We start from the raw sequence: 144,179 nt of genomic DNA, 5'->3' as shown, positions 1-144,179 counted from the left end.
ACATTTGGGGCTTGTTTCGTGAGACATAAGTTATCTGGAATGAGTATTTTAAAGGCTGGTCATGCAGGTTTAAGCTACGGTTTAAGTTCAGAAAGATTTGGTTAAGCTTCGGGTTGATTCGGGCTAAAACTGGAACCCCGGTCGAAGTTTTAAAACGAATCGTTTAAGTTTTGAAACATACTCGAGTTTACGTCTAAAAAAGGCTTATTAATATGTTTTGAGGTGTTTTAAGGAGTTGAGTAGGCTCTGGGTCGAAATTTTGAGGTCCAGGGGTAAAACGATCATTTTGGGTTCAAGGGGCAAAATGGTCGTTTTGCACCAGGGTCGAGTTAGAAGTCCTAGAAGCCCCCTAAACACGAGTTAACATGTTTTAAATGTTTATACAATCATGTTTTGATTTTGTTTGAAATTATGAAATACATGTTGCATGCTTGATTTTAAGAAAAATTACGTATATCCCTGATTTTGATAAATGATGAAAATGATGATGTTTATGAAGAATGAAAATTGATTATGACCGACGATATATGTATACGATGAGCTATATGTCTAGGGCTCAGTGGATGGGTAATACTGTCGCCGATGCCTCCACCGCCGGGTACCACAGTTATTTGTAGATGGATCCACCGAATAGAGTTGATACGATATAGCTGATACGAAAGTCACAACTAATGAACTGAATTCAGTTAAATTAAATGTATAAGTATATGATGATATGATGAGATATTTTGGCACGTAATGCTATATTATGACATGTTTGCGTTTACGCTTTTAAGATCATGAAATGTATGTTGAGTACAGTAATTTTCGCTATTGCATGTTATGTATATGTACTTATTATAACGTTACAGGTGTGCTGAGTCTTTAGGCTCACTAGGTGTGAATGATGCACGTGGACTTTTCGATGAGGAGACTGGAGGTGATGATGACTGAACGGGCGGAACTGGTGGCGCACGTTAACCCGAGGACCTTGTATTCTTCCGCAAAAATATGATTTTATGGGAACACGTTTAAACATCTTTTTAAGTGGTTGATAATTTAATTTTGCTGAGGGTATTGTCAGATTTTAATATGGTTGACGTTTTATATTTTTAAACGGTAAATTGTTTAGGTTTGTTGCTCTTTTCATAATTTCAATTGTAGTTAATTTATTCGGCCGTGAGATTATTTCACAAAATGCATATTCCGAATTTTATGGATTTATGTAGGCATGTTTCGACCAATACATTAAAAATAATTGTTTAATAGAATTTTAAAATGAGCATAAGTTTCAGTTGGTATCAGAGTAAGGGTCCTGTGTAGGGTTGTGCCACTGCCAGCGAAGCTGCACCGCCAGCTTCTGCAGCTCAGTCTTCAAAAGACTCAAGTCAGTAAGTTTGTATGATTTAAATGTTTTAAATGATTTAATGCTTCCACCTGCATGTTTACGCGATACATGTTTTCATCGATTTTCAGTAACATGTCTAGATGTTTTACGATTTGAAGAGTATATGTAGAGCCAAAATCAGTATACGTAAAACCCATGCAATTACTTAAATTGTTAAATTATTTATTTAAGTTTAAAATGATTTTTAACGGTGCATGACTTACGATTTGGATTATTTTAAATTATTTATATTTATTGATGCACGTTAAAATGTTTTCTTGAGTTTCATGTTTCAGGCGAATATTCGATACGGGATCGGGAAAAGAGACTGGCGACGATTTAGACAATTTACGAAAAATGTGGTATTTTATTTCAAGTCAATAAAATTAGTATTTTAAATGATTTATTAAGTTTTATATATTTTAAAGCTTAATTTAATTATTAGGAGATTTTTAATATTTTAAAGTTTCAAAGTTATCACTTGAGTATTTTATTCTTAATAATGGGATTTTTAGTAAAGTTAATAGTGGGTTAATATTCTTAATTAGCGAGTTAATTATTAATTAAACCCTTAATACCCAGTAACCCACTAACCCACCAACCCATTAACACACACACACACACACACGTTACACTCACACACACATGCACATATATACACACACAAACTTGGCCTTTGCACACACACATCTCTTGCACCATTTCATTTCTTTTTTGAGAGAATTTGGAGGGTTCTTAGGCTCTTTCTTCAGCATCCCCGTCTCCACCTTTCTACTTCAAAATTTCAGCAACCACACGTTGATTTTAGTAGAAAAATCGTGCATCAAGTCGCCCGGATCACTTCCCGCACCGCGTCGCTTCGTTGTTCGCCGTATCGTGAGTTTTAAAGATCAAATGCATGTATATTCTTTCGTTCTTGCATCGATATTGTCATAGTAATTATTTTGACATTATATTGTATGAAAAACATGTATATGTTATGCAAAAGTTTGAGCAAAAAATTTTGAAACAATTATGGATCAAAATTTAGGATCTCAAAAACTGAGTCAGCTGTCTTTTCGAATTCTATGAATTTTGTGTCGATTTTATGGAAAACCTTTCAACATATAAAACATAGAACGTTTTGATACCTTTGATTTGATAGTAATTTCGTAATTTTTGGACAAGAAACAAATGCGATATGGCCTTTTTCGTTTGACTGCTCAAGAAAGATTTTTTTAGAACGCAAAACAAGTTTTTTGCTGTCAATTCGAGTGCTGCAACTTTTTGGTCGAGTTTTTCGAAATTGTTTCAACATATGAATTGTAGTACGTTGTGTTATCTTCGATTTGACGGTAAATTTGTATTTTTATGATAAGAAATGAGGGAGATATGATTTTTATCGTGATATCGCTCAAGCTATGAAATTTTTGTGTCAGAAACTCCGTCACCCTATTTTATTTCGAATTCTGAGACTTATAGGTTGGTTTTTTTGAAATGTTTTCAACATATGATTTGTATTACTCTGTGTCATCTTCAATTTAACAGTAACTTCGTAATTTTCTGATAAGAAATTAGAGAGATATGATTTTTATCGTAAAACCGCTCAAGCTGTGAAAATTTGTGCATGTTCTTCACGTTTTCTCAAGTTTTGGTTGCAGGCTTCGTTGGGATCTCCTGAGTCTTTGCTGTTTTTGTTAGGGAAGCATGTCCAGAGCGTTCCAACGAAGTCCTGGACATTTTTAAGTATGTTCGACGTGCAAAGAAAATATTTTTATGTTTTTGAGGTATGCTAAATGTCTTGTGACCAATTATGAATGGGTTTGGAAGTCGGTGAACGTGGCCGAGGACCTCTCCACCCTGGTAAAGTAGGACAGGGTTTGATCAGGATTGGAAAGCGGTAAAGTATGACCAGGTACCAATCCACCCGGTAAAGTATTACTAGGGATTTTATGTATGTGGTAGTGGACATCCCTGCCAGCCTAGTACTGTGGTTTAGTCTGATCAGGCGCATTTATGTATGTGTCACTTGATTTGAAACATATCTCTACGCAAAATGATTATGTTTATGTATGTCCAAGTATGTACGATGCAAGTAGGTTTATGTAAAGTTTTACGATATGATGACACGTCTACGTTTATGTAAGTACGTTCATGTTCAAGTATGTATGTCCTACTTTAAAATGCATAATGTTTTATTATGTATTACTTATTATTCTCAGTTTATACATGTTGAATCTTTAGACTCACTAGACTTGATCGATGCATGTGAGGACGAGTACGAGGAGATGAGGGGTGGGGACCAATGAGCCGGCTCGGACTGCGCGGAGGCTAAACCCGAGGACCGCCTACATTTTTAAGAACTTTATGCATGTTTCAAGTACTCCGATTTTATGAGACTATTTTACGTTGTTTAAACGAATACTTTTTGCAAACTTGGTTGATAATTTTTTTTATTTCGATTATTTTTAGATGATCAGTTTATTTTTATCGCAATTTGAAATATTTTAATTTATTTAAGAAAATTTTTATTTTTCCGCAAATTTCAATTATTTTAAAAGTACGGTACGTTACAGTATATGTTTTGAAACTTAGATTGGATTGCATGTTGGTTACGTTTGGAATCGGACATGTCTAAGAATTTGAATATTGTGCATTAGGTGTGGGGACCCGGGCGCTAATTCATTCATTAATCGTCTTTAGGAATAATTCAAACAATTATAATAAACAGGGTCTAATTTTTTTTTTTAAAATACAAAGCGGAAACGTAATGTAATTCAATTCAAATTACATATTAAACATAAATATACCAATCTTGTATTATCTACAAAAATTCAACTAGGTTCAACTATATCTCAGTGCTGAATCCTAAGTTGTTTCGAAGCCCGGATCTCCACGCTATCTAGTCCAGCCTCTTTCTCTTCTTGACCCTGATCCTATTCCACCTGTTGCCATGGACACATACAAACAAGACAACAGCCGGATAACTCCGGTGAGAATTATATTCTCAGTATAAATTATGTATACATGCAATCGTAAAAACAACATAAAAGCATATAACAGATATGTCTAACATGTATTCAAATCAGAATATAAATCCATATCAAGAATAAATCCTATTCTAAACATGTACCATCATCAGGAACATAAATCGATATGTACCATATGCAGGGACATAATAAACATAATTCAATATAACTGTCAATTAGACTCATGACTCCACGTTTTAGACTAGACTCAATCCTAGCCTAGGGATCCCGGTTTCCAGAAGTTAGCATTCCCATATCGACCAACAGTAATAGAAAAGACTCCAGTTCTATCCACGTCGATAGGGTATCGATCACCAGTAATAGAAGAAATACCAATTCTATCCACATCGATATGGTATCGATCACCAGTAATAGAAGAAGCTCGTATTCTATCCACATCGGTATAGTATCGATCACCAGTAATAGAAAGAACTCCGATTCTATCCACATCGATATAATATCGATCACCAGTAATAGAAGAAGTTATGATTCTATCCACATCGATATGGTACCGATCACCAGTAATAGAAGAAGCTCCGATTCTATCCACATCGATATAATATCGATCATCAGTAATAGAAGAAGTTATGATTCTATCCACATCGATAGCCAAACATCCGGTGACAGAATTTGGCACAATCGCCAATACACTATCTTGTGACATCGTGCAATGTGCCCGTGGCGATCCCACCACTATCAGGCACTTCTGTCACAAGACTACTCGTCTAATACCTGCTCTCTATAAATCAAGAGAACAAGTACATCAATCAAATCAATACAATAAGGTAAAGTATGTGATTTAGGGAAACTCGAGCCAAACCTCTCTCGAGTTGTGCAATCCCAACTCAACATTAATTTATACCTTTATCTTCTCGGTCCGACGAAGACGAAGTATCGACGTCAACTCTGTCCATACCCAATCTGATAATGACAATCGAATAGATACAATATCAGTATGTAACTCAGTTCAAAACCTGTTCTGATCAATACTCAAATCAAAACATAATCGGATCAATGCCAATCGACATACGATACCACAATACCATCTCAACTAATACCGAGTCTGATCAATATCAATTTACGGATGTTTCGACGGCATAACAATACAGTCTCGATAACCCCGTCAATTCCAACACCACAGATATAATACCAGAACTCATAATCAATATTGGTGCAACTCATAATTTCAATAACAATACAAATCTGATATCGAATCTCAATTAATCAATTCCAAAATTCATAACAATTCCATAATCAGTCCGTTTCTTAATCTGACTTCGATTCTATGATGTCTAACATGTCAAGAACATCATATATGAATTCCATTCAATTCTGGCTATATCATAATTTCAAGACATATCAAAACGTAGTAAAACTTACGTCCAGTTGTAGCCTACGTCGTTAGGAACTCAGTACTGAAGTCGGATTACAATTCAGACGGGCGGATCTTTCACAAAAGGCGTAAGGATTTTCAACGCATTTACAGAAACTTTTTCGACTCCTATTTCTTTTTCCTTCTTCTGAAATGCAACTTATTTCTAATATATATATATATATACGTACACGTTGCCAGGTTATGGCAAGTGGCTTGTTCATGTTTTGCATGCCGCGCGCATATGCGCGCCCAAAATCCGCGCATATGCGCCGGAAGCACTGTCCGGCTCCTGGACTACTCGCGCATATGCGCGCACTGACATCGCGCATATGCGCGAGACCTACTGTCTCCGCATATATCCTGCACATCGCCTCGCGCATATGCGCGACTCATCTCCGCGCATATGCGCGAGACTCTCTGGAGTTACTCGCATAGGCTTTGCAACTACTGGCGCATATGCGCGCCTCAATCCGGCGCATATGCGCCAAAGCTTCTGTTCCAAAACGTTGGCTTCTGGACTTCTCGCGCATATGCGCGCACCCAAGTCGCGCATATGCGTGAGACCTACTGTCTCGGCGTTTCAATACTCGCGCATATGCGCGCCCATCTCGGCGCATATGCGCCCAAGGTTCTGGACATTCCGCGCATGTTCGCGCTTACACGCCGCGCATGTGCGCGAAGGCACACCCTCGCACATGTGTTTCGCGTCTGTTTTCGTCTTTCCCGGTCCACTCCGTTCCGTCTATAATCACTTCAATTAATCAAGAAATCATCCCAGATTAATATCAGATTATGGTAAATATACCCAAATCATTTCCGATTACGGTAATCAAATTCTCGGGCATTACATTAGGAGAGGTTGAACATGATTTGACTATATTTTTGGTTATTAGTACTGATATTCTACTTATGGTCATAAGTTAATCTCGAAGATTAGGAATGCTTTTGGGGCATGTATATTTTCTAAGAAAATACGGATGATTCGTGGTTACTAGTTGAGATAAATTTTGAGGATTTCATATAAGGAATAATGATTCAAAGACTACGACGATCTTTAGATGTATGAAAATGTATAATTTGGGATTTTAGATATTGATGGAAACATAAGATTGGTTATGAGAATTGATCGTGGACTAATAAGCTTAAGATGACTGAACTTAATGTTACGGAAAAACTATAAAATGGAGTTTGGAACGTCAATAAATTATGGGTAATTATGGAAATTTTGAAATTTAGGGCAATTGGATAATTTTCAAGGAAATTGGGAAATAATTTTGCAATGGTTAAGAAATTTGGGGGGTTTTTTTAGCAATAAGTGAGAATTGAATAGTTTAAGTGATAGAAACTCTCGATGATTTAGGCTTGAAGGGATATTTAGAACCTTGAGATATCTAGGTTATAATGTTGTAAGGATTGGTAATCAATGGTACTTTAATATGAATCAATATTGGGCTTGAAAATTTAAAACATTAGTGAAATAATGTTGTGACAAATTAAGAATTTAAAGTGATAACTAATAGAGGTAAAGATGATCAATTAGTTAAGTTATAAAATTAGACATTAAATTTGCTTATATTTGGAAACTTAAGGTTTGTTGTAGCATAAGTTTTAGTCATGATCTTAAGAGTTGAAATTATGCTTTTGCTAAGGTAAAATTTTTCTAGAAAGTTGGGCATGACTGAGGGTTAGGTTATTTGATAGAAGCAAGTAAAAATTGAGTTAGAAACCTTGTCTTGAGGAATTTCTGAAGGTCAATAAATGTAACGCCCCGAAAATTTAAGAGTCCACGCGAACCATGCAATTATTAAATTCTGTGTATTTTAATTAAATGTTTTAATTGCTCGAATTAATTATGTTGTGCATATTGGCATGTTTAAAATATATTTGTTTACATTGTTGCATTAAAATGTATTTTTAAAGGTTATTCAAGTTGCGATCGAGGAACGGAGACCGAGGGTTGAAAAAATAGAAAATGTTTTTATTAAATAATTGTTTTTAATTATTTAAAATATGGTTGTTGCTTTTTAGTATTTTTGAAAATAAGGGGTTTTGAGGTGATTTTATACGCCGGGCCGTAAATTTTATTGGTGTTGGTTTTTCAACTAAAATACGAACTTTTTGACAACCCGGCTAATAAATTCACATATTTAATTGAAGAAAAACTTTGTTATTATTTCATTTAAATCCTAATTAGACTAATGGGCTTAATTTAATGGCTTATTAGGCCTAAGGTCTAGTTAGTGATCAATTAGTTTTTAATGTATTAAATAATTCACAAACCCTATTCTAAAAAAGAAAACCATCGGACACCACCCTATTTTATTTTCTGAAAACACTCTCCCCAACCCCACCACCTCACGGCAGCACACACCTAAGCACATCCAAGGTTTTTTCGAAGGGTTCAAGAGAAGTTCAAGCCATAGTCGTCCCTCCGTTCCTCGTCGTCAACGATTATTCGAGCGTATATTACACAAAGGCACGCCATACATCTCCTTTTCTCATCCATCATATCATATTAACGTTTTAATTATTGGATGCATGAAGCACTTGAATTATTTTTCAGAATTTCGAATTATTGCATGTATAGCTTTCGATTCCATGATTTATGTTGCATGAAAACTGTTCCAGCATGTTAGGGGGCTGCCATGATGTCAAGTTAAGTTTAAAAATAGGTGTTATGTGTTTTAGAGACACACACGATGCACCAAAAGTCATAGAAGCATGACAGGAAACACTGAAACCTACTGCCATGGGGGGGGGGGGGGGGTTTTAAAGTTGATCGGCTGCTTGTTTTAGGGGGAGGTAGGGTCGTGGCTGGGGCCAGGGCTCGTCCAGGGCTATCTTGGGTCAGGGTTAGGGTCCTAGCCGTGCTGGGACTCAAGTTATGGGCTGGGGAAGGAGTCCTAGACATGCTAGGACTCCCACCCGCGAACTAGCGCAGCATGTGCGGGCGAGTGGGCTGGCGTGTAGAACCCGTAAATCAGACTACATATAAGCCATGCATAATTTCTAGTATTTAAATAAAAAAAATGATTTCCTTATTATTTAAAGCATTTTAAAGTTGTTAGTCATGATTGTTTATTTTAAATCGCATAAGTTTAATTGTTATCTTTTCAGTTAAATAAGTGAGGCCGGACTGGAGATGGAGTATTGAGATAAGTTAATAAAAACTTATTTAAGAAGTGGTAATTTACCATGTTAATAATTATAATTTAAAAAGTTGGCATGCATGCAAGTTATTAAACTTCTTTGGTATTTTATTAAATTGTTTTAAAGCACTAAATGCGTATTTATTTCATTAATTTGTGTTTAATTATTTTTATGCATTTCATGCATAATACATACATGATAGGATTTAATTCATGAAATTTTAAAAGTTCACGCATTAGGGTTTCTAGGTGCATTTCACGTTCGATCGAGGAACGGAGACCGGAGAATTTTCTGGAAAATTATTTTACTACACGATTTATTTTTATAAATTAAATTAAAGCATTTTAAGGGTATTTTTCAAAAATGAGAATTTTTTGGATATTTTTATCCGCAGGATTATGTTTTTTTTAAGGTACGCAAATTTTATCGAATGGGTGAACTTTTTAAAGGTTCGACTATTATTTTCAAAACTTTTTCAACACGAAATATTTTTCGGAAGTGCGTTTTGGGTGTAATGGGCCCACTTTTAAGCTTATTGAGCTTAAAACACTTTTAAAACTCTTAAATAGTAAATTTGGGCCCATTGTCTAATTGTTACCTATTTATTTATCTACCTAAACCACTCCTTAACCTAAACCTAAATACCCCACATAGCCGACACCTCCCCTCAACAGCAGACACTCTCGTTTTCAGCACTCTTTCCAGCTGGTGGCCTCGGTTTGGCTTGATCTTGCAAAGAAATTCATCCGGTGTTCCCCTTTTCTTGTTTCGTTCATTGTTCATCATCAAGGCACGCATTGTATCATCCTTTTTGCATCATACACGTTCTATATACGCTGTTGTATGCTTGTCTGTTCATAAAACTCTCGATCTAAGCATGTGTAGGAAGGATTATCGAATTTTCATGTGTTCTTGCATTCTTATGTTGCTGCTCACGTTCCATTCTGATTTTTGTGCAAGGGCTGCTGTATTATGATGGTAAAGGGCTGTGCAGATAGTGGTTGTTGAGGTTTAGGCGCTGGAGGGTGGAACTTGGTCGGGTTTGGATGAAAGGTTGATGGCCGATCGAATGTGAGATGGTGAGAGGGTTCGATCCAAGTGTCCTGCCACACCAGCTGTGCAAGGGCCTTCCCCATCCCTGGACCAGACCCTGGTGGGTCTTTATTGGGGTCTGGAATGGATCGAATAACGCTGGAGCGAAGGGACAATCGATCGGGCCATGTAGCGTCGAGTTGGTCTCGGTAGTAAGCTTGTTGGTGATTCTCAGTTCCTAGCTGTGATGTAGATTGCATGGGGCTGGTGGCTCGGTTCTAAGAGGTTCTTTAGAGTCTGGTCTAGGTCCATGTAGGTTGGTTAATGGCTGGTACGTCGGTTGAGGCTGGCAGCGTGAGTTTTGGGAGAGGAGGTGATCGAAGGTGTGAATTTTGGAAGGGGCCGAGAGCTTTTGTGCAGGGTCTGGATTATTAGCCGAGAGTGTTGGGCTGGGTGTTATAATTTTAGGAGCTATTACGTGTTTTTAAGATATGGTGAAAGGTTGGAGAAAATTTCGGTTAAGATTCGAGTCGGTTCCGATTAAAATCGGGACCCGGTCCAAGTTTTTTTTAAAACGAATCAATTAAGTTCTGATTTTTTTGGCTTGAGTTTATGTCTAGGGAGGTTTATAAAAATGTTTTGGGACATTTTAAGAAGTTTGGTAAGCTTTGGGTCAATTTTAGAGGTCCAGGGGTAAAATGGTAATTTTGGGTTTCCAGGGGCAAAATGGTCATTTTGCACCCGGGGTGAGATTTTGGTCGTGCCACCAGCGCCCTGAGCACAAATCATGATATTTTTAAATGTTCATGCATCACGTTTACGATTTTTAGGATAGTATAATAATTATGGTGTAAGCTTGGTTTAAAGGATTTAAGAGAGAAAAAGTGAGAAAGTGAAGAGCACTCCGTCTCCGCCGCGCCGCGTCGTTATTTCGTTTGTTTTCTGTCAAAACAAACCAAGGCATGTTTATATCTTCTTTCACTCTTCAATCAAGCCATATAGGTATTTTTAAATATCGCAAGTACATGATTTTAATGCAAGAAGATCGAAATTGTTCATATTTAATTATGTTGGTTAATTATATTACGTGCATATAAAATATTCATTTTTGAGATTTATGCGATATTGCTTGTGGCCATCTCGCTATCATGGGAGCATTATTTCACCCGGTCGCCAGTTACCGGTCAGTTCAGTTATGTACCACCCAGTATACTGTGGCATTAGTCTGATCTGACGTTCATTACGTCACCCGGTCGCCAGTTACCTATCATGGGAGCATTGTATTATCAGGTCGCCAGTTACCGGTCAGTTCAGTTCAGTGTAGGGGCCACTTGCGTAGACCATAATCTCAACAGAAAATTATTACATGCTATTTCAGTACAGGGCTCCAAGGAGCAAACATTTTCACTATGATTTTCAGTTCAGTTATGCACATATTATAATTGCTCATGACAAGTTATTTTCACATTATGCCTCATGACATGATATATTTTTATCCCATGCAAATTTTACTATATTATTTACTCGTTAGTTACAATATATGCATGCTGAGTATTTATGCTCACTAGACTTGATTGTTGTAGGTACTGATGATGTCGGGGCCAAGGGCGGGGACCAGTGAGCTAGCTTGGGTCGGCAGTAGTGGCACACGAGGACCACATTTACAGCATTTGTCATTTTTTTATGCTCAAACATTTTATCAGTTGTTGGATACTTTAACTTGTTATTTTGGCGAGTAATAATTTCTTCCGCTGCTATTTTGATTATTTAAACTTGATTTATCAGTTGATCTTGTGAATGAGGCAAATTTTGATTATTTTAAAGAGAGAATTTTTAATTTTTCCGCAAATTTTCAAACATGAATTTTCGGGCCTTCACAGCTGGTATCAGAGCAATGATTCTGTGTAGGGTTGTACTACTACTGACCACGAGAAGCTCACAAAGTCACGTTTTCGGTCTGTAAGTTTTACATTTACGCACTTTGTTTAAAGCATAAAATATTTTAACAGCATGTTTCATGAAATATTTTACGTTCAGATTTTGATTATGCAGTGTCTATTTGAATTTAAAAGAAATAATGAAATTATGCATGTTGGCTTTGTGGTGGAATTTGACTATGTTGATTTTTGGGTTTTGGTATTGACATTCTACTTTGTGGGCCGTAAGTTAATCATGAATATTATGAATGCCTTTGGGACACGTTGATTTTCTAAGAAAACATTTATGATTTATGGTTACTAATTGAATTAATTTTTGGTGATTACTCATAAGTAATAATTATTCGAGGATTGCAACGACTTTGGGAATATAAAAATGTATAAATTGGGATTTAAAGTTTTGATGAATGGTAAGATTGGTTATAGGAATTGATTCTTGGGTAAATAAGTTAAATTTTTTTTGAAATTATGCCATGGGAAACATGTAGAAAGAAATTAAAAATGATAAAAAATTTATGGGTTATTTAAGGAATTTTCGAATTTACCGAATTTTGGGATTTAATTCTGAGTTTCGAGAATTTTAAGATTTAATAAGGCTAAGTCAAAAATTTTATGGGGACAAAAATGCAAATTTCGAATGGTTGTAGAGCCAAAAATGTAATTTTGAGAACTTTAAGAGCCAAATTGCAAAGTCCGAAATTTTGAGGATTAAATACGAACATTTGAGTAGCACTTGGGATTTTAAGTATTTATAGAAATGTAAGGCAGGTTAGGGAAAATAATTTTGGGTTTAAGAAACTTAAGGCTATTGAATCTTATGATACGGGAAACATAAAAATGAAATTGGGAACGCCGAAGAATTATGAGTAATTGTGGAATTTTCGAGATTTAGGGAAAAATTGGACGATATTCGAGGGAAGTAAGAATTTATTTTGCAATTTTAAGAAATTTGAGAACTTTTTTAGTATTAAGTGAGAATTGAACGGTTTAAATGGTAGGAATTTTTGGTTATTTAGGCTCGAAGGAAATATAGAATATTTAGATATTTGGGTTATAATGTTATAATGAATGGTAACCAAGGACATTGTAGGATGAATCAATCTTAGGCGTGAGAATTTAAGCGTTAGTAAAATAATGTTGTGGCAAATTAAGAATTTAAAGTGATGACGATTTAAGGTAAATTTGATCAGTTAGTTAAGTTAAAATGATAAACATTGAGTTAGTAAATTTTTGGCAACATAAGTTTGATGTGTCACAAGTTTTAGTCATGATCTTAACAGTTAACATTATACCTTGTGAGAATTTAAAATTTTTAGGAAAGTTGGGTACGATGATGGTTAGTTTAATTGGTAAACGCACGTAAGATGTGAGGTAGACACCTTGTCTTGAGAAATTTTGGAAGTCATTAACAAACTTGGGACTAAACGGATATATGTATTGGAATTATTTTATTCAAAGCTAATTGGATTAGGTAAGTGAATTTCAAATTTATGGGGTATTTGTTTATACGGAAATTTTGGGTGAAATAAAAACAAAAGGGAATTAGTTGTGTTCAATATAAGTTATCAATTGATGAATATTAAGATTTTTTTTATCAAGTAAGAAATCTAAAAGCTTTATATGGGGATTTTAGAATTCTATGGGTTATAAGTGAAATTAATTTATTAAAGTTAGTCTAATGCTACCATGGGCTAACTTATTAAGCTTATATGCTAGAATTAAGTAAGCATTAATGATACATAAGAATGCGACACTTGTTCCAATGAGGAAGTTCAGAGTCCTAGGCCTCAACTAGATTGTAATTGGGAAGATGATAGTTTGAGTAGGTAATTGATGCTAGAAGTGTCATTATTGAGGTAGAAGGTCGATGTTGTATAATGGATTAACGTTATTCGAGGTTTACGATTTACAAAGATTTCACATCCGGGATGCACTTGTAAATAATAAGTTATGTAAGTTTAGTGCCGTAAGATAAAGATTCGATTCAAGGATTTTAGGCTAATACTACTATGAGATTTAAATAAGGTGTAACCTTTAAGCGTTCTACTGAGAATAGAAGTCGATCAGTAAATTTTGGTACAAAGGTTTCTTAAGTCGAACTGCATAAATGCTAATATAATAAGTCGATGAATATTACGAGTATAGTATAAGAAAAGTAAGGTGCGATAAGTTTGGACATCCATCTCCCGCAGTGAAAAGTCAAAATTCGGGGCTATAGTTGAATAGAACTAAGTCACCATAAGTTGTTTTAAGTTGCGATTCACAAACGAGGATTTCGATAGACAAATTTATTTAGGATTGAGGAGACGTAAGGACAGCTTAATATTTATCTTATCAGAGTAGCGCATCGGAAGCGTGGATTATTAGGATTCTAGAATCAAGAGTCTAAACTTTTTGTTTTTCAAGGATAAGCGAATTTCGAGGACGAAATTTCTTTTAAGGGGGGAAGGATTGTAGAACCCGTAAATCAGACTACGTATAAGCCATGCATAATTTCTAGTATTTAAATTAAAAAAAATGATTTCCTTATTATTTAAAACATTTTAAAGTTGTTAGTCATGATTGTTTATTTTAAATCGCATAAGTTTAATTGTTATCTTTTCAGTTAAATAAGTGAGGCCGGACTGGAGATGGAGTATTGAGATAAGTTAATAAAGACTTATTTAAGAAGTGGTAATTTACCATGTTAGTAATTATAATTTAAAAAGTTGGCATGCATGCAAGTTATTAAACTTCTTTGATATTTTATTAAATTGTTTTAAAGCACTAAATGCGTATTTATTTCATTAATTTGTGTTTAATTATTTTTATGCATTTCATGCATAATACATGCATGATAGGATTTAATTAATGAAATTTTAAAAGTTCATGCATTAGGGTTTCTAGGTGTATTTCACGTTCGATCGAGGAACGGAGACCGGAGAATTTTCAGGAAAATTATTTTACTACACGATTTATTTTTATAAATTAAATTAAAGCATTTTAAGGGTATTTTTCAAAAATGAGATTTTTCTGGATATTTTTATCCGCAGGATTATGTTTTTTTTTAAGGTACGCAAATTTTATCGAATCGGTGAACTTTTTAAAGGTTCGACTATTATTTTCAAAACTTTTTCAACACGAAATATTTTTCGGAAGTGCGTTTTGGGTGTAATGGGCCCACTTTTAAGCTTATTGAGCTTAAAACACTTTTAAAACTCTTAAATAGCAAATTTGGGCCCATTGTCTAATTGTTACCTATTTATTTATCTACCTAAACCACTCCTTAACCTAAACCTAAATACCCCACATAGCCGACACCTCCCCTCAACAGTAGACACTCTCGTTTTCAGCACTCTTTCCAGCTGGTGGCTTCGGTTTGGCTTGATCTTGCAAAGAAATTCATCCGGTGTTCCCTATTTCTTGTTTCGTTCATTGTTCATCATCAAGGCACGCATTGTATCATCCTTTTTGCATCATACACGTTCTATATACGCTGTTGTATGCTTGTCTGTTCATAAAACTCTCGATCTAAGTATGTGTAGGAAGGATTATCGAATTTTCATGTGTTCTTGCATTCTTATGTTGCTGCTCACGTTCCATTCTGATTTTTGTGCAAGGGCTGCTGTATTATGATGGTAAAGGGCTGTGCAGATAGTGGTTGTTGAGGTTTAGGCGCTGGAGGGTGGAACTTGGTCGTGTTTGGATGAAAGGTTGATGGCCGATCGAATGTGAGATGGTGAGAGGGTTCGATCCAAGTGTCCTGCCACACCAGCTGTGCAAGGGCCTTCCCCATCCCTGGACCAGACCCTGGTGGGTCTTTATTGGGGTCTGGAATGGCTCGAATCACGCTGGAGCGAAGGGACAATCGATCGGGCCATGTAGCGTCGAGTTGGTCACGGTAGTAAGCTTGTTGGTGATTCTCGGTTCCTAGCTGTGATGTATATTGCATGGGGCTGGTGGCTCGGTTCTAAGAGGTTCTTTAGAGTCTGTTCTAGGTCCATGTAGGTTGGTTAATGGCTGGTACGTCGGTTGAGGCTGGCAGCGTGAGTTTTGGGAGAGGAGGTGATCGAAGGTGTGAATTTTGGAAGGGGCCGAGAGCTTTTGTGCAGGGTCTGGATTATTAGCCGAGAGTGTTGGGCTGGGTGTTATAATTTTAGGAGCTATTACGTGTTTTTAAGATATGGTAAAAGGTTGGAGAAAATTTCGGTTAAGATTCGAGTCGGTTCGGATTAAAATCGGGACCCGGTCCAAGTTTTTTTAAAACAAATCAATTAAGTTCTGATTTTTTTGGCTTGAGTTAATGTCTAGGGAGGTTTATAAAAATGTTTTGGGACATTTTAAGGAGTTTGGTAAGCTTCGGGTCAATTTTAGAGGTCCAGGGGTAAAATGGTAATTTTTGGGTTTCCAGGGGCAAAATGGTCATTTTGCACCCGGGGTGAGATTTTGGTCGTGGCAGCGCCCTGAGCACAAATCATGATATTTTTAAATGTTCATGCATCACGTTTATGATTTTTACGCTATTATAATAATTATGGTGCATGCTTGGTTTAAAGGATTTAAGAGAGAAAAAGTGAGAAAGTGAAGAGCCCTCCGTCTCCGCCGCGCCGTGTCGTTATTTCGTTTGTTTTCTGTCAAAACAAACCAAGGCATGTTTATATCTTCTTTCACTCTTCAATCAATCCATATAGGTATTTTTAAATATCGCAAGTACATGATTTTAAATCAAGAAGATCGAAATTGTTCATATTTAATTATGTTGGTTAATTATATTACGTGCATAGAAAATATTCATTTTTTAGATTTATGCGATATTGCTTGTGGCCATCTCACTATCATTGGAGCATTATTTCACCCGGTCGCCAGTTACCGGTCAGTTCAGTTATGTACCACCCAGTATACTGTGGCATTAGTCTGATCAGACGTTCATTACTTCACCCGGTCGCCAGTTACCGGTCATGGGAGCATTGTATTATCTGGTCGCCAGTTATCGGTCAGTTCAGTTCAGTGTAGGGGCCATTTGCGTAGACCATAATCTCAACAGAAAATTATGACATGCTATTTCAGTGCAGGGCTCCAAGGAGCAAACATTTTCACTATGATTTTCAGTTCAGTTATGCACGTATTATAATTGCTAATGACAAGTTATTTTCACATTATGCCTCATGACATGATATATTTTTATCCCATGCAAATTTAACTATATTATTTACTCGTTATTTACGATATATGCATGCTGAGTCTTTAGGCTCACTAGACTTGATTGTTGTAGGTACTGATGATGTCGGAGCCGAGGGTGGGGACCACTGAGCTAGCTTGGGTCGGCAGTAGTGGCAATCGAGGACCTCATTTATAGCATTTGTCATTTTTTTTATGCTCAAACATTTTATCAGATGTTGGATACGTTAACTTGTTATTTTGGCGAGTAATAATTTCTTCCGCTGCTATTTTGAACATTTAAACTTGATTTATCAGTTGATTTTGTGAATGAGGCAAATTTTGATTATTTTAAAGAGAGAATTTTTAATTTTTCCGCAAATTTTCAAACATGAATTTTGGGGCCTTCACATGGCGTCCAGGGGCTTGGGTGCTCGGCTCGTGGGTCGCGGGCTGGGCTATTGTGTCTCCCTAGGGTCCTAAGAAGGTGCACTATAGGTTGGTTCGGGTGATGGGGCGTCGGCTAGGTCCCTAGGCGTGCAAACCATAGAATCCATACATGGTAGGGCTCTTGGCCAGCAAAAAGGTGTGTTGGGGACCTTCGTTTTCATGGTTTGGGGTGTTGTCTTGGCAAAGTTAGAGTCCAGTAGGCTAAATTAAGATGTTGGGCAAGTTTTGGACCAACAAGGTTCGACGGTAACTCGTGAAAATCAAAAGTTGGCTCGGGGTCGAAGTTTAGGTGTCAAATAGGGATTTTAAATAAGAAAAAATTGGAAAACGGCTCACGGGGGTCGAGTCGTGGTCCATAAGGGCTAAAATAATATAAAAAGACTAAATTTAGAATTTAGGAATTTTATATTAAAGTTTGGGATTTTTCAGGGTTAAAACACCGATAAAACAATTAATTGAAGATAAATGAAAAAGTCTAACATTTAAGCTAAATAAAATTACGGAGAAAATTCATGTAAGCTTAAATAATTATTTGGGACATGTTAGAGTCATGGAATCACGATAAAAGTTGAAATCGTAAAAGGTCGAGTCTAGGGGTAAAACGGTCTTTTTACACCGGGAAATTAGTAATGGTCATGGCAGTGCCCTAAATGCTGTTTTTATGGAATTATGATTATTTTTAAATGTTTATGAATTTTTCATGATTAAATTATGATTTTTAAATGTCTAAGGGATTTTTATGATTTAAGAAGACATTTAAAATACATGTTGAATGCTTGGTGTAATGCCCGAGAATTTGACTATTGTAATCTGAGATGATTTATTGATTATGAACTGAGGTGATTATAGCTGGGCCATTCCGAGAACAGACTGGGCAAAACATATGAAAAGTACAATGTTTGGACAGAACCGTTGGCGCCCGAGCGGTGGGAAATGACCGCCCGAGCGCCAGTGTTCAATAAGAATACCATTCGGGCAGAACCTGTGGCGCCCGAGCGGTAGAAAAGTACCGCCCGAGCGCCAATGGATAACAAGCCGAGTACCGAGCAGAGTGTTCGGCGCCCGAGCGGTAGTTTATAACCGCCCGAGCGCCGATTGAAAATCATGGAGAATGGGACACGTATCTTTACATGCATGAGATATATATATAAGTTTCCTTCTTCGAAATTCATATCAAACGAAGAAAATGAAGCACAAGAAAGAATTGAAGAATTCTTACGGCTTTAGATTTCGATCCGCCCGTCTGATTTTCAATTTGGACACAGTACTGTGTTCCTATCGACGCAGGCTTCTACAGGACGTAAGTTTTACTACGTTTAGATATGTCTTGAAATTATGGTATTGTCAGAATCGGATATGATTCATATATGATGTTCTTGACATGTTAGACATCATAGAATCAAAGTCCGATTGAGAAACAGATTGATTATGAAATTGTTATGATTTTTAAGAAGTATATTGATTGATATTGGACAGATTTGGATTATTGATTGATTTTAGATGGTATTGGATGTTGGTTATGGATTGTTATTGATATATGTTGATATTGTATTGACGGGGATATCGAGATTATTCCGTTATGTCGTTGATTTTGAGTTAGATTTAGAATTATAGAGATACTGATTATAAACCGTGATATTGTATCTGTGATGTTGAGATTGACGGGGTTACTGAGACTGTATTGTTATGCCGTCGAAACATCAGCAAATTGATATTGATCTGATTCAGTATTGATTGAGATTGTATCGTTGTATCGTTGACATTGAAGAGACTATGCCTTGATTTGCGTATTGATCAGAACAGGCCTTGAATTGAGCTGTATATTGATATTGTGTCTATTCGATATTGTCATTGACATATTGGGTATGGACATATTCGACTTCGAGACTTCGACTTCGTCAGACCGAGAAGAGAAAGGTATAAATTAATGTTGAGTTGGGATTGCACAACTCGAGCGAGGTTTGGCTCGAGTTTCCCTAAATCACATACTTTACCTTATTGTATTGATTTGATTGATGTACTTGTTCTCTTGATGTATAGACAACAGGTATTAGACTAGTAATCTTGTGACAGAAGTGCCTGATAGTGGTGGGATCGCCACGGGCACATTGCACGATGTCACAAGATCGTGTATTGGCGATAGTGCCAAAGTCTGTCACCGGATGATTGGCTATCGATGTGGATAGAAATGTGGCTTCTTCTATTACTGGTGATCGGTACTGTATCGATGTGGATAGAATCGTAACTCTTCTATTACTGGTGATCGATACTATATCGATGTGGATAGAATCAGAGCTTCTTCTATTACTGGTGATCGATACCTTATCGACGTGGATAGAACTGGAGTCTTTTCTATTACTGTTGGTCGATATGGGAATGCAAACTTTTGGAAATCGGGATCCCTAGAATAGGATTGAGTCTAGTCTAAAATGTGAAGTCATGAGTCTAATTGACAGTTTATATCCAGTTATGTTTATTATGTTCCTGAATATGGTACATGATGAATTATGTTTCTGATGATGGTACATGTTTAGAATAGGATTTATTCTTGATATGGATTTATATTCTGATTTGAATACATGTTAGATATATCTGTTATATGCTTTTATATTGTTTTTATGATTGCATGTATACATGATTTATACTGAGAATGTAATTCTCACCGGAGTTATCCGACTGTTGTCTTGTTTGTATGTGTGGATGGCAACAGGTGGGATAGGATCAGGGTCAAGAAGAGAACGAGGCTGGACTAGATAGCGTGGAGATCCGGGCTTCGAAGCAACTTAGGATTCAGCACTGATATATAGTTGAACCTAGTTGAATTCTTGTAGATAATACAAGATTTATATGTTTATGTTTAGTATGTAATCTGAATTGAATTACATTACGTTTCCGCTTTGTATTTTAAAAAAAAAAATTAGACCCTGTTTATTATATAATTGTTTGAATTATTCCTAAAGACGATTAAGGAATGAATTAGCGTACGGGTCCCCACAACAGGTGGTATCAGAGCATTAGGTTCTAGAACTGTAGGTTCTTGAGATTGAGATAGAAGAGAGTGAGCGGGGTAGATTGAGTTTTCTTTCCTTCTTTTGATTACTAGCATGTGATTTATTATAATGTTGAATTACATTGTGTATGCTAGCATGATATTATGTTTACTGCTTTTAAATACATGTTACCTGAATACCTTAGTTGATTCGGTAATATGTCTGATTTGAAAATAAATCAGAACCAATTCTTGATCAGAAGGTATGCTGATCAGGAAGGGACTGAGATTGATTTATCTCATGTGGTACTAACCCTTGTGGTAATTAGATATACCTCCAAGAAGAATTCGAGTATTGGGTAGTACTCCGACGGATCAGATGGATGAGACAGAAACTCTGATGGAAACACAGATAAAGAGGTTTCAATCGTTTCAACCGCCGATTCTGAAGGGTAATGAGACGTCAGTGGAGTGTGAGAATTGGTTAGATGACATAGAAATACTGTTTGATTTACTGGATTATCCAGATGAACAGAGAATCAAACTGGTGCCCAACCAGTTACGAGAGGTCGCCAGGAGTTGGTGGATTACAATCAAAGGAGTATTAGAACGGCGTGGTACTGTGATCACATGGGAAGTCTTTAAAGCTGAATTCTATCGAAGATTCTTCTCAGGATCGTACCGAGAGGACAAGAGAGCAGAGTTTGAGAGTTTGAGACATGGCCAACTGAAAATTGAAGAATATGTTGCTAAATTCTCTACTTTACTACGTTTTGTTCCTCAGATAGCTGGGAACGATGAAGCTGTAGCTGATCAGTTCATCAAAGGATTGAATTCAGAGATAATTGCATTGATAAATATGCAGCAACCCTACCATTTTGCTGATACTTTGAATGAAGCAAAAAGAGTTGAGGCGAGTCTGATTAGACAACAAGAAAGGTTGTGTGCAATGCAACCCCAGACACAACAATCCCCTCTCCGATTGGATAGTGGTAGTACGAGTAGGAAGCAAGATTTACTGAAAGCTCGAAAGAAACAGTTCAAGAAGTTAGGGAGCGGTTCAACTAGCTCCAGCGGTTCTAGCCCGAGTTATACCGGAGTTTATTGTAGAACCTGTGGAGGAAGGCATCCCACAGAACAATGCCGAGGTGTACTTGGTAGTTGTCATGTTTGTCGACAACCAGGACACTTTGGTAAAGTCTGTCCGCAGAGAGGTCCCCGAAGATTGCAGGGAGCAGAATCATCTGGTGGTAGTGATCGAGGAACAGACCCAGGACACACGCAATGACATAGTGGCAGGTACTGTTCTTTTATGATTATATTGCATATGTATTGATATATACTAATGCATTCCCTACGATTATCTTTGACTGAGTTGCATTAATATATGTTATACCTGTTGGGTCTGTATTACTGTAGTATTGATCTTTGTACCTTTTGGGGAGAGGAATTGATATCAGTGAATTCTGTGATATATTGTATACTACATTAAAAAGAGAATGGGATTGAATTAGATTGTGTTGTACTTGTGTTGTCTGATTCTGACTACATTACTGATATTGATATGCTAACAAGTACAGAACTATTATAGATTCTTGCCAGGAGATGGTAAGATTCGAACCTGAAATGGCCGATGAACGAATGATATACGGTAAGGATTCTCGATTTTGAATTCCTTGATATCCGTATTATGTATGATTCGATGATTATCGAAAAGAATGGAGTAATTCTTTATGTATTCAGTTGATTACTGAAGTTGAGCCTATCTGGAAATGATTTGTCAGTAGCAGGAGAGTTGCTATAGTCGTTCCAGGTGAAATTCCGGATTTGTCTTATATCAGGGAGAGCGACTTCAGCCTTGATTTGATATCAGAATTGTTCGGCTATGAATTCAGATTGCAACAGATTGCATTCAGAATCTGTGATATCTGAAGATAGTATACTAATTGATTGTAGCACAGTTGAGACAGTGATCAGTGGCTGAAAACGACATTAAAAATGGCAGAATTTCAGAACATTCAAGCCGGCTCGGAGCTGATGTTAAAAATTACAGCAGTTCTAAAGTTTGATCAGATTGTTCAGAACTTGATTTCGACAGTCAGAACAGTGTGTCAATCAGAATACCAGGTAGGTAATGCTTTATGTTATATAATTAGCTGTTTTGTTTGTGCCATATATTTCGAATTTGAAATGACAGGTATTGTCAGATGTACACAGTAGTAGATTCAGTATTATTCTGGTAACAGGAAATGTGTGATAAGTCGAACGGACAGTTTTCATGTAAATAAATGAAATCAGTTTTGTCAGAATTTGTATTGAAATGTCTAAATCGCTGACAGATGAAGACAGGAAAATAGAAACCAGGAAATTGGTTATACAGATTATCGATTCCTGAATAGAAATAGGAGTATAATTCTATGGATCTGGTGATAGACTTACTGAAATTGTGCCAAAAATATACCAGGATGTGGTTATGATTGAACGATTGTTCAAATCTATATATGTTATATTGTACAGGATGACGTACAGATATGACAAGACGACTGAGAGGTATGTCAGAAAAGGGGTCAGATGGTATTGAATGCCAGAGTTAATTATATCATACCGTGATTTTTGGTTGATTAAGTACTGTTGGCAGAATGTATAGCATAATTTTTTATCTATGGTTTATAGATTGACGGATAGTCGGAGCGAACTATCTAGATACTGGAGGATATCCAGGAACTGTAGTGCTGAATTTTAGCACTAGTGACTTGATGTCTTGTCACTTTATGAATTATGGTACCATAATAGCTATCAGATGAATATCGAAATAGCTTTAGTTGAGGTATTGTACAGTGAGAACTGCGAATTTTCTTCGTATGGGGATGATACTGCGGTGGTGCCTGAGATTGGATTTGATGGATCAGAGATCTGATAAAGAAAATGAAACTGATTCAGAAGCAAATGAAGATAGCTCGGAAATTGATATGAAATAAGCCAACGTCGGATGATGACTGTTGGTATTTGAGGCCAAAGACTGAATATATCCTTGAATAGGATTAACAGATGATGATATTGATTGGCTATCGAGTTGTTGAGTGGTATATACGGATGTTGTATAGCCAATAGTTGTGATTGATTATATCACAAGTTATTTTGACTAGAATTTTGATATTATACTTCTTAAACGACTCATCTAGTCGGGGATCAGAATCAGTAAAAGAAAGATAATTCAGAATGAAGATTATTCTGTTGTTGAAGTGTGATAGAGTAGTTAGAATATTGAAGAAACTATTGGGAAGACAGAATCCGAGATGAGACAGAGATTTCAGAATTGTTTCATTGAGGTGAGCTTTCTGTTGGTTTCTGTACCTAAGATTTCGAGGACGAAATCGTATCTTAGAGGGGGAGAAATGTAATGCCCGAGAATTTGACTATTGTAATCTGAGATGATTTATTGATTAAGAACTAAGGTGATTATAGCCGGGCCATTCCGAGACCAGACTGGGCAAAACATATGAAAAGTACAATGTTTGGGCAGAACCGTTGGCGCCCGAGCGGTGGGAAATGACCGCCCGAGCGCCAGTGTTCAATAAGAATACCATTCGGGCAGAACCTGTGGCGCCCGAGCGGTAGAAAAGTACCGCCCGAGCGCCAATGGATAACAAGCCGAGTACCGGGCAGAGTGTTCGGCGCCCGAGCGGTAGTTTATAACCGCCCGAGCGCCGACTGAAAATCATGGAGAATGGGACACGTATCTTTACATGCATGAGATATATATATAAGTTTCCTTCTTCAGAATTCATATCAAACGAAGAAAAGGAAGCACGAGAAAGAATTGAAGAATTCTTACGGCTTTAGATTTCGATCCGCCTGTCTGATTTTGAATCTGGACACAGTACTGTGTTCCTATCGACGCAGGCTTCTACAGGACGTAAGTTTTACTACGTTTAGATATGTCTTGAAATTATGGTATTGTCAGAATCGGATATGATTCATATATGATGTTCTTGACATGTTAGACATCATAGAATCAAAGTCCGATTGAGAAACAGATTGATTATGAAATTGTTATGATTTTTAAGAAGTATATTGATTGATATTGGACAGATTTGGATTATTGATTGATTTTAGATGGTATTGGATATTGGTTATGGATTGTAATTGATATCTGTTGATATTGCATTGACGGGGATATCGAGATTATTCCGTTATGTCGTTGATTTTGAGTTAGATTTAGAATTATACAGATATTGATTATAAACCGTGATATTGTATCTGTGATGTTGAGATTGACGGGGTTACTGAGACTATATTGTTATGCCGTCGAAACATCAGCAAATTGATATTGATCTGATTCAGTATTGATTGAGATTGTATCGTTGTATCGTTGACATTGAAAATACTATGCCTTGATTTGCGTATTGATCAGAACAGGCCTTGAATTGAGCTGTATATTGATATTGTGTCTATTCGATATTGTCATTGACATATTGGGTATGGACAGATTTGACTTCGAGACTTCGACTTCGTCAGACCGAGAAGAGAAAGGTATAAATTAATGTTGAGTTGGGATTGCACAACTCAAGTGAGGTTTGGCTCGAGTTTCCCTAAATCACATACTTTACCTTATTGTATTGATTTGATTGATGTACTTGTTTGCTTGATGTATATACAGCAGGTATTAGACGAGTAATCTTGTGACAGAAGTGCCTGATAGTGGTGGGATCGCCACGGGCACATTGCACGATGTCACAAGATCGTGTATTGGCGATAGTGCCAAAGTATGTCACCGGATGATTGGCTATCGATGTGGATAGAAATGTGGCTTCTTCTATTACTGGTGATCGGTACTGATCGATGTGGATAGAATCATAATTCTTCTATTACTGATGATCGATATCATATTGATGTGGATAGAATCGGAGTTTCTTCTATTACTGGTGATCGATACTATATCGATGTGGATAGAATCAGAGCTTCTTCTATTACTGGTGATCTATACCCTATCGACGTGGATAGAACTGGAGTCTTTTCTATTACTGTTGGTCGATATGGGAATGCTAACTTCTGAAAATCGGGATCCCTAGACTAGGATTGAGTCTAGTCTAAAATGTGAAGTCATGAGTCTAATTGACAGTTTATATCAAGTTATGTTTATTATGTTCCTGAATATGGTACATGATAAATTATGTTCCTGATGATGGTACATGTTTAGAATAGGATTTATTCTTGATATGGATTTATATTCTGATTTGAATACATGTTAGATATATCTGTTATATGCTTTTATATTGTTTTTACGATTGCATGTATACATGATTTATACTGAGAATGTAATTCTCACCGGAGTTATCCGGCTGTTGTCTTGTTTGTATGTGTGCATGGCAACAGGTGGGATAGGATCAGGGTCAAGAAGAGAACGAGGCTGGACTAGATAGCGTGGAGATCTGGGCTTCGAAGCAACTTAGGATTCAGCACTGATATATAGTTGAACCTAGTTGAATTCTTGTAGATAATACAAGATTTATATGTTTATGTTTAGTATGTAATCTGAATTGAATTACATTACGTTTCCGCTTTGTATTTTAAAAAAAAAAAAATTTAGACCCTGTTTATTATATAATTGTTTGAATTATTCCTAAAGACGATTAAGGAATGAATTAGCGTCCGGGTCCCCACAATTGGTTTCAAAAATGGAAAATGTAAATATTACTCATGATTTTTCTAAGTGATGTGAATGTAAAATGTTGAATGATGTGAAGTGATTGTGACTAATTCGTTAATGCTGGCGACGTCGTGAGGGTGATAGTCCCAGTGGGAGCCCAACGATCGTGTTTCCATCATTATGAATATGTGGTAACAGTTATGTGGTAACGGTAAGAATGGGAATATCGTGAGGGAAAAAGGCCCCAGAGGGAACCCATTTATGGGAAAAGGCCCCCGAGGGAACCTCGACGATCGTATTTCTATTCAATCATGATAGGCCAGGACCCAGTTGACCGATAAGAGTGTTGCTGGTGTCCCCCGCCGCCCAGTACTACGGTTTCATGTAGATGGATCCATCGATTTTCATGTCATGTCATGTGAGGAAAGTCACAATTAACGATCTGAATTCAACAAAGGGAAAAGAAAATGTTCATGATCATGTTTAAGGTTTTATGTCATGTCATGTTGAGGAAAAAGGAAATTCATGTTTGCATGTCATGAAAAGTTATTTTTACTTACAAGTATTTTCACTGTAGCATGTGGTTTTATATATATTATTTGATATGAAGATGATGGTGTGTTGAGTCTTTAGACTCACTAGGTGTGATGGATGCAGGTGGTATTGAGGGAGGACTTGATGAATGATTTGACTGGACTGAAGGTGTGGGGACCCGGACGCTAATCATCTTCTTAATCGTCATTGGGACTAATGTAATCAATTATAATAAACAGGGTCTAATTTTTTTTTTTACATGCGGAACGTAGTGAAATAAAACATATACATACATCTCAGTATTAAAAGTAGAAGTCTTGCATTATATACAATCAGTCTCAACTAAGGGTTAACAACTATAGAGCAAGTGTTTAAAACCTATCTCTAGTCCAAGTCCGTAGCCACCACTCTAATCTCGATCTTTCTTCACCTCTGTGACCCTGAACCTTTCCCACCTATTGTCATGCACACATACAAACACGACAACAGCCGGACAACTCCGGTGAGAATAAAATCCCAGTATAACAATGTATCCATGCAATCATATAACACATATATAAAAGCATAAACAAACATTAACACATACATCTAATCTGACTACATGAATCAATACCAATCTGTATTTAAATCAATGACTCGTTATCTCATCTCAACTTATTTCTAATCTAGGGATCCCGATCTAATTTAGACTTTGGCATGCTGTATCGAATGTCTACAATAGAAGTCGATCTACATCTAAGCTCATCGATATACCGTAAGTCTAGAGTCTTAGCTGTTCTGTCAAAGACTCGGCGGTTCTGCCCTAGCTAGGCTGATTTGCCCTAGACTCGGACTCTTGCTCTGCTATAAATTCAATAGACTAAAAATATCAATCTGATAATTTGAAAATATCAATGCAATAAAATAAAGTATGTGATTTTGGGAAACTCAAGTCAAACCTAACTCGAGTTGTGCAATCCCGAATCAACATTTATTTATACCTTTTGTTTTGTCGCTCTGATACAATCGAAGTCTCGACTCAAAGTCAGTCAATGTTCAATCTGGCAATGACAATATCAATATACTGCATTAATATTCTATTCAAATCAAGACATCTCTGTCTTATCAAATTCTGACAGTACAACAGTACAATCTTGCGATACCGGTGATGCCATACCAGTATATACTAATTCCAATAATTTATAATCAACCACCGTACGAATCTGACATCACATCTCAGTCAATTTAACTCTGAATTTCATAACAATTCCATAATCAATCTGTTTCTTAATCTGACTTCGATTCTATGATGTTTACTATGTCAAGAGCACCATATATGAATCCCATCCAATTCCATCAACATCATGATTTCAAGACATAACAAAACGTAACAAAACTTACGTCCAGTTGTAGCCTGTGTTGATAGGATCACAGTACTGAAGTCGGATTCAAAATCTAGCGGACGGATCGAAATATAAAGGCGTAAGGATTTTCAATACAATCACAGAACCCTTTCTCGATTCTTTCTTTTCATCTGAAGGAATTTAAAGGATATACATGTATATATATCTCCACTTGCATGATAAAGAAACGTGTCTTGTTTTTCTTAACTTTCAGTTGGCGCTCGGGCGGTCGATCTTTACCGCTCGAGCGCGGAACCCTCTGTCCGTGACTTACATTTGTTATCCACTGGCGCTCGGGCGGTAATATTCTACCGCTCGGGCGCCATACTTTCTGTCCGAGCCTTTTCTTGTTGAACACTGGCGCTCGGGCAGTCATCTCCTACCGCTCGGGCGCCAACAGTTCTGTCTACAAATTGTACCCTTCATAAGCTTTGGTCAATCTGGTCTCGTAATAGCCCGTCTATAATTATATCTATTTAAATTCAATAATCTCATATTAATATCAAAATCTCGGGCATTACATTTCTCCCCCCCTAAGATACGATTTCGTCCCCGAAATCACAGGTATTCAATTATATCAATAGGGAGTATATACAGAAACTGTATAAAAATTTACATTATCGAAACAACTCTGGGAATTCTTGTCTCATATCTGATTCAGTCTCCCAGGTTGCTTCTTCAGTGCCACGAGGAGTCCATTGAACTTTTACAAGTGGAATGGTCTTCGTTTTGAGCTGTTTTTCTTTACGATCAATAATCTGAATCGGTTTTTCAATATAGCTCAACATCTCATCCATTTCGGCCTCGTCTGGCTGAATAGCATGTGAAGCATCAGATAGGTATTTCCTTAATAACGATACATGAAAGACATCATGTATCCCGGATAATGAAGGCGGTAAAGCGAGTCGATAGGCACGATCTCCTATCTTCTCGAGAATCTCATAAGGTCCAATGTATCGTGGAGACAATTTTCCTTTCTTGCCAAATCTGACAACTCCTCTGAAAGGTGAAATTTTTAAAAATACTCGGTCTCCTGCCTCAAATACCAACGGTCTAAGTCAAACATTGGCATATTTGGCCTGTCTGTCTTGCGCTGCCTTCATTTTCTTTCGGATTAGCTTCACTTTTTCTGTCATATCTCTGATCATGTCAGGTCCAGTCTTAGGCACTTCAGAGATATCATCCCAATAGAGAGGGGATCGACACTTCTTTCCGTACAACGCTTCAAATGGTGCCATCTCAATACTCGTCTGATAGCTGTTGTTATACGAAAACTCACAAAGTGGCAATGCATCTTGCCAATTAGTGCTAAAGTCAAGCACTACAGCTCTCAGCATATCTTCCAATGTCTGGATCGTACGTTCTGACTGTCCGTCAGTCTGTGGATGATATGCGGTACTCAGATGTAACTTCGTACCTAGAGCCTGCTGCAAGCTCTGCCAGAAGTGCGAAGTAAATCGAGGATCATGGTCTGATACAATTGACTTCGGCACGCCGTGCAATCTGACCACTTCTTTGACATAAATCTCTGCCATCTGGTCAAATCTGTATATCATCTCGTACGGAATAAAACATGCGGATTTGGTTAATCTGTCAATCACGACCCAAATCGCATCACAACCTCGGGAGGAACATGGCAATTGTGTCACAAAATCCATGGAAATATGATCCCATTTCCATTCAGGAATGGACAAACTCTGTAATAAACCTCCTGGTTTCTTTCTTTCTGCCTTTACCTGCTGGCAATTCAGACATTTGGAAACAAATTCAGCAATATCAGTCTTCATTTGTTTCCACCAGAACTGTCTTTTCAAATCATTATACATCTTTCTGCCACAAGGATGAATACTGAATCGACTGTTGTGCGCTTCCGACAATATCTGTCGTCTCAAATCTGAAACATTCGGCACAACCAAATGATTATTTACATACAAGACGTTATCACGTACCTGATATTCCGATCGATGTCCTGTTCTGATCATCGATACTGATTTCTGTACATTCTGATCAACTTTCTGAGCTGCCTTAATTCTTAAGATCAGCTCGGGTTCCACTTGCACCGTATAAAGTTTCAACGGTCTATAATCTGTTTCAAATTCTAATCCAGAAAAACAGCAGTTTTCTATCAAATTTGAAACACCGATCGTCGACAAGGATAAAGAACATACCTTTCGACTTAGTGCATCAGCTGCTGCATTAGACTTTCCTGGATAGTATTTGATTTCACAATCAAAGTCTTTAAGCAAATCAAGCCATCTTCGTTGCCTCATATTCAATTCAGATTATGAAAACAGATATTTCAAACTCTTATGATCAGAATATATCTCACACTTCTCACCATAAAGATAGTGTCGCCATATCTTTAATGCAAAGACAATGGCTGCCAATTCAAGGTCATGAATTGGATAACGGGTCTCGTGTGATTTAAGCTGTCTTGAGGCATAAGCAATAACATGCCCTCGTTGCATCAAAACACATTCCAATCCTCTGTGAGAAGCATCGCAATAAACCACAAAATCACCAGTACCGGATGGGATAGTCAACACCTGGGCACTGGTCAATCTCTTTTTCAACTCTAGAAAACTGGTCTCGCATTCTTCAGACCAAACAAATGGAGCATTCTTCTGAGTCAGCTGAGTAATTGGTTTAGCTATACTCGAGAAATCTTTAATGAAACGACGGTAGTATCCCGCTAAACCCGTAAAACTGCGAATTTCGGGCACTGACGTCGGTCTTGGCCAAGAAATCACGGCCTCAACTTTGCTGGGATCCACTGATCTCCCATCTCCGGATATAATATGACCCAGAAATACTACCTGTCTTAACCAAAACTCACATTTCGATAGCTTAGCATATAATTTCTCAGTTCTTAAAATTCGCAACACAGTTCTTAAATGCTCAGCATGCTCATTCATATTCTTTGAATAAATCAAAATATCATCAATGAATATAATCACAAATTCATCGAGATATTTCTGGAATACACAGTTCATCAATCCCATAAACACAGCTGGAGCATTCGTCAAACCAAATGGCATGACAATAAACTCATAATGTCCATACCTGGTTCTGAATGCTGTTTTCGAGATATCAGAATCTCTGACTCTCAGCTGATGATATCCCGATCTTAATCAATTTTGGAATAGACAGAAGAACCCTGCAACTGGTCTAACAAATCATCAATACGAGGCAAAGGATATTTATTCTTTATCGTTGCCTTGTTCAGTTGCCGATAGTCGATGCAGAGTCTCATCGAACCGTCTTTCTTTCTTACAAATAGTACTGGAGCACCCCAAGGAGAAACACTCGGTCTGATGTACCCCTTGGCCAGTAAGTCTTCCAGCTGATCCTTTAATTCTTTTAATTCTATCGGTGCCATTCTGTACGGGGCTCTAGAAATTGGCATTGTACCTGGCATCAATTCAATGCTGAAGTCTATTTCTCTAACTGGAGGTAATCCCGGGATCTCATCTGGAAAGACGTCAGCAAACTCACGTACCACTGGCAAATCAGTCAATGATGGACTCGACTTTAGTAAATCTACTGAATATACAAGGAATCCCTCTGCTCCTTTCTGTAACAATCAAGTCATAGATAATACGGATATTAAAGGAATTCTCGATCTAGAACCCTTACCGTAAAATTTCCACTCTTTAGTCATATCTGGTCTGAATCTCACTATCTTGTGGAAACAATCAACTGTCGCTCTGTACTTGGTCAGCATATCAATACCGATAATACAATCAAAGTCTGACAACCCAAGTACGATGCAATCTAATTCAATCTCATGCCCGTCATACTGTAGTACACAATGTTTTACAGAATTTACGGATATCAAACCTGTCCCTAAAGGAGAAGAGACAGACACTACAATAGCTAAAGACTCTACAGGCAATGCATGACTTAATGCAAATCGTTCAAAAATAAAAGTATGTGAAGCACCGGTATCAATCAATACATAAGCAGGGTAACCACATAAAGAACAGTTACCTGCCACAACGTCATCTGGTGGTTCCTGGGCCTGTTCCTCTGTCAAAGCAAATACTCTGGCCTGCTGTCTAGGAGGCTGGCTAACAGTCTGGCTACCTTCTGGCTTCTGCTGTGACTGAGCTGGCGCTGGCTGGAATGTATGAACAGCAGCTGATCGTCTCTCAGTCTGTGCTGCTGATCCCGATGACTCGGCTCCCTGAGATCTTTGGCACCCTCTATGTGGACACACTTTAGCAAAGTGTCCCGGCTGTTTACAGATGTTGCAACTACCAGTTACTCCCTGGCATTGCTCAGTTGCATGTCTTCCTCCGCAAGTCCTACAATAAACTCCAGTGTAACTCTGGCTCTGTCGGGAACCACCGGAGCTAGAAGAACTACTGTCAGATTTCTTAAATTGCTTTCCTCTGGCTTTCAAAAATTCCTTCTTCCCTCCACTGCTGCTGCCACCCTCAAATCTGGGAGGTGGTTGCTGTGGTTTCGGTGCTGGAGGCACAAATGAAGCCCCTTTCTGTCTCATCAGACCGGCGTCTGATCCTTTGGCTCTGTTCAGGGCATCAGTAAATTTATTCGGTCGCCCTGTGTTTACCAATGTAAAAATCTCTGGGTTCAAGCCATTGATGAACTGATCAGCAGTAGCTTCCTCGCTGTCAGCAACATGTGGAGCAAATTTCAACAAGGTGGAGAACTTGGACACGTACTCTTCTATATTCATCGGTCCCTGCCTTAGATTGGAAAACTCCGCCCCCTTGTCTTTTCTGTACGACACTGGAAAGAATCGTTGATAAAATTCAGTTCTAAATACATTCCAGGTGATAGTCGTACCTCTATGCTCCAAACCCCTCTTTATCGTAATCCACCAGTTCTTTGCAACATCGTGTAACTGGTGTCCAATTAATCGAATTCGCCGCTCATCTGTATACTCCAATAAATCAAACAGCATTTCAATATTGTCAAGCCAACTCTCGCACTCCACAGCGTTCTCTGTTCCTTTCAAAGTTGGCGGGTGAATAACTGAAATCTTTTCAGTAACGTTTCCATTGGAGTCGGTGTTACATCCATGGGAGGATTTGATGTACTACCCTGTTCTGGGATTCGTCTGGGAGGCATATCTGGTTATCAACAGGAATAGTAACTCAAATACAACAACCAGTTCCAGCCTTCCTCTGATCATCTTACTGCTGATCTAGAATCGGTGCTGATCCATTCTCAATAAAACATATTACTATATCAAATCAGATAAGGAAGTAACATGTATTAAAGCAGTAAGACATGCTAGCATTCAAAAGCAGGAAAGAAAACCTCAATCTACCCCGCTCACTAGCCTCTTCTATCTCAGTCTAAAGGATCTATCGCTCTGATACCACCTGTTGTGGGGATCCGGACGCTAATCATCTTCTTAATCGTCATTGGGACTAATGTAATCAATTATAATAAACAGGGTCAATTTTTTTTTTACATGCGGAACGTAGTGAAATAAAACATATATATACATCTCAGTATTAAAAGTACAAGTCTTGCATTATATACAATCAGTCTCAACTTAGGGTTAACCTATAGAGCAAGTGTTTAAACCCTATCTCTAGTCCAAGTCCGTAGCCACCACTCTAATCTCGATCTTTCTTCACCTCTGTGACCCTGAACCTGTCCCACCTGTTGCCATGCACACATACAAACACGACAACAGCCGGACAACTCCGGTGAGAATAAAATCCCAGTATAAACAATGTATCCATGCAATCATATAACACATATATAAAAGCATAAACAAACATTAACACATATATCTAATCTGACTACATGAATCAATAACAATCTGTATTTAAATCAATGACTCGTTATCTCATCTCAACTTATTTCTAATCTAGGGATCCCGATCTAATTTATACTTTGGCATGCTGTATCGAATGTCTACAATAGAAGTCGATCTACATCTAAGCTCATCGATACACCGTAAGTCTAGAGTCTTAGCTGTTCTGTCAAAGACTCGGCGGTTCTGCCCTAGCTAGGCTGATCTGCCCTAGACTTGGACTCTTGCTTTGCTATAAATTCAATAGACTAAACATATCAATCTGATAATTTGCAAATATCAATGCAATAAAATAAAGTATGTGATTTTGGGAAACTCAAGTCAAACCTAACTCGAGTTGTGCAATCCCGAATCAACATTTATTTATACCTTTTGTTCTGTCGCTCTGATACAATCGAAGTCTCGACTCAAAGTCAATCAATGTTCAATCTGGCAATGACAATATCAATATACTGCATTAATATTCTATTCAAATCAAGACATCTCTGTCTTATCAAATTCTAACGGTACAACAGTACAATCTTGCGATACCGGTGATGCCATACCAGTATATACTAATTCCAATAATTTATAATCAACCACCATACGAATCTGACATCACATCTTAGTCAATTTAACTATGAAATTCATAACAATTCCATAATCAATCTATTTCTTAATCTGACTTCGATTCTATGATGTTTACTATGTCAAGAGCACCATATATGAATCCCATCCAATTCCATCAACATCATGATTTCAAGACATAACAAAACGTAACAAAACTTACGTCCAGTTGTAGCCTGTGTTGATAGGATCACAGTACTGAAGTCAGATTCAAAATCTAGCGGACAAATCGAAATATAAAGGCGTAAGGATTTTCAATACAATCACAGAACCCTTTCTCGATTCTTTCTATTCATCTGAAGGAATTTAAAGGATATACATGTATATATATCTCCACTTGCATGATAAAGAAACATGTCTCGTTTTTCTTAACTTTCAGTCGGCGCTCGGGCGGTCGATCTTTACCGCTCGAGCGCGGAACCCTCTGTCCGTGACTTACATTTGTTATCCACTGGCGCTTGGGCGGTAATATTCTACCGCTCGGGCGCCATACTTTCTGTCCTAGCCTTTTCTTGTTGAACACTGGCACTCGTGCGGTCATCTCCTACCGCTCGGGCGCCAACAGTTCTGTCTACAAATTGTACTCTTCATAAGCTTTGGTCAATCTGGTCTCGTAATAGCCCGTCTATAATTATATCTATTTAAATTCAATAATCTCATATTAATATCAAAATCTCGGGCATTACAAAAGGCGCACACAACCCGAGGACCAGCGCTACATTTTCCGCATTACGTTTTATGATTACTGATTTAAGTTAAAGATTTTTAAGACTATTTATCTATGCTTTTGAGAGATTTTTTAGAGGTTTGGTATGGGCTTTACTTTTCAAATTATTGCTTTTAGGTTTGTTATAACCGTAGACAATTTCAGTTTTATGACTATTTCATTGATTTCTAAAAATGCTAGTTGGTTGATGTCTTATTTTAAAGGGCAAAATATTTTATAAAAAAATGTTTATTAGTTGGCCGAAATTTTTTTTTAAAAAAAAAAAATTTTTCTAGTACTTTTAAAGCAATAAAAAGGGCAGACATTTCAGTTGGTATCAGAGCAATGGTTCATGTAAAGGGTTGTGGCACCATCAGCGCCGGAAAGATCAGTCGTCAAGCCTCAAAGTTGTAAGTTTTTACATGCTTTATATGATTTTATGATGTTACCTGCATAAGTACATGAATTATATGTTCACGTCACATGTTTAATAGCTTCATGTTAATGTATGACTTACATGCTTTAGAATTTTTATACGTGATACGATATGAAATAAGAAATTATTTGATTTCAATGCATGTTGGCTTTGTGGTGGAATTTGACTATGTTGATTTTTGGGTTTTAGTATTGACATTTTACTTTTTGGGCTATAAGTTAATCATGAATATTATGAATGCTTTGGGACACGTAGATTTGCTAAGAAAATATTTATGATTCATGGTTACTAGTCGAATTAATTTTTGGGAATTAGACATAAGTAATAATTATTTGAGGACTGCGATTATCTTGGGAAGTAAGAAAATGTATAAATTGGGATTTTAAGTTTGATGAAAGGTAAGATTGACTGTAAGAATTGATTTTGGATAAATAAGTTTTAATTATCGAAATTTATGTTATGGGAAATCCGTAGAAAAGAATTAAGAATGCCAAGAACTTATGGGTTAATCGTAGGGTTTCTGAAATTAAGGATCACTTAAGATAATTTTTGAGGAAATTAAGAATTTATTTTTGCAATTGCTAAGGAATTTGGGAACTAGTTTAGCAATAAGCGATAATTGAATGGCTTAAATGATAAGAATTTTGAGGATTTAGACTTTTAAGAATATTTGGAACCTTGGGATATCTTGGGTTATAAGGAATTTTAATTAAGGATTTTTAAGGATGAATCGATATTAGGCTTGAAAAATCTAAGCGTTAGCGGATGTTTTTGGGATTTTAAGATTGAAATTTGTTAAGTTGATGAATATTTTGGGTATAATATAAGAGAAATAATATAAGATGAGTATGGTCATCCATATTTTTATGTTGGGAATTTTAAGAAAAATTGAAATTCGAGGTTATAATAGTAATAGCACTAAGTGATTATGGGTCTTTTTAAGTTGCGATTTGAAAATAAGGATTTAGAAGGAAGATTAATTGAGATCAAAGAGACGTAAGGACATTCTAGAACTTAAGTTTGATCAGAGTAGCGCAGCGGAAGCGTGGATTTTTGGGATACTAGAACTAAGTCTAAACTTTGGGTTATTTAGGATAAGCGAATTTCGAGGACGAAATTCAATCTAAGGGGGGAAGATTGTAATGCTCCGAAAATTTAAGAGTCCACGCGAACCACATGCATGCAATTATTAAATTCTGTGTATTTTAATTAAATTTTTTAATTGCTCGAATTAATTATGTTGTGCATATTGGCATGTTTAAAATATATTTGTTTACATTGTTGCATTAAAATGTATTTTTAAAGGTTATTCAAGTTGCGATCGAGGAACGGAGACCGAAGGCTGAAAAAATAGAAAATGTTTTTATTAAATAATTGTTTTTAATTATTTAAAATATGGTTGTCGCTTTTTAGTATTTTTGAAAATAAGGGGTTTTGAGGTGATTTTATACGCCGGGCCGTAAATTTTATTGGTGTTGGTTTTTCAACTAAAATACGAACTTTTTGACAACCCGGCTAATAAATTGACATATTTAATTGAAGAAAAACTTTGTTATTATTTCATTTAAATCCTAATTAGACTAATGGACTTAATTTAATGGCTTATTAGACCTAAGGTCTAGTTAGTGATCAATTAGTATTTAATGTATTAAATAATTCACAAAACCTATTCTAAAAAAGAAAACCATCGGCCACCACCCTATTTTATTTTCTGAAAACACTCTCCCCAACCCCACCACCTCACGGCAGCACACACCTAAGCACATTCAAGGTTTTTTCGAAGGGTTCAAGAGAAGTTCAAGCCATAGTCATCCCTCCGTTCCTCGTCGTCAACGATTATTCGAGCGTATATTACGCAAAGGCACTGCCATACATCTCCTTTTCTCATCCATCATATTATATTAACGTTTTAATTATTGGATGCATGAAGCACTTGAATTATTTTTCAGAATTTCGAATTATTGCATGTATAGCTTTCGATTCCATGATTTATGTTGCATGAAAACTGTTCCAGCATGTTAGGGGGCTGCCATGATGTCAAGTTAAGTTTAAACATAGGTATTATGTGTTTAGAGACACACATGATGCACCAAAAGTCATAGAAGCATGACAGGAAACACTGAAACCTACTGCCATGGGGGGGGGGGGGGGGGTTAAGTTGATCGGCTGCTTGTTTTAGGGAGAGGCAGGGTCGTGGCTGGGGCTAGGGCTCGTCCAGGGCTGTCTTGGGTCAGGGTTAGGGTCTTAGCCGTGCTAGGACTCGAGTTATGGGCTGGGGAAGGAGTCCTAGCCATGCTAGGACTCCCACCCGTGAACTGCGCAGCATGTGCGCGCGAGTGGGCTGGCGTCCAGGGGCTTGGGGGCTCGGTTCGTGGGTCGCAGGCCGGGCTAGTGTGTCTCCCTAGGGTCCTAAGAAGGTGCACTATAGGTTGGTTCGGGTGATGGGGCGTCGGATAGGTCCCTAGGCGTGCAAACCATAGAATCCATACATGGTAGGGCTCTCGGCCTGCAAAGGGGTGTTTTGGGGACCTTCGTTTTCATGGTTTGGGGTGTTGTCTTGGCAAATTTAGAGTCCAGTAGGCTAAATTAAGTTGTTGGGCAAGTTTTGGACCAACATGGTTCGAGGGTAACTCGTGATAAACAAAAGTTGGCTCGGGGTCGAAGTTTAGGTGTCAAATAGGGATTTTAAATAAGAAAAAATTGGAAAAAAGCTCACGGGGGTCGATTCGTGGTCCATAAGGGCTAAAATAATATAAAAAGAATAAATTTAGAATTTAGGAATTTTATATTAAAGTTTGGGATTTTTCGGGGTTAAAACACCGATAAAACAATTAATTGAAGATAAATGAAAAAGTCTAACATTTAAGCTAAATAAAATTATTAAAAAAATTCATGTAAGCTTAAATAATTATTTGGGACATGTTAGAGTCATGGAATCACGAAAAAAGTTGAAATCGTAAAAGGTCGAGTCTAGGGGTAAAACGGTCTTTTTACACCGGAAAATTAGTAATGGTCATGGCTGTGCCCTAAATGCTGTTTTTATGGAATTATGATTATTTTTAAATTTTTATGAATTGTTCATGATTAAATTATGATTTTTAAATGTTTAAGGGATTTTTATGATTTAAGAAGACATTTAAAATACATGTTGCATGCTTGGTTTCAAAAATGGAAAAATGTAAATATTACTCATGATTTTTCTAAGTGATGTGAATGTAAAATGTTGAAGGATGTGAAGTGATTGTGACTAATTCGTTAATATTGGCGACGTCGTGAGGGTGGTGGTCCCAGTGGGAGCCCGACGATCGTGTTTCCATCATTACGAATATGTGGTAATGGTAAGAATGAGAATATCGTGAGGGAAAAAGGCCCCAGAGGGAACCCATTTATGGGAAAAGTCCCCCAAGGGAACCTCGACGATCGTATTTCTATTCAATCATGATAGGCCAGGGCCCAGTTGACCGGTGAGAGTGTTGCTGGTGTCCCCCGCCGCCTAGTACTGCGGTTTCATGTAGATGGATCCATCGATTTTCATGTCATGTAATGTCAGGAAAGTCACAAATAACGATCTGAATTCAACAAAGGGAAAAGAAAATGTTCATGATCAAGTTTAAGGTTTTATGTCATGTCATGTTGAGGAAAAAGGAAATTCATGTTTGCATATCATGAAAAATTATTTTTACTTACAAGTATTTTCACTGTTGCATGTGGTTTTATATATATTATTTGATATTAAGATGTGGTGTGTTGAGTCTTTAGACTCAGTAGGTGTGATGGATGCAGGTGGTATTGAGGGAGGACTTGATGAATGATTTGACTGGACTGAAGGCGCACACAACCCGAGGACCAGCGCTACATTTTCTGCATTACGTTTTATGATTACTGATTTAAGTTAAAGATTTTTAAGACTATTTATCTATGCTTTTGAGAGATTTTTGAGAGGTTTAGTATGAACTTTACTTTTCAAATTATTGCTTTTAGGTTTAATACAACCGTAGACAATTTCAGTTTTATGACTATTTCATTGATTTCTAAAAATGCTAGTTGGTTGATGTCTTATTTTAAAGGGCAAAATATTTTATAAAAAAATGTTTATGAGTTGGCCGAAATTTTTTTTAAAAAAATTTTTTTTTTCTAGTACTTTTAAAGCAATAAAAAGGGCAGACGTTTCAATAAGAAACTTAGGATTAAGTGGATATGAGTGTTGGAATTTGGTCATCTAAGACTACTTGGGTTGTGTAAGATTGAACTTCAAGTTTATGAAATAGTTGTTCATACGAAAATTTTGGGTGAAATGAAAACCAAAGGGAGTTAATTGTGTTCAACATATGTTACCAATGAACGAATATGAAGGTTTTTATCGAGTAATAAAACCTAAAACCTTGATATGGGATTCTAGAACTCTATGAGTCATCAATGAAGTTGATTTAATAGAGTCAGCCCATCATTATCAGAATAGAACTTATTAAATTTTATTTGCTAGTATTAATTAAACATTAAGGATAAATAAGAATGCGACATTTGTTGCAATGAGGAAGTTCCAAAGGTCTCAGGCCTCAACTATATTGTAATTGGGAAGGAAATAGTTTAAACATGTAATTGAGGGTAGAAGGGCTGTATTATATAGGTAGAAGATCGATGTTGTATATTTTGGTTTTATGGATTAACATTACTCTAGTTTTGAGATTTGCAACAATTTAATATTTGGGATGTACTTGTAAATATTTAAGTTACGTAAGTTTGTGCCGTAAGATAAAGATTTGATTTAAGGATCTTAGGCTAATATTATCATGGGGTTGAGATGAGGACTAACTTCTAAGTGTATTACCGGGGATAGAAGCCGATCAGTAAATTTTGGTGCTAAGGTTTTTTTTGTCGAACTGCATAAATGATAATGTAATAGGTTGATGAACATTATGGGTATTGTACAAGCAAAGTAAAGTGCGATAAGTTTGGACATCCGCTTCTAGTATAAGGAATTGCGAGAAAGGTCAAATTAAAGGTCATAGTAGAATAGAAATAAGTCGTCATAGGACGTTTTAAGTTTTGATTTCACAAATGATAATTTCGGTAGGAAATTTAATTAGGATTGAGTAGACATAAGGACATCTTAACACTTATTTTATCAGAGTACTGCAGCGGAAACATTGATTATTGGGATGCTAGAATTAAGAGTTTAAAATTTTCAGGTTACAGCTAGCCGTGGGTTCACAACTCTTTGTGATTCAGGACATGATCCTTTATTCGAGCTTACCTTAATTTGTCCCATTCCATGTATCAACAATTGATAATGAGAATGTCACAAACCATATTTTTGATTAAACCCATCGAATCATGGTAAGAGCGTCTAGTAGCATCGCCTATGATTCCTTAGGTATCACTGATAGTGCATGCAAGAATTAGTCGATTAAGATTAACGTACAGTACGGTCCCTTAATCTTATATATCCCGATCGAATCTGCAACCATTTGTTCATCGACGGTTGCATAAAAATTCAATAACTATGTGACATATATAAATAGTGGCATCGCATGTACCATTGGAAAACTCCAAAGATTCCATGCACTATTATTTTATCAGATCACATAGGATAGCCACACCCGTAGGTGAGCGATAAATTCACGACTGCAATGCACTGGCTCCTACATGTGTCGCAACTGTACCCAGTCCCGCCACCTGATGTCTCTCCTGGAGCTAGTAAACAAGTCAAAGCACAGCCCTAGCATATAAAGCCTCAGTGTTGTCCGGGTCGTAAGAACTAATGGTGTACAATCATAACCACAAACTTATCATCTAAATGAATGATAACAACTTGGAAAGTTCGAGGGAAGGTTGTTTAGTATAATCATCATATGACTACCCATCTGCATGTTTGGACATCTCTATGCTCTTACCCAGAAACACGGTACACAACATCACATATGCTAGTCTCGAGCTCAAGCGACCTTTATCCATGTTTTAGGCGGCTGAATCGGCTTTAGATCATACACTCTTTACAAATGAGTTTCAAAATCGAATTACGATTAATTTTTATTAAATTATAATCAAGATCTTTATCTATGTTGTTTACATGGATATACAGATAAAGAAATAACAAACCATGAAATAATGAACTATATTAAAATAAAGATTGTTTATTACAACTGAGTCAATAAATTCTCTAGCCAACAGTTGGCTTACATGGCATATACTCTAACAATAACGGCTTGAACTCCTAAACGTCTTAAAATGCCTGAATTTATGCAGCGGTCTAAAAAACTTGTTTTACATAGAAAAAAACGACTGGATCTTGAAATAGCTATATTGTTTATTTTATCAATTCAATATTTTGTATTCTTTTTTTACATAAATGCTAAGATGTGTTCCATTAACTAGAACTATTATAAAGACTCACAAAGTGATTCAAAATCAATGGAATATAATCCATATAATCAAAATCAGCTTTCAATTAATGACTCTATTGTTGGGACATCGTATTCTCGCACCCAAGACGCAGCGAAAGTTTAAAAATTTTGTTCTTGGGCATCGTGTATTTCAAACCATTCATAGGGTGTTTTAGAATTATACCTTTGCGTTTAGAACGCTGAACTTCAAACTGTTCCCCTTTTTACGCAGAGATAGTCCTTCTTGTAAATCCCTGCAAACAACTTGTTCCTTTGATCGCCTAATTAGGTCCACGATCGAAGACTGTCTTCCTATCTTGGATTGCACTAGTAATGGCAAGATATTTATGCGTTGAGACTGTATCCTACGAATTTCCAAAATCCGGATATGGTGCGGCGGCATGGGCGCAACGATGGAAGAAATTCCTATGGCCGAAACTTCCCAACATTTTTTGTACATTGACCGAGAGCTTCATGATTCCAAATCATGGTTTTTATGGTCATTGATTCTTAATCAAATATTAAGCAAATCAAATTTGATTTTTATTGCCAAAATCTCTTCCGATTTCCTTATGGGGTGGCCGTGGGTTTCATTGTGATTGGGAAGGAAATTTTTGTGAAAATTGTGGTATTCAATTATGAGTCATAGTGATATATGTATAGAGGTTGACTCCTAATCTCATTAGAAGTTTCTCTCCTACAAGAACTCTAATAATTTCAATATATTAAAACTCTCACATAATTAATATATAATGTAATTATTAACATTTAATAATACATGATATAATAATACCAAATACACATATTTTATATCATCATATAAATATATATATACATTAATTAAATTAAACAATTATTATTTAATTTATAAATTAACTTCTTGGTTAATTTAATTATAGACTCCTCTAGAAAATATATGAGAATTTGTGCATGTTAGTAGTTGATCGAGCAAAACTTGCACAGTGAATAATCCCAAAATTTATTTTATAAATGAAAGCTCGATTTAAATATCGCAAGTGCACGATAGTCAAGTTATAATAAACGTAAGTAAATACGAGTATCGTTCCACAAGGACTGCGTTACACTATTTTTATTTTCAATTAAAATTTCTTTAGCAACGATAAATTGAGTTGATGATTAAACTAATGTAAAGTAAACAATTAAAATAATTAAAATGCAAAGAAAACGTGTTCAAGAACGCAATGATTAATTTGGATTAAATCAAATGAGAAATGAATTTGTTGGGAATTATCAGTTCACCTACCGCTCGTGTTTAACTAATTACACTCGACTTTTACTCGTGCGTTCGACGGAATTCCCTAGACTAATTAATATACTCTGTCGAGCTATATTAATACTAATAAAAAACATGCAGTACTCAAGTGTCCTCAAATATTTAACAGTTCAAGATTGCATTACATTCTATGGAATCCACTAGCTTTCATTCGGGTGAACTATCACTATCGACACGTACCCAATTCCGTATATCTACTAAAATTGTAAATCCGTGGTTTATACTATTTGATCGTATTGTTAACTATTCTATCGAACTCATCAACAACATGAAATAATCAAAGGAAGTTAGCTAGGCTTCGATTGAAACACGAAAGAACAATAGCATAAACAAATCACTAATAAAAACGTCGAGAAATAATGTTCAACACCGAGTACGGGGTAGGATCCCCTCAAATCCCAACAAATCTAGAGTTTAGCTACTGAAATTCATGATAAAAACCAACAATCAATGTAAGAAATAAAATACTGAATAATGAAAATACTAAAGATGACGATGGATGACGGCCACGACGCGTGGAAATCTCCAGGTCTTCGAAATCTCCTTTGCTCCTAGCCTCCTCTCCAAGAAAAATGATGAAAAGTGTGATAAAGATCCAAAAAAAACGGCCGCTGCTCTCGTGTGTTAGGTTATAGTGTAGGATAGAGTCCCTAGAAATTTGGAAACAAATCTTTCTCAATCTCGCTTCTCGCTAGGGCGGTATATTTTGACCGCCCTAGCGAGAGGTCCTCGAATAAGCTTCCTCGAGCATGTCCCTGGTTTCGCTGGGGCGGTCACTTTTGACCGCCCTAGCGAGACACTTGCGAAAAATAATCCTCGGCCAGACCACAATGCTCGCTGGGGCGGTCACTTTTGCCCGCCCTAGCGAGACCTCTTCGATATTATGCCAAAGTTTCTCCCACTTTTTGGTTAAATTCCTACAAAATAACCACAGAATACACGAGATTAGTCAAATGCTCAATAATGCTAAAAAAATTGCAAAATTCAACTAAAACAAACTAATATGATGCATGAACGCGACTTAAAACCAACACTAAAAACACGTAAAAACGAGTCCTATCAACCCCCTCATACTAACCTTTTGCTCGCCCTCGAGCAAAATAGGTTAAAGCACGAGATTCTAAACAAACAAAACAAACACAAAATACTCAAACAAGAAATAACCAACTCAAGTAAATGTCAATGGTGAGTTAACAACTGTTATGCTCATGCCTCAGTGAACTTTCCTACACACAAATTCATAATCAAGTCGAATCACAAACGAATACTCATTCTCATCTACACATAAATCTCGACAATAATTTGAACGTGTGTGTGTGTCATGATGGGTCTAGTCATTCGTACTTCAAATAGATCAATCATCCGATCATGCGAGTCACTCAATTAGCACTTCAATACAAGTATCACTAGCATGCACCCCCGTGTCCATTTATCACTAACCATAATTTGAACTTTATTCGATTCTTAAGTGCAGAGAAGGGTGTCGAAAAGAAGGAAAATAAGCTCAAGTGGCTAACAGTCGGGAGTACACCGATCATTTTCATTGTGCAATCGTCAAGACTTTTCGTCTGACTTTCCTCGTCTCCTTACATCTCCAACTTTTAGCCTAGGAATAGAATTTCATTCCTTTTATTTCGGCTCCCCCTCACCTTACATCTCCACCATTTTTTTCTCTTTTTTTTTTTTGAATGCACAATGTTCACATATGTACTCCCTAGGCTAAGAATATATAACTTTGGATTACAGCTGGTTAGGGGTATGATATTTTTATTCAGTGCATTGAAAAAGGGGTATATGTAAAGTTCAAGGCAAATCACATGTTCTCATTCAAGGTCCCAATTAGTGACTTATTTTCACGTGTTTACATGCTAAATCAACTCATAAATGATGCCTTTCAAGTTAACCACACAAAACCTTCAGATTTCACCATTATTCCTACAAAATTCTAGTCCCCACACATATGTGCTCAAAAAGTTCAACTTTGTGCCAAAATTCATGCTTTAACAATCAAGAGTACCATTCATGAGGTGACCCAATCAATACTTTTATGCTATCAATTCAACATCATCATTGGCTCATACACTATGTCTTCTCACCATAAACGACACCAAACATGCAATACTATAACGGACTAAAAACAACCAACTCAACACCAGCAATACTAACAACACCAAATAAACTCCCATAACTGAAAATTGACACCACCAAAGTAATATAAACTCCACCAAACAAAAGAAATGCTACGAATTTAAAACCTATTAACTAAGAAAACATAACAATTCTGCCCCCTCATACTAGAGTTGTGCAATGCCCTCATTGCACAAAACGAAACAAACACTAAAAACATAAAAACTCATGAATGTGAAGGCAAAGACAGAATATGCAAAATAAAAAGAAAGGGGAAACAGTAAACTCCCATGATCAGAAATCATCCTCCTCCTCATTCTCCGGCGGTGGAACTCCCTCTTCAGCTGCTGGGTGCATATGATAATTGTACTAAAACTGGAAGGGTGGTGGGTATGCTGGTGTAGGTGGCCGTCCGGAGAAGAAAATCTTGTAGCCTAAGTGCTTCCTTGTGGAGGGTATGGACCAAGATGGAGTCTTTACCTTGAGATGTGGAGGTAATGGTTTGAGCTCCAAAGTAGGTGGCTCCTCTAGTCTTGACTTTTGAGGCATTAAATCTTTTCTGTCTCCCAATTCCTCTAGTCTAAGCCTCACTTGCTTTCTCCAAGGTGGAATGGCATTCAAATGAGCTACCATCTCCATCTTTTCCTCGTCTAGCTCGTCCTCCTGCTTTTCAGTAGTGAGAGTGGCCTCCAATGGTTCTTTCAATCCATCCTGCACAAAATCACAAACAAGCGAATCCAAGACATCAATACGAAAGCAACTATCATTGTGCATTGTGTGCTTGAGAGTATTGAAAACATCAAAAATAATTTCTTCTTCTCCAACTCTCAGTCTCAATTTCCCCTCCTCAACATCAATCAGTGCTTTCCCTGTAGCCAGAAACGGTCTCCCTAGGATTAAAGGCATCTCTTAATCTTCCTCCATGTCAAGTACCACAAAGTCTGCAGGAAAAATAAACTTATCCACTTTCACCAGAACATCTTCGATAATCCCACGTGGATACTTGACAGATCTGTTAGCCAGGACATCCTAGTTGGCTTGGGTTCACCTAATCCCAGTCTCCTAAACACAGAAAAAGGCATCAGATTAATACTCACACCAAGATCACATAGAGCTTTATGAAAATTAATGTCACCAATAATGCAAGGTATCGAGAAACTCCCTGGATCTTTTTGCTTCGGAGGCATCTTGTTTTGAACTAAAGCGGAGCAATTTTCGGTCAAATTCACCGTCATATGATCTTCTAGCTTCCGCTTATTTGCTAAGATATCTTTCAAGAATTTTGCATAACTTGGCATATTCAGTAAAGCATCAGCAAAAGGAATGTTAATATGCAATTTTTTAACTATCTCAAGAAATTTACCAAATTGTGCATCTACTTTAGCTTTCTTCATTGCTGCAGGAAAAGGTGGAGGGATAACAATTTTATTCTGTGCAATAGGTGTAGATGTAGAGTTAGAAGACTTACCTCCTCGATTTTTCACCTCATCCTCACCGTGCTTGGTCTTTTCCTCATTAGACCCGAGTGTTTTTCCACTACGCAATTCCACCGCCTTCACATGTTCTCTTGGGTTAGTTTCCGTGTTGCTTGGTAAAGTTCCTTGCTCCCTATTAGCAATCAACTTAGCCAATTGTCCAATTTGATTCTCTAACCCCTTTATGGATGCATCTTGGTTCTGAAATCTCGTCTCTATTGCAGAAATAAATTTAGTCATCATTTGCTCTAAATTGGACTTCTCCTCCCGAGACGGTTCTGGCTTGAATCCTTGGTGCATCACATATGGTGGACCTCTTTGTTGGCAATGTTGGTTGTTTTGACCTCCCCATGAAAAGTTTGGGTGACTCCTCCATCCCGGATTATATGTGTTCGAGTAAGGGTCATTTTTAGGACGGTTCTGGAATCCCACTTGTTTTACCGGTGCTCCCTCAGGCACATAGAATGGGTTGCCATCTTGGCAATCCTGCACATCATGCTCACCCCCACACTTATCACAGAAAATTTCTTGCAGACGCATAGCCGACCCACTCATGCTCATCCCATCAATCTTTCTATTCAAAGCCTCTAACTGTGCTGAAACCGCCGACAAATCATTAACTTGATTAACTCCAGTACCTCGTCTCTGCCTATCAGACTGAGGATGATAGCTACTAGCAGCCATCTCCTCCAATAACTCATATCCTTCCTCCGCCGTCTTTCTCAGTAAGTTACCACAGGCAGCAGCATCTATCATAGTACGGTTAGGAGTAAGCAGACCGTAGTAGAAAGTTTGAACAACTAACCCAAGAGGCAGCTCATGGTGTGGACATCTCCTCAACAAGTCTTTGTAGCGCTCCCATGCCTCGTAAAGTGACTCTTGCTCATATTGAGCAAAAGTAGTAATGTCGGCTCTGAGCTTCATAGTCTTCGACGGAGGAAAGTACTTGATCAGGAACGCCTTTGCCATATCTTCCCATGTAGTAATAGACCCTACCGGCAAACAGTTTAACCACGACTTAGCTTTATCTCTCAGTGAAAATGGAAATAAACGCAAACGAATAGCGTCATCAGACACGCCATTAAACTTAAAAGTATCACAAATTTCAAGAAAGTCAGCTATATGAGAATTAGGGTCGTCAAGTGCACTTCCCCCAAATTGGACAGTGTTCTGAATCATCTGAATGATAGCTGGCTTGATTTCAAACTGATTAGCTCGGATGACTGGTCTTACGATGCTTGGACGTGCTCCATCAAGAGACGGCTGTGCATAATCCAACATCGGTATACGCCTTGGCTCCTCTCTTTGTTGATCGCCTTCCATTCTTTCCTTCGCTCTTTGCTGCTGTAGTCGACGTCTAGCTGTGCGTTCGATCTCGGGGTCAAAAGGCTCAAGCTTAAACTCGAGTGATCTTCGCATGCACCACAAGAAAAATCTGCAACACAATGAGAGTATCAAATAACAATAAAATAAATAATACTAAAGAATTTAACTGAAAAATAAAAAATTGTGAATCAACAGTCCCCGGCAACGGCGCAAAAAACTTGATCGAGCGAAACTTGCACAGTGAATAATCCCAAAATTTATTTTATAAATGAAAGATCGATTTAAATATCGCAAGTACACGATAGTCAAGTTATAATAAACGTAAGTAAATACGAGTATCGTTCCACAAGGACTGCGTTACACTATTTTTATTTTCAATTAAAATTTCTTTAGCAACGATAAATTGAGTTGATGATTAAACTAATGTAAAGTAAACAATTAAAATAATTAAAATGCAAAGAAAACGTGTTCAAGAACGAAATGATTAATTTGGATTAAATCAAATGAGAAATGAATTTGTTGGGAATTATCAGTTCACTTACCGCTCGTGTTTAACTAATTACACTCGACTTTTACTCGTGCGTTCGACGGAATTCCCTAGACTAATTAATATACTCTGTCGAGCTATATTAATACTAATAAAAAACATGCAGTACTCAAGTGTCCTCAAATATTTAACAGTTCAAGATTGCATTACATTCTATGGAATCCACTAGCTTTCATTCGGGTGAACTATCACTATCGACACGTACCCAATTCCGTATATCTACTAAAATTGTAAATCCGTGGTTTATACTATTTGATCGTATTGTTAACTATTCTATCGAACTCATCAACAACATGAAATAATCAAAGGAAGTTAGCTAGGCTTCGATTGAAACACGAAAGAACAATAGCATAAACAAATCACTAATAAAAACGTCGAGAAATAATGTTCAACACCGAGTACGGGGTAGGATCCCCTCAAATCCCAACAAATCTAGAGTTTAGCTACTGAAATTCATGATAAAAACCAACAATCAATGTAAGAAATAAAATACTGAATAATGAAAATACTAAAGATGACGATGGATGACGGCCACGACGCGTGGAAATCTCCAGGTCTTCGAAATCTCCTTTGCTCCTAGCCTCCTCTCCAAGAAAAATGATGAAAAGTGTGATAAAGATCCAAAAAAAACGGCCGCTGCTCTCGTGTGTTAGGTTATAGTGTAGGATAGAGTCCCTAGAAATTTGGAAACAAATCTTTCTCAATCTCGCTTCTCGCTAGGGCGGTATATTTTGACCGCCCTAGCGAGAGGTCCTCGAATAAGCATCCTCGAGCATGTCCCTGGTTTCGCAGCGAGACACTTGCGCAAAATAATCCTCGGCCAGACCACAATGCTCGCTGGGGCGGTCACTTTTGCCCGCCCTAGCGAGACCTCTTCGATATTATGCCAAAGTTTCTCCCACTTTTTGGTTCAATTCCTACAAAATAACCACAGAATACACGAGATTAGTCAAATGCTCAATAATGCTAAAAAAATTGCAAAATTCAACTAAAACAAACTAAAATGATGCATGAACGCGACTCAAAACCAACACTAAAAACACGTAAAAACGAGTCCTATCAGTAGTCACCCTTACTAGCACAATTATTTAATTAGTAAATTCTCAATTCACTAAATAAATGATTCCGAACTTATTATAACCCGATCGACGATCCTAAAGCGTCGATGTACTAATGATACAAATCTTGTTCATATAATGAAAATCGAAAATTTCTAATATCAAAATTTTCAGTTACCAAATTTAGAACTTACCATATATGGCAGTCACCATATTTGGCAGCTGCCAGTTTTAGTGAATTCCTTCACAAAACAGGCAGTTTCACTCTCCTTCCTTATTTAGCAATCATGTCAACTTCCATTTCTTCCATCCTTTGGAATCAGCTCATAAACTCCTTTATAAGTTTCATGTTTGATCTCCATCAAACTATAGTCGCCAAGTTCAAACTCCTTGAAATTTGACTATCTCAACGGGAACACAAAATCCGATACTTGTGTGACCCTCAATGGTTCAGGGATACAGCTAGACATGGGTTCACATCTCCATGTGATTCAGAATAAAATTTATTCTTATTCGGGCTTATCCTAGTTAGCCCCATTCTTTTCATCAACTCTTTGATCAAGAATGTCAGAACTCATTTCTGATTGCACCGATCGGATCATGGTAGAAGCGTCTAGTAGCGTCTCTCCATGATCCCCTAGGTATTACTGATAGTGCCTACAAGAACCTTTAGTCATGGTTAGCGTACAGTAAGGTCCCTTCAACACATATATCACATCGAATCGGCAACCATTGGTATATCGAGAGTTTCATATGAACTCGATAACGATGTGATTTATCTTTGAGTACTAATATTCGCATGGCATGTGCAACTAGGAAAATACTTTTCCCTAAAGCACATTTCTTGCTCTGGCCAGAGACTCCTTGCACTATTAACTCATCAGATCACATATGATATCTTCACCTGTAGGCAAACGATGAATCCCCGACTACAATGCTTTTGCTCCTATGTATTTCGAAACTACACCCAACCTCGCCACCGGATGACCCTTGATGGAGTAGGTAAACGGATCAAAGTGCATGCTAGTACGTATAGCCCCTACATTCTCCCGGGTCAAAGGACTAATGGTGTACAACCATAACTGCGGACTATTCCACTCGATAAGTGATAACCACTTGAAAATTCCGATGAAGGGTATTTCGGTATAATCATCATATGACTATCCATCTGCATGTTTGGACATCTCTATGACCTTACCAAGAAACGCGGTACACAACATCGCAGATGCTAGTCTCGATATTAGGCGACCTTTATCAATGTTTTAGGTGGCTGAATCGACTAGGAAAAAATTTAGATTATACAGTATTTACAAATGGGTTTAAACATTGAATTACGATTCATTTGTATTAAAGTATAATCAAGGAGTTTATCTATGCTGATTGCATGGGTATACAGATAAAGTATAATGCCATAATCGAATAAAATCGTAAAATATTATTAAAATAAAGATTGTTTTACATTAGAGTCAATTAAGCCCGAGCCACAACTTGGCTTGCTGGGCACCTACTCTAACAATCTCCCACTTGCCCTATAGCCAACTACCCATAGATCTTAGACCCATTGCTTCGCGATGTTTCTCAAACAATGGTCCTGGCAGGGGCTTCGTTAGTGGATCAGCAACGTTATCTGCGAAGGATAATTTCTCTAACGATATGTCTCCTCTTTCCACAATCTCCCGGATTATGTGGAACTTTCTCAATATATGTTTGGATCACTGATGAGACCTCGGTTCCTTTGCTTGCGCAACGGAACCAGTGTTGTCACAGAGACCGGGACTGGATCAATTGTTTGATGAATGATACCCAAACTCTTGGATGAGCTTCCTCATCCAAACACCCTCCTTTGGTGCAGCCAATGCAGCTATGATTTCGACCTCACTGGTTGAATCCGCTGTGATATCTAGCTTGGAACTCTTCCAAGAGACAACATCATTATTGAAACGTCTGCTTATTTATTTTCTTAACTTGTACAAGAAATTTCTTTTTCAAACCTTACATGGCATTCGGCCGAACCATAAAATATTTCTGACATCATTTTAAAATAAAACACCCAACTGACATTTGAAAATCAAATGAAATAATTTAGCATAAAATTATCCGACATTTTACTAAACATAAAAATAACATTTAAAAAGTATAGCCCATACTATAACCTCTCAAAAATACTCATAAATCAATTGTAGTAAAAATATCTTTAACATTACTTAAAATCATGAATCGTAAACTAGTGCGGAAAACTAGCGTAGGTCCTCGGGTTATGTGCACCTTCAGTCCAGCAAAGTCAACCATCAAGACCTCCATTAACGTTATTATCATAATCACCTGCATCAATCACACCTAGTGAGTCTAAAGACTCAACACATCATATTCTAGATAACAAGTACTACATATGCAGATCACATACGACAGTGAAAAATACTTGTACTTTAAAATATCGTTTTCATGAAGATGCTTAAACTTAAAACATAACATTTTCGTAAACATTTTCATGATGCATAAAAATTTAAATAAAAACTTTTTCATAATCTTATGCATAAACATTTTCACACATTTTCATATAAACTTAGACATATTCATATTCGTATCCATATTCATATCAACATATCATATTCATATTCATATTCATATTAACATATCCATATTCATATCAACATATCCACAGTCATGTCAACATATTCATATTCATGATCGTGTTTTGTTGAATTCAGATCGTGATTGTGACTCATATTCTTAATCGTATTGGGCGATGGATCCATCTAGAGAAAACAACAGTACTGGGCGGTGGGGGACACCAACGACGCTCTCACCGGTCAACTGGGCCCTAGCCAACGTATTAACATATTCGTATTTGTATTCGTATTCGTATATCGTATCCAAGTAAACACGATCGTCGGGCTCCCACTGGGACCATAACCCTCACGATATTTCCAACATATTTAGTCACAATCCCTTCACGTCCTTCAACATTTCGTATTCCATCACTTAATAAAAACATGCATATAATATCATTTTCTTTTAAACCAAGCATGCAACATATCTTTTAAATGTCCAAATTAAATCATAAAATTAATAAATATTTAAAAATCATAATTTAACATATTAAAATCATAAATATCCATAAATATTTTAAATTAAACATTTTTAACAGATTAAAAATTCGTAAACATTTAAAATAAACGTTTTAATGAATAAAAATCATAAAAAGCCATAAACGTTTCAAAATAATAATTTTAACATCATAAACATTTAAAATAAATATTTAAATCATAAACATTTTAACATATTAAATCATAAAACATTTAAACATATTAACATCTTAAAAATCCATAAACATTTAAAATTGATATATTAACATATAAAAAAATTCCATAAACATTGAAAATAATCATATTAGCACATAAAACAACATTCAGGACACTGCCATGACGTTTATTAATTTCTAGGTGTAAAAAGACTGTTTTATCCCTAAACGTTCAATTTCATGTTTTTGACATTTTCTTAATTTCATTGACTCTAATATGTCCCAAATAATTACTTAAGCTTACAGGAATTTTCTCATATTTTTATTTAACTTAAATAGGACTTTTAATTTATTCTTTAAAGATAACATATTAATGCGTTTAAATCCTGAATTAACCAAACCTTAATATAAAATTCCAAAATTCAAAACTTAGACTTTTAATAATTATTTGAGCTTAAATAAAATTTTCCATAATTTTATAAAGCTTAAAACTAGGCATTTCCATTAATCTTTTAATTAACATTTCGTGCGGCGATTAAATCCCGGATAAATCCAAAACTCGTTATTTCGATCCCAAACTTTAAACATATCATTTTTATAATTTATTCTACCCTTTCAAGTCTTGAGCCACACCCGTGGACCCCAGAGAGAGCCCACTTATGGGAGAAGGCCCCAGAGGGAGCCCCAACGATCGTATTTCTATTTGAAAGAGGATAGGCCAAGGCTCAGTTGACGGGTGAGAGTGTCGCTGATGTCCCCCCCGCCCAGTACTATGGTTACATGTAGATGGATCCATTGACTTTTGAGGTTTGAGGAAAGTCACAATTAACGATCTGAATTCAACAAAGGAAAAGGAAAAGGAAAAGGAAAAATGTTTATGATCATGTTAAAAATGTCTTATGTTATGTCATGTTGAGGAAAAAGAAAGAAAAATGTTAAGGTTTATGTGATGTACGTCATGAAAATGTTTATGCTTAAGGTTGATGCATCATTATGAAAATGTTTATGCTTAAGGTTGATGCATCATTATGAAAATGTTTCTATTTAAAATTCATGCATCATACAAAGGTTTACGAAAATGTTCATGTTTGAAGTTTATGCATCTTCATGAAAACGATATTTTAAGTACAAATATTTTTCACTGTTATATGTTGACTGTATTACGTATTACTTGTTACCAAGATTATGGTGTGTTGAGTCTTTAGACTCACTAGGTGTGATGGATGCAGGTGAGGTTGAGGGTGGGCTTGATGGGTGATTTTGACTGAACTGAAGGTGCACACAACCCGTGGACCAGCACTTCTATTTCTTCTGCATTTACGATTTAAGATTCATGACTTACGTTAAAGATTTTAAGACCATTTATTTATGCTTTTTGAGAGATTTTTGAGAGGTTTAGTATGGTCTATACTTTTCAAACTTATTGATTTTTAGGTTCGGTAAAACAGTAGACGATTTCATTTTATGACTATTGCACTTGATTTTTAAAAATGCTACTTGGTTGGTGTTTTATTTTAAAGGGTAAAATATTTTATAAAAATATTTTCATGAGGTTTATGTGTATGGCCGAAAATTGAGTGTTTATAGAAAAAAAATTTTCTAGTACTTTTAAAGCAATAAAAAGAGCACACGTTTCAGTTGGTATCAGAGCAAAGGTCATGTAAAGGGTTATGCCACCATCAGCGTCGGGAAGATCAGTCGTCAAGCCTCAACTTGTAAGTTTTTATGCTTTATGTGATTTTAAGATGTTACCTGCATAAGTACATGAATTATATGTTTACGTTACATGTTTAATAGCTTTATGATAATATATGTTTTTTATGCTTTAGAATTTTAATACGTGATTCGATATTAAATAATAAATTATTTGATTTCAACGCATGTTGGCTTCGTGGTGGAATTGGACTATATTGATTTTTGGGTTTCACTAGGATAAATAGAACTAGTATCCAACAGAGTTATTTGGATATCCACAAAGTAGCACAAATTGGCTATACTATGCGATTTATCTCCCACTGCCTGCTACACATAAGCAAGGCATTCTCATATTCTTAGATAAGAATATTTGGGCGGCTTTCTCATCCATATCTCGTATAGAGTTTTATTCACTGTCTTTGTATGGACTTGATTCAACAAACTTGCCATTGTTTCAAGCGCATATCCCCAAAGGGATGGCGGACTCAGTGAATCTCATCATAGATCGAATCATGTCCATCTCGTTCGATTACAACGTTCTGACACACCATACAACTGTGGTGTGGTAGGCGGAGTTCACTGTTAGAGAATCTCATTCTCTTTAAGGTAGTCTTGAAACTCAGTACTCAAGTATTCTCCACCTCGATCTAATCGTAGTGTTTTAATACTTTTTCCTAAATTTTTTTTTTTACTTCTGCTCTGAATTTTTTGAACTTTTCAAAGGCTTTAGACTTGTATTTCATAAAATAGACATACCCAAACCTCGAATGGTCATCGGTAAAAGTAATGAAGTAGAAATGGCCAAATCTCGTGCTAACACTTAGCGGGCCACAAACATCTGTATGGATCAAATCCAACAGATCATGTGCACGTTCCACTTTCCCTAGGAAAGGGGCCTTGGTCATTTTTCCTTTCAGACAGGACTCACACGTCTCTTAGGGAGTTTATGTCTGACGAGTCAAACATGCCCTCTCTCACTAGCTTGTGGATGCTTCTTTGGGAAATACGTCTTAGCCTAACGTGTCACAAACGTGCTTGGTTTAGACTATCTTGTTTTTTTTTTGTTGTTGTTGAAATTGTGTTTATTTGGACATTCACTTATCATTGCCAAAAAATTTCTGACCTAGATAATTTCTTATGTCCAGACTTATTGTAGTGAAGCAAACATGTTCTGACTTATCGGGTTTTGTCAAATTCCAGGCCCACCACCTTCTCATTAGGCCCAATCATACTTACACCATGCTAATGGGCAAGAGCCCCATCTTGCATGCGTGTAGTCATGTGTTCCTTGAAAGTGGCGTGCATCATTATGCGAGTTTCATGTACTATGCAACTCTTGCACGTGTATTTGAATGTCAACATCATTAAAAATTTTCTCAACAGTCTCTACAGTTCATTTGACATAGAAGCAAGCATATTACACTTTAGATTGCATCCTATGGTCTTACCATCTGGAATGCTTTTTCAGTTCAGCAAGATTAACATTAGTGTGTATGCTATTTTCTCCGAATTTAGAACAATTTTCCTAGTCAATCTTTAAAATTAGTGTTCGGTTAGCTTGTTTTAATGAAAAAAATGGATTACGTGACGAAATCTTAAATATACTGATATGGAAACAGAATAAATGTTACCGATTATTTTAAAATATTTTGTAAGACGTAAAATATAAACTTTTGTTTTTACGAATTGCCTCCCACTATTTTGACATTTTCAACACCCTTTTATGACAAACGGGAAATCCAATTTTCTTAGTGAGTACGCAAGGCCCATGTAACATACCGTACTTTTAACTACTTTAAAATTTGCGGAAAAATTTCTTAAATACAAAATAAACTTTTAAATTTGCATTAAAATAACTCGCTCGTCTAAAAAACTTTTCAATAAAAACAACCAAAACTAAGTTTGCCAAAATTAATAATCATTTAAACATCATATACCACTTCATGAAATCAGAGTATTAAAAATCGTCATGCATAAAATCTTAAAACATGGGCGGTCCTCGGGTTTAGCTTCCCATCCTCACCTGCATCGATCAAGTCTAGTGAGTCTAAAGGCTCAAAATATATAAACTGAAGATAGCAAGTGTGGGGCCCTTAACTCCTAATCGTTATTACAACACAATCTGATTAGGGTTAATTAATTACAGCGGAAAAAAAGAGTTCAAATTTTCTTTACGATGAGCCCAAAACTTCTTATTTGAATACTAAAAATAGTATATTATCTCACATCATAACACACCCACACGTAATCAAGACCAACTACAAACAAACAACTCATATCCTCGGGACATGCCCCGGTATATAGATACATATACATATATACTGGGAAACAAAGCATAAAACCTCAACTCAACAGTGACTCCTTCCAGAAGTACCCTCTTCGGCCTCCTGATATCCTAGAGTACCTGTCATTGTTCACACAAAGACAACAACAGCACTATTTGGGGGTGAGCAAAGCTCCGTATGGAACAACCATCATATATACAACAGATATCTAAACGATGATATATGATATGCAATGCATGTATGTCGTGGAGGTATCAGGTCAAATGCCCATCCACTGAGCACATGTCAGAATCAAACGAATCGCTATCAAATCAATGCTCGAGCTGGCACACCAGCCGCAATTAGGGATACTCGTATGATAGCGTCGACAAAGCGCCATCAAATCCCAAATCTCAATCAATCGTCGGGCCACAAATGACTATGCTTTAAGGGTCATGTAATACCAAATATAGCATTGTGTTCACAAACCCCAGAATCCAATCAAATCATATCAGGGTATCCAAGGATCATAGCTCAACGTGCATGTCATGTATCGATGTATGCATCAAACGATGTGTGTTAACAAAATATTTATTTTATACATCGATATTCCAATCACAACGTCATGTATGCCACATCAAGTCATAACATAAGGCATATAGACACATATTCACAATCAAATCAATCAAACATATATGATATGATACAGATACCTGTCGTATGTTACTCGGTCGCAACATACCTCAATTCTTCGTTCCAGTTGATGTACCTTGAAGACATCAGTATAATAATCTATCTACATCAATAACATATTTATTACAATCAATAACATCATTCAAAATCATCAATATAAGTTTAAATATCTTTTGAAACTTTGAAAATTCATATCAAATCGAAATCATAACATAATTCAATTCCGACTTCGAATACGAGTTTGTTGTCGGTTATTCTACCACATATATGAATCTCGACTTCAAATACATGCTATTCCAGCACTTTAATATTTAGAGTTGCTGAAACTAGAAGAAATTTACCTCAAAAGGAAGCTCTCGACGCGAGGATTCCGAATATATATTTTGTTCCAAGTTTGGACAACGTTTCGAGGTGATTTCACACAAAAGAAATCAATTTTCCCTCTTTCTCTCTCGAACCTATGGCCAGGAATGAAAGAAAATGAAAAAGGAAACTCATTCTTATCACCACCGCTATCGCGCTCGGGCAGTAGAATTCTCGCGCCCGAGCGCGAGACATTCTGTCCCCGAGTTTGACTTACACCACGCTCGGGCGGTCAAAAACTACCGCTCGTGCGCGGAACGTTCTGTCCGTGCACTAAGTTGTTCTACACTGGCGCTCGGACGGTCATTTTCCACCGCTCGGGCGCCATACGTTCTGTAAAAAATATTGGTCTTGTATTGTAACGGCGTCTGGTTTCTCCACTCAAGCTCTTACAACTTCAATTCTGTTAATTAATCAATATCTAGTATGATATTTCATTATCAACATTTATTTTCTCACTTTCATTATCATGATATACATAATCACATAAAAAATTCATAATTTATCGATAATCACCATAGCATTTACGATAATACGATACACGGTCCTTAAATTTCTCCCCCACTTAAAAGATTTCGTCCTCGAAATCTCAAATGTCTCTATATACATAACTTTGGCAAACATATATATGTTACCAGTTATAGTACATATCAAAACTAAAATAAGTAAACGGATCAATATACATTGAATACAGTGGAACAGATGGAATAGAATCAAATAAATGCGGATATGCATCTCGTATTTTGCTTTCCAACTCCCACGTTGACTCTTCCACACAATGCCGTGTCCATTGTATTCGAACTAAAGGAATCGATTTATTACGCAATATCACCTCCTTTCGATCCAAAATGCGAACAGGTTGTTCAACATAGGAAAGAGAAGGATCAAGTTCAACTTCATCAGGTGCAAGTACATGTGATGGATGTGGTTCATACTTTGTCTGCATAGAAACATGAAATACATCATGAATGGCAGATAGAGCTGGTGGCAATGCCAACCGATAAGAAAGATCACCAACTCGATCAAGGATCTCGTATAGACCAACATATCGAGGTGATAACTTCCCTCGCATGCCAAATCGAACAGTGCCTCTAAAGGGAGATATTTTCAAAAACACTTTGTCACCTTTCTGGAATTCCAAGGGTCGTCGTCGTTTATTTGCATAACTTGTTTGACGATCCTGAGCAGCTTTCATTCGCTGTCGAATCAACTGAACCTTATCATTCATTTCCTGTATCATTTTAGGTCCATTCAATTGTCTTTCACCAATTTCATCCCAGAATAATGGTGATCTACATCGTCTCCAATATAGAGCTTCAAACGGTGCCATACCAATACTCGTTTGAAAACTATTATTATAAGAAAATTAAACCAATGGTAAGGCATCTTGCCACCCCATTCTGAAATCCATCACAATCGCACGTAACATATCTTCCAACGTTTGAATCGTACGCTTGGTTTGGCCATCGGTTTGAGGATGATAAGCAGTACTCATAGCCAAATGCGTACCCATCGCTTCCTGAAAACTACCCCAGAATTTAGAAGCAAACCTGGGATCACGATCAGATACAATTGAGACTGGCACACTGTGCAGTTTCACAATATTCTCGATGTATAAACGGGCCATTCTCTTATAAGGATATGTCCGTTCATATGGAATAAAATGTGCAAATTTCGAAAGTCGATCAATAATAACCCAAATAGCATCACAGCCCTTGGGCGAACGAGGTAAATGAGTCACAAAATCCATAGTAATATGTTCCCAATTCTATTTCGGGATTTCAAGACTATGGAGTAATCCTCCAGGTTTCATTCTCTCGGCTTTCACTTGCTGGCAGACAAAACATTTAGAAATAAATTCAGCAATGTCCTTCTTCATACGTTTCCACCAAAATTGAGGTCTCAATGTCAAATACATTTTTCGGCCTCCAGGGTGAATACTGTATTTGCTACAATGTGCTTCTCGAAGAAGGGCAGATTTCAAATCAGAACAATCAGGAACTACCAGTCGACCATTAAGTCAAAAAGAACCATCAGAAGAAATCTGAAATCCAGACTGAAGTCCTGCAGATACAAGTTCTTTCGACTTTTGGATCTGAGCATTGCTTCGTTAGGCCTTTCGTATTTTCGATATCAAATTCGGCTCAATTTGCAATGCTGAGACAGTGACAAAATTTCAATTCGAGTGAGAAGTCCAACCAGAAGTACATATATCCTCATGTACCTTGGCGACACAAACAGAAGCTAAAACAGAATTATGCACCTTACGACTATGGGTATCCGCAGTAACATTCACCGATCCAGGGTGATACTGAATCTCACAATCAAAATCCTTCAGGAGATCCATCCACCTGCATTGTCTCATATTCAAATCAGATTGAGAAAAGTGATATTTCAGACTCTTATGATCTGAATAGATAACAAACTTTTCTCCGTACAAGTAATGGCGCCAAATTTTCAGTGCAAACACAATGGCGGCCAATTCAACATCATGAACAGGATAACGTGTTTCATGAGATTTCAATTGACGAGACGCATAAGCAACCACTTTGCCATGTTGCATCAGAACACAGCCCAAACCTTTACCAGACACATCTATACACACCACAAATCCTCCGGTACCTGAGGGAATAGTTAGCATAGGTGCTGTGGTCAATCTCATCTTCAATTCAAGAAAACTAGCTTACATTCATCTGACCAAATGAATCGCTGATTTTTCTGTGTCAGTTGAGTAATAGGTTTAGCTATTTTCAAAAATCTTTCAATAAAACGACGATAATAACCAGCTAAACCCATGAAGCTACGGATCTCAGGAACATTCGTAGGTCTTTGCCAATTCAATACGGCTTCAACCTTCGTAGGATCAACAGATATGCCATGTTTGAAATGACGTGGCCTAAAAATACCACTTTGTCCATCCAGAATTCACATTTGGACAATTTAGCATATAAACTGAGTAGTACGAAGAGTTTGAAGTACCAGTCTCAAATGTTCAACATGCTCTTTTTTTGAATTCGGATACACAAGAATATCATCAATAAAGACAATAACGAATCGGTCAAGATAATCTCGAAATACACGATTCATTAGATCCATAAAAACAGCAGGAGCATTTGTAAGACCGAAAGGCATAACCAAGAACTCATAATGGCCATACCTGGTACGGAAAGCAGTTTTAGGCACATCTTCATCTCGAACTCGTACTTGATGATACCCAGAACGAAGATCAATCTTAGAGTAAATAGAAGTACCCTGAAGCTGATCAAATAAATCATCAATACGAGGAAGTGGGTACTCTTTTTTCACAGTAGCCCGATTCAGTTGCCTATAATCAATATACATTCGCATAGTACCATCTTTTTTTCGAACAAATAAAATTGGAGCTCCCCAAGGCGATACACTCGGTCGAATATATCCCTTATCGAGGAGATCCTGTATTTGTTCTTTCAATTCTTTCAATTTTATAGGTGCCATGCGATAAGGAGATTTAGAAATAGGCGCAGTTCCCGGTACAAGATCAACACTAAACTCAACTTTTCGATGAGGAGGAAAATCAGGAATCTTATCGGGAAATACATCCGGGAATTCTTTCAACAAGAATATCAGATAAAGAAGGCTCCTTCTTCGAAACATCAATAGCGTAGATAAGATAACCCTCATCTCCGCTAGTCAAAGTCGAGATATTTCCAAGGAAGATACCAATGGAATTTTGGCTTGGGAACCCTTGCCATAAAAATTCCACTTGGGTCCATCAATAGGTCGAAATCGAACCACTCCATGAAAATAATCAACAGTAGCTCGATTTGTCGCTAAGATATCCATGCCAACAATACAATCAAAGTCGTGCATTGGGAGGACAATCAAATTCAAGAACATCACATTATCCTCGTATATTAATACACAGTTATGCACAACTTGCTCAGACAAAATAATCTTCCTGCTGGCGTGGCTATCGACAGGGTAGCATACAATGGGGTACACATAATATCATACGATGCAACAAATGCATGAGATATGAATGAGTGGGATACTCCTGTATCAAATAAAACACGTGCAGGATAATCGCAAAGCATGCAAATACTTGCAATCACACCACCAGGAGCTTCTTTCGCTTGATCCTCCGTCATAGCATACACTCTTACTTGAGGAAGGGCTTGAGTAGTCTGACAACTCGGTCCTCGATATCGTGGAACACTCGACTGCATGAAAGAGGGAACAGGAAGAACAAGTCTCATAGTACTAGGGCCACCTCTAAATCCTGGCTGGGGTTGAGACGAAGACGTACCCCTGTTCGGACATACTCGATAAAAATGGCCTTCCTGTCCACAATGATAACAAGTACCAAACATACCTCGACACTGCTCGATAGTATGTTTACCCCCACAATGGCTACAATAAAGAGCAATCACAGGACTCCCTCGCTGGGATCCACTCGAACTCGAAGAAGATGAAGAAGCAGAACCAGTCTTCTTAAACTTTTTATCTCTTGGACACAATGTAGGCTGGTGAGCTGACACTGGAGGTAGAGAAGTATACTGTGGACCTCCTCGCCTAAGTCCAACCTCGGCTGCCTTGGCTCGTTCAACTGCCTCTCCGTAGCTGGTGGGCAAACCAGAAACAGCAAAAGTATATAAAGCAGGATGCAATCCATTCACAAACCTGTAATATTTTGCTTTTGCATTCGCAGCTACGTGAGGTGCATACTTCAACAGAGTAGAAAACTTCGAAGCATATTCTGCAACAGTCATCGTTCCCTGCAGCAGTCTATTGAATTCATTCTCTTGGGCAGTATAATAAGATGGAGGGGAATACTGCTCCAAAAACTGGGCCTTGAAGACATCCCATGTGACTTCAATCCCGGCCTCTTTCAATCCAATCTCAGTGGCTTCCCACCAAGATTTTGCTCGGTCTTTCAACTGATAGAGAGCAAGTTTCAGTCTCCGAGCCTTGGAATATACAACAATATTAAATAAATGCTCAATATCATTCAACCAGGCCTCCGCTCTTTCAGCACTCTCAGTGCCAAAGAACCTCGGTGGTTTCAAATCCTGGAATCGAGCCATCACTAAATCCATGGACAATCCTTCAAATTTTTCAACTATCCTCTCAGTACTGCTACTCGCAGTTTCATTCGTGGGATCCATCTAAAAATCAAATGATGAATATCACAAATCAATATCAATTTCACATCATCATCTCATATCATCAATCTCATCAATAACTTACTCAAACTGAATCAAGTAGGAGCAAGTAATACAAATAAATCAAACACAGGGGCACAATTCATTTGTGCCTATTCAAGTGTCCACAAGACTCAATCGAGCATTCCCAGCTATGCTCTGATACCACTCTGTGTAGGGCCCTTAACTCCTAATCGTTATTACAACACAATCTGATTAGGGTTAATTAATTACAGCGGAAAACGAGTTTAAATTTTCTTTAAGAGGAGCCCAAAACATCTTATTTGAATACTAAAAATAGTATTTCATTTCACATCATAAAACACACCCACACGTAATCAAGACTAACTACAAACAAACAACTCATATCCTCAGGACATGCCCCGGTATATAGATACATATACATATATACTAGGAAACAAAGCATAAAACCTCAACTCAACAGTGACTTTCTCCAGAAGTACCCTCTCCGGCCTCCTGATATCCTAGAGTACCTGCCATTGTCCACACACAAAGACAACAACAGCCCTATTTGGGGCTGAGCAAATCTCCGTATGGAACAACCATCATATATACAACAGATATCTAAACGATGATATATGATATGCAATGCATGTATATCGTGGAGGTATTAGGTCAAATGCCCATCCACTGAGCACAAGTCAGAATCAAACGAATCGCTATCAAATCAATGCTTGAGCTCGCACACCGGCCTCAAGATACTCGTATGATAGCGTCGACAAAGCGCCATCAAATCCCAAATCTCAATCAATCGTTGGGGCCACAAATGACTATGCTTTAAGGGTCATGTAATACCAAACATAGCATTGTGTTCACAAACCCCAGAATCCAATCAAATCATATCAGGGTATCCAAGGATCATAGCTCAACGTGCATGTCATGTATCGATGTATGCATCAAACGATGTGTGTTAACAAAATATTTATTTTATACATCGATATTCCTATCACAATGTCATGTATGCCACATCAAGTCATCACATAAGGCATATAGACACATATTCTCAATTAAATCAATCAAACATATATGATATGATACAGATACCTGTCGTATGTTACCCGGTTGCAACATACCTCAATTCTTCGTTCCAGTTGATGTAGCTTGAAGATATCAGTATAATAATATATCTACATCAATAACATATTTATTTCAATCAATAACATTATTTAAAATCATCAATATAATTTTCAAATATCTTTTGAAACTTTGAAAATTCATATCAAATCGAAATCTTAACATAATTCAATTCCGACTTCGAATACGTGTTTCTTGTCGGTTATTCTACCACATATATGAATCTCGACTTCAAATACATGCTATTCCAGCACTTTAATATTTAGAGTTGTTGAAACTAAAAGAAATTTACCTCAAAAGGAAGCTCTCGACGCGAGGATTCCGAATATATATTTTGTTCCAAGTTTGGACAACGTTTCGAGGTGATTTCATACAAAAGAAATCAATTTTCCCTCTTTCTCTCTCGAACCTATGGCCAGGAATGAAAGAAATCAAAAAAGGAAACTCATTCTTATCACCACCGCTATCGCGCTTGGGCGGTAGAATTCTCGCGCCCGAGCGCGAGACATCTTGTCCCCGAGTGTGACTTACACCGCGCTCGGGCGGTCAAAAACTACCGCTTGGGCGCGGAACGTTCTGTCCGTGCACTAAGTTGTTCTACATTGATGCTCGGGCGGTCATTTTCTACCGCTCGGGCGCCATACGTTCTGTACAAAATATTGGTCTTGTATTGTATCGGCGTCCGGTTTCTCCACTCAAGCTTTTACAACTTCAATTCTGTTAATTAATCAATATCTAGTACGATATGTCATTATCAACATTTATTTCTCATTTTCATTATCATGATATACATAATCACATAACAAATTCATGAATTATCGATAATCACCATAGGATTTACGATATTACGATACACGGTCCTTACAGCAAGTACTACATATTAAAACCACATGCATATTTAAAGTAGGGCTTACATACTTGAAACTTGAATGTAATAGCATAAACATACTTGAAACTTGAACGTAGTAGCATAAACGTAGACGTGCCATCATGATAGGATCGATTAACGTATCAAGAGTGTTTAGAAGGGGGGTTGAATAAACACTCACAATTAAAACTGATCTTTTCGAATTTTGAGTTCAGTTTGGTGACAAACTGATTCTCTGAATCTTGCTGGTCAATGACAATCAGTTAAACTAAAGCAGTTGCGGAAAGTAACTGACTGAAAGATAGAATACAAAACTAAAATAAAATACGCAAGGATTGTTTCTGGATGTTCGGAGATTTCAATTACTCCTACGTCACCCCTTCTATCTCAAGGATAGGATTTTCACTAAAAGACTTTGATCGAATACAAGATTTGTACTGACCCACTTCAGTTTGGACTTATCACTGCCAAAAGCTGAAACTCTTAGTATTACAAAATGTTCTCAGATCGTAACTGATCTTAGCACTATCGAATTTAACGATTATTACAAAGTGCTAGTGAGCTCAAATTGTAGCCTTGACTGCTACAAATAAACCAAGTAAGAGTGAGCTAAGATTTTGGCAGAGTAACAGCAAGCTTTGAATGGAGTGATCTTTTAATTCTTCAGCTGTTCTTCTGTCATATTTATAAGCTTCCCTTCCAACGGTAACTTGATTATATTTGAATCTTTGTATCCGTTGATTGCCACTTCATTATTTCTTGGGCATTGTTTGCTTCATTTATTGTAATGCGGCGTCTTAACTGCTTTAGCCGAAATGCGTTGTTCCAAGCTGTATTGATTGAAGTGCGGCGTTTCATATTCAGTTGCAGTCTTCTATGTCTCTTTGTCGGTTGACGCGTTCCAGTTACTGGTGAGGAGAATAACTGAATTGCGTTTCAGTTGCGTAGATTAGTTTACTAGATTCAGTTGCTGAGTTCAGTTTACTCGATCATTTGGTTTGTATTTTCAGTTGGTTCATATTTTGTCAAACGCCGGAATTTAGTTTACAACAATTTCCCCCTTTATGGTGTTTGACAAAACTAATTAAATAATAACTGAACGTCTGAACTCATTGTAGATAAAATAAGAGATTGAATTTCTCGAACTGATAGAGGTCTTGATTCAATAACAGCTGAATCTAATAATCTGATTAACTGCTTTTTAACGAGATGTTTTCTTCTGCTGTTTCTCAAGATGCTCTTTGATCTTTGATTTCTTCCCTCTTTTTGTCAAACAAATCCATCTTCACAGATAATCTTCGAACATCAGCGGAAAGAATTTTTACAATCTGAGGAGATACTTGAGACAACAGATTGTAAAAATCTGCAGCAATTCCTTTTTATTAGAAACAGAAGTTTCCAATCGCTCAACTCGTTGACTGATTATATCCTGAGTTGTATAGAGACTTTGAGCTAGACCTCGGTTATTCTTCATCTCAAGCACAGTTTGGGTAAGAGACTCCATGGTTGCTTGAATGGCTTTCAGTTTTGCTGAATCAAATTCAATTGAAGAATCCAATTTGACAGTATGAGACAATTGTGTGGATTGAATTTTCTTGATTTTAGTAATTATCTGCTGCATATTGTGCTGCATATTCTGGATTTCTTCAAGGACAAGATCCATTTCTGTGGATTGAAGAGGAGGTGACTGATCAGATGTTCCCTGTGTTTGATCTTTAGAGGCTTGATCAGAAATTACTAGAATCCTGTTCTGGACTTCAGTTTCAGCAGTTGAAAGATCAGGGACTTCTGATTCAATGACTTCTTCTGCAGTTTGAGTTGTAACTACAAAAATTTGTGCCTCTTGTTGTGCTGAACCAAATCTGGGGCTTGCTCTTCAGGTGGAAAATTTTCAATGATTAATTGAGTTTCCTCCGATTCAGTTAGTTCTTTTTCTGAAGTTTGGATGGGCACTTCAGTTTGTTCTTCAGTCTCAGCAGATATTTGTTGCTGAATTAATTCTTCAGCAACAAGAGGCTCAACTGATTTTTCAGATGAGATTGGATTCTCTTTAGCTGCTTGATCAGCAGAGTGATCAACTGATAAAGGTTCATTAATAAAAGATTCTGTCACCACTGCTTGAATAATTTCATCAATGTTGGCAAAATTCAACTCAGCTTCAGAGTACAGCTGATGTTCCACAGCAGATGATTGTGGCAGATCCTGAACTGTTTCTTCAGTTGTAACAATAGTTTGTTCTGAGGATGACTCTTTCTGCTGAGAGGAGGGTTCTTCTTCTTCTTCTTCAGAGGCTTCTTCAGGAAGAACTAACTCCTGATCCATTTCCCACACTTTTATCTGAGCTTGCAAGCTAGTAAGATCTCTATCTAGCTGAGTGATCACAACGCGATCATTATAAGCAGTTGGATTGGTGGGAATGTAGTTTGCCTTCAATTTCTCAAGCAGTTGAGATAGCTTCTTAGCTCGAATTTGGTCAAAAAAATAGGTTTTCCTCTCCAAAGTCTGAACAATTGTGGCAGCTTTGACCATCTTGAGGACAATTGCTTCCAGTTTGATAAACTTGTTCAGCTGGGATTTCTTTTTCAGCTGCTTAGCAAAAATCTGAGTTCTGTAAGCGGTCCAGGCATCATAGGATTGAAGTTTTGATGCTGCAAAATTATTAACCTGTTCCCAAACAAGGTCAATATGAGTTTGAATGGGATAGGATGGCCTGGGCTCTTCAATCAATTCGCCCTTGCCTTATTCAGTACTGAGGATGTGTGGAATTTCCAATCCATTACGAGTAGTATCCACCAGTTCTATAATCTTTATACCTTTGGGTCTGGCAGGTGCTAGAATAGCAGGACGATTGATATGGATTAGAGGAGCTTTGATCCTAACTGTTTCCTTTGTTGCACCAGCTGAAATTTGTGGTGGGATGATCTTCAGAGGAACTGCTTCGATAGGCTGTTGGGCATCCGAAGATTTCAGCCTTTCAGTAGGAATAAATTCTACTGTGGTTGGTAATTTTGTCCTTTGTGTTCTTGGTTTCTTGGCAACTTTTGGAGAGGGCGTCTTCTCGGAATCGGATTCACTGATAATCAGTTTTCTTTTAACTGTCTTCAGTTGAGCCAATGTCTTGGCCTGTTTAACTGATTTGGGAGCAGCCTGTTGCGTCCCAATCTCCTTCTTGATCTTCACGAACTGATCAGGAGAGATATCTAATTTAGTCTTGGGTGGAAGAACATTCTTCCCATTGAAAATTTTGAATTTAGATAATCGCTCCGAATCATCAGCCACCAACCCTTTGACTTTCATCAAATAGCTCCGCGGCACTGCAAATCCTTTGGATTGCTTGGTGGAGGAAAACATATTCTTCAAGATACTAGAAATAAGTTGCTTCTAGTTGAATTTTCTTCTAGCCATAATAACCGTAATAGCTTGAAACTTTTCCAAATTCAGGGCAGCATACGATCCTGCCTTAGACAATAGACCTTTGGCTACGATATCAGCCAGCAACTGAACCTCATGCTTCAGTTCCTTCTTAGGATAGGAAACTTTGATTTTCTGTCCACCAGCAGAGAGTGCATTTTGCATTTCTTCAATATCTGATGCTTTAACATCAGCAAGGTGTACCAGTACATCAGAAGGTAATGAAAAGATTTCTCCGAAAGAATCTTCAGAAATGGTCACCAACTGACCATTAATAGTGGAATGATGCTTCCATCAGAGTTGATATATCCATGTGAGTAGAGGTCCTGGAGTTCTTTTGGGTAAATATCCTGCGAGTATTTCCCCAAGAATATCCTCAGCCCAGCTGATTCAAGCTTCAGAAATACATTTTTCACATCGACTTCTTCGACTGATAAAGCTGATTCAAAGTTGATAGCCATAGCGTTCAATATATGAGCAGAGATCTGATTTGCCATTGCTGAGAGTAAGGAAACCTGAAATTTTGCGAAATACAAGCTCTGAGTGTATGAGTTTGCTTTGAGAGATGATGTACGCGTAAGAAAGAAAACTGAATTGAAGCGGGAATTATTTATATGTATGTGACTGTTTAAATTCTGGACACGTGTCAGTCCATCATAATTTTGAATAAAAACGTATGTACGTGTTCTGTAAGCGTGTGTACAATTTAAACGGTTCAAATGTTTCCACGTTTTTAAAATAAGATTCATCATTAGATAGTAGACAGTCACGTCGCTTGATTTGGAATATAATATGGTTAATTAGTTAACTTATATGAGAAGATTAGTGAAATACCCAACTGAACGATCAGTTGTAAGACTGTGTCCTTTCAGTGTAGAGTTTACTAACATTTATCTTCTCAGTTAACCTCTTAAAACCATTATTCCCCCTTAATACATGCATATGATAATTAAAGTGACGATATAAAATAAATTTAAAGGTCAGAAAGATTATCGTTTGCTGAAACGTTGACGGCCCTTTAGCTTCCATGATTTTCGGCTATAAATAGAAGTAACACAGTTAGTTTCAGTCTTATTGGTGAAAAAATTCAAGACAAAAAGAATGGTAGATACGAGTAGCTCGAGTGCTTCGCCGTTTGCTCTGGAGACCAGGAAGGCTGTTATAGAAGATGAAGTCTTCTATAAGAGTCTTTACTACTGGGAAAAGTTATAGAAGCTTGAGTTCCTGTATAATACTGGAGAGGCTACCACTCCCGAACTGGTGGCAGAGTTGAAAAAAAGTGCGGGAGCTCTTGAACATAGCTGTGTGGGTGGACATCTTTAAGGATGGTCATATCTATCAGCTAATGCTTAGAAAGAAACTGAAAATCCTTAAGTGCATAGCTGTTTCTCAGAGCTTTGTCAAGACATCTACCGCACCTTTATCCACTTGGTTGAAAATGAAGATAATTGTTGTAGAGGAAAAATATGATGATGTAATCCGTGCAAACGTTTATGGTTGAGTGAAGTATTTATATGAGCTTAACTTTGTTTTTCTCTTTCCTGGTTGATGACAATGTTCTGTTACATGCAATGCTTGTGTTCTTATTTTCTGCAAATAATTTTATTAGTAAAACAGCATCAATAATAATTTTAAGACAAGTCAATTAAACCAAGAATATTGCGTAAGTAAGAAAACTTAGTCTCGGGTAATGGTTTGGTGAAGATGTCAGCTGCTTGTTGCTCAGTTGAAATATACTCCAGTCTAATCTTCTTCTTCAAAGCATGATGTCTAATGAAGTGGTGCCTGACATCTATATGCTTGGTCCTTGAGTGAAGAACTGGATTATAGGTGATGGCAATTGTGCTCGTATTGTCACAAAATATGGGCGATTCATTTGTAATTACTCCATAATCTCTCAGTTGTTGCTGGATCCAGATCAGTTGTGCACAACAACTACCAGCAGCAAGGTATTCTGCTTCAGTTGTTGAGGTAGCTATAGATGTCTGCTTTTTGCTGAACCAAGAGATCAGTCTGTCTCCTAGAAACTGACAAGATCCACTTGTAATTTTACGATCAAGCTTACATCCTGCATAATCTGCATCTGAATATCCAACTAAATTGAAAGTAGAGACTTTAGAATACCATAACCCAACATTTTGTGTACCCTTAAGATATTTCAAAATTCTTTTAGCAGCTAAGAAATGTGATTGCTTAGGATTTGCTTGAAATCTAGCACACATACAGACAGCAAATACAATATCAGGAAGACTGGCAGTTAAGTACAACAATGAACCTATTAACCCTCGATATAATTTCGCCTGAACTGATATTCCCCCTTGATCAGTGTCCAATTTACTGATGAGCTCATGGGAGTATTTGCAGCTGAACATGATTCCATGCCAAATTTCTTCAACAGCTCATTTGTATATTTAGTTTGACTGATGAATATACCAGTCTTCAGTTGCTTCACTTGCAGTCCAAGAAAGAATGTCAGTTCACCCATCATGCTCATTTCAAAATTATCCTGCATTAGCTTAGCAAACTTTTCGTATAATTTGGGATTAGTTGACCCAAATATGATATCATCAACATAAATTTGAACTAATAAAATGTGATCATTCTTAGCAAATTTGAACAAGGTCTTATCAACTGATCCAACAGAAAAATCATGTTCAGTTAGAAATTTTGAAAGAGTTTCGTACTAAGCTCTGGGAGCTTGTTTAAGACCATATAAGGCTTTGTTCAAATGATATACATGATCAGGAAAGTTGTGATTTACAAAACTTGGGGGTTGTTCAACATATACTTCCTCTTGTAGTTGACCGTTCAGGAATGCACTCTTTACATCCATCTGATAGACTTTGAAGTTCTTGTGTGATGCATAAGCAAGAAAAATTCTGATTGCTTCCAGTCTTGCAACTGGAGCATACATCTCATCATAGTTAATTCTTTTTTCTTGCCTATATCCTTGTGCCACTAATCTTGCTTTGTTTCGTCCAACTGAACCATCTTCGTTCAGTTTATTTTTGTATACCCATTGTGTACCTATAATAGTTTTTGAAATTGGTCTTGGAACTAAGTTCGAGACATTGTTATAAGTGAACTGATTTAGCTCTTCTTGCATTGCATTTACCCAGTTAGGATCAGCAAGAGCTTCATCAGTTTTCTTCGGTTCTAATTGTGAAACAAAAGGTGAATAGATAAATAAATTTAGCATTTGATTGCGAGTTCTTACTGGATCAGATGGATTTCCTATTACCAATTCAGGTGGATGTGATTTTCTCCATCTGTACTCAGTATTTATTGTATCAGCAATTTCTTCAGTTGGTAACTGAACACAGTTTTCAGTCTCAGTTGGTGCTTCGTCAACTGGCATTTGAATGTTATCATTATGCTCTATCAACTGATTATCAACAACGACTTCCTGCACATCTGATTGGTCTAGTACTTCTAGTTCAGGTGTTTGAAGCATGTTTTGATTGCCATGACTTTCATTTATGTCATCATCTTCCAAACTGATATCTGTAAATCGATCAACTAGCTCAACTTGATCAGCTGGCTTATCAGTTAGTTCAGTTTCATCGAAATCAACATGAGCAGATTCTTCAAAATTTAGGGTTTTCTTGTTGAAGACACTATAAGCTATACTAACTGATGAGTATCCAAGAAGTATTCCTTCTGCAGATTTAGCATCAGAAGTTTTTAAATAATTTTTACCATTATCAAGAATAAAACATCTGCAGCCGAATATTTTGAAATAAGTAATTATACTTTTTCTTTCATGCCAGATCTCATATGGTGTTTTCATATGATTCTTATTAATCATTGATCTGTTCTGAGTGTAACACGCAGTGTTTACTGCCTCTACTTAAAATCTTTGAGAAATACAAGAATCAGCAAGCATTGTTCTAGCAGCTTCTTTAAGAGTCCGATTTCTTCTCTTAGCTACACCATTTTGCTGAGGAGTTCTGGCTGCTGAGATCTCATGCTTAATTCCAGCATTTTCTAGGAAATTTGAAAGAGTTTGATTGATGAATTCAGTTCCTCGATCAGATCTTATTCGATCAATTCCAACTGATTTTTCATTTAAAAGTCTTTTGAAGAGCTTTATTAGTTGCGAAGCAGTATGGTCTTTAGATTTGAGAAAAATAACCCAAGTAAATCTTAAAAAATCATCTACGACTACCAAGGTGTATTTCATTCCTCCTAAACTCATGTTTGGTGCAGGACCAAAGAGATCCATGTGCAACAGTTCTAAGTATCGGGATGAAGATTTACAGCCCTTGTTTTTAAAAGAGGATCGTACTTGTTTACCATACTGACATGCTGAGCAAAGTTTTTCTTTTGAAAAGTCTATTTTGGGCAAACCAGTTACAAGTTCATGTTTACTCAGATAGGCAATGGATTTGAAGTTTAAATTATTTAGTCTCTTATGCCACAACCAGTTTTTAGATGATTTGGAAGCAATAAAACAAACTGGTGCAAAAGTTTGATCATTCCAACTGACTTTATATGTGTTTCCACAACGTTTGCCAGTTAGTATGATTTCATCAGTTGAAGTTTTGACTGAACATGAGTTTTTGTCAAATTGTAATAAGAATCCATTGTCGCATAACTGACTGATGCTAATCAAGTTATACTTCAGGTTTTCTACTAATAGAACATCTTTAAAAGTAAAGTTACCATGGATAAGCTTCCCTTTACCCACAGTTCTACCTTTGGAATTGTCCCCAAAACTGATGTTTGGACCACTGTATTTGATCAGTTGAGATAACGCACTTGCATCTTCTGTCATATGTCGCGAACATCCACTGTCCAAATACCATATTGAGTTCTTGTTTGTACTTGTTACCTGCAATCACATACGTAATTTAACTTGGTACCCATATCTATTTGGGTCCTGAACTGATTAGTCCCTTAGGAACCCACACTTGGATTAGTCTAACAGACTTTCCAGTAGCTATATTCCAAATGGTTTTTCTCGGCTTTTGTGTGCTTGGTGTGTAGTGTACAGATGATACAATATGTGTTTTAGCTTTATTCAACTGATTGTTCAGTCTATATCTCTTCTTAACTGGCTTGCAGTTATAGTAATTGAAATAGCTACTCGAATAGTTCTTGTGAATCCTCTTTGATGACTGACTTTGTGAATCAGTTGAGAATTTTTGACTATAACCAATCCCATATCTTCTAGCCTTGTTCATATTCTCAGTAGGTTGCTCAATCAGTTTACTGGGCTCAATTCGTTCTTGTACCACTGTTGTTTTGACAAAGTGAATGTATTTCCCTTTGTCTATTTTTAGCTTTGGTTGAGTATCATTTGGGTACATTTCTTCTTGAGTGTTGAACCCTAAATCAGTTTTATCAGAAACTGATTTTTGTGAATTCTGCATCTCATTCAGTGCAGTAGATGACTTGTTCCAAGACTGAATGAGCTCAGTCTGTTTTGAGTTTTTAAGAATCAACTTCTGGATTAATGACTCATTTTTGTCTCTCTCTGCTTTTAACTCAGAAATTTACCTTTTTAGACTCAACCCATCAACTGATTCATCAGTTTTGGTTTTATTGTCTGTGGGATCAGTTTGCTTTGCTTTGATTTTTTCAAATGATGATGCAAGCTTTTGATACTCATTTCCATGTCATGTAATGTTAGAATGAGTTCTTCTCGTGTGAAATCAGTTGAGCTGAAATCAAATACCTGTTGGCTAGATGATTCTTCTTCAGCATCATTAGCCATTAAGCACTTGACTTCCTCATCATCACTAGAGCTGCATGAGCTTTCTGGTTCTGACTCCTCACTGTCAGTTTCTGCCCATTTAGATTTGTTTTCTTCAGCTAAGAGTACCTCATGTTTCTTTCTGAAGGACTTCTTATCTTCCTTGGCTCTTCTTTTTGTGCTCATATGATTTCTTTCTTCTATCAGTTGAGCCTTGGCTGTCTTTCTTGGGTTTAGGACAATCAGCAATAAAGTGACCTGATTTGCTACAAATGTAGCAGGCATTTGATTCATCTTTGGAGCTATTCCTTTGATATGGCTTCTGGAAGTTTCCTTGATTCTTTCTCATGAACCTTCCAAATTTTTTGATGAACAATGACATAGCATCACTGCTCAACTGATCAGCAGATTTCTCGACTGAACTGATTGGTTCTGTTCTGACAGCAGCTAGAGCAATTGTGGCTGCAGGGGTAGATGGTTCTCCTTCTCTGGTCTGCAGCTCAAATTCATAAGCCTTTAAATAAGCAAACAGATCATGAAGTTCAATCTGGTTCAGATCTTTGGACTCCCTCATTGCCATGGTCTTGACATCCCATTCCTTGGGAAGACCTCTCATTACCTTCAGCGCAATTTCTTTATTAGTATACACTTTTCCAAGTGCATTTAACTCATTGATGATACTGCTTACTCTTTCAACATACTCGTGCATTGATTCTCCTGCTTTCATTTTGATGTTATCAAACTTTTGAACAACAACAGAAAGTTTATTTTCTTTGGTTTGATCATTTTCTTCACACAGCTGGATCAGCTTTTCCCAAATTTCTTTGGCTGACTTACATATCTTTATTTTGTTGAAGGTTACTTTCTCCAGCGTTTTGTACAGAATGTCTTTAGCCACATTATCAAGATTTGCTTTTCTATTATCTTCAGTTGTCCATTCATCTCTGGGCTTTTCTATTCTTTGTGGTGCCCCTTCTGTTATGGCAACTGCTGTATTTGTTTTTAAAATCTTCATGGGTCCATCAGTTATGACATACCACATGTCATCATCTTGTGCAGCTAAATGAGCCTGCATTCTGATTCTCCTATCATCAAATTCTTCTATGGAGAACATAGGAATTTTGTTCAATGAAGTCATGCTAGCAAGTTTATAAATAAAAAGTATTCAAGAACAAGATTCAACTGCTCTGATACCACTTGATAGGACCGATTAACGTATCAAGAGTGTTTAGAAGGGGGGGTTAAATAAACACTCACAATTAAAACTGATCTTTTCGAATTTTGAGTTCAGTTTGGTGACAAACTGATTCTCGGAATCTTGATGGTCAATGACAATCAGTTAAACTAAAGTAGTTGTGGAAAGTAACTGACTGAAAGAAAGAATACAAAACTGAAATAAAATACGCAAGGATTGTTTCTGGATGTTTGGAGATTTCAATTACTCCTACGTCATCCCTTCTATCTCAAAGATATGATTTCCACTAAAAGACTTTGATCGAATACAAGATTTGTACTGACCCACTTCAGTTTGGACTTATCACTGCCAAAAGCTGAAACTCTTAGTATTACAAAATGTTCTCAGTGCGTAACTGATATTAGCACTATCGAATTTAATGATTATTACAAAGTGCTAGTGAGCTCAAATTGTAGCCTTGACTGCTACGAATAAACCAAGTAAGAGTGAGCTAAGATTTTGGCAGAGTAACAGCAAGCTTTGAATGGAGTGATCTTCTACTTCTTCAGCTGTTCTTCTGTCAAATTTATAAGCTTCCCTTCCAACGGTAACTTGAGATATATTTGAATCTTTGTATCCGTTGATTTCCACTTCATTATTTCTTGGGCATTGTTTGCTTCATTTATTGTAATGCGGCGTCTTAACTGCTTTAGCCGAAATGCGTTGTTCCAAGCTGTATTGATTGAAGTGCGGCGTTTCATATTCAGTTGCAGTCTTCTATGTCTCTTTGTCGGTTGACGTGTTCCAGTTACTGGTGAGGAGAATAACTGAATTGCGTTTTAGTTGCGTAGATTAGTTTACTAGATTCAGTAGCTGAGTTTAGTTAACTCGATCAGTTGGTTCGTATTTTCAGTTGGTTCGTATTTTGTCAAACGCCGGAATTTAGTTTCCAACACATCATCATAAGAATTATCCTAAACATACTTGCATCTTACATACTTGAGCATACATAGCATCATTTTGCGTAGAGATATGTTTCAAAGCAAGTGACCCATACATAAATACGCCTAATAAGACTAAACCACAGTACTTGGCTGGAAGTGAAAGTCCACTACAACATACATGAGATCCCGGTTCATAATTTAACGGGTGGATTGGTCCCTGGTAATACTTTACCGCTTTCCAATTCTGATCTAAACCCGATCATACTTTATCGGGGTGGAGTGGTCCTCGGCCACGTTCATCGACTTCCAAACCCGTTCATAATTTGGTCACAAGACATTTAGCATACCTCAAAAACATAAAAATATTTTCTTTTGCACGTCGAACATACTTACTTGGCGTTGAGGGATTCGTTGGATCTCGCTTGGGGCCACTGCTGCATATACTAACATGAACTCAAACACTTATCTTGCATAACTTAGACGTATAGTCATGCTCACACCCAAAAATTAAAAATTTCCTTATGACATTCTAAATCTTTTAGGACTCGATCTTATTTAATCATCGTACTAAATAATGACATCAAAACCCCAAAACAATCCTTAAAAAAATTTAAAAAATATTTTTTTTAATAAAAGACACGGACCCCGTGTAAGGGTCCTTGTTGGGGTCCGTGTAGGTGCTGGAAAATCAAATTTTGAAGGAAAACATGCACGGACGCCGTGCCAGGGTCCGTCTATAGGTTCGTGTAGGTGTTGGAATCGCGAACCAACGAAGAAACACTACACTTAAGGCTTATCCCTCCTAACTCGATCATATGGACCATGAACCAATGCCTCGAGACCCATTCTAGGATGCTATGACACTTATTCCAACTCAAACAAACGCCCCAAAACAACTGCGCATCACAAACAACACAACCCAATCCGTGAACACGACCTTTGACTCCAAAACAATTTCTACGACTTGTAATTCAACCAAGTGCCTAACGACACGAAATGAAACACCAACAATCATCCCAACATCATTCTTGATATACCTAAATGTTGCAGCGATCACCCGTCGAACCCCAACGAAGCTTGCAACAATAAAACTTCAAGAACACATTTTCAGAAAAAAACAGTTTGAGCAGTCCCACAAAAATAATCATAACTCACTGATTTCTTATCCAAATATTTCGAATTTACTGTCAAATCGAAGGTATCAAAAATTTATACGTTTTATATGTTGAAATTCTTTCCAGAAAATCGGCAGAAAAGTCGCAGTAATTAAAATGACAGCAAATTTCGAGTTTTCAGATCTAAAATCGTTTTAAAACCGAAAAATTTTTACTCAAACTTTTTATAACATACATTGATTTTTACGCATAATAAACATAAAAACAAATACTATGACGAGATCGATGCATAAACGGAAGAATATACATGCCTTTTGATTTGAAACGATTGAAGATGACGAATACCAGTGCGGTAGAATACGGGAAATGATCGGGGAACGCTTGCTACACGATTCTTGCTCGAAAAACCAATGTAAATCTTCAGAAATTTTGCAAGGGAGAGGGGTAGCTGCTGCTAGGGCTCAAGAACCCTAGGATATCTCCAAAATAAAATGTGTGTTTGTGTGTGTTGTGCGTGTGCGTGAGTGTGGTGTAGTTTTAGGTAAAAAATTTTGATTAATTAAATAATTAGGGGCTAAAGAATTTGATTAGGTAAATAATTAGAAATAAATTTAATGATAATCTAATTACTTAACCCCACTAAAAGATTAAATAAACGAATTTGCAAGGTTTAAAATCCCTACTACTCAACTTAGAAATTTTTAAAACTTAAAATCTAAAAATCATATAATTAATAACTTAGTCTTTTAAAATGCTTAAATTTCGTAAATCATTTAAAATACTAAATTTCTTGACTTGAAACCGGATTTCAAGAATCGCCTAAATCATCACCGGTCTCTTTTCCCCATCCCGCATCGAATATTTGCCTAAAACATAAAACTCAAGAAACATTTTAACGTGTATCACATAAACATAAATAATTTGAAATAATGCAATTTCATAAATCATGCATTTAAAAAAAAAACATTTTAAACTTGATTAAATAATTTAACAATTAAATAAATGCATGAGTTTTACGTGTACTGAATTTGGGCTATATAGTTCCTCCCCCACTTATATAAATTTCGTTCTCGAAATTAAGTCTTACCAAACAACTCCGGGTAGCGAGTCCTCATCGCTGCCTCGGTCTCCCAAGTGGCTTCTTCCAATGATTGATTCAGCCACTGGACTTTGACCAGCTTGGTTACTTTGTTCCGAAGTCTCGGTTCCTGTCGGTCTAGGATTTGGTCAGGTATTTCCTAATACGACAGATCTGGAGCAAGCTGCAACAGCTCATAGCTCAAAACATGCGAAGGATTCGCTAGGTACTTCCTCATCATCGAGACGTGGAACAGATTGTCTACACCGACAAAATTCGACGGTAAGGCTACACGATAAGCTAGTGTCCCAACTCTGTCAAGAAACTCGAACGGTCCAATAAATCTCGAACTAAGCTTGCCTCTCTTCCCAAATCTCATAACACACTTCATGGGTGCTATCTTCACGAAAACGTGATCTCCTACAGCAAACTCGAGATCCCTCCTCCTCCTGTCAGCATAATTCTTTTGACAACTCTGGGCGGTCTTCATCCTGTCTCGGATCTTGAACACCACATCTGCAGTCTGCTGAACAATCTCTGGTCCCAGTTCTGATCTCTCACCGACTTCGTCCCAATGAATCGGCGATCTGCACCTTCCTCCCATACAATATCTCGTAGAGAGCCATACCTATAGATGATTGGAAACTGTTGTTGTATGTAAACTCCATAAGAGGTAGCTTCGATTCCCAATTCCCGTGGAAAAAAATCACACAAGCTCTCAACAAATCCTCCAAAATCTGAATCAGACGCTCAGACTGGCCCTTTGTCTGAGGGTGGAAAGTTGCACTGAATAGCAACTTCGTCCCCATGGCTGCACGAAAACTCTTCCAAAAGGACGATGTAAATCTCGGGTCCCTGTCGGACACAATAGAAATTGGGATCCAGTGCAATCGAACTATCTCCCTGATATAGAGCTCCGCATATTGCGTCATGGAGAAAATCGTCTTCATTGGCAACAAGTGTGCCGACTTAGTAAGTCGATCCACTATAACTCAAAAGGCATTGGATCCTCTGACCGCCCTAGGAAAACCAACAACGAAGTCCATGGTGATATTCTCCCACTTCCACTCGGGGATAGGGAGTGGCTTAAGCATCCCTGCTGGCCTCTGATGCTCTGCCTTCATCTGCTGACAAGTGGGTTATTCAGACACAAATCGGACGATGTTTATCTTCATACAAGGCCACCAATACAAAATCTGCAAGTCCTTGTACATCTTGCTACCTCCTGGATGAATGGAATACAGAGATGCATGTGCCTTTGTCAGAATATCCTCTCTGATCGAATCAAAACTAGGCACCCACATCCTTTCTCTGTATTTTACAATACCATCAGACACTGTGTAGAGTACACTGCCCTTGGCTTCATCTTTTAGTCTCAATTTCTGCAACTGCTCATCTGAAGACTGACCTCTACGGATTCGATCTAGCAACGAAGACTGGACTGTAAGATTAGAAAACTTAGGAGCTCTGCCCTTAGGATAAACCTCTAACCCAAATCTCTGATTCTCTGACTGATGAGATCTCAGGAATGACAACTGTGCTACGACTGCAACTTTTATGATCAAGGCATCTACCACAACATTAGCTTTTCCTAGAAGGTAGCTAATCTCGCAATCGTAGTCTGTTACTAACTCTAATCACCGTCTTTGTCTCATATTCAGTTCTTTCTGCGTGAAGAAATACTTGAGACTCTTGTGATCAGTAAATATCTGGCATTTCTTGCCGTATAAGTAATGTCTCCATATCTTCAAATCAAAGACAACGGCAGCTAACTCAAGATCATGAGTCGGGTAGTTTTTCTCATGCACCTTCAACTTTCTGGAGGCATAAGCTATAACCCGACCATGCTGCATCAACACTGCGCCTTATTCGAGCTTAGAAGCATCGGTGTACAACACAAACTTTTCTTGACCTGCTGTCATGGTTAACACTGGCGCTGAAATTAGAGCTTGCTTCAAAGTGTCAAAGCTCTTCTGACACTCGTCACTCCAAATGAATTTAGCATTCTTCTTAGTCAATGAAGTGAGTGGCACTGCTATCGAAGAAAATCCCTGAATAAATTTCATGTAGTAGCCTGCTAGGCCTAGGAAACTGCGGATCTCAGAAACATTCTTCGGTTCAACTCATTCCTTAACTACTGCTAACTTAACTGGATCCACTTCGATACCACTGCTAGATATTATTGTTAGAGTAGGTGCCCGTCGAGCCAAGTGTTGGCCGAGGGTTCATGATTAAACTCTATGTATGAACAGTCTTTATTTTAATAATATTTGAATTTATCATTTTGGCACTTCTTTATCTGTATACCCATGCTAGTTGAATAGATAAAGTTCTTGAATATACAAATAGCAGAAAGAATATGAGATGCTCATATGATGAGTATCATGAAACTCATATTTGGAATACTGTATATTCTAAACAGTTCCTAGTCGATTCAGCCGCCACTAAGAAGGATATAGGCCGCTCGAGTTCGAGACTAGTATCTGCGATGTGAGTACCATGTTTCATTGGTAGGGGACATTGTGATGTCCGAGCATGCAGATAGGTGCTCCTTGTAGAGTGCACTGAACAACCCTCCATAAAAGGACTTTCCAAGTGGTTCTCACTTATCGAGTGGAAAAGTCCTAGTTTATGGTTGTACACCATTAGTCCTTATGACCCGGGACAACATTGAGACTCTATGTGCTAGAATTACACTTTGACTTGTTTACCGACTCCCATGGGGTCATCAGGTGGCAAGGTTGGGTGTTCTGTCGAAACATATAGGAGTCGATGCATTGTAGTCGGGGATTCACCGCTTACCTTTGGGTATGGATATCCTATGTGTTATCATGTGTATGTAGGTTGAAATCTTTGATCAGAGTATGGTGGTAATTATGAAAGGGGTTTCATAGATTACACCATCGATGCAACTACGACATGACACATAGTATCGATTCATTGACAACTCTCGATATACCAATGGTTGTCGAATCGGTCGGGATATATGAGTTGAAGGGACCGTACTGTACGCTAACCATAATAGAATGGTTCTTGCAGGCACTATCATTTGATACCTAGGGAATCATGTAAGCGATGCTGCTAGGCGTTTAACATGATTGGTTGGGTACTATCAGACTTGAGTTCTGACGTTCTTGTTATCAAGGAGTTGATAAGTAAGAATGGAGCAATTGGGGTATGCTCAAATAAGGACATGTTAATCCAAATCACATGGAGATGTGAACTCACGGCTAGTTGTATCAGTGAACCACTGAGCGCCACACAAGTACTAGCTTTCTAGATCCCGTTGAGAAGTAAAATAGTTCAATGTGTTGAACGGCTTATAAATGAGTTTATAAGCGTAAAGAAAAAATAGAAGTATGACTTCTATGAAAGAAATGTAAATTTTAATTTATGAATGTGTTCCTAAATTAAAAGTAGGCCAAGTGAATAATGTATTTGAAAATTGTGATTTTCATAAACATTATTATGGACTAAATTAAATTAATTCAAGTGTTGAATTAATTAAACACTAGTGGGCCTAGTACAGTCCAAATAATTAAATTAATTCAAGTGTTGAATTAATTAAATAACATTGGGCCTTGTAGAGTCCAATTGAAAATAATTATTTAACTGGTGGGCTTGAGTTATATCAAGTAAGTCTAATTGGGCTCAAATATGTTTGAGACAATTAAAAGGTCTATGGGCCCTTTGTAATTGTTACAAGCCCACTAGGTTTTGCATGCTTGGGAGGTGAAGGGGTGTGGATTACTTTTGATTAAAATATTGCATGGCATGCAAGACAACTTTTTACCTTTTCCCACACCCAAGACAAGTCTTCCCCCTCTCATTTTTATGTGTTGGCCGAAATATTGAGGAGTTCTTTCCTTAATTTTTCTCTCATATTTTTGTTCTTCAATTGTTGGAGAAACAAGTCACTTCTCTTTGAAAAAGCCTTACATTTTCTAGTGCAAGTGTGAGGTGGATCTACAAAGTTGGTGGTGGGCCTAATTCTTGAAGAAAAGGAGGAGAGCTTGTAGATTGTCATCCCATTCAAGAGCTTTGTTGTTTGACAACAAAGTTGGAGCCATCATCAACCTCAAGAGGTTGATAGGTATAATTTTCTCAACACCCTATGTATGATATTTGGTGTTTGTTGTATTTGCTACACAATATCCTCTTGGTGGCCGAAAATATTCCATAAAAAATTAAAATTTTTAACTTCCGTTGCGCTTCCGGTCACCGTAACCGATCCCCTTTCAATTATATGACCCAAAAACACTACCTTTTCCAACCAGAATCCACACTTACTAAATTTTGCAAACAACTTGCGACTCTGCAAGACCTGTAAAACTGTACCCAAATGTTAACGGTGCTCCTCATGGCTCTTCGAGTATATGAGAATGTCGTCAATGAACACTATGACGAACTGATCTAGGTAGTGCTGAAATACTCGGTTCATGAGGTCCATAAAATCGCTGGAGCATTTGTCAGTTTAAACGGCATCACTAAGAACTCGTAATGCCAATATCTAGTCCTGAAGGCTGTCTTAGTTTTACTTTACTATGATCTCGAATTCTAACTTTTCTCACAATTCCCAATATTATAAATGGATGTTCAAACTTATCGTATCTTACTTTCCTTATAATATACCCGTAATGTTCATCGATCTATTACATTAGCATTTATGCAGTTCAACCTAAGAAATCTTAGCACCAAAAGTTACTGATCAACTTCTATCCTTGGTACTACACTCAAAAGTTAAACCTTATTTTAACCCCGTAATAATATTGACCTACGATCCTTGAATCAAATATTTACCTTACGACACCAAACTTACGTAACTTAGCTATTTACAAGTACATCCCAAATAAAAATTGTTGCTAATCTTAAATTTCGAGTAACATTAATTCATAAAACCCCAAAATATAGAATATCGATATTCTGCTTAGATAACAAAACCTTCCTGGCATCAAACACATGCTTAAACTATTTCCTTCCCAATTACATTATAGTTGAGGCCTAAGACACTTAAACCTTCCTCATTGGAAAAAATGTCACACTTTGACGTACTCTCAATAATTAATTCATTCTAACTTATAAAGCTTAATAAGTTTCCCCTGTTAATGATGGACTAATTCTAATAAATCAATTTCACTTATAACCCACAGAATTCTAGAATCCTCATATAAAGATTTTAGATTTTTTACTCGATAAAAATCTTAATATTCGACCATTGGTAACCTATGTTGAATACAACTAATTTTCTTTTGTTTTTATTTCACCCAATATCCCCGTATGTTCACCTAATTCATAAACTTGAAATTAAAACTTACACAAACCAAGTAGTTTTAGATAACCTAATTCCAGTACTCATATCCACTTAATCTTAAGTTTCTTAATGACTTACAAAGATTCCTCAAAACAAGGTGCCTGATAGGGCCTCTTGCCACGCCTATCGACCTCAATGTCCATCTGGTCCTGCCCTGCCGCCAAAGCTCTCGACACGGCAACTGTATAAGTTGTAGGACCAGCAACCATGACATCACGGCGCAAGATCGGCCGCAAACCATCCATAAAATGCTTCAGATTCTCCTGGGCATCGTTAGAAATTAAGGGCACAAAGTGACACCCCTCTCAAACTTCCTGACAAAGTCTGCCACGCTGCTGTCTCCATGTCGCAGCGACATGAACTCCCTAGTTAATCTGGAGCGTATTTCCTCGGTGAAGTATTTGAAGTAGAAAACTTCTTTGAACCCATTCCACGTCAGTGTTTGCAAGTTTACTGACACTGATGCACTTTCCCACCAAAGCCTGGCGTCTCCAGTCAACAAGAAGGTGGCACATCTAAATGTCTGCATCCTGCAGCTCCATAAACACAAAGATTACTTCGATGGACTTAATCCATCCCTCCGCTATCGTCTGGTCAGTAATCCCCGAGAACTCCTTCGGATCCATCTTATTAAACCTCTCATAGACTGCCTCAGGTGTGGTGCTCGCCCCTGTGTCTACTACAGTTTGGTTCCCCGCAAACTGTGCGAAGAATTGGGTCATTTCTGCAAGAATCTGAGCATGCATATCTGGGGGTGGACGAGGATGAGTGACCCTTTCCCCATCCTGGGCTTCCCTATTCTCATCGCCTGCTTCACGCACAATCCTACGTCTGGGAGGCAAACTATTCCTACATTTACCCCACACATAACCCAACATGCATGAACATAATATCATGACATAAGATGCACGTAATTTGAATTTAGATATGCACATGCTGAAATCATGACTTGATTCTTATTGCATGAAATAATTTAAAACCTTAAAACTTACAGATTTGAGGTGTGACTTCGTGAGCTTCTCGTAACTGGCAGTAGGCATAACCGTTTACAAGAACACCGCTCTGATACCAACTGTATCGTACCGTACTTTTAACTAATTTAAAATTTGTGGAAAAATAAAAATTTTCTTAAATACAAAATAAACTTTCAAATTTGCATTAAAATAACTTGCTCGTCTAAAAATCTTTGCAATAAAAACAACCAAAACCAACTTTGCCAAAAGTAATAATCGTTTAAATATCATAAATCACTTCATGAAATCATAGTATTAAAAATCGTCATGCATAAAATCTTAAAACATTGGCGGTCCTCGGATTTAGCCTCCCGCTCAGTCCAAGCCGGCTAATTGGTCCCCACCCCTTGTCTCCTCAAAGTCATCCTAACCTGTATTGATCAAGTCTAGTGATTCTAAAGACTCAACATCTATAAACTGGAGATATCAAGTACTACATGCATCTTTAAATTGGGGCTTACATACTTCAAACTTGAACGTAATAGCATAAACATACTTGAAACTTGAACGTAGTTGCATAAACGTAGACGTGCCATCATCATAAGAATTTTCTTAAACATACTTGCATCATACATACTTGAGCATACATAGCATCATTTTGCGTAGAGATATGTTTCAAAGCAAGTGACTCATACATAAATACGCCTGATCAGACTAAACCACAGTACTGGGCTGGCAGGGAAAGTCCACTACCACATACATGAGATCCCCATTCTTAATTTAACGTTTTGATTGGTCCCTGGTCATAATTTACCGCTTCCCAATCCTGATCTAAACCCGGTCATACTTTATCGGGGTAGAGAGGTCCTCGGCCACGTTCACCGACTTCCAAACCCGTTCATAATTTGGTCACAAGACATTTAACATACCTTAAAAACTTAAAAACATTTTCTTTTGCACCTCGAACATACTTACTTGGCATTGAGGGATTCGTTGGATCTCGCTTGGGGTCACTGCTGCATATACTAACATGAGTTCAAACACTTATCTTGCATAACTTAGACGTATAGTCATGCTCACAATCACACCCAAAAATGACAAATTTCCTTATGACATTCTAAATCTCTCGGGACTCGACCTCGTTTAATCATCGTACTAAATAATGACATCAAAACCCCAAAACAATCCCTAAAAAAAGTAAAAAAAAAAAATTAAAATTTTTTTTAATAAAAGACACAGACCGCTTGTAAGGGTCCGTGTCGGAGTCCGTACAGGTGCTGGAAAAATCGAATTTTGAAAGAAAAAAAGTGCACGGACCCCGTGCAGGGTCCGTCTAGAGGTCTGTGTAGGTGCTGGAATCGCGAACCAACGTAGAAACACTACACTTAAGGCTTATCCCTCCTAACTCGATCATACGGACCATGAACCAATGCCTCGAGACCCATCCTAGGATGCTATGACACTTATTCAAACTCGAAAAAATGCCCCAAAACTACTACGCATCACAAACAATGCAACCCAATCCGTGAACACGACGTTTGACACCAAAATAATTCCTACGACTTCTAATTAAACCAAGTGCCTAACGACACGAAACTGAAACACCAACAATCATCCCAACTTCATTCTCGATATACCTAAATGTAGCAACGATCATCCGTCGATCCCCAACGAAGCTTGCAACAATAAAAATTCAAGAACACATCAAGAACGCATTTTCAGAAAAACGCAGTTTGAGCAGTCCCATGAAAACAATCATAACTCATTGATTTCTTATCCAAATATTTCGAATTTAATGTTAAATTGATGGTATCAAAGAGTTATACGTTTTATATGTTGAAATTTTTTCAGAAAATCGATCGAAAAGTCGCAGTAATTAAAATGACAGTAAATTTCTAGTTTTAAAATCTAAAATCGTTTCAAAAGCGATCCAACAATATTTTGTTCAAAATTTTTATAACATACATGGATTTTTACGCATAATAAACATAAAAACAAATACTATGACGAGATCGATGCATAAATGGAAGAATATACATGCCTTTTGATTTGAAACGATTGAAGATGACGAATACCAGTGCGGTAGAATACGGGAAATGATCGGGGAACGCTTGCTACACGATTCTTGCTCGAAAAACCAATGTAAATCTTCAGAAATTTTGCAAGGGAGAGGGGTAGCTGCTGCTAGGGCTCAAGAACCCTAGGATATCTCCAAAATAAAATGTGTGTTTGTGTGTGTTGTGCGTGTGCGTGGGTGTGTAGTTTTATGTGAAAATTTTTGATTAATTAAATAATTAGGAGCTAAAGAATTTGATTAGATAAATAATTAAATAAAATTATGATAATCTAATTACTTAACCTCACTAAAAGTTAAATAAACAAATTTGCAAAGTTTAAAATCCATACTACTCAACTTAGAAATTTTAAAACTTAAATCTAAAAATCACATAATAAATAACTTAGGCTTTTAAAATGCTTAAAATTTCGTAAATCATTTAATATAATAATTTTCTCGACTTGAAATAAAATACCGGATTTCAAGAATCGTCTAAATCATCACCGGTCTCTTTTTCCCATCCCGTAGCGAATATTCGCCTGAAACATAAAACTCAAGAAATATTTTAACGTGTATCACATAAACATAAATAATTTAAAATAATGCAATTTCATAAATCATGCATCTAAAAAAAAATCATTTTAAACTTGATTAAATAATTTAACAATTAAATAAATGCATGGGTTTTACGTGTTCTGAATTTGAGCTCTACTGCCCAATTGCGAAATTTTGATCCCGAATAATATCAGCCAATCATAATTTCCAAAAGGTAGGGCTCAATTGCAACTCCTTGCAACTCTTACGTAATTTTGCTTCACGTTTGAGGAGGGTCCAATAATATGATCTCCTTTCTCTTCACGTGTCAAGCCCGGCCCGTCAATGTTGAACTTTAATGGACGGTCGCCATGAGATCCCCAATAATATGAGCCGAAGTCATGGGAGTTCCATGCAGTTCACATCAAATATGTCAGCGGAAGTCACAGCTTTCCGGCGTCCTGGCCTCCCCAATAATATGAGCCAGACACTGACCGTGGGTAGCGTTCATCATGCAACCACCGTTGATGGAAGGCAATGAATTATTAAACTTTTTTTATTTATCTTTTTAATGGGCTTTATTTAAATTTTGAATCTCATCCAAAATGAGATATTTTAAATTTTAAAATTTGTCTCATCATTAATTTTAAAACTCGTGCTATTATTTTTTGTATGATTGTTGGATTCATGCAACTCTTGTTATTATATTAATATTAACACACATACTGATTATTTATAATATATCAGATACATCATAAATAATAAAAGACTATCGATAACCGAGAGCTAATTGATCCGTACGAGCCACATATGGATCAATGTCCATAACCTAGGTAAATGCAGGGATGCAAATGGCAATATTACATAAGCTTCCAATATTTTACATGTCTTCGATCTTAAAAATTCTTTGCGAGGATCGGGCCCACCGTCTTCAAATTTAGGGGGTGGGAACAAACCATTTTCTAATATTTACATTAAATATACATGGCACATTAGGATACAAATTTAGGGGGTGGGAATGGACCATAAACCAAGTCAACTTTTAATTATCAAATAACCAAAAAATTACAACACGTAAAATATCCTAAGATACACCTAGCACATTGGTCATGGCTCCCGACCATCATTTTAACATATAATATCATATATTATATAAATCCGATAATATCACATATTATCAATAAATCGTGTATCTCGTAAATTATCATTAATCGCTATAATTTTAAAATTAAATAAACACATTTATTTAATTTCAAATAATTAAATTTCTTGTAAAACATCTTTTACCATAAATAGTTAAAATCATATTTCAATTATTTATTTTGTAAAAAATTGATTTTATCAAAATTGTTGTAGGGGTAAAATCTTCCGTATTTTCACAAAATATCAGTTTAACCCAAAATTTTAAAAAAATCTGAAAATCGCCCCTGGGCCCGTACAATTCAAGTTCACGACCCAGCACAATGCCTGAGACGTTCCTCGGAACCTGCCCGCGCCACCCGCCCTCTGCCCGATCCGATCGAGCGCTGGCAGGTGCGCTCTGCGTTGGACGCTCGCGCAGGCACGCAGGTCGTGCGCGCGCGTATGCTTGAAAAAGCTCCGGGAAGAACAGATTTTTTTTTTCAAAAATAATTTTTAGAGGCCTTTTTCATAAAAATTCTTATGCGGTTAGAAATAATAAACACAACATAATTTAATTAAAACACACGATTGAGAATTACCGGCTCTGATACCACTGTTGGGACATGGTATTCTCGCACCCAAGACACCGCGGAAGTTTAAAAATTTTGTTCTTGGGCGTCGTGTATTTCAAACTATTCATAGTGTGTTTTATAATTATACCTTTGCGTTTTGAACGCTGGACTTCAAATTGTTCCCGGTTTTACGCGAAGATAGCCCTTCTTGTAAATCTTTGCGAATGGCTTGTTCCTTTGATCGCCTAATTAGGTGCACGATCGAAGACTGTCTTTCTCTCTTGGATTGATCTAGTAATCGCAAGAGATTTATGCGTTGCGATTGTATCCTCTGAATTTCCAAAATCCTGATACGGTGCGGCGGCATGGGCGCGACGGTGGAAGAAATTCCTATGGCCGAAATTTTCCAACCTTTTTTGTACATTGGCCGAGAGCTTCATGATTCCAAATCATGGTTTTTATGGTCATTGATTCTTAATCAAATAATAACTATTAATATTGATTCTTAATCAAATATAAAGCAAATCAAATTTTCTTTTTATTGCCAAAATCTCTTCCCATTTCCTTATGGGGTGGCCGTGGGTTTCATTGTTATTGGGAAGGAAATTTTTGTGAAAAATTGTGGTATTCAATTATGAGTCCTAGTGGTGTATGTATAGAGGTTGACTCCTAATCTCATTAGGAGTCCTTCTCCCACAAGAACTCTAATAATTTCATTATATTAAAAATCTCACATAATTAATATATAATGTAATTATTAACATTTATAATGCATGGTATAATAATATCGTATGCACATATTTTATATCATCATATAATATTTATATATGTACATTAATTAAATTAAATAACCATTATTTAATTTATAAATTAACTACTTGGTTAATTTAATTCTAGACTCCTATAGAAAATATATGAGAATTTTGCATGTTAGTAGTCACCCCTACTAGCACAATTATTTAATTAGTAAATTTTCAATTCATTAAATAAATGATTCCGATCGACGATCCTAAAGCGCCGATATACCAAGGATACAAATCTTGTTCATATAATGAAAATCGAAAATTTCGAAGATAAAAATTTTCACTTACCAAATTTAGAACTTACCATATATATGACAGTTACCATATTTGGCAGCTGCCAGTTTTACTGAATTCCTTCACAAAATAGGCAGTTCCACTCTCTTTCCTTATTTAGCAATCATGTCAACTTCCATTTCTTCAATCTTATAGAATCAGCTTATAAACTCCTTTATAAACTTCTTGTTTGATCTCCATCAAACTATAGTCGCCAAATTCCAACTCCTTGAAATTTGACTATCTCAACGGGAATACAAAATCCGATACTTGTGTGACCCTCAATGGTTCAGAGATACAGCTAGCCGTGGGTTCACATCTCCATGTGATTAAGAATAACATTTATTCTTACTCGGGCTTACCCTAGTTAGCCCCATTCTTTTCATCAATTCTTTGATCAAGAATGTCAGAACTCATTTCTGATTGCACCCATCGGATCATGGTAAGAGCATCTAGTAGCATCGCTCCATGATCTCCTAGGTATCACTGATAATGTGTACAAGAACCTTTAGTCATGGTTAGCATACAGTACGGTCCCTTCAACACATATATCCCGATCGAATCTGCAACCATTGGTATATCGAGAGTTTCATATGAATTCGATAACTATGTGATTTATCTTTGAGTACTAATAGTCGCATGGCATCTGCAACTAGGAAAACAACTTTCCCTAAACACATTTCTTGCTCTGGCCAGAGACTCCTTGCACTATTAACTCATCGGATCACATAGGATATCTTCACCCGTAGGCAAACGGTAAATCCCCGACTACAGTGCATTTGATCCTACGTATTTCGAAACTACACCCAACCTCGCCACCTGATGACCCTCGATGGAGTCGGTAAATGGATCAAACTGCATGCTAGTACGTATAGCCCCTACATTGTCCCGGGTCAAAGGACTAATGGTGTACAACCATAACTGCTGACTATTCCACTCGATAAGTGATAACCACTTGGAAAGTCCGATGAAGGGTAGTTTGGTATAATCATCATATGACTACCCATCTGCATGTTTTGACATCTCTATGCCCTTACCAAGAAACGCGGTACACAACATCACAAATGCTAGTCTCGATCTCAAGTGACCTTTATCCATGTTTTAGGCGGCTGAATCGATTAGGAACAAATTTAGATTATTTAGTGTTTACAAATGAGTTTCAACATCGAATTACGATTCATTTGTATTAAAGTATAATCAAAGACTTTATTTATGCTGATTGCATGGATATACAGATAAAGTATAATGCCATAATCGAATAAAATCATAAAATATTATAAAAATAAAGATTGTTTTACATTAGAGTCAATAAAGCCCGAGGCGCAAGTTGGATTGCTGGGCACCTACTCTAACAATCTCCCACTTGCCCTATAGCCAACTACGTCCATAGATCTTAGACCCATTGCTTCGCGATGCTTCTCAAACAATGGTCCTGCCAGGAGCTTCGTTAGTGGATCAACAACGTTATCTACGAAGGATACTCTCTCTAACGATATGTCTCATCTTCCCACAATCTCCCGAATTATATGAAACTTCCTCACTATATATTTTGATCGCTGATGAGACCTAGGTTCCTTTGCTTGCGCAACGGCACCGGTGTTGTCACAATAGATCGGGACTGGATCAATTGTTTGAGGAATGACACCCAAATCTTAGATGAAATTCCTCATCCAAACACCCTCCTTTGTTGCAGCCAATGCAACTATGTATTCGGCCTCACTGGTAGAATCCACTGTGTTGTCTTGCTTGGAACTCTTCCAAGAGACAACATCATTATTGAGCTTGAATACAAATCCAGAGGTTGATTTCGAATCATCCACATCTGATTGGAAGCTAGAATCAGTGTAGCCTTCCAATTTAAGTTTTCCACTCCCGTATACCAAGAACAAATTCTTAGTTCTTCTCAAGTACTTAAGAATGTCCCCATTAAGGAAAGATGTCTTTACATCCATCTGTCATATTTCATAATCTTCTCATGCTGCTATGGCTAGTAGTATCCTAATAGACTTGAACATTGCGACTGGAGAAAGGTTTCCTCATAATCAACACCTTGCCTTTGAGTACATAATTTTGCTACCAATCTAGCTTTGAAAGTCACCACCTTCCCATTCGCTCCAAGTTTCTTTATGTAAATCCATTTGCATCCTATAGGAACAAATCTCACAGGTGGATCTATTAAGGACCATATTTGGTTCGAATACATGGAGTCCATCTCGGACTGCATGGCTTCAAGCCATTTAGATGAATCGGCATAAGACAATGCTTCCTTGAAATTTCTTGGATCACATCCAAGAATAGGCTCATCTTGGCCCTCTTCATGAAGCAGGCTCAACCTATTAGGCGGTCTTGGGATCCATTCAGATCTTCTAGGAGCTTGTGTTTCTTTGATTAGCTGTTGGGGTGTGGATTCTACTACTTGTGTAGTGGGTGGTTCTCGAATCTCATCGAGTTCTATCATCCTACTTTTTCTATCTAATAGAAACTCCTTCTCTAAGAAAGTGGTATTCCTTGAAACAAACCCCTTTGTTTCACTAGAATAAATAGAAGTAGTATCCAACAGAGTTATTTGGATATTCACAAAGTAGCACAAATTGGCTATACTATCCCATTTATCTCCCACTGCCTGCTACACATAAGCAAGATATCCTCATATTCTTAGATAAGAATATTTGGGAGGCTTTCTCATCCATATCTCATATAGAGTTTTATTCACTGCCTTTATATGGACTTGATTAAACAACCTTGCCGCTGTTACAAGCGCATATCCCCAAAGGGATGACGGCTACTCAGTGAATCCCATCATAGATCGAAACATGTCCATCTCATCCGATTAAAACGTTCTGAAACACCATACAACTGCGGTGTGGCAGGCGGAGTTTACTGTGAGAGAATCTCATTCTCTTTAAGGTAGTCTTGAAACTAAGTACTCAATTATTCTCCACCTCGATCTAATCGTAGTGTTTTAATACTTTTTCCTAACTTTTTTTTTTTAACTTCTGCTCTGAATTCTTTGAAATTTTCAAAGGCTTCAGACCTGTATTTCATTAAATACACATACCCAAACATCGAATGGTCATCGGTAAAAGTAATGAAGTAGAAATGGCCAAATCTCGTGCTAACACTTAGCGTGCCACACACATCTGTATGGATAAAATCCAACAGATCATGTTCACGTTCCACTTTCCCTAGGAAATGGGCCTTGGTCATTTTTCCTTTCAGACAGGACTCACACGTCTCTTAGGGAGTTTATGTCTGACGAGTCAAACATGCCCTCTCCCACTAGCTTGTGGATCGTTCTTTGGGAAATATGTCTTAGCCTAACGTGTCACAAACGTGCTTTGTTTAGAATATCTTGTTTTCTTTTGGTTGTTGTTGAAATTGTGTTTACTTGGACATTCTCATATCACTGCCAAAACATTTCTGACCTAGATAATTTCTTATGTCCAGACTTCTTGCAGTGAAGCAAACATGTTCTGACTTATCGAGCTTTGTCAAATTCCAGACCCACCACCTTCTCATTAGGCCAATCATACTTACACCATGCTCATGGGCAAGAGCCCCATCTTGCATGCGTGTAGTCATGTGTTATTTGAAAGTGACATGCATCATTATTCGAGTTTCATGTACTATGCAACTCTTGCATGTGTATTTGAATGTCAACATCATTCAAAATTTTCTCACACTGTCTCTACAGTTCATTTGACATACAAGCAAGCATATTAAACTTTATCTTGCATCCTATGGCCCTACCATCTTGAATGCTTTGTCAGTTCAACAAGACTAACATTAGTGTGTATGCAATTTTCTCCGAATTTAGAACAATTTTCCCAGTCAATCTTGAAAATTAGTGTTCGGTTAGCTTGTTTTAATGATAAAAATAGATTACATGACGAAATCATAAATATACTGATATGGAAACAGAATAAATGTTACCGAATATTTTAAAATATTTTGTAAGACGTAAAATATGGACTTTTGTTTTTACTAATTGTCTCCCACTATTTTGACATTTTCACCATCCTCTGATGACAAACGGGAAATCAATTTTCCTTAGTGAATACGCAAGGCCCAATTTTGAAATTATGATCCTGAATAATATCAACCAATTATAAGTTTCAAAAGGTAAAGCCCAATTGCAACTCCTTGCAACCCTTACGTAATTTTGCCTCACGTTTGAGAAGGGTCCAATAATATGATCCCCTTTCTCTTCACGTGTCAAGCCCGGCCCATCAATATTGAACCTTAATAGATGGTTGCCATGAGATCCCCCAATAATATGAGTCGAAGTCATTGGAGTTCCACGTAGTTCACATCAAATATGTCAGTGGAAGTCACAGCTTTCCAGCGTCCAAGCTTCCCCAATAATATGAGCCAGACACTGACCGCGGGTAGCGTTCATCATGCAACCACCGTTGATGGAAGGCAAGGAATTATTAAGCTTTCTTTTAATTATCCTTTTAATGGGCTTGATTTAAATTTTGGATCTCATCAAAAATTTAAAAATTTGTCTCATCATTAATTTTAAAACTCGTGTCATGATTGTTTGTATGATTGGCGGATTCATGCAACTCTTGTTATTATATTAATAATAACGTACATACTGATTATTTATAATACATCACATACATCATAAATAATAAAGGATGATCGATAACCGGGAGCTAATTGATCTGTACGAGCCACATATGGATCAATGTCCATAACCTAGGTAAATATAGGGATGCAAATGCAATATTACATAAACTTCAAATATTTTACATGTCTTCGATTTTCAAAACTCTTTGCGAGGATCGGGCCCACCGTCTTCAAATCTTTATCTCCCACTAATTCTAATATTTACATTAAATATCCATGGCACATTGGGATACAAATTTAGGGGGTGGAAACGGACCATAAACCAGGTCCACTTATAATTATCAAATAATCAAAAAAGTACAACACGTAAAATATCCTAACATACACCTAGCACATTGGTCATGGCTCTCGATCATCCTTTTAGCATATAATATCGTATATTATATAAATCCAATAATATTACTTATTATCAATAAATCTTGTATCTCGTAAATTATCACTAACCGCCATAATTTTCAAATTAATAAACACTTTTATTTAATTTCAAATAATTATATTTCTTGTAAAACATCTTTCACCATAAATAATTAAAATCATATTTCAAATATTTATTTTGTAAAAAATTGATTTTATCAAAATTGTTGTAGGGGTAAAATCGTCTGTATTTTCATAAAATATCAATTTAACCCAAAATTTTAAAAATCAGAAAATCGTCCCCGGGCCCGAACGATTCAAGCCCACGACCCAGCACGGTTCCGGAGACATTCCCGAGAACCTACCTGCGGCGCCCGCCCGCTGCCTGAACCGATCGAGCGCTGGCGGGCGCGCTGTTCATTGGCCGCGCGCTCAGGTGCGCAGGCCGTGCGCAGGTTGTGCGCTCGTGTCCGCCCAAAACATCTCCGGGCAGACCAATTTATTTTTAAAAAATTGATATTTCAAAAATAATTTTTAGGGGCGTTTTTCATAAAAATTCTTACGCGGTAAGAAATAATAAACTCAACACAATTTAATTAAAACGCACGATTGAGAATTACAGGCTCTGATACCCCTGTTGTGACATCGTATTCTCGCACCCAAGACGCCGCGGAAATTTAAAAATTTTTTTCTTGGGCGTCGTGTATTTCAAACCATTCATAGGGGGTTTTAGAATTATACCTTTGCGTTTAGAACGCTGGACTACAAATTGTTAACGTTTTTACATGGAGAGAGCCCTTCTTGTAAATCCCTGCAAACGGTTTGTTCCTTTGCGCGCCAAATTAGGTCCACGATCGAAAACTGTCTTCCTTGCTTAGATTGTTCTAGTAATAGCAAGTGATTTATGCGTTGAGACAGTATCCTCCGAATTTCAAAAATCTGGATACGATGCGGCGGCATGGGCGCTACGGTGGAAGAAATTCCTATGGCCGAAATTTCCCATCATTTTTTGTATATTGGCCGAGAGCTTCATGATTCCTAATCATGGTTTTTATGGTCATTGATTCTTAATCAAATATTAACTATTAATATTGATTCTTAATCAAATATTAAGCAAATAAAATTTTCTTTTTATTGCCAAAATATCTTCCAATTTGCTTATGGGGTGGCCGTGGGTTTGTGGGGACCTGGACGCTAATTCATATCTTAATCATGATTAATGTCGAACATAACAATTAAGAAAAGTGGGACAAAATTTTTTTTAAATATAAAGGTGGAAACGTAATGATGATCTATCTAATATACATGTCAAAATAAAAGTACAAGTCCTGTACTACATGTTTCTATCTCAACTAGGTTCAACATCTATACATCAAGTGCTGAATCCTATTCTGCTTCTGGGCCAGAATCTCTACGCTAACTATAATCTCTCATCCTCTTCCTGATCCTGATCATGTCCCACCTGTTGTCAAGCACACATACAAACAAGACAACAGCCGGATAACTCCGGTGAGAATTACATTCCCAGTATAAATCATGTATACATGCAATCATATAACAGATATAAAAGCATGAAATAGATATTCGTAACATGTATCATAATCAGAACATGTATATATATCAAACTGAAATCATACTCCGAACATGTACCACAATCAGGAACATAAATCGATATCGACATTGAATCACACTATGTGACTCTCCGACTCAGACTCGACTCATCCTAATCTAGGGATCCCGATCTGAATAAGAACATACACCCACCTACACTCCCGATCGGGGTGGTGGTACGTTCTTGTTCACGGACTTTGGCTCTTTCCATATCGAACATGAGTAATAGAAGAAACTCGTATTTTATCCACTTCGATATAACAAAACGTCCGGTGTCTTGACCTATCCGTCACAGACTAGGCACAGCCGCCTTGGCATATCTACCAATCATCTAGGAATATCAATCCTGGCATATCTTGCCAAACCTCTGTGACAATGTGCAATGTGCGCAATGATGATTCCATCAATATCAGGCACCCCTGTCACGAGATCAATCGTCCACGACTAGGCGCATCCGCCTATAACTCAAGACATAACTCAATAGATCAAAGATATCAATCACATCAATTGCAAATATCAGTGGAATAAGATAAAATATGTGATTTTGGGAAACTCAAGTCATGTCAACTCGAGTTGTGCAATCTCGCATCAACATCAATTTATACCTTTATCTTCTTGGTCTTACGAAGTCGAAGTCTCTAAGTCAAATCTGTCCATATAAAATCTGAAATGACAATATCGAATACACTGTATTAATGTATAACTCAATTCAAGGCCTGTTCTGATCAATACGCAACTCAAACATAATCTGATCCATATCAATGATACGACGATATAATCTTAGTCAATACTGAATCTGATCAATACCAATATATTGGTGTTTCGACGGTCTAATAATACAGTCCCTGTAACCCCGTCAATCGTAATATCATAGATATAATAACATGGCAAACAATACAATATCAGTATATACGAATCAACAACTCATCTGATCCAAACCTGAATAATATCAATATACCCAGCAATACAATATTAATCAAATATCAATCCCAACATCTCGTGATCGATAACAACACAAATCTGATATCACTTCAATCTAATCATAATCAAATCAACTCTGAAATTCATAATAATTTCATATGATATCTGTTCTTCGATCCGATTTCGATTATACGATGTCTGATATCGCAAGTACAACATATATGAACTCTATCTGATTCTGGCAATACTATAATTTTAAGACATATCAAAATGTAGTAAATCTTACGTCCAGTTGAAGCCTGCGTTGATTGGAACACAGTACTGAAGTCGGATTCCAATTCAGACGGTCGGATTTCTCACAAGTCGAATTAAACTCTTCGAAGGAATTTAGACATTCTCTGGCCCTCCGTTTCTTTTCCTTGCATTCTGAAAGACAAAATCGTTCTTGATATATATATGTTGCATGTCCAAGGCCAAGTGGCCACTTCTTCAAGTTGCACGTCTCGCGCTCGGGCGGATATAAAGTTCCGCCCGGTCGCGGAACTCTCGGCCCTCGCAAATTAAACAATCGCGCTCGGGCGATCAAAAACTTCCGCCCGTGCGCGAAAGTTTCCCGATTCCTGTATTAGTCAATGGCGCTCGGGCGGTCAAAAACTTCCGCCCGGGCGCCGAACCTTCGGCCCAAATTTGGACATTTCATATGCTTTGTCCAATCCGGTCTCGGAATGGCCCGTCTATAATCACCTCAAATCAATATCAATAATCGAAGATTAACAGAAATAAAATTTCAGGCCTTACATTTCTCCCCCCCTAAGATATGATTTTGTCCTCGAAATCACAGGCTATCATATCATGTCAGAGGTAATCATATCCGCCAGAATGTATACGGAAGTTAATTAGAGAACTCACCTTGATGAAACAACTTTAAAATCTCTGTCTCAAATCAGATTCTGTTTCCCAAGTAGTTTCTTTAATATCATGACGATCCCACTGAACCTTCACAAGCGGAATAGTCTTCATTCTGAACTATCTTTATTCTACTAATTCTGATTCCATTCTAGAGTAATACTTCAAGAAATATAATATCATAATATAACTCGAAGTAACTCTGAGAAAATCAATCTCAAAATACTGGCTATACAGCATCCGTATATACCAATCAACAGCTCATAACAAATCAACATCAACAGCTATTATCAAATCTGTTTAATTCTAGTTAATTCAATATTTAATCTTCTGCCTCAATTATCAACGGTCATCTTCTGACGTTGGCATATTTAATCTGTCTATTCTGAGCTGTCTTCACTTCTTCTAAATCAGCTTTACTTTTCAATCACATCTCTAATCATATCAGGTCCAATATCAGGAACCTCAAAGATATCATCTCGATAAAGAGGGAAATTGCTCTTCTTACAGTACAACGTTTCGAATGGGGCTATTTCGATACTCGTCTGATAGTTGTCGTTGTACGAAGACTCACGACATGACATAAATCCTGCCAACTAGTTCTAAAATCAAGCACTACATCCTATGCATATTTTCAAAAATCCGGATAATCCACTCTGACTGTCCGTCAGTCGGTGAATGATATGCAGTATTCAGATATAATCTCGTACCCAACTCTTGTTGTACACTCTGCCAATCGTGCAAAGTCAACCAAAATCATGGTCTGATATAATCAATTCCCGACACTCTGTGTAATCTAATCACTTTTCTGACAGAAATTTCAGTAATAAAATCATATCTGTATATTTTCATGTACGAGCTAGCACTCGCAGACTGGATCAGTCTGTCACTCCTACTCAAATCAATACTCAATCTCGGGAGTATTGCAGTAGCTTTATCACGATATCCCTGGAAATGTAATCTCATTTCCATTCAGGACTCGATAAGCTATATAACAAATTTCCTGATTTCTTTCTTTCAGTCTTCATCTGTCACAAATTCAGACATTTTAGTACAAACTCTGCCATATCTAATCTCATCTGTTTTTATCAAAACTGTCTTTTTAAATTATCATATATCTTTCTGCTATCAGGATGATTACTGAATCAACTATTGTGCATTTCTGACATTATTAGCTATTTCAAATCCGAAATATCTGGCACAACCCATCGGTTATTCACATACACTGCAGTATCACCTACCTGATATTTTGATCGATGCCTTGTTCTGACTATCGATAATTAAGTTCTGCCCATTCTGATCAGCTTTCTGAACTGTTTTAACTCTCAAAATCAGCTCTAGTTCAGCTTGTACGGTATCGAGTCTCAACTGTATAAAATCTGTACCAAATACTGCTGCAGAAAATAATCATTCTCAAGCAATTCAGAATAATAATCAGATACAGTAGCCGGCTAACTCATGCAATTACAAGTTTCTGACACTGATGTCGATCTAAGCCAACTGATCGCGGTCTCAACTGTGCTAGAATAAACAGATATATCATCTTCAGATATAACAAGCCCTGAATACAATCTGTCTCAGTCAAGATACACATTTCAACAATTTCTGTATACAACTTCTAGTTCCCAGAATATTCAATACAGTACTCAGATATTTAACAGATTCAGTCATATTCTTCGGATATACCAGAATATCATAGATCAACAAATCAGAGAATCATCAAAATATTCTGAACACAAAGTTTATTAACTTACCAATATAGCTGATACATCCCTATCAAGCAGCACTCAATTAGATGTAACTCTCAGGCCGTAAATCCTTTAACTGATTTTTCAATTCTTTCAATTCAATCAGTATCATTCGGTACGAAATTCTAGAAATCATAACAGTACCTGATATCGAGTCAAGGCTGAAATCAATCTTCATGATTAAAGGCAAACCCGGAAACTCATCTGAGACAATTTTAGCAACGCTCCTGTCACTGGCAATATCAGTCAATGATACGCTCCATCTCAGTAATTCAACTGAATACATTAGGAATCACTCCATTCTTTTCGATAATCATCGAGTCATGAACATCACATATATCAAAGGTATTCTAAATCCAGAATCCTTACCGTACTATGTTCATTCTTCGGCCATTTCAGGTCTGAATCTTACCCTTTCTTGGAAATAGTCTGCGATAGCTCTGTACTTGGCTAACACATCAATATCAATAATACGGTCAACATCAGACAATGCAAGTATACACTAGCTAACCCAATCTCATTCTCATCTCACTGCAGTATACAATGTTCTACAGAATTCACTGATATCAGAACTCTTCCCAACAGGTAAGGAAACAAATACTACAGCAGATATATACTCAACAAATAAAGCATATACCAATGCAAATCATTCAGAAATCAAATATGATGTATGAGTATCTCTCAATACGTACACGAAAAACCATAAAGGAATAGTTACCTGCCACTATAGAGTCAAGTGCATTCCGGGTCTGTTCCCCGGTCACTGCGACCAGATGCCTCTGCTCTCTGGAATCTTCGGGAACCTCGCTGGGTACATACTCTTGCAAAATGTCCGGGTCGTTTGCAGATACGGCAATTACCAAATACTCCTTGGCATTGCTCAGTGGAATGTCTCCCTCCGCAAGTGCTGCAATAAATCCCGGTGTAACTCTGACTAGAATCACTGGAACTAGACGAACCGCTTCCTAACTTCTTGAACTGTTTCTTTCGGGCTTTCAAGAAATCTTTCTTTCCATCACTGCTACTACCAGTCTCAAGTCCGAGAGGTGGTTGCTGTGGTCTCGATGCTGGAGGCACAAACGAAGCTCCTTTCTGTCTCATCAGACTGGCTTCAGCTCTCTTGGCTCTACTCAGAGCATCAGCAAAGTTATAGGGTCTACCTGTGTTTACCAATATCAATATCTTAGGATTCAATCCCTTAAAAAACTTATCAGTCACAGCTTCATCATTCTCAGCCACGTGAGGAGCAAAACGTAGTAAGATAGAAAATTGAGCAACATATTCTTCAATGTTTAGCTGACCCTGTTTAAAATTTTCAAATTCTGCTTTCTTATCTTCTCGGTACGAAACTAGGAAAAACCTTCGATAAAATTCCACTTTGAAGATCTCCCACTTAATCCCCGTACCACCCTATTCCAAGGCTCCTTTGGTTGCAATCCACCAGCTCTTTGCGACCTCCTGTAGCTGATGCCCAATCAATTTAACTCTACGTTCATCTAGGTACTCAAGTGAATCAAACAGTATCTCTATATCATCTAGCCAATTCTCACAATCAACAGTCGTCTCAGTACCCTTCAGAATCGGCGGTGTCAATGACTGAAACCTCTTCAACTGTATTTCCATGGGAGTTTCTTACACATCTATCTGACTAATCGAGATACTACCCGGTTCTGGGATTCTTCGAGGAGGGATATCTGATGATCACAAGAGTTAGCAATCACATGAGACAAATCCGTCTCAGTCCCTTTATGATCAGCTTACCTCTGATCAAGAAGCGGTTCTGATTCATTCTCAAATAATACACATTACCAAATCAACTCAGATATTCAGGTTACATGTATCTTCAAAAACACTAAACACATATTGCAATATCCGCATATTCAATGTAATTCAATATTATAATAATTCACATGCTAGCAATCACATACAAGGAAAGAAAACTCATTCTACCCCGCTCACTAGCTTCTATCTCAGTCTAAGTAACCTACAGTTCTGGAACCTGGCTCTGATACCATCTGCTGTGGGGACCCGGACGCTAATTCATATCTTAATCATGATTAATGTCGAACATAACAATTAAGAAAAGTGGGACTAAATTTTTTTCTTTTTAAATATAAAGGCGGAAACGCAATGATGATCTATCTAATATACATGTCAAAATAAAAGTACAAGTCATGTACTACATGTTTCTATCTCCACGCTAACTATAATCTCTCATCCTCTTCCTGATCCTGATCATGTCCCACCTGTTGTCAAGCACACATACAAACAAGACAACAGCCGGATAACTCCGGTGAGAATTACATTCCCAGTATAAATCATGTATACATGCAATCATATAACAGATATAAAAGCATGAAATAGATATTCGTAACATGTATCATAATCAGAACATGTATATATATCAAACTGAAATCATACTTTGAACATGTACCACAATCAGGAACATAAATTGATATCGACATTGAATCACACTCTGTGACTCTCCGACTCAGACTCGACTCATCCTAATCTAGGGATCCCGATCTGAATAAGAACATACACCCACCTACACTCCCGATCGGGGTGGTGGCACGTTCTTATTCACGGACTTTGGCTCTTTCCATATCGAAAATCAGTAATAGAAGAAACTCCAATTTTAACCACTTCGATATAAGCAAACGTCCGGTGTCTTGACCTATCCATCACAGACTAGGCACAGCCGCCTTGGCATATCTGCCAGTCATCTAGGAATATCAATCCTGGCATATCTTGCCAAACCTCTGTGACAATGTGCAATGTGCCCAATGACGATTCCATCACTATCAGGCACCCCTGTCACGAGATCAATCGTCTACGACTAGTCGCATCCGCCTATGACTCAAGACATAACTCAATAGATCAAAGATATCAATCACATCAATTGCAAATATCAGTGCAATAAGATAAAGTATGTGATTTTGGGAAACTCAAGTCATGTCAACTCGAGTTGTACAATCCCGCATCAACATCAATTTATATCTTTCTCTTCTTGGTCTGACGAAGTCGAAGTCTCGAAGTCAAATCTGTCCATATCAAATCTGAAATGACAATATCAAATACACTGTAACAATGTATAACTCAATTCAAAGCCTGTTCTGATCAATACGCAACTCAAACATAATCTGATCCATATCAATGATATGACGATATAATCTTAGTCAATACTGAATCTGATCAATACCAATCTATTGGTGTTTCGACAGTTTAATAATACAGTCTCAGTAACCTTGTCAATCGTAATATCATAGATATAATAACATGGCAAACAATACAATATCAGTATATACGAATCAACAACTCATCTGATCCAAACCTGAATAATATCAATATACCCAGCGATACAATATTAATCAAATATCAATCCCAACATCTCGTCATCGATAACAACACAAATCTGATATCACTTCAATCTAATCATAATCAAATCAACTCTGAAATTCATAATAATTTCATACGGTATCTGTTCTTCGATCCGGTTTCGATTATAGGATGTCTGATATCGCAAGAACAACATATATGAACTCTATCTGATTCTGGCAATACCATAATTTTAAGACATATCAAAACGTAGTAAATCTTACGTCCAGTTGAAGCCTGCATTGATAGGAACACAGTACTGAAGTTGGATTCCAATTCAGACGGTCGGATTTCTCACAAGTCGAATTAAACTCTTCGAAGGAATTTAGACATTCTCTGGCCCTCCGTTTCTTTTCATTGCATTCTGAAAAACAAAATCATTATTGATATATATATGTTGCATGTCCAAGGCCAAGTGGCCACTTCTTCAAGTTGCACGTCTCGCGCTCGGGCGGACATAAAGTTCCACCCGGGCGCGGAACTCTCGGCCCTCGCAAATTAAACAATCGCGCTCGGGCGGTCAAAAACTTCTGCCCGTGCGCGAAAGTTTCGGGATTCCTGTATTATTCAATGGCGCTCGGGCGGTCAAAAACTTCCGCCCGGGCGCCGAACCTTCGGCCCAAATTTTGTACATTTCATATGCTTTGTCCAATCCGGTCTCGGAATGGCCCGGCTATAATCACCTCAAATCAATATCAATAATTGCAGATTAAAAGAAATAAAATCTCGGGCCTTACGGGGTTTCATTGTGATTGGGAAGGAAATTTTTGTGGAAAATTATGGTTGTAAGGCCCGAGAATTTTATCCTATTAATCTGAAATAATTTGGGGATAATTAATGTGATTATAGACGGGAAATACTAGACCAAAAAGACGGAAGAAAACACTGAATATGTGCGAGGACAGAACACCTCGCGCAAATGCGCGACAAGGAGCCGCGTATATGCGCGTGGGTGGCAGAAGACCTCGCGCATATGAACGAGAGGTGGTCGGGCATATGCGCGGGCTGTGCGTAAAGTGGGTGCTGAGTCCAGAAGGCTTGGCGCACATGCGCGACCTACAGACGCGCACATGCGCGAAATGTCAAGAGAAGTTGGCGCATATGCGCCGGATAGAGGCGCGCATATGCGTGAGTGGTAGAACGCGGAGACCGTAGGTCACGCACATATGCGCGGCGAGGAGGCGCGCATATGCAAGAGCTGCCGAGACACACGCGCCGAGAAATTGTGTCTCGCGCATATGCGCCGAGTGATGTCGCGCATATGCGCGAGACGTGTATTACAAAGAATAAGCCACGTTGCTTGGATATGCATGATGTATATATATATATATACATACAAACTTAAGTATTGTTTAGAAGGAAGAAAAAGAAACGAGGAGACGGCTCAAGTTCTGATTTTGAATTGCGAACGATCCGCCCGTTTGAATTGAAATCTGAGTACAACACCGAGTTCCTAGCGACGACAGCTTCAACAGGGCGTAAGTTTTGTTACGTTTAGATACGATTTGAAATTATTATATTGGGGGAATTATTATTTGACTGATGTATTGTGATCTGGATATGCTGGTCAGTATATAATTGAAATCAGATCGAAGCACAGACTCTGTATGCAATTGTTATGATTTTTCTGTAATGATATGACTGAGATTGTACAGATTTGAGAGTATGACCTGTTATTATTGAAGTTATGATTTGTGTTGATATCGATTCTGAGTTGTGATATTATATCTGTGATATTGAAATTGACGGGATTATCGAGACCGAATTGTTATGCCGCCGAAACATCAGTAGATTGATATTGATCAGATTCAGTATTGATTGAGACTGTATCATACTTTGTTGACATTGATCAGATTGTATTTTGATTGAGTATTGATCAAAACAGATTGTTAATTGAGTTGTATATTGATACGATACATTCGATATGTCATTGCCAGATTGATATTGACAGGCAGTGAGTTAGAGACTTCGACAGAGTCAGAGCGACAAAACGAAAGGTATAAATTGATGTTGATGCGGGATTGCACAACTCGAGTTGGATTCGACTTGAGTTTCCCAAAATCACATACTTTATGTTATTGCATTGTTATTTGCAATTGAATATGATTGATATCCTTAGTCTATGGATTTATAGACAATGTATGTGTTGAGTCATAGGCGGATGTGCCTAGTCGTACACATTTGATCTCGTGACAGAGGGGCCTGATTGTGATGGAATCGTCACTGGCCCATTGCACATTGTCACCAAGGTTTGGCTATATCAAAGTGGATGGCATTGGAGTTTCTTCTATTACTGATGTTCGATATGGACGCCAGGGTCGATAGGCCCAGTCTGTGGCTGATTCGCCAAGACACCGGACGTTTGGTTATATCGGAGTGAATAGAATTGGAGTTTCTTCTATTACTGGTGTTCGATATGGAAAGAGCCAAAGTCCGTGAATAAGAACATGCCACAACCTTGATCGGGAGTGTAGGTGGGTGTATGTTCTTATTCCGAACGGGATCCCTAGATTAGGACGAGTCGGGTCAGAGTCCTAGAGTCACGGAGTGTGATTCAGAGTCTGTGTTGATTCATGTGTCGGATTTGATACATGTTATATTCGGAGTTTATGTTCTCTTATTTGATTCATTTTATAATTATCTGTTCATGCTTTTATACTTGCTTATATGAAATGCATGTATACATGATTTATACTGAGAATATAATTCTCACCGGAGTTATCCGGCTGTTGTCTTGTTTGTATGTGTGCATGACAACAGGTGGGACAGGTTCAGGGTCGAGGAGATGAAGATAGATCGTGATTAGAGTGGAGACTACGGAATCGGATTAGAGATAGGGTTTGGACACTTGACATTTAGTTGTTAAACCTTAGTTTGAATGATTGTATATATAGTAAATGACTTGTACTTTAATACTGATATGTATATTAGGTTGAATCTCATTACATTCCGCATTTAAAAAAAATAAATAAATAAAATTTAGACCCTGTTTATTAACATTGATTAACTTGTTCTAATGATGATTAAAAGAATGATTAGCGTCCGGGTCCCCACAACAAGTGGTATCAGAGCGATAGATCCATTAGATTGAGACTAAGATAGAGGCTAGTGAGCGGGGTAGAATGAATTTTCTTTCCTTGCATGTGATTGCTAGCATGATTTACTGCTTTGTTGATACATGTTACTTGATTTATCTGATTTGATATAGTTATATGCATTATTGAGGTTGAATCAGAACCGATTCTTGATCAGCTGTATGATGATCAGAGGAGGACTAAAACTTGAAACAGGTTGTGGTATCTGGTTACTAACATTTGTGATAATTAGATTAGTTCCCCAAAGAATCCCAGAACCAGGAAGTATCTGGATTGATCAGATGGATGTGTCAAAAACCCCGATGGAAATACAGTTTAGGAGGTTTCAGTTATTCCAACCGCCGATTCTGAAGGGTTCTGAGACGATTGTTGATTGTGAGAATTGGCTGGATGATATAGAGATACTATTTGATTCACTTGAGTACCAAGATGAACGTAGAGTTAAACTGATTGGGCATCAGTTACAGGAAGTCGCAAAGAGCTGGTGGATTACAACCAAAGGAATCTTGGAACAGTGTGGTACGGTGATTACATGGAAGATCTTCAAAATTGAGTTCTATCGAAGATTTTTCCCAAGTTCGTACCGAGACGATAAGAAAACAGAGTTTGAAAATTTGAAACAGGTTCAGCTAAGCATTGTAGAATATGTTGCTCAATTTTATACCTTGCTACGTTTTTCTCCTCACGTGGCTGGGAATGATGAAGCTGTGACTGATCAGTTTGTTAAGGGTTTGAATCTTGAGATATTGACATTAGTAAATACAGGCCGACCCTACAGTTTTGTTGATGCTCTGAGTAGGACCAAGAGAGCCGAATCCAGTCTGACAAGACAGAAAGAAGCATCATTTGTTCCTCCAGTATCAAGACCACAGCAACCCCTCTCGTACTTGAGACTGGTAGTAGTAGTGGTGGAAAGAAAGACTATTTGAAAGCTCGAAAGAAGCAGTTTAAGAATTTAGGTAGCAGTCTTTCTAGCTCCAGTAGTTCGAGTCAGAGTTATACCGGAGTGTATTGCAGCACCTGCAGAGGGAGACATCCCACTGAGCAATGCCAAGGAGTATTTGGTAGTTGCCGTATCTGCCGACAGTCAGGACATTTTGCTAGAGTATGTCCACAGAGAGGTTCCCGAAGATTACAAGAAGCAGAAGCATCAGGTGGTAGTGACAGAGGAACGAATCCTGGATGTACTTGACGATATAGTAGCAGGTACATGTTCTTTTATGATTATTATGCGTATATATTGAGAGATATTCGTACATCCTACCCCTGATTTTTGAAAGAATTGCATTGATGTATGCTTTATCTGTTGAGTCTGTATCTGCGGTAGTTGTTATCTCCTTACCTTTTTGGGAAGAGTTTGATATCAGTGAATTCTGTAAATATTGTATACTGTAGTGAGATGAGAATGAAATTGAATTAGCTAATGTGTACTCGTATTGTCTGATTGTGACTACATTTTGACTAATGATGTGCTGACCCAGTACAGAGCTATTACAGATCGATCCCAGAAAATGGTAATATTCGGACCTGACATGGCCGAAGGATGAACATTATACGGTAAGGATTCTGGATTTGGAATTCCTTTGATACCCGTATTTTATATGACTCGAGGATTATCGGAAGGAGCGGAGGGACTCCTTATGTATTCAGTTGAATTACTGAAATCGAGTTTATTCTTGGCTGATGTGCCAATGGCATGAGTGTTGCTATTGTTTTCAGATGATATTTCGGGTTCCCTTCAGTCAGGGAGATTGATGTCCGCCTTGACTTGATACCAGGTACAGTTTCTTTTCTTTAGAACTGTGTACGGAATGGCACCGATAGAAATGAAAGAGTTGAAAAATCAGTTGGAAGATTTCTGGTCGAGAGTTACATCTGATTGAGTAGTCCTCTTTGATGATATATCAGCTATGTTTGAAAGTTGATAAACTCTGTGTTCAGAGATATTTTGATGATTCTATGCTTATGTTAGCTGTGATATTCTGATATATTGAAAGAATATGACTGATTTTGTTGAATATCTGATAATTGTGTTGAATATTCTTAAAACTGAGATGTTGTATACAGAAATTAGTGAGGTGTGAATCTGGACTGAGACAGATTGTATTCAGAGGATGTGGCATCCGGAGACGATATATCTGTCGACCTGGGTATAGTGAGGCCGTGATCAGTTGGCCGAGATTGACGTCAGTATCAGATATTTGCAGTTCTATGAGTTTAGCAGGCTATTATCTATGACCGATGTTTTGAATTTGATTTGAAAGTTCGGTTGTTCTGAATGAATATCTGAAACAAACAATGGACAGTTGAGAATGGGTACTGTACAGATCGAACCAGAGCTGATTTGAAAGTAAAGCAGTCAAAAGTTAATCAGAATGTTCAGAGTTTGATATCGATAGTCAGAACAGTGTGTCGATCCGAATCTCAGGTAGGTGATAATGTATTGTATGTGAATAACCGACTTGTTTATGTCGAATATTTTGAATCTAGAATGACAGATATGGTCAGAAGCGCACAGTAGTCGATTCAGTATTTACCCGGATGACAGAATTTGTACTGAAATGTCTAAATCGCCGACAGATGAAGACGGAAAGATAGAAACCAGTAGATTGGTTATATAGCCTTTCGATTCCTGAATGGAAATAGGATTATATTTCCAGGGATATCGTGATGAAGCTATCGCATTCCTTTTGGAATTGAGCATTGATTGAGGTAGGAGTAACATACTGATCTAGTCTGCGATTGCTAGCTCATACATGAAAACCTACAGATATGATTCTATTAATGAGTTGTATGTCAGAAAAGTAGACAAATTGCACTGAATGCCAAAGTTGATTTTATCATACCACGATTTTTGGTTGATTTTGTACTTTTGGCAGATTATACAACAAGATATTTCCCCTATCGTGTATAGATCCACGGATAGTCGGAGCGAACTATCCTGATACTGGAGGATATCCAGGAACTGTAGTGCTAGATGTTAGCACTAGTTGACATGATTTATTGTCACTTGTAAATTATCATATAACGATAGTTATTAGATGGGTATCGAGATAGTATCATTCGATGTATTGTACAGTGAAAACTGCAGATTTTCTTCGTATGGGGATTATATCTCGGTGATATATGAGATTGAATTTGATGGGATCAGAGATAAGAAAAAGAAATTGAAACTGATTTAGAAGAGAATAGAGATAGCTCAGAATAAATAGACTGAATATGTCAACGTCAGATGATGACTGTTGATATTTGAGGTTGAAAATTGAATATAACCCTGATTGAAATTATTAGATTGATAGGAGATGATAGTATTGATGTGTTATGAGCTGTTAGTGGGTATATACGGATGTTGTATAAGCAATATTTTGAAATTAATTTTATCAGAAATACTTCGAGTTATATTATGATACTATAATACTTGAAGCATTATTCCAGATTGAAATCAGAATCAGTAAAGGAAGAAAGATGATTCAGGATAAAACTATTCCGTTACTGGAAGTTCAAAGGAATGGTTAGGGCATCAAGGAAGCTATTTGGGAAACAGAGTCTAAGATGAAATAAAGATTCTAGCATCATTTCCTTGAGGTGAGTTTTCTTTTAGCTTCGGTATATACCTCCATTGGTATCTGATTGGATATTTGACTTGATTGCCTGTGATTTCAGGGACGAAATCGTATCTTAGGGGGAAGAAATGTAAGGCCCGAGAATTTTATCCTGTTAATCTAAAATAATTGGGGATAATTAATGTGATTATAGACAGGAAATACTAGACCAAAAAGACGGAAGAAATCATGGAATATGTGCGAGGACAGAACACCTCGCGCATATGCGCGACAAGGAGCCGCGTATATGCGCGTGGGTGGCAGAAGATCGCGTGCCTCTCGCGCATATGCGCGGGCTGTGCGTAAAGTGGGTGCTGAGTCCAGAAGGCTGGGCGCACATGCGCGACCTACAGACGTGCACATGCGCGAAATGTCCAGAGAAGTTGGCGCATATGCGCCGAATAGAGGCGCGCATATGCGCGCATGGTAGAATGCGGAGACAGTAGGTCTCGCGCATATGCGCGGCGAGGAGGCGCACATATGCGCGAGCTGCCGAGACACACGCGCCGAGAAATTGTGTCTCGCGTATATGCGCCGAGTGATGTCGCGCATATGCGCGAGACGTGTATTACAAAGAATAAGCCATGTTGCTTGGATATGCATGATGTGTATACATACAAACTTAAGTATTGTTCAGAAGGAAGAAAAAGAAACGAGGAGACGGCTCAAGTTCTGATTTTGAATTGCGAACGATCCGCCCGTTTGAATTGAAATCTGAGTACAGCACCGAGTTCCTAGCGACGACAGCTTCAACAGGACGTAAGTTTTGTTATGTTTAGATACGATTTGAAATTATGATATTGGAGGAATTATGATTTGACTGATGTATTGTGTTTTGGATTTGCTGGTCAGTATATAATTGAAGTCAGATCGAAAATTGGACTGTGTATGCAATTGTTATGATTTTTCTGAAATGATATGATTGAGATTATACAGATTTGAGAGTATGTCCTGTTAATATTGAAGTTAGTATTTGTGTTGATATCGATTCTGAGTCATGATATTATATCTGTGATATTGAAATTGACGGGATTATCGAGACCGTATTGTTATGACGCCGAAACATCAGTAGATTGATATTGATCAGATTCAGTATTGATTGAGACTGTATCATACTTTGTTGACATTGATCAGATTGTATTTTGATTGAGTATTGATCAGAACAGATTGTTAATTGAGTTGTATATTGATACGATACATTCGATATGTCATTGCCAGATTGATATTGACATGTGGTGAGTTAAAGACTTCGAGAGACTAAGAGCGACGAAACGAAAGGTATAAATTGATGTTGATGCGGGATTGCACAACTCGAGTTGGATTCGACTTGAGTTTCCCAAAATCACATACTTTATGTTATTGCATTGTTATTTGCGATTGAATATGATTGATATCTTTAGTCTATGGATTTATAGACAATGTATGTGTTGAGTCATAGGCGGATGTGCCTAGTTGTACACATTTGATCTCGTGACAGAGGTGCCTGATTGTGATGGAATCGTCACTGGCCCATTGCACATTGTCACCGAGGTTTGGCTATATCAAAGAGGATAGAATTGGAGTTTCTTCTATTACTGATGTTCGATATGGACGCAAGGGTCGATAGGCCCAGTCTGTGGCTGATTCGCCAAGAAACCGGACGTTTGGCTATATCGGAGTGAATAGATTTGGAGTTTCTTCTATTACTGGTGCTCGATATGGAAAGAGCCAAAGTCCGTGAATAAGAACATGCCACCACCCCGATCGGGAGTGTAGGTGGGTATATGTTCTTATTCCGAACGGGATCCCTATATTAGGACGAGTCGAGTCAGAGTCCTAGAGTCACGAAGTGTGATTCAAAGTCTGTGTTGATTCATGTGTCGGATTTGATTCATGTTATATTCGGAGTTTATGTTTTCTGATTTGATTCATTTTATAATTATCTGTTCATGCTTTTATACTTGCTTATTTGAAATGCATGTATACATAATTTATACTGAAAATATAATTCTCACCGGAGTTATCCGGCTGTTGTCTTGTTTGTATGTGTGCATGACAACTGGTGGGACAGGTTCAGGGTCGAGGAGATGAAGATAGATTGTGATTAGAGTGGAGACTACGGACTTGGATTAGAGATAGGGTTTGGACACTTGACATTTAGTTGTTAAACCTTAGTTTGAATGATTGTATATATAGTACATGACTTGTACTTTAATACTGATATGTATATTAGATTGAATCCCATTACATTTCGCATTTAAAAAAAAAATAGACCCTATTTATTATCATTGATTAACTTGTCCTAATGATGATTAAGAGAATGATTAGCGTTCGAGTCCCCACAATGGTATTCTATTATGAGTCTTAGTGGTGTATGTATAGAGGTTGACTCTTAATCTCATTAGGAGTTCCTCTCTCACAAGAATTCTAATAATTTCATTATATTAAAACTCTCACATAATTAATTTATAATGTAATTATTAACATTTAATAATACATAATATAATAATACCATATACACATATTTTATATCACTATATAAAATATATATGTACATTAATTAAATTAAATTACCATTATTTAATTTATAAATTAACTTCTTGGTTAATTTAATTCTACATTCGTCTAGAAAATATATGAGAATTTGTGCATATTAGTAGTCACCCCTACTAGCACAATTATTTAATTATTAAATTCTCAATTAACTAAATAAATGATTCCGAACTCATTATAACCTGATCGACGATCCTAAAGCGTCGATGTACCAAGGAAACAAATCTTGTTCATATAATGAAAATCGAAAATTTCGAAGTTCAAAATTTTCACTTACAAAATTTAGAACTTACCATATATGACAACTGCCAGTTTTAGTGAATTTCTTAACAAAACAAGCAGTTCCACTCTTCTTCCTTATTTAGCAATCATGTCAACTTCCATTTCTTCCATCCTATGGAATCAGCTCATAAACTCCTTTATAAGCTTCTTGTTTGATCTCCATCAAACTATAGTCGCCAAATTCCAACTACTTGAAATTTGACTATCTCAACGGGAACACAGAATCCGATACTTGTGTGACCCTCTATGGTTCAGGGATACAGCTAGCCGTGGGTTCACATCTCCATGTGATTCAGAATAACATTTATTCTTATTCGAGCTTACCCTAGTTTGCCCCATTCTTTTCATCAACTCTTTAATCAAGAATGTCAGAACTCATTTCTGATTGCACCCATCGGATCATGGTAAAAGCGTCTAGTAGCATCGCCCCATGATCCCCTATGTATCACTAATAGTGCCTACAAGAACCTTTAGTCATGGTTAGCGTACAGTACGATCCCTTCAACACATACATCCCAATCGAATCTACAACCATTGGTATATCGAGAGTTTCATATGAATTAGATAATGATGTGATTTTTCTTTTGGTACCAATAGTCGCATGGCATGTGCAATTAGGAAAACACCTTTCCCTAAAGCACATTTCTTGCTCTGGCCAGAGACTCCTTGCATTATTAACTCATCAGATCACATAGGATATCTTCACTCGTAGGCGAACGGTGAATCCCTTACTTCAATGCATTTGCTCCTACTTATTTCGAAACTACACCCAACCTCGCCATCTGATGACCCTCGAAGGAGTCGGTAAATGGATCAAAGTGCATGCTAGTACGTAAAGCCACTACATTGTCCCGGGTCAAAGGACTAATGGTATACAACCATCTGTGGATTATTCCACTCGATAAGTGATAACCATTTGGAAAGTCCGATAGGACAGTTTGGTATTATTATCATATGACTACCCATCTGCATGTTTGGACATCTCTATATCCTTACCAAGAAACGCGGTACACAACATCACATATGTTAGTCTCGATCTCAAGCGACCTTTATCCATGTTTTAGGCGGCTGAATAGACTAGGAACAAATTTAGATTATTTAGTGTTTACAAATGAGTTTCAACATCGAATTACGATTCATTTGTATTAAAATATAATCAAAGACTTTATCTATGCTGATTGCATGGTTATACAGATAAAGTATAATGCCATAATCGAATAAAATAGTAAAATTTTATTAAAATAAAGATTGTTTTACATTAGATTCAATAAAGCCCGAGCCACAAGTTAGCTTGTCGGACACCTACTCTAATATCTATTTGCTAAGAGATGAGCCACGAACTTTGCTTCACGTGGTAATCGTATGATAGCAGCTCCATCTTTAATTTGGGAGCAAACACTCCTAATTTCTGAAATCGTTTATGCATCTGAAGAGTGTGGATAAGGCTAGCTTGTCAATTACATGAATTACTGAGAGATTATCGGTCTCCAATACCCACCTGTTCAAACTGAGTGAGGGGCAACCTCAACACCTTCATACACAATGACAATCCCACCTTCTCCCCTCCCTACGAGAAATTCCAAAATTGCGAAAAGATTCGACGACGGCTGCATCGACATTCCAAAAGTGCTTGAAGATATTTATTCATATAGATGATTGATCATTTGATAAGGCACTGAACAATTATCGGACTGTTGAAGTGATTTTAACTAATCGAATAGAATAGTCCATTGTTATGATTGTACACTATTAATCTTTTGACACGTGACAACATGGAGGCTTTGTGTACTTACAAGCACTTTGATTCATTTACCGACTCCACGGAGAGTCATTAGGTGGCACAGTTGAGTGTAGTTTCCAAATATGTTGTAGCCAATACACATTATAGTAGGGGATTTACAGCTCGCCTATGGGTGAAGATATGGTATGTGTTCTGATGAGTTAATAGTACAATGAATATCTGGCAAGAGTAAGACATTTGCATTTTGGAAATGTGTTTCTTTAGTTGCATTTTGGAAAGGTGTTTTCTCAGTTGTAAATTTCATATCACTATTACTCAAAGCTACATCACATTGTTATCGAATTCATTTCCAGCTCTCGATATATTAATAATTACAAATTCGATCGGGATATATTAATTGAAGGGATCGTACTGTACACGAACTATAACTTATTGGTTCTTACAGGTAATATAAGTGATACCTAAGGGTAATGGGGTGGTGCTACTAGACGATCTTACAATGATCAGATGAGTGCAATCAAACTTGAGTTTTGACGTTCTTGATCAACGGGTTGATGAGCCCAAAACATCTTATTTGAATACTAAAAATAGTATTTCATCTCACATCATAAATCACACCCACACGTAATCAAGACTAACTACAAACAAACAACTCATATCCTCAGGACATGCCCCGGTATGTAGATACATATACGTATATACTAGGAAACAAAGCATAAAACCTCAACTTAACAGTGACTCCCTCCAGAAGTACCCTCTCCGGCCTCCTGATATCCTAGAGTACCTGCCATTGTCCACACACAAAGACAACAACAGCCCTATTTGGGGCTGAGCAAAGCTCCGTATGGAACAACCATCATATATACAACAGATATCTAAACGATGATATATGATATGCATTGCATGTATATCGTGGAGGTATCAGGTCAAATGCCCATCCACTGAGCACAATTCAGAATCAAACGAATCGTTATCAAATCAATGCTCTAGCTCGCACACCGGCCTCAATCAGGGATACTCGTATGATAGTGTCGACAAAGCGCCATCAAATCCCAAATCTCAATCAATCGTCGGGGCCACAAATGACTATGCTTTAAGGGTCATGTAATACCAAACATAGCATTGTGTTCACAAACCCCAGAATCCAATCAAATCATATCAGGGTATCCAAGGATCATAGCTCAACGTGCTTGTCATGTATCGATGCATGCATCAAACGATGTGTGTTAACAAAATATTTATTTTATACATCGATATTCCAATCACAATGTCATGTATGCCACATCAAGTCATCACATAAGGCATATAGACACATATTCTCAATTAAATCAATCAAACATATATGATATGATACAGACACCTGTCGTATGTTACCCGGTTGCAACATACCTCAATTCTTCGTTCCAGTTGATGTAGCTTGAAGATATCAGTATAATAATATATCTACATCAATAACATATTTATTTCAATCAATAACATTATTTAAAATCATCAATATAAGTTTAAAATATCTTTTGAAACTTTGAAAATTCATATCAAATCGAAATCTTAACATAATTCAATTCCAACTTCGAATACGTGTTTCTTGTCGGTTATTCTACCACATATATGAATCTCGACTTCAAATACATGCTATTCCAACACTTTAATATTTAGAGCTGCTGAAACTAGAAGAAATTTACCTCAAAAGGAAGCTCTCGACGCGAGGATTCCGAATATATATTTTGTTCCAAGTTTGGACTATGTTTCGAGGTGATTTCGTACAAAAGAAATCAATTTTCCCTCTTTCTCTCTCGAACCTATGGCCAGGAATGAAAGAAATCAAAAAAGGAAACTCATTCTTATTACCACCGCTATCGCGCTTGGGCGGTAGAATTCTCGCGCCCGAGCGCGAGACATCCTGTCCCCGAGTGTGACTTACACCGCGCTCGGGCGGTCAAAAACTACCGCTCGAGCGCGGAACGTTCTGTCCGTGCACTAAGTTGTTCTACATTGACGCTCGGGCGGTCATTTTCTACCGCTCGGGCGCCATACGTTCTGTACAAAATATTGGTCTTGTATTGTATCGGCGTCCGGTTTCTCCACTCAAGCTTTTACAACTTCAATTCTGTTAATTAATCAATATCTAGTACGATATGTCATTATCAACATTTATTTCTCATTTTCATTATCATGATATACATAATCACATAATAAATTAATGAATTATCGAAAATCACCATAGGATTTACGATATTACGATACACGGTCCTTATAGCAAGTACTACATATTAAAACCACATGCATATTTAAAATAGGGCTTACATACTTGAAACTTGAATGTAATAGCATAAACATACTTGAAACTTGAACGTAGTAGCATAAACATAGACGTGACATCATGATAGGAACGATTAACGTATCAAGAGTGTTTAGAAGGGGGGTTGAATAAACACTCACAATTAAAACTGATCTTTTCGAATTTTGAGTTCAGTTTGGTGACAAACTGATTCTCTGAATCTTGCTGGTCAATGACAATCAGTTAAACTAAAGCAGTTGCGGAAAGCAACTGACTGAAAGATAGAATACAAAACTAAAATAAAATACGCAAGGATTGTTTCTGGATGTTCGGAGATTTCAATTACTCCTACGTCACCCCTTCTATCTCAAGGATAGGATTTTCACTAAAAGACTTTGATCGAATACAAGATTTGTACTGACCCACTTCAGTTTGGACTTATCACTGCCAAAAGCTGAAACTCTTAGTATTACAAAATGTTCTCAGATCGTAACTGATCTTAGCACTATCGAATTTAAGGATTATTACAAAGTGCTAGTGAGCTCAAATTGTAGCCTTGACTGCTACAAATAAACCAAGTAAGAGTGAGCTAAGATTTTGGCAGAGTAACAGCAAGCTTTGAATGGAGTGATCTTCTACTTCTTCAGCTGTTCTTCTGTCATATTTATAAGCTTCCCTTCCAACGGTAACTTGATTATATTTGAATCTTTGTATCCGTTGATTGCCACTTCATTATTTCTTGGGCATTGTTTGCTTCATTTATTGTAATGCGGTGTCTTAACTGCTTTAGCCGAAATGCGTTGTTCCAAGCTGTATTGATTGAAGTGCGGCGTTTCATATTCAGTTGCAGTCTTCTATGTCTCTTTGTCGGTTGACGCGTTCCAGTTACTGGTGAGGAGAATAACTGAATTGCGTTTCAGTTGCGTAGATTAGTTTACTAGATTCAGTTGCTGAGTTCAGTTTACTCGATCATTTGGTTTGTATTTTCAGTTGGTTCATATTTTGTCAAACGCCGGAATTTAGTTTACAACAATTTCCCCCTTTATGGTGTTTGACAAAACTAATTAAATAATAACTGAACGTCTGAACTCATTGTAGATAAAATAAGAGATTGAATTTCTCGAACTGATAGAGGTCTTGATTCAATAACAGCTGAATCTAATAATCTGATTAACTGCTTTTTAACGAGATGTTTTCTTCTGCTGTTTCTCAAGATGCTCTTTGATCTTTGATTTCTTCCCTCTTTTTGTCAAACAAATCCATCTTCACAGATAATCTTCGAACATCAGCGGAAAGAATTTTTACAATCTGAGGAGATACTTGAGACAACAGATTGTAAAAATCTGCAGCAATTCCATTTTATTAGAAACAAAAGTTTCCAATCGCTCAACTCGTTGACTGATTATATCCTGAGTTGTATAGAGACTTTGAGCTAGACCTCGGTTATTCTTCATCTCAAGCACAGTTTGGGTAAGAGACTCCATGGTTGCTTGAATGGCTTTCAGTTTTGCTGAATCAAATTCAATTGAAGAATCCAATTTGACAGTATGAGACAATTGTGTGGATTGAATTTTCTTGATTTTAGTAATTATCTGCTGCATATTGTGCTGCATATTCTGGATTTCTTCAAGGACAAGATCCATTTCTGTGGATTGAAGAGGAGGTGACTGATCAGATGTTCCCTGTGTTTGATCTTTAGAGGCTTGATCAGAAATTACTAGAATCCTGTTCTGGACTTCAGTTTCAGCAGTTGAAAGATCAGGGACTTCTGATTCAATGACTTCTTCTGCAGTTTGAGTTGTAACTACAAAAATTTGTGCCTCTTGTTGTGCTAAACCAAATCTAGGGCTTGCTCTTCAGGTGGAAAATTTTCAATGATTAATTGAGTTTCCTCCGATTCAGTTAGTTCTTTTTCTGAAGTTTGGATGGGCACTTCAGTTTGTTCTTCAGTCTCAGCAGATATTTGTTGCTGAATTAATTCTTCAGCAACAAGAGGCTCAACTGATTTTTCAGATGAGATTGGATTCTCTTTAGCTGCTTGATCAGCGGAGTGATCAACTGATAAAGGTTCATTAATAAAAGATTCTGTCACCACTGCTTGAGTAATTTCATCAATGTTGGCAAAATTCAACTCAGCTTCAGAGTACAGCTGATGTTCCACAGCAGATGATTGTGGCAGATCCTGAACTGTTTCTTCAGTTGTAACAATAGTTTGTTCTGAGGATGACTCTTTCTGCTGAGAGGAGGGTTCTTCTTCTTCTTCTTCAGAGGCTTCTTCAGGAAGAACTAACTCCTGATCCATTTCCCACACTTTTATCTGAGCTTGCAAGCTAGTAAGATCTGTATCTAGCTGAGTGATCACAGCGCGATCATTATAAGCAGTTGGATTGGTGGGAATGTAGTTTGCCTTCAATTTCTCAAGCAGTTGAGATAGCTTCTTAGCTCGAATTTGGTCAAAAAAATAGGTTTTCCTCTCCAAAGCCTGAACAATTGTGGTAGCTTTGACCATCTTGAGGACAATTGCTTCCAGTTTGATAAATTTGTTCAGCTGGGATTTCTTTTTCAGCTGCTTAGCAAAAATCTGAGTTCTGTAAGCGGTCCAGGCATCATAGGATTGAAGTTTTGATGCTGCGAAATTATTAACCTGTTCCCAAACAAGGTCAATATGAGTTTGAATGGGATTGGATGGCCTGGGCTCTTCAATCAATTTGCCCTTGCCTTTTTCATTACTGAGGATGTGTGGAATTTCCAATCCAGTACGAGTAGTATCCACCAGTACTATAATCTTTATACCTTTGGGTCTGGCAGGTGCTAGAATAGCAGGACGATTGATATGGATTAGAGGAGCTTTGATCCTAACTGTTTCCTTTGTTGCACCAGCTGAAATTTCTGGTGGGATGATCTTCAGAGGAACTGCTTCGATAGGCTATTGGGCATCCGAAGATTTCAGCCTTTCAGTAGGAATAAATTCCACTGTGGTTGGAAATTTTGTCCTTTGTGTTCTTGGTTTCTTGGCAACTTTTGGAGAGGGCGTCTTCTCGGAATCGGATTCACTGATAATCAGTTTTCTTTTAATTGTCTTCAGTTGAGCCAATGTCTTGGCCTGTTTAACTGATTTGGGAGCAGCCTGTTGCGTCCCAATCTCCTTCTTGATCTTCACGAACTGATCAGGAGAGATATCTAATTTAGTCTTGGGTGGAAGAACATTCTTCCCATTGAAAATTTTGAATTTAGATAATCGCTCCGAATCATCAGCCACCAACCCTTTGACTTTCATAATATAGCTCTGCGGCACTGCAAATCCTTTGGATTGCTTGGTGGAGGAAAACATATTCTTCAAGATACTAGAAATAAGTTGCTTCTAGTTGAATTTTCTTCTAGCCATAATAACCGTAATAGCTTGAAAATTTTCCAAATTCAGGGCAGCATCCGATCCTGCCTTAGCCAATAGACCTTTGGCTACGATATCAGCCAGCAACTGAACCTCATGCTTCAGTTCCTTCTTAGGATAGGAAACTTTGATTTTCCGTCCATCAGCAGAGAGTGCATTTTGCATTTCTTCAATATCTGATGCTTTAAAATCAGCAAGGTGTACCAGTCCATCAGAAGGTAATGAAAAGATTTCTCCGAAAGAATCTTCAGAAATGGTCACCAACTGACCATTAATAGTGGAATGATGCTTCCATCAGAGTTGATATATCCATGTGAGTAGAGGTCCTGGAGTTCTTTTGGGTAAATATCCTGCGAGTATTTCCCCAAGAATATCCTCAGCCCAGCTGATTCAAGCTTCAGAAATACATTTTTCACATCGACTTCTTCGACTGATAAAGCTGATTCAAAGTTGATAGCCATAGCGTTCAATATATGAGCAGAGATCTGATTTGCCATTGCTGAGAGTAAGGAAACCTGAAATTTTGCGAAATACAAGCTCTGAGTGTATGAGTTTGCTCTGAGAGATGATGTACGCGTAAGAAAGAAAACTGAATTGAAGCGGGAATTATTTATATGTATGTGACTGTTTAAATTCTGGACACGTGTCAGTCCATCATAATTTTGAATAAAAACGTATGTACGTGTTCTGTAAGCGTGTGTACAATTTAAACGGTTCAAATGTTTCCACGTTTTTAAAATAAGATTCATCATTAGATAGTAGACAGTCACGTCACTTGATTTGGAATATAATATGGTTAATTAGTTAACTTATATGAGAAGATTAGTGAAATACCAAACTGAACGATCAGTTGTAAGACTGTGTCCTTTCAGTGTAGAGTTTACTAACATTTATCTTCTCAGTTAACCTCTTAAAACCATTATTCCCCCTTAATACATGCATATGATAATTAAAGTGACGATATAAAATAAATTTAAAGGTCAGAAAGATTATCGTTTGCTGAAACGTTGACGGCCCTTTAGCTTCCATGATTTTCGGCTATAAATAGAAGTAACACGGTTAGTTTCAGTCTTATTGGAGAAAAAATTCAAGACAAAAAGAATGGTAGATACGAGTAGCTCGAGTGCTTCGCCGTTTGCTCTGGAGACCATGAAGGCTGTTATAGAAGATGAAGTCTTCTATAAGAGTCTTTACTACTGGGAAAAGTTACAGAAGCTTGAGTTCCTGTATAATACTGGAGAGGCTACCACTCCCGAACTGGTGGCAGAGTTGAAAAAAAGTGCGGGAGCTCTTGAACATAGCTGTGTGGGTGGACATCTTTAAGGATGGTCATATCTATCAGCTAATGCTTAGAAAGAAACTGAAAATCCTTAAGTGCATAGCTGTTTCTCAGAGCTTTGTCAAGACATCTACCGCACCTTTATCCACTTGGTTGAAAATGTGGATAATTGTTGTAGAGGAAAAATATGATGATGTAATCCGTGCAAACGTTTATGGTTGAGTGAAGTATTTATATGAGCTTAACTTTGTTTTTCTCTTTCCTGGTTGATGACAATGTTCTGTTACATGCAATGCTTGTGTTCTTATTTTCTGCAAATAATTTTATTAGTAAAACAGCATCAATAATAATTTTAAGACAAGTCAATTAAACCAAGAATATTGCGTAAGTAAGAAAACTTAGTCTCGGGTAATGGTTTGGTGAAGATGTCAGCTGCTTGTTGCTCAGTTGAAATATACTCTTGTCTAATCTTCTTTTTCAAAGCATGATCTCTAATGAAGTGGTGCCTGACATCTATATGCTTGGTCCTTGAGTGAAGAACTGGATTATAGGTGATGGCAATTGTGCTCGTATTGTCACAAAATATGGGCGATTCATTTGTAATTACTCCATAATCTCTCAGTTGTTGCTGGATCCAGATCAGTTGTGCACAACAACTACCAGCAGCAATGTATTCTGCTTCAGTTGTTGAGGTAGCTATGGATGTCTGCTTTTTGCTGAACCAAGAGATCAGTCTGTCTCCTAGAAACTGACAAGATCCACTTGTACTTTTACGATCAAGCTTACATCCTGCATAATCTGCATCTGAATATCCAACTAAATTGAAAGTAGAGACTTTAGAATACCATAACCCAACATTTTGTGTACCCTTAAGATATTTCAAAATTCTTTTAGCAGCTAAGAAATGTGATTGCTTAGGATTTGCTTGAAATCTAGCACACATACAGACAGCAAATACAATATCAGGAAGACTGGAAGTTAAGTACAACAATGAACCTATTAACCCTCGATATAATTTCGCCTGAACTGATATTCCCCCTTGATCAGTGTCCAATTTACTGATGAGCTCATGGGAGTATTTGCAGCTGAACATGATTCCATGCCAAATTTCTTCAACAGCTCATTTGTATATTTAGTTTGACTGATGAATATACCAGTCTTCAGTTGCTTCACTTGCAGTCCAAGAAAGAATGTCAGTTCACCCATCATGCTCATTTCAAAATTATCCTGCATTAGCTTAGCAAACTTTTCGTATAATTTGGGATTAGTTGACCCAAATATGATATCATTAACATAAATTTGAACTAGTAAAATGTGATCATTCTTAGCAAATTTGAACAAGGTCTTATCAACTGATCCAACAGAAAAATCATGTTCAGTTAGAAATTTTGAAAGAGTTTCGTACTAAGCTCTGGGAGCTTGTTTAAGACCATATAAGGCTTTGTTCAAATGATATACATGATCAGGAAAGTTGTGATTTACAAAACTTGGGGGTTGTTCAACATATACTTCCTCTTGTAGTTGACCGTTCAGGAATGCACTCTTTACATCCATCTGATAGACTTTGAAGTTCTTGTGTGATGCATAAGCAAGAAAAATTCTGATTGCTTCCAGTCTTGCAACTGGAGCATATATCTCATCATAGTTAATTCCTTTTTCTTGCCTATATCCTTGTGCCACTAATCTTGCTTTGTTTCGTCCAACTGAACCATCTTCGTTCAGTTTATTTTTGTATACCCATTGTGTACCTATAATAGTTTTTGAAATTGGTCTTGGAACTAAGTTCCAGACATTGTTATAAGTGAACTGATTTAGCTCTTCTTGCATTGCATTTACCCAGTTAGGATCAGCAAGAACTTCATCAGTTTTCTTCGGTTCTAATTGTGAAACAAAAGGTGAATAGATAAATAAATTTAGCATTTGATTGCGAGTTCTTACTGGATCAGATGGATTTCCTATTACCAATTCAGGTGGATGTGATTTTCTCCATCTGTACTCAGTATTTGTTGTATCAGCAATTTCTTCAGTTGGTAACTGAACACAGTTTTCAGTCTCAGTTGGTGCTTCGTCAACTGGCATTTGAATGTTATCATTATGCTCTATCAACTGATCATCAGCAACGACTTCCTGCACATCTGATTGGTCTAGTACTTCTAGTTCAGGTGTTTGAAGCATGTTTTGATTGCCATGACTTTCATTTATGTCATCATCTTCCAAACTGATATCTGTAAATCGATCAACTAGCTCAACTTGATCAGCTGGCTTATCAGTTAGTTCAGTTTCATCGAAATCAACATGAGCAGATTCTTCAAAATTTAGGGTTTTCTTGTTGAAGACACTATAAGCTATACTAACTGATGAGTATCCAAGAAATATTCCTTCTGCAGATTTAGCATCAGAAGTTTTTAAATAATTTTTACCATTATCAAGAATAAAACATCTGCAGCCGAATATTTTGAAATAAGTAATTATACTTTTTCTTTCATGCCAGATCTCATATGGTGTTTTCATATGATTCTTATTAATCATTGATCTGTTCTGAGTGTAACATGCAGTGTTTACTGCCTCTACTTAAAATCTTTGAGAAATACAAGAATCAGCAAGCATTGTTCTAGCAGCTTCTTTAAGAGTCCGATTTCTTCTCTCAGCTACACCATTTTGCTGAGGAGTTCTGGCTGCTGAGATCTCATGCTTAATTCCAGCATTTTCTAGGAAATTTGAAAGAGTTTGATTGATGAATTCAGTTCCTCGATCAGATCTGATTCGATCAATTCCAACTGATTTTTCATTTAAAAGTCTTTTGAAGAGCTTTATTAGTTGCGAAGCAATATGGTCTTTAGATTTGAGAAAAATAACCCAAGTAAATCTTAAAAAATCATCTACGACTACCAAGGTGTATTTCATTCCTCCTAAACTCATGTTTGGTGCAGGACCAAAGAGATCCATGTGCAACAGTTCTAAGTATCGGGATGAAGATTTACAGCCCTTGTTTTTAAAAGAGGATCGTACTTGTTTACCATACTGACATGCTGAGCAAAATTTTTCTTTTGAAAAGTCTATTTTGGGCAAACTAGTTACAAGTTCATGTTTACTCAGATAGGCAATGGATTTGAAGTTTAAATTATTTAGTCTCTTATGCCACAACTAGTTTTTAGATGATTTGGAAGCAATAAAACAAACTGGTGCATAAGTTTGATCATTCCAACTGACTTTATATGTGTTTCCACAACGTTTGCCAGTTAGTATGATTTCATCAGTTGAAGTTTTGACTGAACATGAGTTTTTGTCAAATTGTAATAAGAATCCATTGTCGCATAACTGACTTATGCTAATCAAGTTATACTTCAGGTTTTCTACTAATAGAACATCTTTAAAAGTAAAGTTACCATGGATAAGCTTCCCTTTACCCACAGTTCTACCTTTGGAATTGTCCCCAAAACTGATGTTTGGACCACTGTATTTGATCAGTTGAGATAACGCACTTGCATCTTCTGTCATATGTCGCGAACATCCACTGTCCAAATACCATATTGAGTTCTTGTTTGTACCTGTTACCTGCAATCACATACGTAATATAACTTGGTACCCATATCTATTTGGGTCCTGAACTGATTAGTCCCTTAGGAACCCACACTTGGATTAGTCTAACAGACTTTCCAGTAGCTATATTCCAAATGGTTTTTCTCGGCTTTTGTGTGCTTGGTGTGTAGTGTACAGATGATACAATATGTGTTTTAGCTTTATTCAACTGATTGTTCAGTCTATATGTGAAGGCCCTCGAACTACTTGCTTGAAAATTTGCGGAAAATTAAAAATTTTCTTTTTAAAAGAACTTAAATGGCCTCATTCATAAAATCACTGGTGAATCAAGTTCAATATTTCAAAATATTGCAGCGGAAGAAAATCAAAGTTTTGCCAACAACAACGATTTAAAAATATCCAATAACTGATAAAAATTGTTTGCGGAATAACATAACAACTGCTGCACTGAGGTCCTCGGGTGCCACTACTGCCGACCCAAGCTGACTCACTGGTCCCCGCCCTCGGCCCTGGCCTCATCAGTACCTACAACAATCAAGTCTAGTGAGCCTAAAGACTCAGCATGCATAAATCGCAGGTAACGAGTAAAAATCTGAATATAAAATATGCATGTGATAAAATATCCTGTCCTGAGGTATACTGAAAATAATCTGTACTGAGCAATTATAATACGTGCATAACTGAACTGGAAATCACTGTAAAAATATTTGCTCCTTGGAGCCTGTACTGAAATATCTGGTAAAATTTTCTGTTGAGATTATGTTTTACGCCTGTGGCCACTGCACTAAGCTGAACTGATCGGTAACTGGCTACCGGGGAGGCTGAAACTGATCTGAGCTGGCCGGTCACTGGCGACCGGGTGGTACCATACTGAACTGATAGGTCACTGGCGACCGTATAAAAATAACACTCCCACATAGTGAATGAACCACAAGCCATATCGCATAAATCTCAAAAAAAATAATCATTTTCTATTTAATGCACGTAAAATAATTAACTGGCGTAATGAAAATTCCTGTAATTTTACCAACTGGATTGGATTGGATCGTTCCCAGGCTCGCTGCAACCTAACTGTGCCATGAAAAATATGCAATAGCTTAAACATGACCAACTATGCAATTTACGTTCAAAAGATGCGACTATGACGCCTAATGACTACGCATTTAATCATGACTCCGAGCCAACCTGAACCGACACTGAACCGACGTATAGTCATGATTAAAATACGCTGAAAAATCATAAAATAATGTTCCTAAAATGATAGGGTCGAAATCTAGGTGAAATGGAGGCCAAAACACGAAACGCTCTTTCGAGAGTCAATTTGGCACATTGCACCGTAAATTCTCGTACGACCTCAAAAATGATCCAAATGACGAACGGTCAAAAACATGACCTTCCCAACTCAATGAGGCACTGTCCAGTCCAAGGCCATGGGCTAAAAGCCAACCAAGAACTCAAACGACGCTTCTGAACAGCAGCATACTTGCTGTCAAAAAAATACAGCAGCTGCGCACTACAAGACTTGCATTGGTTTCGAGACTATCGGCCATTAGGGGCGTGAACCACCGACCAGAGACTCTTACCAACATCCCAAGGAATGATTTGAACCATGGCTAAGGGCCCTAGGCCAGCCACAATCCGCATCACACCAAATCTTAACCGAAGGGTCCAACCGAGAGCAACGTGCATGCGTGTGTAGTGTTTATGCTATGATCGATGTCTTGCGTCGTTCCAGTGGCCATTTGATTGACCATGGCACGATCTAGACATCTAGGAGCATGATATGAACCGTGGCTAAGGGCCATAGGCCAACCAAGATCCACACCAAGCCACAAAAGAAACGAACCATATGCTGAAAAATGGAAGGGCCGAATGGGGAAAGGGGCTGTTCTGACGTTTTGATTAAAAACCGATGAACCATGGACCAAGCCACCAAAAGGGCAACTTAGTCACGTCTTAGACATGCTAGGGAAGTGATCCAACCATGGCTATAGGCCCTTGGGGCAGCCAAGATCAGATCCAACCCCTTGACACAAAACTGAAATTTTCGAACCACATTTTTCTGCACCTAAGGGACTTGCTGTCATTCTGAATTTCCAGCAAGCATGGGGCTGGTTTGAATGGACCAACATGGTCCTAATGCATCCTACTACATGTATACAAGCCGCCTTGGGAGCCTGGAGTCGATCCAATACCTGAAACCATCAAAACTCAGAAAAATGTGAAGCTTGTCATGAAAGGGCCGAAATTCTGCATGTGTGTTCCAAAAATATTTTGACATGTATCTCGGTTTTTGCTTGCTAAAACATGATCATGTACTGAAAAATAAATGATAATATGATTTGATTGAGTTTTGAAAGAAATCTAGACATGCCTGGTTTCGTTTCGAAAGAAAACGAAAAGAAGAGACGAGACGGCGCGGAGGAGACGGAGTGGCTTGCTTCTCTACCTTTCTTGGCTCTCGATTTTTCTCCCTTTCTCCCTAGCTGCTATCCACATTTTTTCTACTGAAAAGGGGTCTTATTTTCGGTGGAGGTGGAGGGGGAGTGATGGTTATGAAGGTGAGGAGAAGGGTGCACAAAAATAGGATCATATCAAGACCAAGTCTTCCCAAATTTGAATTTTGAATTTTGAATTGCTATCAAATGATCTCTTGGGTGGTTCTAGACTATAGTGGCCGATTTTATCATGCCAAACAAGGGTTAGGATAGTGGTCTAGTATTAATTAATTAAGGTGGAAAAATAGCTAAAAGAATTAGCATGCTAATCAACCAAGAATGGGTCAAAGGTGAGTTGGTAAGTCCTAGTTTGTTCTTCTAGGGGTGTGGCCGAAAATGCATGATAAATGGTAGGGGGAAAATTGATTATCTAGTAATTTAATAACCCTTAAAAGCCTTACTAATCCTTTAATTAATTTAGTGAACTAACCCCTTAATTAAGTAACTTAAATGAGCTCATTTCTTAATCACCTCCAATAATTAAATTAAAATCCTCAACTAACTTAAATAATTCCTTAAACTTCTTTTTAACTTAAATGAACTTACTTGCTAGCTAAATTAACTTCTGGAAATATTTCTCAAATCTTAAATTCTATCTCAAAACTCCAACTCCGGTCCGGCCTCACTGAAAATACTGAAATGCTAAAAAATCAAACTGCTGAACTGAAATAATAAATAATTAACTTCAAACAAATGCATTTAAAATAATCATGCAATGAAGTCAATTAAATTTAAAAATCTAGAATTATGCATGGCTTATACGTCTACTGATTTATGGGTTCCACAATCCTTCCCCCCTTAAATAAATTTTGTCCTCGAAATTAGAACTCACCGAATAACTCAGGGTATCGACTTCTCATCTCCGGCTCAGACTCCCACGTAGCTTCCTCCTCTGAATGGTTGAGCCATTTGACTTTGACTCGCTTAACCAACTTGTTCCGAAGTTTCTTCTCCTGACTGTCTAGGATCTGCACGGGTCTCTCCTCATAAGATAAGTTCGGAGTAAGCTGCAACGGCTCGAAATTCAGCACATGCGAAGGATTTGCCATATACTTCCTCAGCATGGAGACGTGAAAGACATTGTGTACTCCGGCCAGATTCGGCGGAAGAGCCACACGATACGCTAGCGTCCCAACTCTGTCAAGGATCTCAAACGGTCCAATGAATCTCGGACTGAGCTTCCCTTTCTTGCCAAATCTCATGACACCCTTCATAGGTGCCACTTTCACGAAGACATGATCGCCCACTGCAAACTCTAACTCTCTCCTCCGCTGATCGGCATAACTCTTCTGTCGGCTCTGGGCAGTCCTCATCCTATCACGGATCTTGACTACTACATCAGCTGCCTGCTGAACAATCTCTGGACCCAACTCTGCTCTCTCTCCTACTTCATCCCAATGAACAGGAGATCTACACTTGCGGCCATACAGCGCCTCATACGGAGCCATACCTATAGACGACTGGAAACTGTTGTTATAGGTGAACTCTACCAATGGTAAGTTCGACTCCCAACTCCCAGAGAAATCAATGACGCAAGCACGGAGAAGATCCTCTAAGATCTGAATAACTCGCTCCGACTGTCCATCTGTCTGCGGATGGAAAGCTGTGCTAAACAGCAACTTCGTACCCAAAGTCGAATGCAAACTCTTCCAAAACGAGGAAGTGAATCTGGGATCTCTGTCGGATACGATAGAAACTGGAATACCATGGAGTCGGACTATCTCTCGGATATACAGCTCTGCATACTGAACCATGGTGAAAGTCGTCTTAATAGGCAAGAAGTGCGCTGATTTGGTAAGACGATCTACAATCACCCAGATAGCATTCGATCCTCTGGCTGACCTCGGCAATCCGGTCACAAAGTCCATGGTAATGTTCTCCCACTTCCACTCGGGAATAGGAAGAGGCTTGAGCAAACCTGCTGGTCTCTGATGCTCGGCCTTCACTAACTGGCAAGTCAGGCACTCGGATACAAAACGCCTGATGTCCTTCTTCATTCCTGGCCACCAATACAATAGCTGCAGATCTTTGTACATCTTTGTACTCCCAGGGTGAATAGAGTACGGGGACGTATGGGCCTCTGATAAGATGTCTGCTCGGATAGAATCACTGCTAGGAACCCATATCCTATCTCGGTATCTCACAATACCGTCGCTGACTGAATACAAAACACTGCCCTTGGCTTCATCTCTCTTCTTCCACTGTGCCAACTGCTCATCTGCGGTCTGACCACTGCGAATACGGTCCAAAAGGGAAGACTGAATGGTCAAGGTAGATAGACGAGGAACTCTACCTCGAGGGTAAGTCTCAAGATCAAACTTCTGCATCTCAATCTGAAGAGGTTTCTGAATCGTCAAATGAGCCATCACTGCGACTTTCCTGCTCAAAGCATCCGCAACTACATTAGCTTTACCCGGGTGGTAGCTAATGTCACAATCGTAGTCTTTCACAAGCTCCAACCAACGTCTCTGACGCATGTTCAGCTCCTTCTGCGTAAAGAAATACTTGAGGCTCTTATGGTCGGTAAAGATCTGACACTTCTCTCCATACAGATAGTGCCTCCAAATCTTCAAAGCAAAAACTACGGCCGCTAACTCTAGATCATGGGTAGGGTAATTCTTCTCGTGGATTTTCAGCTGTCGAGAAGCATACGCTATCACTCTCCCATGCTGCATCAAAACTGCACCTAAACCAAGCTTCGAAGCATCGGTATAAAGAACAAACTCACCAGATCCTGACGGTACAGCCAAAACGGGTGCTGAGATAAGAGCTTGCTTCAAAGTATCGAAGCTCTTCTGACACTCCTCGCTCCACACAAACTTCACATTTTTCTTTGTCAGTGCTGTGAGTGGAACGGCAATAGAGGAAAATCCTTGGATGAATTTCCTGTAATATCCTGCTATCCCAAGGAAACTGCGGATCTCGGATGCATTCTGAGGCACAACCCAATCTCTGACTGCTACAACTTTTGCGGGGTCTACCTCAATGCCACTGCTAGAAACAATGTGGCCCAAGAACGCCACCTTCTCTAACCAGAATTCGCACTTACTGAACTTTGCGAATAATTTATGTTTCTGCAATGTCTGCAACACTGTGGTCAGATGCCTGCTGTGCTCCTCCCGACTCTTGGAGTAGACGAGAATGTCATCTATGAACACTATCACAAACTGGTCGAGGTACGACTGAAATACGCGATTCATTAGATCCATGAAGATCGCTGGCGCATTCGTCAGACCGAACGGCATCACTAGGAACTCGTAGTGGCCATAACGAGTCCTGAAAGCTGTCTTCGAGACATCAGCATCTCTCACCCTCAACTGGTGATAACCGGAACGCAGATCTATCTTGGAGAAAATCGAAGCTCCCTGCAACTGGTCAAACAGATCCTCAATCCTCGGCAGTGGGTATTTATTCTTCACTGTAACCCTGTTCAACTCCCGGTAGTCAATGCAAAGCCTCATCGAGCCATCCTTCTTTTTCACGAATAAGACCGGCGCGCCCCATGGAGAAAATCTTGGGCGAATGAACTCCTTGTCGAGAAGTTCCTGGATCTGCTTCTTAAGCTCTGCCATCTCTGTCGGTGCTAGTCGGTACGGCGCTTTGGATATCGGAGCCGTACCTGGCATAAGCTCAATGGAAAACTCCACCTCTCTCTCTGGTGGCATACCAGAGACGTCTTCGGGAAAAACGTCTAAGAAATCTCTAACAATCGGAACATCTGAGGCTGACTGGCTGGGTTCCTCGGGGACAGATAAAAAGGTTGCTAGAAATGCCCGACACCCTCTATGCATGAGCTTCCTAGCCTGAACATAAGGAATAATGCGCGGTAAGGAAAAGTACCTGTCCGGCTCAAATAAGAACTGCTCCATTCCAGGCGGTCGGACAAGAACGGATCTCCGCTGGAAGTCTATCAACACTCTGTTCTTCAATAGCCAGTCCATCCCTAGGATGATGTCAAATTCCGGCATCGGTAACACGATCAAATCCGCATAAACAAGATTACCGTGCAACTCAAGGTCTATATCTCGGATAACATTGGTAGCTGCCATCTCCTCGCCTGACGGCAACACTACTGAAAAGGCTGTATCTAGCCCAATGGTCTGGATCTTGAGAAAGTTTGCAAAGATCTCCGAAATAAACGAGTGAGTGGCCCCTGAATCTATCAAGGCCTTGGTAGCGGAACCAGATATAAAAATTCTCCCTGAAAGAGCGGAGTTCTAAGTTGAATCCCACTACAAGATCTAAACTTATAGACATGCAAAGGTCAAGGTTCCTCTAGCTTAATTTCCCCGAAATAAATCTGAGTAGAGCATGCAATCCTATAACAGTTCTAAGTTCAAAATCTAAATCCCGATTCCCAAAATGTTGAAATTCGAAGAATAACTTAAAGTTTAAAGGTACCTGTCAACAACATAGTCTCCGGGTTGGCTTCCGCGGCATGGAGAGCAAAAACTCTGCCTTGGGTAGGCAGATTCCTCTGAGGGCACTGCAGCAACATGTGGTCTGGACTGCCACACTTAAAACACTTTCCTGAGCCAGCCATACATGCTCCAGGATCGCGCTGTGAGCACCTGGGACAGACTGGGTGCTCCTGAGTCCTCGGGACTGGGCGTCCCCGCTGCTGCTGCTGGCCTCTGTTCCTGGGCGGTCCATGAAAAGGCCTCTTATTCTGCTGCTGATGCTGATGAGGAGGAGGGCGGTGCGGTGCCTGGGCTGGGCGCTTGCCCTGGCGATCCCTCTCGATATCCCGCAGATCCTGCTCTGCGGCTAAGGCCTTGGAGACGGCAACCTCATAAGTAGCAGGGTCAGATACCCTAACATCCCGGCGCAAGATCGGCCGTAAACCCACCAGGAAGTGCATCAGCTTGGCTCTGGCATCATTCGCTATCAGGGGCACAAAGTGACAGCCCCTCTCGAACTTACGGATAAACTCCGTAACCGACATATCCCCCTGTCTCAGGCTCATGAACTCGGTGGTCAGCCTGGTGCGAACCTCCTCAGCAAAATACTTGGAGTAGAAAACCTCCGTAAAGCGGGTCCAAGAAAGTGTAGCCAAGGTCAGGGCTACCGAAGCTCCTTCCCACCATAAGCGGGCGTCTCCAGTGAACAGGTAGGTGGCACATCGGACTCGGTCTGCGTCCCCCAGCTCCATAAAATCGAAGATAACCTCGAGGGATTTGATCCATCCCTCGGCAACCATGGGGTCAGATGCCCCAGAGAATTCCTTCGGGCGCATCTTCATGAATCGCTCATACACTGCCTCGGGCCCTGTCGGCCTGGCTGCGGCTGCGGCTACGGCTGCGGCATTGCCCCCCGCAAACTGTGCAAAGAACTGTGCCATCCCAGCTAACATCTGGGCACTCATGTCCGGTGGGGGCGGTGGAGGGGGTGGTAGGTCTCCCTCCGGTCTATGCTCCTCTCTGTCCTCTCGGCGAGGCTCCACCTCTCTGTTGCGCTCTAAAATGCGTCTAGGGGGCATACTGTTCCAACATAACCCATACGTAACTAACATGCATAATTCCATAATTTATTTTAAATGAACTCTGAAATACTGAAAATCTGGAAGCATGCTGACAAAATAATTCATGCTTTAACTGAAATACTAAACAAAATGCTGAACTGAAAAACTTACAGACCAAAGGCGTGGCTTCGTGAGCTTCTCGCGGTCAGTAGTAGTGAAACCCTATACAGAACCACCGCTCTGATACCAACTGTGAAGGCCCTCGAACTACTTGCTTGAAAATTTGCGGAAAATTAAAAATTTTCTTTTTAAAAGAACTTAAATGGCCTCATTCATAAAATCACTGGTGAATCAAGTTCAATATTTCAAAATATTGCAGCGGAAGAAAATCAAAGTTTTGCCAACAACAACGATTTAAAAATATCCAATAACTGATAAAAATTGTTTGCGGGATAACATAACAACTGCTGCACTGAGGTCCTCGGGTGCCACTACTGCCGACCCAAGCTGACTCACTGGTCCCCGCCCTCGGCCCTGGCCTCATCAGTACCTACAACAATCAAGTCTAGTGAGCCTAAAGACTCAGCATGCATAAATCGCAGGTAACGAGTAAAAATCTGAATATAAAATATGCATGTGATAAAATATCCTGTCCTGAGGTATACTGAAAATAATCTGTACTGAGCAATTATAATACGTGCATAACTGAACTGGAAATCACTGTAAAAATATTTGCTCCTTGGAGCCTGTACTGAAATATCTGGTAAAATTTTCTGTTGAGATTATGTTTTACGCCTGTGGCCACTGCACTAAGCTGAACTGATCGGTAACTGGCTACCGGGGAGGCTGAAACTGATCTGAGCTGGCCGGTCACTGGCGACCGGGTGGTACCATACTGAACTGATAGGTCACTGGCGACCGTATAAAAATAACACTCCCACATAGTGAATGAACCACAAGCCATATCGCATAAATCTCAAAAAAAATAATCATTTTCTATTTAATGCACGTAAAATAATTAACTGGCGTAATGAAAATTCCTGTAATTTTACCAACTGGATTGGATTGGATCGTTCCCAGGCTCGCTGCAACCTAACTGTGCCATGAAAAATATGCAATAGCTTAAACATGACCAACTATGCAATTTACGTTCAAAAGATGCGACTATGACGCCTAATGACTACGCATTTAATCATGACTCCGAGCCAACCTGAACCGACACTGAACCGACGTATAGTCATGATTAAAATACGCTGAAAAATCATAAAATAATGTTCCTAAAATGATAGGGTCGAAATCTAGGTGAAATGGAGGCCAAAACACGAAACGCTCTTTCGAGAGTCAATTTGGCACATTGCACCGTAAATTCTCGTACGACCTCAAAAATGATCCAAATGACGAACGGTCAAAAACATGACCTTCCCAACTCAATGAGGCACTGTCCAGTCCAAGGCCATGGGCTAAAAGCCAACCAAGAACTCAAACGACGCTTCTGAACAGCAGCATACTTGCTGTCAAAAAAATACAGCAGCTGCGCACTACAAGACTTGCATTGGTTTCGAGACTATTGGCCATTAGGGGCGTGAACCACCGACCAGAGACTCTTACCAACATCCCAAGGAATGATTTGAACCATGGCTAAGGGCCCTAGGCCAGCCACAATCCGCATCACACCAAATCTTAACCGAAGGGTCCAACCGAGAGCAACGTGCATGCGTGTGTAGTGTTTATGCTATGATCGATGTCTTGCGTCGTTCCAGTGGCCATTTGATTGACCATGGCACGATCTAGACATCTAGGAGCATGATATGAACCGTGGCTAAGGGCCATAGGCCAACCAAGATCCACACCAAGCCACAAAAGAAACGAACCATATGCTGAAAAATGGAAGGGCCGAATGGGGAAAGGGGCTGTTCTGACGTTTTGATTAAAAACCGATGAACCATGGACCAAGCCACCAAAAGGGCAACTTAGTCACGTCTTAGACATGCTAGGGAAGTGATCCAACCATGGCTATAGGCCCTTGGGGCAGCCAAGATCAGATCCAACCCCTTGACACAAAACTGAAATTTTCGAACCACATTTTTCTGCACCTAAGGGACTTGCTGTCATTCTGAATTTCCAGCAAGCATGGGGCTGGTTTGAATGGACCAACATGGTCCTAATGCATCCTACTACATGTATACAAGCCGCCTTGGGAGCCTGGAGTCGATCCAATACCTGAAACCATCAAAACTCAGAAAAATGTGAAGCTTGTCATGAAAGGGCCGAAATTCTGCATGTGTGTTCCAAAAATATTTTGACATGTATCTCGGTTTTTGCTTGCTAAAACATGATCATGTACTGAAAAATAAATGATAATATGATTTGATTGAGGTTTGAAAGAAATCTAGACATGCCTGGTTTCGTTTCGAAAGAAAACGAAAAGAAGAGACGAGACGGCGCGGAGGAGACGGAGTGGCTTGCTTCTCTACCTTTCTTGGCTCTCGATTTTTCTCCCTTTCTCCCTAGCTGCTATCCACATTTTTTCTACTGAAAAGGGGTCTTATTTTCGGTGGAGGTGGAGGGGGAGTGATGGTTATGAAGGTGAGGAGAAGGGTGCACAAAAATAGGATCATATCAAGACCAAGTCTTCCCAAATTTGAATTTCGAATTTTGAATTGCTATCAAATGATCTCTTGGGTGGTTCTAGACTATAGTGGCCGATTTTATCATGCCAAACAAGGGTTAGGATAGTGGTCTAGTATTAATTAATTAAGGTGGAAAAATAGCTAAAAGAATTAGCATGCTAATCAACCAAGAATGGGTCAAAGGTGAGTTGGTAAGTCCTAGTTTGTTCTTCTAGGGGTGTGGCCGAAAATGCATGATAAATGGTAGGGGGAAAATTGATTATCTAGTAATTTAATAACCCTTAAAAGCCTTACTAATCCTTTAATTAATTTAGTGAACTAACCCCTTAATTAAGTAACTTAAATGAGCTCATTTCTTAATCACCTCCAATAATTAAATTAAAATCCTCAACTAACTTAAATAATTCCTTAAACTTCTTTTTAACTTAAATGAACTTACTTTCTAGCTAAATTAACTTCTGGAAATATTTCTCAAATCTTAAATTCTATCTCAAAACTCCAACTCCGGTCCGGCCTCACTGAAAATAATGAAATGCTAAAAAATCAAACTGCTGAACTGAAATAATAAATAATTAACTTCAAACAAATGCATTTAAAATAATCATGCAATGAAGTCAATTAAATTTAAAAATCTAGAATTATGCATGGCTTATACGTCTACTGATTTATGGGTTCTACACTATATCTCTTCTTAACTGGCTTGCAGTTATAGTAATTGAAATAGCTACTCGAATAGTTCTTGTGAATCCTCTTTGATGACTGACTTTGTGAATAAGTTGAGAATTTTTGACTATAACCAATCCCATATCTTCTAGCCTTGTTCGTATTCTCAGTAGGTTGCTCAATCAGTTTACTGGGCTCAATTCGTTCTTGTACCACTGTTGTTTTGACAAAGTGAATGTATTTCCCTTTGTCTATTTTTAGCTTTGGTTGAGTATCATTTGGGTACATTTCTTCTTGAGTGTTGAACCCTAAACCAGTTTTATCAGAAACTGATTTTTGTGAATTCTGCATCTCATTCAGTGCAGTAGATGACTTGTTCCAAGACTGAATGAGCTCAGTCTGTTTTGAGTTTCCAAGAATCAACTTCTGGATTAATGACTCATTTTTGTCTCTCTCTGCTTTTAACTCGGCAATTTCCCTTTTTAGACTCAACCCATCAACTGATTCATCAGTTTTGGTTTTATTGTCTGTGGGATCAGTTTGCTTTGCTTTGATTTTTTCAAATGATGATGCAAGCTTTCGATACTCATTTCCATGTCATGTAGTGTTAGAATGAGTTCTTCTCGTGTGAAATCAGTTGAGCTGAAATCAAATACCTGTTGGCTAGATGATTCTTCTTCTGCATCATTAGCCATTAAGCACTTGACTTCCTCATCATCACTAGAGCTGCATGAGCTTTCTGGTTCTGACTCCTCACTATCAGTTTCTGCCCATTTAGATTTGTTTTCTTCAGCTAAGAGTACCTCATGTTTCTTTCTGAAGGACTTCTTATCTTCCTTGGGTCTTTTTTTTGTGCTCATATGATTTCTTTCTTCTATCAGTTGAGCCTTGACTGTCCTTCTTGGGTTTAGGACAATCTGCAATAAAGTGACCTGATTTGCCACAAATGTAGTAAGCATTTGATTCATCTTTGGAGTTGTTCCTTTGATATGGCTTCTGGAAGTTTCCTTGATTCTTTCTCATGAACCTTCCAAATTTTTTGATGAACAATGACATAGCATCACTGCTCAACTGATCAGCAGATTTCTCGACTGAACTGATTGGTTCTGTTCTGACAGCATCTATAGCAGTTGTGGCTGCAGGGGTAGATGGTTCTCCTTCTCTGGTCTGCAGCTCAAATTCATAAGCCTTTAAATAAGAAAACAGATCATGAAGTTCAATCTGGTTCAGATCTTTGGACTCCCTCATTGCCATGGTCTTGACATCCCATTCCTTGGGAAGACCTCTCATTACCTTCAGCGCAATCTCTTTATTAGTATACACTTTTCCAAGTGCATTTAACTCATTGATGATACTGCTTACTCTTTCATCATACTCGTGCATTGATTCTCCTGCTTTCATTTTGATGTTATCAAACTTTTGAACAACAACAGAAAGTTTATTTTCTTTGGTTTGATCATTTTCTTCACACAGCTGGATCAGCTTTTCCCAAATTTCTTTGGCTGACTTACATATCTTTATTTTGTTGAAGGTTACTTTCTCCAGCGTTTTGTACAGAATGTCTTTAGCCACATTATCAAGATTTGCTTTTCTTTTATCTTCAGTTGTCCATTCATCTCTGGGCTTTTCTATTCTTTGTGGTGCCCCTTCTGTTATGGAAACTGCTGTATTTGTTTTTAAAATCTTCATGGGTACATCAGTTATTACATACCACATGTCATCATCTTGTGCAGCTAAATGAGCCTGCATTCTGATTCTCCAATCATCAAATTCTTCTCTGGAGAACATAGGAATTTTGTTCAATGAAGTCATGCTAGCAAGTTTATAGATCAAAAGTATTCAAGAACAAGATTCAACTGCTCTGATACCACTTGATAGGATCGATTAACGTATCAAGAGTGTTTAGAAGGGGGGGTAAAATAAACACTCACAATTAAAACTGATCTTTTCGAATTTTGAGTTCAGTTTGGTGACAAACTGATTCTCGGAATCTTGCTGGTCAATGACAATCAGTTAAACTAAAGTAGTTGTGGAAAGTAACTGACTGAAAGAAAGAATACAAAACTGAAATAAAATACGCAAGGATTGTTTCTGGATGTTTGGATATTTCAATTACTCCTACGTTATCCCTTCTATCTCAAAGATAGGATTTCCACTAAAAGACTTTGATCGAATACAAGATTTGTACTGACCCACTTCAGTTTGGACTTATCACTGCCAAAAGCTGAAACTCTTAGTATTACAAAATGTTCTCAGTGCGTAACTGATCTTAGCACTATCGAATTTAATGATTATTACAAAGTTCTAGTGAGCTCAAATTGTAGCCTTGACTGCTACAAATAAACCAAGTAAGAGTGAGCTAAGATTTTGGCAGAGTAACAGCAAACTTTGAATGGAGTGATCTTCTACTTCTTCAGCTGTTCTTCTGTCATATTTATATGCTTCCCTTCCAACGGTAACTTGAGATATATTTGAATCTTTGTATCCGTTGATTGCCACTTCATTATTTCTTGGGCATTGTTTGCTTCATTTATTGTAATGCGGCGTCTTAACTGCTTTAGCCGAAATGCGTTGTTCCAAGCTGTATTGATTGAAGTGCAGCGTTTCATATTCAGTTGCAGTCTTCTATGTCTCTTTGTCGGTTGACGTGTTCCAATTACTGGTGACGAGAACAACTGAATTGCGTTTTAGTTGCGTAGATTAGTTTACTAGATTCAGTTGCTGAGTTCAGTTTACTCGATCAGTTGGTTCGTATTTTCAGTTGGTTCATATTTTGTCAAACTCCGGAATTTAGTTTCCAACACATCATTATAAGAATTATCCTAAACATACTTGCATCTTACATACTTGAGCATACATAGCATCATTTTGCGTAGAGATATGTTTCAAAGCAAGTGACCCATACATAAATACGCCTAATAAGACTAAACCACAGTACTTGTCTGGCATTGAAAGTCCACTACAACATACATGAGATCCCGGTTCATAATTTAACGGGTGGATTGGTCCCTGGTAATACTTTACCGCTTTCCAATCCTGATCTAAACCCGATCATACTTTATCGGGGTGGAGAGGTCCTCGGCCACGTTCATCGACTTCCAAACCCGTTCATAATTTGGTCACAAGACATTTAGCATACCTCAAAAACATAAAAATATTTTCTTTTGCACGTCGAACATACTTACTTGGCGTTGAGGGATTCGTTGGATCTCGCTTGGGGCCACTGCTGCATATACTAACATGAATTCAAACACTTATCTTGCATAACTTAGACGTATAGTCATGCTCACACCCAAAAATGAAAAATTTCCTTATGACATTCTAAATATTTTAGGACTCGATCTTATTTAATCATCGTACTAAATAATGACATCAAAACCCCAAAACAATCCCTAAAAAAATTTAAAAAATATTTTTTTTAATAAAGGACACGGACCCTGTGTAAGGGTCCTTGTCGGGGTCCGTGTAGGTGGTGGAAAATCAAATTTTGAAGGAAAACATGCACGGACGCCGTGCCAGGGTCCGTCTATAGGTTCGTGTAGGTGTTGGAATCGCGAACCAACGAAGAAACACTACACTTAAGGCTTATCCCTCCTAACTCGATCATACGGACCATGAACCAATGCCTCGAGACCCATTCTAGGATGCTATGACACTTATTCCAACTCAAACAAACGCCCCAAAACAACTGCGCATCACAAACAACACAACCCAATCCGTGAACACGGCCTTTGACTCCAAAACAATTTCTTCGACTTCTAATTCAACCAATTGCCTAACGACACGAAATGAAACACCAACAATCATCCCAACATCATTCTTGATATACCTAAATGTTGCAGCGATCACCCGTCGAACCCCAACGAAGCTTGCAACAATAAAACTTCAAGAACACATTTTCAGAAAAAAATTGTTTGAGCAGTCCCACAAAAATAATCATAACTCACTGATTTCTTATCCAAATATTTCGAATTTACTGTCAAATCGAATGTATCAAAAATTTATACGTTTTATATGTTGAAATTTTTTCCAGAAAATCGACAGAAAAGTCGCAGTAATTAAAATGACAGCAAATTTCGAGTTTTAAGATCTAAAATCGTTTAAAACCGAAAAATTTTTGCTCAAACTTTTTATAACATACATGGATTTTTATGCATAATAAACATAAAAACAAATACTATGACGAGATCGATGCATAAACGAAAGAATATATATGCCTTTTGATTTGAAACGATTGAAGATGACGAATACCAGTGCGGTAGAATACGGGAAATGATCGGGGAACGCTTGCTACACGATTCTTGCTCGAAAAACCAATGTAAATCTTCAGAAATTTTGCAAGGGAGAGGGGTAGCTGCTGCTAGGGCTCAAGAACCCCAGGATATCTCCAATATAAAATGTGTGTTTGAGTGTGTTGTGCGTGTGCATGAGTGTGGTGTAGTTTTAGGTAAAAAATTTTGATTAATTAAATAATTAAGGGCTAAAGAATTTGATTAGGTAAATAATTAGAAATAAATTTAATGATAATCTAATTACTTAACCCCACTAAAAGATTAAATAAACAAATTTGCAAGGTTTAAAATCCCTACTACTCAACTTAGAAATTTTTAAAACTTAAATCTAAAAATCATATAATTAATAACTTAGGCTTTTAAAATGCTTAAATTTCGTAAATCATTTAAAATACTAAATTTCTTGACTTGAAACCGGATTTCAAGAATCGCCTAAATCATCACCGGTCTCTTTTCCCCATCCTGCATCGAATATTTGCCTGAAACATAAAACTCAAGAAACATTTTAACGTGTATCACATAAACATAAATAATTTGAAATAATGCAATTTCATAAATCATGCATTTAAAAAAAAACATTTTAAACTTGATTAAATAATTTAACAATTAAATAAATGCATGAGTTTTACGTGTACTGAATTTGGGCTATATAGTTCCTCCCCCACTTATATAAATTTCGTTTTTGAAATTAAGTCTTACCAAAAAACTCCGGGTAGCAAGTCCTCATCGCTGCCTCGGTCTCCCAAGTGGCTTCTTCCATTGATTGATTCAGCCACTGGACTTTGACCAGCTTGGTTACCTTGTTCCGAAGTCTCCGTTCCTGTCGGTCTAGGATTTGGTGAGGTATTTCCTCATACGACAGATCCGGAGCAAGCTGCAACAGCTCATAGCTCAAAACAAGCGAAGAATTCGCTAGGTACTTCCTCATCATCGAGACGTGGAACACATTGTCTACACCGGCAAAATTCGACGGTAAGGCTAAGCGATAAGCTAGTGTCCCAACTCTGTCAAGAAACTCGAACGGTCCAATAAATCTCGGACTAAGCTTGCCTCTGTTCCCAAATCTCATAACACACTTCATGGGTGCTATCTTCACGAAAACGTGATCTCCTACAGCAAACTCGAGATCCCTCCTCCTCCTGTCAGCATAATTCTTTTGACAACTCTAGGCGGTCTTCATCCTGTCTCGGATCTTCAACACCACATCTGCAGTCTGCTGAACAATCTCTGGTCCCAGTTCTGATCTCTCACCGACTTCGTCCCAATGAATCGGCGATCTGCACTTCCTCCCATACAATATCTCGTAGAGAGCCATACCTATAGATGATTGGAAACTGCTGTTGTATGTAAACTCCATAAGAGGTAGCTTCGATTCCCAATTCCCGTGGAAAAAAATCACACAAGCTCTCAACAAATCCTCCAAAATCTGAATCAGACGCTCAGACTGGCCCTCTGTCTGAGGGTGGAAAGCTGCACTAAATAGCAACTTCTTCCCCATGGCTGCATGAAAACTCTTCCAAAAGGACGATGTAAATCTCGGGTCCCTATCGGACACAATAGAAATTGGGATCCAGTGCAATCGAACTATCTCCCTGATATAGAGCTCCGCATATTGCGTCATGGAGAAAATCGTCTTCATTGGCAACAAGTGTGCCGACTTAGTAAGTCGATCCACTATAATTCAAATGGCATCGGATCCTCTGACCGCCCTAGGAAAACCAACAACGAAGTCCATGGTGATATTCTCCCACTTCCACTCGGGGATAGAGAATGGCTTAAGCATTCCTGCTGGCCTCTGATGCTCTGCCTTCATCTGCTGACAAGTGGGTTATTCAGACACAAATCGGACGATGTTTATCTTCATACAAGGCCACCAATACAGAATCTGCAAGTCCTTGTACATCTTGCTACCTCCTGAATGAATGGAATACAGAGATGCATGTGCCTTGGTAAGAATATCCTTTCTGATCGAATCAAAACTAGGCACCCACATCCTTCCTCTGTATTTTACAATACCATCAGACACTGTGTAGAGTACACTGCCATTGGCTTCATCTTTCAGTCTCAATTTCTGCAACTGCTCATCTGAAGACTGACCTCTACGGATTCGGTCTAGCAACGAAGACTGGACTGTAAGATTAGACAACTTAGGAGCTCTGCCCTTAGGATAAACCTCTAACCCAAATCTCTGATTCTCTGACTTTTGAGATCTCAGCAATGACAACTGTGCTACGACTGCAACTTTTGTGATCAAGGCATCTGCCACAACATTAGCTTTTCCTAGATAGTAGCTAATCTCGCAATCGTAGTCTTTTACTAACTCTAATCACCGTCTTTGTCTCATATTCAGTTCTTTCTGCGTGAAGAAATACTTGAGACTCTTGTGATCAGTAAATATCTGGCATTTCTTGCCGTACAAGTAATTTCTCCATATCTTTAAAGCAAAGACAACGGCAGCTAACTCAAGATCATGAGTCGGGTAGTTTTTCTCATGCACCTTCAACTTTCTGGAGGCATAAGCTATAACCCGACCATGCTGCATCAACACTGCGCCTTATCCGAGCTTAGAAGCATCGGTGTACAAGACAAAATTTCCTTGACCCGCTGGCATGGTTAACACTGGCGCTGAAATTAGAGCTTGCTTCAAAGTGTCAAAGCTCTTCTAACACTCGTCACTCCAAATGAATTTAGCATTCTTCTTAGTCAATGAAGTGAGTGGCACTGCTATCGAAGAAAACCCCTGAATAAATTTCATGTAGTAGCCTGCTAGGCCTAGGAAACTGCGGATCTCAGAAGCATTCTTCGGTTCAACTCATTCCTTAACTACTGCTAACTTAACTGGATCCACTTCGATACCACTGCTAGATATTATTGTTAGAGTAGGTGCCCGTCGAGCCAAGTGTTGGCCGAGGATTCATGATTAAACTCTATGTATGAACAGTCTTTATTTTAATAATATTTGAATTTATCATTTTGGCACTTCTTTATCTGTATACCCATGCTAGTTGAATAGATAAAGTCCTTGAATATACAAATAGTAGAAAGAATATGAGATGCTCATATGATGAGTATCATGAAACTCATATTTGGAATATTGTATATTCTAAACAGTTTCTAGTCGATTCAGCCGCCACT

General features: G+C 37.9%; 1 non-coding gene across 1 annotated transcript; it reads left to right on the top strand.

Moving 5' to 3' along the window:
* The first annotated feature begins 47,647 nt into the window (after positions 1–47,647).
* On the top strand, positions 47,648–47,754 carry LOC142530255 (small nucleolar RNA R71). Its single transcript, XR_012816095.1, has one exon. It is a non-coding gene; the product is annotated as a small nucleolar RNA R71 (small nucleolar RNA).
* The last annotated feature ends 96,425 nt before the right edge of the window (positions 47,755–144,179 follow it).

This window comes from Primulina tabacum, chromosome 16 (assembly GCF_025594145.1).
Source record: "Primulina tabacum isolate GXHZ01 chromosome 16, ASM2559414v2, whole genome shotgun sequence".
NCBI lineage: Eukaryota > Viridiplantae > Streptophyta > Magnoliopsida > Lamiales > Gesneriaceae > Primulina > Primulina tabacum.
The sequence above is the reverse complement of the archived record's forward strand: the minus strand, read 5'-3'. Positions and strand labels throughout refer to the sequence as shown.